The sequence below is a fragment of the Taudactylus pleione genome, unplaced genomic scaffold, assembly GCF_031769625.1.
Source record: "Taudactylus pleione unplaced genomic scaffold, aTauple2 ptg000763l, whole genome shotgun sequence".
Taxonomy (NCBI): Eukaryota; Metazoa; Chordata; class Amphibia; order Anura; family Myobatrachidae; genus Taudactylus; species Taudactylus pleione.
This window is the reverse complement of record NW_028285165.1, coordinates 1262363-1406541: the sequence shown is the minus strand read 5'-3', so window position 1 is coordinate 1406541 and position 144179 is coordinate 1262363. Positions and strand designations below refer to the sequence as shown.

Genomic DNA, 144179 nt, shown 5'->3' with positions numbered 1-144179 from the left:
CTACATTGCTGTTATAAGTGCGGCTAACGCGCACACACACACAGATAAAAAAAACACATTGATTGATTGATTAATTCAATTTTTTTTGGCACTTGGGAGGGAGAGCACCCGAACAAGGCAGCAGCCTCTTGATAAACAACACAGGCAGCACTGTCTCCTGCACAGCTAATTTGCTGATAAGTGTGGCTAATGCACACACAGAAAAAAAACCACTTTTATTTTTTTATTTTTTCACACTGGGGGGGGGAGAGAACCCCTGAACAAGGCAGCAGCCCCTTCATAAATGACACAGGCAGCACTCTCTCCTGTGCAGTTACTTTGCTGATAAGTGTGGCTAATGCACATACAGAAAAAAAAACACTTTTAGGTTTGTTTTTTTTGCACTGAGGGGGGAACACCCCTGAATGGAGCAGCAGCCCCTTGATAAACACAGGCAGCACCTCTGCGCAGCTCACACAGAAAAAATATTTTTTTATTTTTTTAACACTGGGTGTGAAGAGCACCCCTGATGGACAGAGCACCCCCTGGACAACACAGCAGCAGCCCCTAGTATAGTAGATAGAGTAACACAGGCACAACACAGCACAGCACAGCAGCCAGCCCTAGTATGGAGTGGACAACACCAGCGAGACAGCCTCTATGACAAGTGTGACAACAGCCAGCCAGCCCCTATGCAGCAGCCAGCCCCTGACAAGTGATAACAGTAACCAACCCCTTAAACACAGTCAGTAACAGCACAGCAAAGCCCCCTCCTTCCTTTTCACTCTGCACAGCCAGAATGAAAATGGTGGCGATCGTGGGACCTTTTATACAATCTAAAACCCGCAAGATTCTGTCAGCGGGATGATGATGTTTTGCCTCGTTTGAGATCCATGTCAGGCGGGAAAATCCGAGCCGATTCGGATATGCCACGTATCTCCTAAGTTTGAGTGGGTTCGGATCTCTGAAATCCGAACCCGCTCATCTCTAATTGATACAGATTTTACTGAGACAAAGAGATATGTTTGGGTGTAAATGAAAAAGGACACATTGTGTTACCACTCTACACAAATCACAGTATTATTTAAAGACACAGAAACAGCTACAGTATATGGGATGCAGTTTTGTGAATACACAGTGGTTTGTAAGTAAGTAGAACAGATTTCAGAAAGTATACATTTGAATAAACATCTATATAAACACATGATTAAATAGGATGCAAACCAAAATCCCAGGTCTGACTCGGGATTTGGAACACAGGGCCTGATTCAAACCCGCTCGTGAGCACTGAGCGCTCGCAAGAGGGTTGATGTTGCCCAAGTGTGCATGCGCACAACGGAGGCGGCTCCGTCGTGCGCATGTGCGAGACCCGAATAACGACGGCCAGGCCGTCGTTATGGGTCTCGCACCAAAGGGGGCGTGCTGTCGATGGTGATTGACAGCACGCCCCCTTTGGTGGGCGTGCCAGGGGCATGGCTGCCCAGACGGAGGCGTTCCCATGGGAACACCTACCGTCTGGGGCCGGCCCACTGACATCACTAGTGATGTCAGTGGGAGCGCTTTTGGCTCTGATAGAGCCAAAAGCACTCCAGGGCTTGCGCTAGCGATACCCTACCGCAAGGGTCTCGTCGCAAGCCCGATGGTCGTGATGGTCTTGACCATCGCGACCATCATTTTGGCCGCTCGCTATAGCTGTGGGTGGTAACCCACAGCTATGCGAGCGGCCAGGAGGCCGCTCCAAAAAGTAGGAGGGATGGCCCTGATTCAGAGCGAGTGCTCTCTCAGAACGTCCGGCTCTGAATCAGGGCCACAGTTCCAATATGGGTCAGAAACGAGACAAACCCCATTTACACCGCATCCCCAACCTGGGTTATTTCTAAGTCAGTGCTGTTTACACTGCAAACGGTGCAGTGGAACTGTTCTGCCTGCACTCGGAGATGACATCATCTCCAAGCTCCAGGAATGTGCCTCTCCCTATGCTGTAAACGGGACCCAGTCAGATGACCCAGGTTAACCATTCCTGCAACTTAACCTGGGTCCTTCTTGTGTCAAACCCTGCAAGCCACCTGGGTTGGATTGCCAGGTCACTGGACCCAGTTTCTTTTCGGGGAACCTTTCACGAGCTGGGTTAACCCAGCAATAACCCGGGTCCAAATGGCGGTGTGATTAGTTCTGAGGCTTTCAGGGAAATGTGGAGCAGCATGGCCTCCAATTTGGAATAGTTAATGTTGTAGACTGAGAAAACACTATAGGACTGAAGGATAGAAAAAAGTTTGGAGAAATCGCTGGTTGGGTCAAGGATAGGAGAGTATAATTTGCGAAGAGAGGAAACTTTGGATGAGAGTTGCCCACTCGCACCTCCCAGATATAGGATGTTATCTAATTAGAGAAGCGAGCAGTTCAATAATAAGGGCATATACCAAGGGGGATAAGGGGCAAACCTGCCTTGTGCCATTACTGATTTGGACCGGGCCAGAAGGTACACCATTATCCACGACTGTAGCAGAGGGGGTAGAGAATAGTGCCAGGGACCAGTGAGGAAGCCACCAGATATGCCAAAGGCTTCAAAAGCAGCCTTTATAAAATTCCAGGACATCCCATCAAATGCTTTCTCAGCATCTAGGGAGATCTCCTGGAGTTTGAGATATGAATAAGATCAACAGCACGTCTGGTGTTACAGTATTTCTCACCTGGCAACCCGGTATAAATCCTACCTGGTCATAATGGATCAAGGAGGGGAGAAATGGGTTCAGGCAAGTATAAATTGAGGAGGGACATAGGCCTGTAGCTGGCACAGTTAAGTTGATTCTTGTCCTCTTTAGGCTACAATTATAGCTTCCAGCATCACGGAAGGGAAAGGGTCACCTTAAAGAACCTTAATAAAGAGGGAACGGAGGTGAGGAATGAACAAGTCAAAGAAATTTTTGTAATTCGCGGAGGTAATTCCATAAATTCCAGTAGATTTGCCTTTTTTATCTTTTATAGTCTGTTCAATTTCCTCAACTGATATCTCAGTGTTAAAGTGGTCTATAGCACTATGGGACAATTTTGGCTGGTTGGAATTAGCAAGGAAGTCTGAAATCAGGTCAGAGTGGGATGAGATGGATAGGGTGGCCGAAGGAGGCAAATTGTTCAAGGCAGTGTATTCAGTACATTTTTGCAGCATTCTGCACATGTGCAGTAGGGAAATCGCCAGGATAATGGCTGTCACACCATTTTCCCGGTGTCCTGCTGTCAGTGCACCGCATCAAAAGGGGGCCCTGGACGGTGAGTGAATATGGATCCCCTCCTCTCTTTATACACCCCTGTCCAGATGGTAAATCCATTAAGCCTCTTATTTTGAGATGTGGGCCATATAATCTCTCCCTCTACAATGTCTAGGTACTAGCTGCCCATACATTTAAGAGGTATTAGCTGCCGATACATTTAGGAAAAGAATGATCCCTGTTGTGGGCTAATGCAAAGTGGTTTGATAAACTATGAGTTTCCAATTTTCTTTCAATATCCTGAATGTGTTTTCCCATCTGGTGCTCAACTTCCTGATAGCACGTCCTACGTATTGGAGGCCACATGGACATTCCTAGACATAGGGCCTGATTCAGCATGGATCATTATTGTGATTGCGGCTGTGTAATCGCACACAGTTCTGCTGCAAAATTATGCTAATGATAGCAATCGCTCAGCCAGCATAGAGATAGCCACTAGCGCTTTTTCACATTTGTAATACCTCACCGTTCTACGTACACATCGGTAACATCAAGTAACATTAGCCCCTCACACAGAATTATAGCAGCTCTGACCTGTCTAAGAAATTGCAAGTCTCGTTGCACGTAGTGAGTACTCAAGCTGTGTATGCAATCGCAGTGGCTAATTTATGCACGCCCAGGAAACAGCGTTCAAACAGACAGGCACGCCTGCTTTTTTCCGATCACTCCCCCATCACCACCCCCAATCGCTGATGTCCCATCACTTAATCTGTGATGGCTTTCTATTTGCATGCGTGATCTCAGTGCAATCGCAATGCTATCCTGCGCACAAACACTGTGGTGTGGTGCATATGCATGCGCAGTACGCACCATCGGCCAATCTGCGTACGCGGTTGCAATTATGATCCATGCTGAATCAGGTCCATAGAATGTTACTATCGTGTCACATGTGATATTATATTTAGTCTTAATATTTTCTGTTGTGTTTTCTTTGAATCTGTGATTAATTATATTAACACCGCAGTACTGTTACCACTTAAATCAACACCGCAGTAAATACAATATACTGTATACAGTGGCAATACAAGGAAAGAGCACTTATAAGGTCTCTAATTTTTTTAACATTAGCTACATCAAAGCTAACCATTTCAAGTTAACCCATGCAGCATTGCCTACAGATTATTAATGAAAACTGATGTTTCAACATATTTTCTTGCCAAAAGAAACTGTAAATAAATATAGAGAAGGGCACTGTGACAAGTTACTGCCCCAAGCAGCTGCAAAATAGAGGTAGTTAATCTCTTGAAAAAGAAGTACAAAAGATGAAAGTAGCGCTTGAGAAAAGTGTATAAACATTTAATTCAACAAATCACATATAAAATGTTCAAAGCAACAATAAAGTGACAGGTGCCAAAGTGAACTGCAGTGAAACGCGTTGGTGGACCTAGCCTGTTCATTTTGGCACCTGTCACTTTATGACCAAACACTTTGTGAGCCCTTTGGAACATTATCCGGATTTGGGACATTGCATACATTTCCAGCTACTGGCAAATTTCTCATTATAAGGATCCGTTTCCATTTGCATTGGAGCAATACCTCAGTGTGGGACCATCGCTAATTAAGGACAACCTTGAGACTTTACATCAGCCGGTAATGCTACTATATTCTTCTTGCGGGATGCTTACTACTCTAAGGGGTAAATTTACTAAGATGGGAGTTCTATTTAAGAAGTGACGTTGCCCATAGCAACTAATCAGATTCTACTTCTCATTTATCTAGCACCTTCTAGAAGTAAATACCTGGAATCTGGTTGCTATGGGCAACATCACTTCTTAATAGAACTCCCATCTTAGTAAATTTACCCCTAAGACTCATTACTAGTGCTTGGATTTATTTCATACTATAATTGGTGCCTCAGGGTCTATTTACATCTATGCATTTTCAGGATTCATCAATTGTTGGTTGAATATTTGACCATCTATTATATTAATTGTTGCTTTGAACATTTCATATGTGATTTGTTAAAGTAAATGTTTATACACCTTTCTCAAGCGCTGCTTTCATCATTTATATTTTTAATGTGTTCATATGTATGTTTTTATAAAACTGTGTTTTTATTGGGCTTTTAGGTTATTATCTATTATTACTGAATATATCAATTTTTATGCAATGGGTTTTTACTGGTTATATATAATCTGTATATTCTTAGAGTCATTTTATATGTAGATATACATTACAATGTTTTCATCTATACATTTGAGACTGGATACTGCCACAATAAAATATATGTGAGCTTATACAAATTTGGCATATATCATTCATATAATAATATATTTAGGACTGTAAAAGCTGTGGAAGACTTTCGTTAGGTCTACTGGATAAAGACTTCAACTTTAAGCTACAGTTCTTTGCTAAATCAGTCATTGCTGAGCATCTGTGAGCTCAAGACCTTTTGATTATACAAATCTTTAAACTAGTTAAAAAGTTGAAGTCTGCAACTCGAGTGAGATTTTCTTTTTGACTTATTTTTTATTCTACAAGCTTTAACTGAACTTCCTTTTAAACCAATTCAGTCTATTTCTCTTAAAGATCTCACTTTCAAAGTTTTAACTTTGACGTTGGATTTTCAATAACCCTTCCATCTGAAGCAATGGTAATCAAAGTCTATTTTTATTTTATTCAGTATAAAGCTTTGAGACCTGACCACATATTTTGACCTACGTACTGTACACTTTTAACTTTGGTTCATCCAAATTAGGATTATATACTAATATTATTCAATTCATGTCTGTGCATAATTACAGTTTACATGGAAATGGTGATTTTACTGTATGATAATGACTGTCAAGACAATATTCTCTTGGTTATATGACACTTCATTACATTACTATATTGTGTACAAATAAGGTAATGCAACTTTAGCATTCACTACAAACACCTAAAAGCAATATATCTATGTTATTGTGTAACAAGTATACCTGATGTGTTTCTGGTGCAAATACAGATGTGTCCTTATACACCTAGCCTCAATATGCCATGAGGCGCAAGACACCTAGTGCAAAAGGGCTGCGCCAAGCAGTGTAACATTTTTTGTGTCTTTTTCTCTTGAATGAGCATGTTAATTGCAAAGTGATGCAACAAAACTGCCTTACAACACTGCACTGATTAATTTGATATGGGACACTTGTATATCAGTGTGCGACTGAGTTTAAATCTGGACATTTGAACTTGGTGTGGAAAAAAGCCTGTGTACCATAGCACTTTGTATACAGATTCAGACTCAGTTGTACACAGACAAGTGTCACATATCAAATTAATCAGTGCAGTCTCGTGAAGCAGTTTTGTCACATTGTGTTGTGACTGAGATGCACATTCAAGAGAAAAAGACACAAAAAAGTTACACCGCACAGCGCAGCTCATCTGCACCAGGTGTCTCAAGGGAAATTCTTACCAGTAGACTTGTGAGATTCAACTACTATCACCAGCAAAAACCTACACTTTGGATTAAACCTGATCAAACAAACCTGCCTATAAACACGTCAAAATCTACATAAACTGCCAATTAACTCATCATCTACATTAGACCCCATGACACAGTACGAGCCTTCACATCCTCCCAATAGTCCCACCCTAGTCTCCAGTTTCTAATAATTAACCTATAGGGAAAACTGTCCCCTCCCAGGGGGTATCTACATTTGAGAAGAACTGACAGCACAGCACAAATTTTCCCATGGACATTTGCGGATCTAAAGCTGGGTACGCATTATACAATATGTTGGCCTATCTTGCTATCCAAGATGGATTGCAATGACAATCATATAGTGTGCATCCCCAAATCCACCCATTTTTATTGTTTGATGAATTGGGTGGTCGCATCTTCCAATTTGATGTGGTCCACATCAGATTCAACAATGTGTCAGACTACGAGGTGTTACAGTAAGCCTGTAATGCAATATCATGTCATCATATGGTGGATTGTGCATTGTGTACAGTGATGCAATTTATAATTAAATCACATCTCAGCATTGCTAGGTCGGCACATCACTGAGGTTCATACTGAGCATCAGTGAGCAGACACACAGATTAGCTGCAGTGCACAAATGACTATTTATCTTTATCTGTCTAAAATTAAAGCCATAGCTCTTGCATGGTTGTCATCAGGGGCTGGCTGGCAAATTTAAGACCGGGGGGCAAGCCAACAGCACTTGCCCATGAAGAGCAGCCCATAAAAAGGTGGTTTAACATATAAAGCACATAAGCTTTCTAAGGGGTGTAGGTAGGGCGGTTCCAGTGGAGCTCAAGCAGGGCCGTAGCTAGGGTAGTGCAGGGCCCACAGGGCAAGGGGCGCTGTTTGGCCCTGTCAAATTTCTGTTTATTATCATTCTTGCTTGTAGCTACCTCTTATTGCATCCCCAGCATCTCCTGGCTTCTGATATCTCTTCCCTGGCCCTTCCCCGTGAAGCCATGGCCCTTTTTTGGGTGCATTATGTCCCTTAGAAAAATGAGAGGGGCGCCGATGCTCTTTCTGGCACAGTGCACCAAAAAGTCTAGTTACGGCTCTGAGCTCAAGCTCCAGGTGCTGAAGATATCCGGAAGTGCCGCGCGCTGCGCTTGCTGAAGAGTCTGACTGGCAGCTGTCTAAGCTTACAGCCTGCCAGGTGCCAGCTTCAGGGGCACGTCCGTCTTTGTATATTGTGTGTTTGACATCATGACATCACACATGCGTACAGAGGAGCCGGGACGCGCCTCCTCAAAAAATTGAAGAGCAAGGTGCGTTTTGGCAGTGTGGCGTCTGTTTGTTCCACAGTGCTACCCCTTATATTTACAAATATAATTTTTAGGTGCCTGCGTGAGGGAGGTGAGGTGAGGGAAAGTCAGTGGCTGAGGGGTTTTATAGTGGATGGTGCTGTGGGGAGGTGGAGCACTTGCATTGCAAATTCAGGCAATATCACAAAGATTTACTACAAATCCCTTGCAGGGATAGAGCTTGCGATAAAGCTCTGTCCCTGCAAATCCCCTCCGCACACTAGTCACGGTATTTTCGGAAAAAATACAGTGACAAAGTGCCCGCGCATGCCCAGACCGGCCGCTGCTGCTACCCCCCCAGCGCTAATCCCCTCCCCCTGGTGCTAAGCCCCACCCCCATGATCGCGGACCCCCCTGTGACCTCCTCCCTCCCTCAATAGCACTTACCTGCAGTCATCGGTGCTCTGGTGATGTCTTCCATGCCTCGGGTCAGCTGACATCCCATACAGAACTGGGACATGGTCACATGATGACCGGGCCGCAGTGCAGCATGGGACACCAGCTGACTGGAGGGAGAACATCACCGGAGCCCTGACCACCGGTCCATGGTTTCAGGTAAGTCAATTTTTATTTTTTTTAGCAGAGATCAGCTTGCGGTCTGTTTAGACCACACAGCTGATCACTGGGGCTGGCTCCGGGCTCTGCTCTGTCCGTTACAGCAGAGCAGGAGTCCGGTAACCAGGGGAGACCCTGGATAACGCCACCTCCAGGTGGCGTTATTGTCACAGGGCCTCCGTAGGTATTTTTTTCACTATTTATTTTTAGTAACTACCAGGCAAATCACATTTCCCATTACAATTATGGAAAATGCGATCTGATTACTAAAAATTAGTGACACTTAGGGGTTGCAGTAGAATTTTACGAATTCTACTTCAATTGCCCTATAGTAACTGTAGGTGAAACTAAAATAATGTGAAATGGGTGTGAAAACACTCTTTTTCACTTTATTTTAGTAAAATTAATGTTAATAAATAGAGTCCTTAGGGATTTTATAGGGGATGGTGCTGGCCTGCTACAATAAGTGGGTGGGGGGAGTTGGCAACACTGATATATAATGGGGGCTGATATATAAGGGGGCTGGAGTGACAGGGGGTTGAAGGCTGGAGTGATAGGGCTGTAGGCTGGAGTTACAGGGGGCTGTAGGTTGGAGTGACATGGCTGTAGGCTGGAGTTACAGGGGGCTGTAGGCTGGAGTGGCAGGGGGCTGACAGCTGGAGTGACTTGAAAGGAGGTTGGAAAGATGGGTCAGGAGGCTGGAGAGACAGGAGGAAGAAGGATGTAGGGGAAGAAGGATATATAAAAGCAGGAGCGTTTTAAGATTGGAAGGGGCCGTGTGAAGCCTCCGTTTGGGCCCCCTCCTCTCTGTCAGTGGCTTAGCGGCACTGTGCTGTAGATTCTGGCTCACAAGTGGGTTGATGGTGAGGGTCTGTGCATGCGCAGTGCCTGCACTGCACATGCACAAGCCAAGGAACAAGTGACAAATGTAGTCGCTCCGGGGCTCGCTACAAAAGGGGCGGCTGTCGATGTTGATCGACAGCTTGCCCCATTTTGCAGGCGGGGTGGGGGGGTGGCTGGACAAATGGAGGTGTTACTGAAGGCTGTTTGTAGGCTGACTGGACTAGGAGGGGGATAGGAAAGGCAGGATGGACTAGGAGGGAGACAGGAAAGGCTGGCTGGACTAGGAGGGGGACAGGAAAGGCTGGCTGGACTAGGAGGGGGACAGAAAAGGCTGGCTGGACTAGGAGGGGGACAGGAAAGGCTGGCTGGACTGGGGCGGGAGCACAGGGCTATGTGGTTTCTACCTATTTATAATTTCTTCAGCTGGCTGTGCTGGTGCAGTCAACTAGCCTGCCTGAATCAACTCCAGCAGAAATATGGAGAGAGCAGAAAGGGGGGCCCGGAAGGTTCTGGCACTGGCAGTACTGCATTAGCGCCGTGCTGTACTGGCAGTGGCTTTTCAAATATGGTGCTGCCGCAAGCCAATCACAGCTGCTGATTGGCTGCCAGTCCGCAGCTGTCACCATAATCATTCCGCCGGCATTTTAACAATTCTACCTGCTGCACCCGGGCCACGCTCTCTCTCTGCTCTCTCTGGACCCAGGACTCGAGGCCCGGCGATCCCCGCCTGATGGTGGCCCTGAAGACACAGATGATGCTGGGAGCAGTAGTAGCAGGGACATAGATTATATTTGGGGTGGTGGAAGTAGTAGTAGTAGTAGAGACTGGGTGGGAATAGGAACACACATGTAGGAATAGTGGAAGTAGTATTGGGGACTGGGTGGGGGTAGTAGTAGCAGGGACATAAATGATAGCTGGGGTGGTGGAAGTTGTAGTGGGTACACTGATGACAGCTTAGTAAAAGTAGAAGTAACATAAAGGAAGACAGGGGAGTATACTGGGGCTGGACAAACATTAAGAACCTATTGGGGAGTCATGTGACCGCAGCTGCCACCGACAGTCAAAGTCAGAATGCACTCAATGCAGCCGCGGCTATAGCAGCATTACACACTGGACCACCAGGACCCCTTTGCTGTCTGAGGAGGTGGCCCATGACGCTCGGCGATAGAGCGGCCAGTGATGCTCAGTGATAGAGCGGCCCGGAGAGCACATGGCATTCTGCCCCCACACCCAACGATACTGGTAGTCATGCCCAATCAGGCAGGGTGGCGTTTGCCCCTGACTATTGACTATTGTAGTCGGTGAGCATAATGAAGCTTGACTGAATAAAACTATTTTGATTTTGGATGGTGGCAGTTACAGACACTTAAAACCCAGATTAAAAAATAGAAACAACAGATCCACATTATGGCACCTAGACTTAATCTATGTTTTGCAAAGACCAGGCAACAATTAGTAGTTTGATAAGGTGTATGTGGGGCTGGACTGCACACCGTAATTTTAAACATAATAATAGGTGCTGTAATGCTGAGACATATAGTGCCATGCAGGACAAAAAAATGCAGATGTATACCCTAAAGGTGCGTACACACGTAACGATTTTTTGAACGAGTTAACTATAATGACATCGTTATCGTTAAATCATTTAAAAAATCGGTCATTTTTTGGGGGTGAACGATGAATGATAATCATCCAAGCACGCTCCCATTTGTAGTTTGTAGTTTGTAGTTCATCGTCCATTCTGACTGTCCAACATAATGATTTTCGTTCAGAAAATTGTTCATGGTGTACAGAATGAACGATGAACGATGTCCATTCACTGTATGCATGATTAAAAAATCGTTCATCGTTCATGAAAATCGTTGACAAAATCTTTCAGTATTTTATTAACCAACGATTTTTGGAAACGATTTTCAAGGGAAAATCTGAACGAAAATCGTTAACAAAAATCGTTGGTTACTAAAATCGTTACGTGTGTATATTCACCTTCTGCCTTACGAATACTGATACTCAAAACAGACAATTCTGATAAACTTTGTTATTAACATGGAGTATAAATTAGGTTCTTAGCACATGTTTGGCCAAAAATGTGTGCCCATCCATCATGTCAAGATGAACACCGTCAGTTGGGTCCCTAACACTAACACCCTAATACTAACACATCATGTCAATTTACCAAGGAGTGGATTACATATTTTACTGTTGGTATTTGATTCTCTGTATCTGTGATTACTGATAGGTATTTCACAATTTGAAAATGCTATGGGCATTATAAACCACAAAAGTATGAGATCTGGTATCCCTCTTAAGAAATGTTATCCTTGATGAAATGAGTCAGGGTTGTAAAATACAGTTTTGTCCACATTTGGGAATTTCAAATACACTATCACCTCTAATTATAGTTTCACTTACCATGAGTTTTCTATCATTACCCAACAAATGATACAGAATAAGTGTGTTGGAAGCTGAACAACTGCAGAGCTGGCGCTCCACTTATGTGGCCCTTGTGTTTAGGGATGAGCGACCCGCCCGAATTTCCCTCACCCGAGGCAAAACCTTGCGACCCTGCTGTCGGGTCGCGAGGTTTTGTATTGAGCAGGCTTAACGCTGATTGGTTGAGAGAGCCATCTGTTACGGCTCTGAGCCAATCAGCGCTAGCCCATTTAATATGCACACAGTCAGGAAGCAAAAGAAGATGGTGCCCGCCATCCCCCACTGCCTGACACGGCCGGCACCCACGCTGCTGACACTGCCAGCACCCCCACTGGCAGCATCCCCCGCTGCTGACATGACCACTGCTGGCACCCGTGCACTGCTGACCCACATACTGAGGAAACCATTAGTGACCCCACTCTGCCAACACTGCCGGCACTCCCACACTGAGAACACCACCAGCACCCCTGCACTGCCGACACTGTCAGCACACATGCACTGAGGACACCGCTGGCACCCCCACTCTGCTGACACCACCGACACCCTGCATTGAGAACACCCCTGCACTGCCAACACAGTCAGCAAACCTGCACTGAGGACACTGCTGGCACCCCTGCTCTGCTGTCACCGCTGGCACCCTGCATTGAGAACACCCCTGCACTGCTGACACAGTCAGCAAACCTGCACTAAAGACACCACTGGCACTGCCAACATTGCCGGTACCCTTCACTGAGGACAGGGCTGCAACTAGGGGGGGCTAGAGGTGCACGTGCACTGGGTACAGGAATGCAGGGGGTGAAAAAATCCTGACTCACAGTGGTTTGGGGGCTGCGGATTCAGAAAACGGCCATCCAAAAATGGCCACCGCCAAAGAGGAGACAAATGCTAGAGGTCCTTACTGGACCTCTAGTGTCTGTCTCCTCCTTGGCAGCGGCCATTTTTGGATGGCCGTTTTCAGCAGATTCCATGCGGACTAGCCGTCTGCATGGACTCTGCTGAAAACGACCATCCAAAAATGGCCGCCGCCAAGGAGGAGACAGATGCTAGAGGTCCTACTGGACCTCTAGTGTCTGTTAGGCCAGCGCAATGCACACAATGTTCCCGGAAGTGCCGGGAACGCTGGCGCTGCCGGGATAAGATGCTGAAAGCTGCATCTTCTCCCATGAAATCCCCTGGCAATGAGCATAAACCCCCATGGCAATGACCATGAAACCCCATGGCAAGGGATATGAAACCCCCTGGCAACAAGCATGCAACCCCTGGCAACGAGCATAAACCCCATGGCAACGAGCATGTAACCCCTAGCAACGAGCATGGAACCCCTGGTTATGAGCATAAATCCCCTGACAACAAGCATGAAACCCCCTGCAATGAGCATGAAACCCCCTGGCAACGAGCATAAACCCCATGGCAATGAGCATGAAACCCCATGGCAACGAGCATGTAACCCCTGTCAACGAGCATAAACCCCCTGGCAACGAGCATGGAAATAGTAATGAGCATAAAACCCCTGACAACGAGCAGGTAATTTTAAAGTAATTAGAAGCCTTACTGTGGGGCATAAAATGGTGTCGGGCAAATATGTAAGTGGCACTTTGGTAATAGGTATTACAGTGTGTTGCATAATGTGTAATGGGCATTATGGTGTGTGGAATAATGTAAGTCACTATACCAGGGACATCTGAGTAGTGCATTGCCTTATGGAGGAGCAAGGACAAAATTCAGGTACAGGAAGGGAGGGTGCACAAAATTGCTGCCCTGCACTGGGTGACAGATATCCTAGTTTCGGCCCTGCTGAGGACACTGTCAGCACCGCAGCACTGCCATTCCATGTACTGAAGACACCAACAGCAACCCCTGCACTGCCAACACAGCCAGCAAACCTGCATTGAAAACACCGCTGGCACCCCCGCTCTTCTGACACCGCCAATACCCTGCACTGTGGACACTGCCGGCACAGTAGCACTGCCATTCCATGTACTGAGGACACCGACGGCAATCCCGCTCTGCCGCCACTGCTGTCACAGTAAGTGCACTATTGGTGTATCCAACCCACACTGTATAACACACTGTATCTGTGTTGGAAATTGGAAGCTGAACTGCCGCCCACTGTGTCACTTAGCTTAGTCAGCCAGCTAGCTGGATGCAACCTTTTGGCCTTAACTATAAAACTATAAAACTATAAAAAATAATATTGTGAGGTGGTCAAAATTGATTGGAAATGACTGGAAATAAATGTTATGGAGGGTATTAATACTGTATGAACAAAAAAAGGTTAATTTTATGTGATTTTAGCAGTTTTTTTTATTTTTTAAGTACAAGTCCAGATCCAAAACCAAAACCCGAAAACAAAACACGGAGGTGAGGTTTTGGCAAACCAATCCAGATCCAAAACCAGGGGAGATCCAGATCCAAAACCAAAACACGGGGTTCGGCGCACATCCCTACTTGTGTTAAACCCTTAGCAAAGGTCCGAAACATCAGCCCTGTAATGACACTGGTGGTTTGTGAATAAAACAATTTTAAATTTGATAAATAGGTGAGCCGCCTCTGATAAATTATGCATTCGTGCTGCTTTTGTGAAAGCTGTCTTTTATGCTTTCCTCATATTAACATCATATTCTTAAAGCAAATATTCTATTTTTATCATATAATAATTTAGCAACATTAATAACTAATTATAAACCATTAATAGCTTACTAGTTAAGTATTACCCAGGAAATATAACTTTAATAATTATGATAATGAAAGATTGCACACAAGTATGAAGTAAATTGAAGTGTATTTTCAATGACAATTGATTATTCAATAATATTCTCATATACGCAAAACAATGTCAATTACAATCTAATATTTCAATATGTATTAACTATATACTGTATATATGTATGTTTGTGAGTCTATTATTTAGGGAGATAGAGAGAAATACAGAGAATGGTAGAGTTTATTTATAAAGCTGGTATGGGGATGTGTGGGGGAGGGAAAGCCTTTTTTTCAGAGCACACGGCCCATGGCATCCATTTAGTTTTATGGCTTACCAAACACACAGACTCCATATTGGAATGTGTTCTATTCCAAGCTGTCAACAATGCAGTTCCCATGATACTACAGAGACATAGGGCCTGATTCAGAGCTGAACGCTCTGACCAGAGCGCTCGCTCTGAATCAGGGCCCTCCTACCACTTTTTGGAGCGTCCTCATGGACGCTCGCATAACTGTGGGTTACCACCAACAGCTATAGCGAGTGTCCATGATGATGGTCGCGATGGTCTTGACCATCACGACCATCGGGCTTGCGACGAGACCCTGCAGTAGGATCTCGTTGCCGCAAGCCCTGGAGTGATTTTGGCTCTATCAGAGCCAAAATCACTCCCACTGACATCACTAGTGATGTCAGTGGGGCCGGCTTGAGACGGTAGGCGTTCCCATGGGAACGCCTCCGTCTGGCAGGCACGCCCCCGGCACGGCCACCAAAGGGGGCGTGCTGTCAATCAACATCGACAGCACGCCCCCTTTGGTGCGAGACCTGGAGCGATGGAGAGCCCATCGCTCGCCGGGTCTCGTGCATGCGCACGACGGAGCTCCGTTAGAGCTGCCTCCGTCGTGCGCATGCGCAGTGGGGGAACATCGACCCGCTTGCGAACATACTGCAGCTCACGAGCGGGTCTGAATGACCCCCATAGATGACCGACACAGATCCATCGCTATAACACTGATACCAGTCTAAAATTACATCTATGATACTATACAAGCTTATTCAGACATCTTTGCAATACTATTATAAATACACAAAAATGATATGGGATGTCGATTACTAAGGAAACATAGTAGGTAAAGACATCATTGAGGCACTAAAGGCAGGCCCGTGACCCATCTGTGAGCCGAGGAATGCGCCTCACCCCAAAGATACCTGAGTAAAGGGGGCACCATTGTTCAGCAAGATCTAAAATGATTATCCTGAAACATACAAATACGCTTTTAATTATTTCAGGCAAAGGCCCGTATTCTATTAGATGAGAAAAGTCAGAAAAGTTTCGCCTGTCCAACTTTCCACCTCATTCACCAAAAACTTTTCGCTGGTGTCCCTGCTTTTCGTCTTATTCAATTCCAAAGCAGGTAAAAACGGGTATCGGCGAATGTGGAACAGGCGGAAAGTACTGAAAGAAATGGGGAACTCAGTCTGTACCCCCAAAAAAGATGCCCTGAAGTTAATATACATGTGTGCTAATAGCCCTAATAAAGCTATTTGGGGTACTAAAAGTTGGGTTAATTTCTTGCTTTTAGAGTCTTTGTAAAAGTGGTGAAGAATGGCATAAAGCAATATTTTTATGTGAAAATATGTACTCCAGGCAAATTTGGGGTACTTGAAAATGGGTGCTAGCATATTTTTATGTCTCTAAAGTGAACTTTTAAAAAACGTGAACTATCCACCTGCTGCATGCACCTGCAATCCCAAAAACACCTGACCCATCCTTGCAGCACCCCAGGAAGTGTATTTTGCTAGTTTTTTGCTTGTCCCCCCACTTTTTACCTTTTCACCTCGAAAATGAAAGTGCTTTTCTGTGGTGTTCTTAGGTTTTTTTTTAAGTTTTTTATTGGCTGATTTATTCTTTAGGGGGCTGTCCCAAGGGTTCTAAGTCATTTCCCCACTTTTGTTCTCCAAAATAAAAAAATTGCACTTTTTTTCACCTGCTATTCACAGGAGATACTTTTTCGCCTAGTAAAATGCATTGGGTTTCCACTTAGGCAAAAATGACCTGGAATTGAATTTGGAGATAAGTTGCGGACAGGCGAAAAGCGGCAATTGGCGATATTTTTTCGCAAATTACGTATTTTTTTACCGTCTAATTGAATCCGGCCCAAAGGCTCCATTATATAGTATTCCAGAATGTATAAACTAAAACATTGTATAATACATTAGCTGATTCCAACGATCATCTTTTATAGTTGACTATTCCATCTCCATCAAATATCTCTAGGTAAACACCAATATGTAAATCACCATCCTCAATACCAACATTTGTTGTTACAGCTAACTGAAATCACAACAAACAGCATATCATGGGGCCTATATCATACGACACCACAGAACTACCACAGAATTAAATACTAAAACTACAATATACAGAATATACTATACAAACTACTACATAATAACACAATAATCATTATCCATTACCATTAAAGCCACTTATTTCACACATTAAACTATGTAATCCAAGTTCCAAAATCTGACCATGTGTGAGTTACCAAACGGAAGAGAGAGCAATGATACTTATCCATGTTTCTAGCTGTAGTCATCTCCATGGTGTCTGAGCGAGAGCTCCAGGGTATCTTGTGAGAGTTGGTAATATAAAGCTTCTGCCCCCATCAGAAAGTGTGTCCAGCCCTGAGGGTAGTCCCAACCTTTTGTCTATTGACCTGGGGGTGCTTGGGGTGGTTATCTTTGCCTCAGGCATGGAGTGATCATAATATTCAGGTAGCCAGGCACATCATTTTTGTGTGAGATAGCCATGGATGCTCATATGATAATGGACCAACCAAGCTTTTGTCTGTACAGTGGGATCAGTATATATGTATATATATTTATATATATATATATATATATATAGAGAGAGAGAGAGAGAGAGAGAGAGAGAGAGAGAGAGAGAGAGAGGTGATGGTTTTCTGATCGGGCACGGTGTACTGTCCTGATTGTATCTTATAGTGCAAATGTCATAAGTATAAATGACCAATCAAACACTTCAATCCTTCAAGTGGGAGGAGGCAGCAGACCCTTCCGTGTGTCTGTGTGGCACGGATTGCAAACTGGAAAACGGGGTGGAAAGGACAAGCTCCCAATAGTGTGATAAATTAAAAATAAATGTGCCCGTGCTCAAATAATATTGTGCCTACCAAATAAAAATTCTTTAAGGCTTATCTGAGAGTAGCGTCGGGGAGAAGTGGAAAATGCTGGACCCAGGTTTCTAGTGCCAGAGAGGACCTTAATGAAAAGAGGCCCTTGGCAGAGCTGGATGGAAGAGAAAGACAATATAGTGTAGTCAGGGCCGGATTAACAATGGGGCGGGTGGAGCTGCAGCTACAGGCCTCCAATGTAAATAGGCCCACATGAACCAGTGTAGTCTAAACTGTGTTGATGTTGATAGTATTTTTTCCCTGTGACCATCAGCATTGCAAAGCCCAGCCCTTTTACCCCGGCCGTCCTTAGCCCTGCACATATCACCTCCGACGACCGAAGCCCCACATATTACCCCAGCTGTCCAAAGCCCTGCTCATTTACGCATGTTTAAAGAAGCTCCGCCCATATGCTGAAGCCCCGCCCACTCATGGGTGCCAGCAGCCCGCCCCCCGGGGCATCTGAGGCTCTACATAGTCACCGTCCACCTCTTCCTTGGCAATTGCTGGGCACTTACATTATGATGAAAGTGAAGCCACAGCGGCTGAGCTCCTGGTGGAAATTACATGGACACAGGGCTGCCGTCACATGCATTCACAGGTTGGTGTTATGTGTTATGTGTTCTATGTGTGTGTGTGTAATGTGAGTGTATGTTATGGGTGTGTTTGTGTTATGTATGTGTGTGTAATGTGTTGTGTGTGTGTGTGTGTAATGTGAGTGTATGTTATGGGTGTGTTTATGTTATGTATGTGTGTGTAATGTGTTGTGTGTGTGTAATGTGAGTGTATGTTATGGGTGTGTTTGTGTTATGTATGTGTGTGTAATGTGTTGTTTGTGTGTGTGTGTGTGGTGATCTTACCCTAGGCTGTATGTATGTATATATTTGTATATATACTAGGGGTGTGCACTGGCCAGTTTTCGTGTTTTGTGTTTTGGTTCTGGATCTTTCTTCGTGTTTTGGATCTGGATTGGTTTTGCCAAAACCACCCTTCCGTGTTTTGGGTTCTGGGTTTTGTGTTTTGGATCTGTATTTTTTTTTAAAAAAAGCATAAAAACAGCTAAAATCACAGAATTTGTGTGTTTTTCTGCTCCTATGCTATTATTAACCTCAATAACCTTAATTTCCACTCATTTCCAGTCTATTCTGAACACCTCACACCTCACAATAGTGTTTTATATCCAAAAGGTTGCACCGAGGTAGCTGGATGACTATGCTAAGAGATACGAGTGGGCGGCACAAACACGTGGTCCATCTAGGAGTGACACTGCAGTGGCATACAGTGACACTGCAGTGGCAGTTTGAAAAACTAGGCCCCAAACAGTACACAATTCAAAGAAAAAAAGAGGTGCAAGATGGAATTGTCCTTGGGCCCTCCCACCCACCCACCCTTATGTTGTATAAACAGGACATGCACACTTTAACAAACCAATCATTTCAGCGCCAGGGTCTGCCACACGACTGTGGCTGAAATGATTGGTTCGTTTGGGCCCCCACAAAACAAGCTGGCAATTAATCTGTCCCTGCACAAACTGGCTCTACGGAGGCAAGATGTCGTCCTCATCCTCCTCATCCACCGATTCCTCACCCTCTTCAGTGTTGTGTACATCCTCATCCTCACAGAGTATTAATTCGTCCCTGCTGGAATCCACAACCACAGGTCCCTCTGTATGTTCTGGAGGCTGGTCTTCCTGGAAGAGTTGATAATTCATTTTATGAACATCATCTTCTCCACATTTTGTGGAAGCAACCTCCTACGCCTTTCGCTGACAAGGTTCCCGGCTGCACTAAACACTCTTTCGGAGTACACACTGGAGGGGGGCAACTCAGATAAAATAGAGCCAGTTTGTACAGGGACCTCCAAATTGCTTCTTTTTCCTGCCAGTACAGGTACGGACTGTCTGACATGCCTACTTGGATGCTGTCACCGATGTAATCCTTTAACAGACAGACGCACGCTTGTCACTGCTGCTTTAAGGATGCAGGTGCGGCTACGCCCACACATTTCACAAAGACAGAAAAAAAAGAAGAATATTTTTATTGTTTGTGGAGCGCATTTTGAGGGTTACACCACCCTTTAACAGACAGATGCACGCTTGTCGCTGCTGCTTTGAGGACAGTATCATATACAGTGACAGTAGACTTGTCAGAAATTGTTGGCACGTCCTTCAGTCCGGACCAGATGTCCAAACCGGCCCTTGACTTATGACACAGGCGCACGCTTGACGCTGCTACTGTGTTGATGCACGTGCGGCTACATCGCACACAAGACGCAAACACAAAAAAAATAGTTTTTTATTTTTGGAGCACTTTGAGGGTTACACCACCCTTTAACAGACAGACGCACGCTTGTCGCTGCTGCTTTGAGGATGCAAGTGCAGCTACAGCCCACACAATTCACAAAGACAGAAAAAAAAAGAAGAATTTTTTTATTGTTTGTGGAGCGCACTTTGAGGGTTACACCACCCTTTAACAGACAGACGCACGCTTGTCGCTGCTGCTTTAAGGATGCAGGTGCTGCTACAGCCCACACATTTCACAAAGACAGAAAAAAGAAGAAGAATTTTTTTATTGTTTGTGGAGCACACTTTGAGGGTGTCACCACCCTTTGACAGACAGACGCACGCTTGTCGCTGCTGCTTTAGGATGCAAGTGCGGCTACAGCCCACACAATTCACAAAGACAGAAAAAAAAAGAAGAATATTTTTATTGTTTGTGTAGCACACTTTGAGGGTGTCACCACTCTTTAACAGACAGACGCACGCTTGTCGCTGCTGCTTTGAGGATGCAAGTGCGGCTACAGCCCACACAATTCACAAAGACAGAAAAAAAAAGAACAATATTTTTATTGTTTGTGTAGCACACTTTGAGGGTGTCACCACCCTTTAACAGACAGACGCACGCTTGTCGCTGCTGCTTTGAGGATGCAAGTGCCGCTACATCGCACACAAGTCACAAACACATTAAAAAAGTAGTTTTTATTTTTTGCTGCACTTTGAGAGTTACACCACCCTTTAACAGACAGACGCACGCTTGTCGCTGCTGCTTTGAGGATGCAAGTGCGGCTACAGCCCACACAATTCACAAAGACAGAAAAAAGAAGAAGAATATTTTTATTGTTTGTGTAGCACACTTTGAGGGTGTCACCACCCTTTAACAGACAGACGCACGCTTGTCGCTGCTGCTTTGAGGATGCAAGTGCGGCTACATCGCACACAAGTCACAAACACATTAAAAAAATATTTTTTTATTTTTTGGAGCACTTTGAGAGTTACACCACCCTTTAACAGACAGACGCACGCTTGTCGCTGCTGCTTTGAGGATGCAAGTGCGGCTACTGCCCACACAATTCATAAAGACAGAAAAAAAAAGAACAATATTTTTATTGTTTGTGGAGTACACTTTGAGGGTGTCACCACCCTTTAACAGACAGACACACGCTTGTCGCTGCTGCTTTGAGGACAGTATCATATGCAGTGACAGTAGACTTGTCAGAAATTGTTGGCACGTCCTTCAGTCTGGACCAGATGTCCAAACCAGCCCTTGACTTTTGACACAGGCGCACGCTTGGCGCTGCTACTATTTTGATGCACGTGCGGCTACATCGCACACAAGTCACAAACACATAAAAAAAAATAGTTTTTTATTTTTTGGAGCACTTTGAGGGTTACACCACCCTTTAACAGACAGACGCACGCTTGTCGCTGCTGCTTTGAGGATGCAAGTGCGGCTACAGCCCACACAATTCACAAACACAGAAAATATTTTTTTTTTGGTTTGGACTGGAGTGTACTTTGGGGGTTACAGCACCCTTTAATGGTCAAGCCAGCCGGCCCTTTACTTATGACACAGGCGCACGTTTGGCACTACTTTGTTGATGCACATGCGGCTACTGCGCACACAATTCACAAACACACAAAAAATATTATTTTTTTAGCACTTGGGGGGAGCACCCCTGATGGACAGAGACCCCCTGGACAACACTACAGCACCCCTTTAGGACTGGGACACTGCACAGGACTTTGGAGTGGACACAGCACCTATGGAGAACTGACTGCACAACACAATCCAGCCAGACCCTATGGACTTTGAAGTAGTGGACACAGCCCCTATTAACAACAGCAGCACAGCACAACACAGCCAGCCCCTATGGACTTTGAAGTAGTGGACAACAGCAGCACAGCGCAGCACAGCACAGTACAACACTACTCTGCACTACACTACACAGCCCAGCCAGCCCTAACTCCCACCCTCCCTCTTCACTGTCCACAGCCGAGTGAGAAAATGGCGCCAACGCGGGTACCTTATATAGGATCCAAAACCCGCGAGACTCGATGACGTTTTGCCTCGATTTCAGATCCAAGTCAGGCGGGAAAAGTCGAGCCTGACTCAGATCTGCCTCGGATCGGGGGGGCTCGGGGGGGTTCGGATTTCAGAAATCCGAACCCGCTCACTCCTAATATATACCTATTTATCTCTATGATATTAAAGATGGCAGTAGGACTGGCACTTAGGTTATATCCACTGTGATAGTGACCAGGTGCCTTTATCTCTTGTAGATAATAAATACAAGTTGAAATGATAGGTGTCACTCCAGGTCTTATAGATAAATATATTTATTTCATGTCAGTACACACCAATGTTTCGAACGCACATGCATTCTTTTTTCAAGGTAACATGTATGCACACATATCCCTCTCTGTATCTGCTGCTCTGTCCAGCAACAATATACATACTGTATACACAAAAAAAAAGAGTTCCAGAAATGAAAAAAGACTGAAGCTTAATACACACTTTGGCGGTTACATAGTCACTACGTCTGTGGTTAACATGTCAACTTTCTCAGGTCAACATTGATGATGTCAACATGGTCAAACTTTGGCTAACCTTTGATCATACACTTGTGTCTATAGGAGATTCTCCAACCTACTATGAATGTTTATATAACCAACAAAATGGCCACCATTTCATTTTGTCCCTTTATGTGCTTATTACCATCCAACAAAATGGCCCTGCGTCATCTGACTATATTTAGATAACCAATAATTATTAACAGGAGCGTTGTAACGCGCCCTGACTGTCTAGTTTAATTTACATTGGGGTCTGGATCTCTCCGATATACATATGACCTACCACTGATGATGGGTCTGTATTTGGTTTGAAGCCCATCACCACTATATGTGGGAATTTCTGGGGCTGGAGGAAAAGGGAACTTGGATGACTGACCAAGGATACATTTACATACCTTTACACAAGAATATATTGGGTACGCACATTTATTAATACCAGCTTCCTTTGTGCTGGAAGTACTACACTATATTGTCTTTCTCTCCCATCCGGCTCTGCCAAGAGCCTCTTTTCATAAAGGTCCTCTCTGGCACTAGAAACCTGGGTCCAGCATTTTCCACTTCTCCCCGACAGGACTCTCAGATAAGCCTTAAAGAATTTTTATTTGGTACGCACAATATTATTTGAGCACGGGCACATTTATTTTTTATTTATCACACTATAGAGGGCGCTTATCCTTTCCACCCCGTTTTCCATATATATATATATATATATTTATATATATATAAAATATATTAATTAGTAGGAATACTGTAGCACCCTCTATCTTCAACAATATTTGAGTAAGTATTGAAAATGTCACTACTGCACTAAGTAAACATATCAGTATTGAGAATCTATTGCAGTGAGTGAAGGCTAACTATCCCCCCACCTCTCTCTATTTAGTATGCTCTTGCCACATCATGTGCAAGGAAACTGGTGCTGTCAAGACAAATACAGAGCAATAGCGTAATAAGCTTTGTTTAATAATGATATACAATACAATAATGCATGATTCTTAATACAATAATTCATGATTCTTAATAATATAATGCATGATTCTTAATGCAGTGCAATACTGTTGTATTGACAGATTTACAATTCTTTACCTCCTTTCAGAATATTACATTGATATAAAATAATGTCACTGGTTATTAGTGTAAGGATGTAAAGTAGTACATAAGTCATTATTATTATTATTATTATTATTATTATTATTATTATTTATATAGCACATTATAATGCACTTTACAGTGAATGTGCCACCATTCTTTTCAGTGCCTGTGGATGGACATTGGAGCACCTAGAGGAGTTCATGCTTACAGATCAAACACAAAGTCTACAAACTCTGCAAAGTCTACACAGATAGTGCCCTGGTTGAAATTGAACCCACAGACCCCGTTCTGTGAATTCAGAAATAAAGTACTAATGTTTTAATAGAATTAATATTTAAAGTGTATCTTTATTTCATCAGTATGACAAGCCTGAACAAACAACACATGGGTAAAACTGATACAATACTGATTGAATCTCTTTTCACTGTAATGAAACCAGGGAACATAGTGCTGGCAAGGCCACAACTAGGGTGGTGCTAGAGGGGCACATGCCCTGGAACTGAGGGGGCGCTGCAGGGTCAGCTCCAGGATCATTTGACCAGTGTGGCTGAACAGGGGGCATTACCCCATTGGAGGCACAGTGTCACTGTTTGGAGAGAGCTGCACCCCTCCTCCCTTCTCTCTTTGCTCCCTCAACATGTAATTCATTCACAAGGTACACTGTTCTGTGCTCTTGTAGGCTCAGCCACGGCTCGGGCAATCAGCGACATGGTGACGTGATGTCAAAGGTCACGATGAAGGTGTCTTGATGCTGAATGTCGTCCCTGGCTGAGGAAGGTGATCGGGGCTGGCTGAGGAAGGTGATATGGACTGGGGGCTAGCTGAAGAAGGTGATGGGGGCTGGCCGAGGAAGGTGATGGGTGCTGGCTGAGGAAAGTGATGGGGCTGGGGGCTGGCTGGGGAAGGTAATAGGGGCTGGCTGGGGAAGGTGATGGGGGCTGACTAAGGAAGGTTATTAGTACTGAGTGCTGGCTGTGGAAGGTGATGAGGGCTGGCTGACGAAAGTGACATCACATCCTCTGAAGAACAGTGTGTGAGGAGCCTGGTGATGGGGAGAGGGGTAACACAAACACAGGCTGCTGCTGCAGAGATATAGGGGGATAAACACAGGCTGCTGCAGTGATACTGGAAGGGGCGGACAGCCTGCCACAGAGACAGTGGGGGAACACCAAATTACTGCCTTGCCCCGGGTGATAAAAATCCTAGTTTTAGTCCTGGTGTTGGGTCTGTGGTATACATTTCCCTAAATTGCAAAGAGCCTTGTCATAGGACCTCTATGGTTCTTCTGTTTTTGAAGATGCCTGCTAAAATAAAAAAAACTACATGGAAGACTGACACCACCTTAATTTGGTTGACTACTACTGGTATTCCATAAATCAGTAATATAATGTAAATAAAGACATACATTGCTAGAGTGTGTTATTTTAAATAAGTCATATTACATGTAAGTCACTTTTACTTGCAGACAGAAGTAAAATAAAACCTTAATAAAGTAGCTGATATAGTTCAAAATACATATTCTAACATTTGTACTTTTACCACTTCTAGCAATATAAATGCCTTCCCTAATAGATCAATATAAAGTCTAATATTTACATTTTTATCATTTTGAAAATAGGGTTTAGCTTTTATTGGATGGAAATGAATGTGTAGAATTTCATTTTAATATACTGGATTTACAAGCAAAACATGCTGGTAGTAATGACAAGACATCCGTTATTTAAAAGCATCAATTTATCTAAATTTCCCGGAGTGATGGTGAAAGTTGACAGGACACAAGTGCAGCACTTTACTTTTGATTGTCAAAAATTGTTCATTTGTTTGTTTGAAATCCACAAGACTGGATAGTTGGGGCCATTATTTTGTTTAATCAGACATACCCAACCTGATGTCTACATGTTCATCAGCTAAAGTAGTGCTGATAATTGATTGCGGCAGAGCTATCCAATTAGCCTCGAAGTGCAGCTCGACGCCAGCACTTACAGTATCATGGATATTTTTTGGTACCTGATGTGTCCTGAAAAATAATCCACAAAAAATAAATAAATGGCGAATACACATGGGTCCGCAAGCTTATTGCGAATCCTATGTGTTTTCGGGAGTAATATCTTATTATTTCGACCAAAATAATAAGATGGGGGGGGACATTGACGAAAAACAGGGATAATCATCGAGAAATCCCTTTTGTTCTCCGATCGCGGATAATTGGATACCCCCCATAGTCTGTAAACAACTCTATATATTAATAACTATTAATTTCGCAACAAGTATTGATGTTATCCAACCAAGCAATCTATGGCCCTCATTCAGAGCCGGACGCTATTTGCGGTCGTTCGTTTAAAAACAAGGGGTGGCTATTCAAATGATCCGTACGCACATTGCAGTCTGTTCACACCTCTAAGTCTGAACGAACGAGCAAAACATACGCTCGTTTATTTGTTAAAAACGCCCCCTGGCCGCACGCATCCTACGTCATGTCCGCTATTTATTAGATTAATCGAGTACATCGACCAGCGTATGAACTGCTCGCTATTCTTGTGGTTGGTGTTTGCTACCACAAATTTGCGTGCAGTTCTGGCTATAAAATAACCCAGTGACGTGGTCAATGACGCTGCTGTTTTAAATATACACACCCATAAAACGCCCACTTTGACCTTTAAGCACGCCTGCGTTCGGATCTCCACTCCCCATTTTCAAGCACCTTCCCCTGTTACCACCCACATACGCCTCATTCTGTCACTCAAAATAGCAGGCACTCGCTATATAGCGTACAAAGGATTTTCGGCCGCACTGACTGGTTCGCGCATGCATACTAAAAAGCGTACGCATGCGCAGATGTGCAAACATCGCTCGGAACGAGCGTACTGCCGCTAACGAGCGGCTCTGAATAAGGGCCTATATCCACTGGAACTGCAATTTAAATTGGCATTATCTGTTAAAAAGGCTCACATGTTTTATCTGGTGATATTGCAGAATACCTGTGAAAAGATTATGTAAAATCAAGAAATGTTTTGGACATTTGACATATAAAACATTAAATTTTTATAACTTGGTGGACTATACAATTCTCTACATGTCAGGGAAAATGGAATAGCTTTATACAAGATGACAGGACACAGTAAGAGCCATTCTGGTTTAATATCAAATACAAATTAAATACTGAGATTATCCATCATGTCAAATATCACTTCACAGATCTTTACCAGCCATTCAAATAATAATTGGTTTGCTGGTTTTTATAAATGTTTCTCCAATATCCTCATTTTTAAAACTATTAAAAATAGTAATATAGAGCTAAAATAGACTTTATCAACCTGACATTCAGCAAGCGAAGAAGATGGACCTAGCTATGGATTTTTTAGGATGCATTAAATAATAGGGCACATAGCTATGTGGAAATATAACATTAAAAATAGTCAGCTTTCTGAGCAAAGACGATAACTTTTCACTTGTGTTTTTGACAATATATTTCATCTAGGGCTGAGAGGGGGCAGAATATTCTTTAAATCTAGTTTATCTTGCTCCTAAAATACTTATAAATGCTAAATTCTCTCCATATTCTGAACATGTTCTTGCAAGCAGCCATTTCACCAAATCAAATATTTTAGGTGTGACAGTGTGCAGTTTACAAGCAGTATTGTGTCCCTCCTGGTGCTCCTGACTGGTGGGTATAGTGTTCTCCTGATTGGTGGGTAGCGTGTCAAAAAACAGGAAACACGGCCCCTCCTGGCACCCTAAATTTTAATCAAACTATTGTATGCCCCACTTTTAGTGAGTAAATTATAAATACAGTATCTAGTACTGAATAAAAACTATATTGGTCACTTATGAAATAATATGTGTCCGTATCAAGTAATATTACATATATGTAGCCCCTTTCAATTAATGAATACATGTGGCCCATTGCAATTCACAATGGATATGTGTGTCCTCTTTATTTATTTTTATTCAATATTTGTGCTGTTTTTTTATAATTTATTTTTCCTTTAGTGTAGTGTTTAACACTTATTATTGCTTTGATCCAATGTAGATATAGAATTTCTTGCACAGTCAAGTAAAGAAGACTCCTTTTTGGGGCATTTTTTTGTTCCAAATTATGTTTCAAATGATGATAATATTAAAATATCACTTCTATTAGTATATTCATTAAAATATAAAATATTATAATTATGTAAATAGAATTGAATCAATGTAGTCAGTTCTGTTTGGATAGTCAAAGATCATCCTTTAATAACAGAAAAAAGGGCAAATATAATAATAACTGATAATCCTTACTTATCAAACAAAATATTTAAAGGAATTATCTGTAGTCACAAGAAGATAACATTTGTTTTATATATCATACATTCAGTACAGAGTAATCAGAACATTTATTGGTTAACCAGGAAAATCAAATCATGCATCTGGATTCACTATATATGAAAACCAAAATTGTGCACAACAACCAAATTATCCAGCTATTTAGTAATATTGAAAAATAACAAATCTATTTCACTATTTGTGACTCTAGTGAGCACCACCAACAATCGAATACTAAAGGGAGGATTTACTTCATATGACAGTAATTTATGGTTGTTTGGTTACTTAAATACATGAGATTTGATTCCTGTGCAGAATCATCCCCAGATACCCCATTCCCATTTGTTTGAGTATTGAGCCAATGTAGTCCAGTGGGCTAAGAAAAACCCTTAGTACAGTATAACCAACTCAAATGAGTTAAGCTTTGGCAAGCCTGACTACTTCATACATGGGTAGCCAGACAGGATCTGACTCTCATTGTGAATCTGCTTTGAATGTACAGTAGTCCACACTCACTTAAAACTATGGCACAGTAGTGAAAGATGCATGCAAGTAAAATTGTAATTGTGTCTGTATGTAAAGTCAGGTGCTTCTTGCAATGCAAACAACACAATAAAAGTATTACCAGCGTGTGTGCACAGGAAGCATAGGACATGCAAACATTAGGGATATGTGTAAGAATTCAGTGCAGAAGTGTAAAAAAAGGAATTTTATAAAAAAAACAAATTTTTTAATTATTTTGTTGGGTACAAAAAATAAGCCATTATAGTAGGCTAGTATGTCTATATCAATTCCACAGGCAGCTGCAAATAGTAACACTTTTATGGACGTATGTGTTCATACTGTATCGGTTTTCCACATGTGCAGTACAAAAATGTGTACCTTATTAAAAAAATTACGTTGAACTCTGAATGTCAGTTTTTTTATTAGAATATAATTTTTTTTATATTAGATATGTATTTTCATATTTGTGCATACACATATGTTCATTTATACTAATTTTTAATTATCGTTGGCTTATGTCTCCTTAGCTCTGGTGAGAACTGGAAAGGGAAGCGTCAGATAACTGTACAGTGAATACAGTACAAGAATGTTCATGTACGTGCAACAAAATTAGAGGCGGATGCATCTGCGGATACACCTTTTAGGAGGCGTATCTTTTGTATGTGATGGAGGGCTGGTGCAATGATACACAACGATGATCATGACTGTAAGATGGTTCTGATCGGCTGATTATACTTTGATTCCTCCAGCTCTATTAATTAGCTTTGTAGTTATGTTATGTTATATAAAGTCACAGTCATCTGTTTTTATTATTTCATTGACATTTCCATTTGTATTACTATAGGAAAGAAGATTATTGTTTGATTTTTTTTAAAAGATAGAGGTTAAACCAACCTGGTTTTGCCTTTAAACTATTCGTTACTTCAAATTAAACTTATTGCTGCTTTAATATATTGGCTGTCTCACTGGAAGTGAACGGGCTCCTGCAAATCGTGTAAATTACATTTGGCATATATGTTATTTAACACTATTCATGTGCCGAATTAAGGCTTGTGGGGGCCCTGCGGCAACTAAGTTGTGGGGGCCTCCACAAAGCCACACAGTGCCTACCCTTCCTCCCTCCCTCCCCCACCAAACGGAGCCTACCCCTACCCCCACCCTCCTGATTACTTACCTTCTGGCTCTGTGTTGTGAATGCATCAGCACAGTCAGCACTGCTGCATAGAGCGCAGAGCGCTTACTGAGGCCCGACATCAGTAATCAGCATCGTGGATAGGATGTGTCACGTGATGCTGATGAGGGGACTTGGGAGCCGCTCTGTGCACTATGCGACAGTGCTGACTGTGCACACAGCTCAGTGGCAGCTCAGCCCCCATCCGGGAACAGTGGACACTGGACACCTGCTCTCCGCAGGGTTACCTCAACTCTGTTCGGGCAGGGGCAAATACAGGATTTTCTGGGGGTGGGGGGCTTACCTATAAATATATATATATATATATATATATATATATATTTATATATATATATATATTTAAAAAATATATATTTATACACGTGTGTATTAAACACACCCACACATATATAATATATATGTAGCAAACATATATAATGTATATAAAATACACACTAACACACATTTAAAGTATACACACACTAACACATATATACACATTAACACATGCATACACATATTGTATACACTAACACATACACAGAATACACACACTAACACATACTGTATAAACAATAACACGCACAGTACACATAAACACATACATACAACACATATATACACAATAAAACAGTACATATACACACATCCTTAGGCTCCACCACCTCATTTGTGGGTCATTTGGGGGCGTGGCTTACCAAATTGGCTCCTCCCCCTTCAGGCACAGTAGTAATAGCAGGGGGAATTGGTCGGTCAGGGGGGGTTTCTAGCTACTCAGAACTAGGGGGGGTTTCTAGCTACTGTGTGCTTTACAGGTGGGGGCCCCTCTGTGTGTGGATGCCCCGGGACGACCGCCCCTGTCTCCTCCCCCCCCCTTAATCTGACCCTGACACTATTTAATCTAAATATAAAAAATGTATTTTGTATCTGTTTTGATATAATTGCAATTTACACATAAAATGCTATATTTGCATTTATTAATAACTATCAAGATAATATTCATCCTTGTGTATGTGACACCTCATTACATTATTATATTATGTACAAATAAGGTAATGCAACTGCGGCAATCACTACTAATACAGTGAAGCCAAATCTCTATGCTGTTATGTGGCGTTAGTAAGGGCCATAAATATGGGTATGCCACCGCACCTGCATCTGGCTAGCTTAGTCCCTGGAATGGCACGCTGCAGTCAGAATCACTGCTGCAGTCCCACCTGGAGCATCCTTTGGACACTCCAGATATTAACAGTGCAGCATGTACAGCCCCCCCTGAGCCTCCTGAGGACGTTACATGCAGTGCTGTTCTTCTTACCAGAGCTGGTGGTCCAGCTCCTTTTGCATGACATCATGACGTTAATTGCTTCGAGGGCATGGCCGGCACAGCACTCTAGTCAGCCCAGTTACGATGCTGCATTAGTATACACACTGGTTCTATTGGTTTTAAACTGAAAATATATCGAAATACATCCAATTAAAAATATGCATGAAAAGGTGTTTTCATTTTCTTTTTTTACAAATATTCTAAAGTCCTGATTTAGAAATGGACGCAATGTCAATGTTGGACGTAGTGTAGTGATTTTTTTGCCACTGTGCATGCCTCAAAGCAACACAAAGAAACACTGTGCATGCCTCAAAGTCACACTGTGCATGCCTCAAAGCCACACAAAGAAACACTGTGCATGCCTCAAAGAAACACTGTGCATGGCTCAAAGTCACACTGTGCATGCCTCAAAGCAACACAAAGAAATGCTGTGCATGCCTCAAAGTCACACTGTGCATGCCTCAAAGCCACACAAAGAAACACTGTGCATGCCTCAAAGAAACACTGTGCATGGCTCAACGTCACACTGTGCATGTATGGCGATAAATTAGCAACAGTAGTTGCAGAGATTTCTTTACAAAATGAGTGACAGATAGTTAGCATTTGGGGGAGGTAATATGGGTGGTCAGAAAAATGTGGGTGTGTTGGGACCGTTCTCTGGGCATGCTCTAGTGACCCTCTGTGAATTAATTTGCAGCTGGAGAGGCCCTACTGTAGTGTCTTAGGAGAGCCGCTCTGTCTGAGACAGCATAGGCTTACTTAGAAATTAGATTTGCAACAGATGTGCAACTGACGTGCGACCGATGTTTCTGATGTACCTACTTTTGTATGTAAGCGGCAGAGGTGAGGTGCCAGAGGTGGGCGTCTCAGTGAACAGGACATCATATTTTTGCAAGGCCACCATGTACAGAATCACAGTCGCTGCGTAATTTGCGTCCATCTCTGTATCTGGCCCTAAGTATGTTCTGAGCACAAATGTGTCGTAGTTAGTTTTAATTTTATACAGTACATACTGTAGCAATGCATTTCAAGAAATACTATTTTTAATTAGAAATCATGTAGGAAGAATATGAAGAAAATGGGCAGAAAGCATGGGTGATGCTGAATGGAGGAAGCGTAATAGCTGATATAATAATGCTCCCTCACCTCAAATGATGATAAAAATACAGGAAGACTACACTCATTTTAGATTAAATATATACCATATGTGACTGCAATGCCCCCTTGGTCATAGCTACTGAAGGCAGTCTAGCCTTAATTATATAACAGGTGATGTACAATAAAGCTTTAAATGCCAAAGCATACTGATGTGTCATTCATTTCTTGCTTGCAGTAGCTTCAAAATACTGAATGAGAAAAATCTTGCAGTCTAATCTAGGCTTTATAACGGCACTTGTGTGTGTGGTTTTAGCTTGTTCGTTTTCTATAATTTATCAGTATTAGTAACACAGATGACAACAATAATGGAAAACATAGGTTCATTAATTAGTTTTACTAGAGGATTTATGAGGGATAAAAAAAGATTTGCAATAGGTTATTCAATTTTATTCATTGAAACTATTCATAGAATGTAACAGTGTTTAGTAAATTATCAAGGAATATGTTCTAACAAAAGCAACATATTTCTAACATTGTTTCTTGTCAGTTTGGTTTGGATGCCAGCAATAAAACATTTCTCAACCACACCTCGATTTTGGCTTCATTATATGACTCTTCCATAATTTCAAGGAATCTGAAATGAGATTAAAGTACAACATGGAACCACATAACTCCACAAACTCAAAACTAGGTAATACTTCTTGATACTTTCATTGGCTAATGAAAATGCTATTCAAGTTTTCACCATGCATGAACGCTAATTAGCCACACCTCATCTGCACACCAATTAATACAAATTGTGATATGAATTCATCCCTTGAATTGCATAAAGTCAACCCCATATGTATATAGATCAATTAAATTGTCTCAAAACAATAAAATATTGAATATTAAGAGATACGTAGCCTCATTCAGCAAGGATTGCGGCTGCGGTTACGCACACAGTCTCACTGCAATGATATGCTAATCCATTGTGATCGCTATGCCATCGCAGCACAACATAAGGACGCCCACCTTACCTTGCACACATCTGTAATTTTTAGCAAGACTGCGAAACCATCGGTAACATCGAGTATATTCGGAGCCTCACGCACACTTGCACAAGGTCAGACATTACTCAGAAATTGCTAACCTCATTGCACGCGGTGAAAGGCCAAGCTGTGTATGGCATCACAGTGGATAATTTATGCACCCCCATGCAACGGCGTTCAAACTCACTTGCACACCTGTATTTCGCCAAGCACCCACCCATCACCTCCCACAAACAGTACTTCCTGTCAATCACTCTGTGATGGGTCTGCGTAGTCACTACAATTGCAGTCCTGATCGCATTGGCTGGTTCGCCCACTCGCACTGCGATGCATACACAGGTGCAGAATGCAACAATTGGCCGATTGCGTGCATAATCGCAGTTGTGATCCTTGCTGAATCAGGCCCACAGTACTGGGCATTGTGAAATGTCAGCACTTCAAGTTACATAGGTTATTCAATGGACATATTGCAGATAAGAAATATAGTACATACAGAGAAAAAACATGTTTAAAAAGTTATCATTTCAACTATACAGCCATGTGTGAGTTTCAAAACAGAACTACAGTAGGTAATAGATATTAGCTAGCATATTAGAAAAGTTGTGCAAACCCCCCAAGAAAGGTTTAGCCACTGCAGAGGTCATGTAGGTTTAGTATTTGGAGTTTATTTCTGAAGCACATAAAGTGCAAAGTGCAGTGTAAAATTAGCTTTGGACTCACTATGTCTATTTGCACAAGTGCACCAACTACTAATAATCCAGGTTCAGAGTAGTACTCAAACCAGATGGCTTGCTTGCTTCTCCAATTGTGAGAGACATGCGCATGTACAGGATCTGTACTGCACATGTGCAGGTCTCTCTTCGAGATCACACACAGTTCCCCCAATTCACAGCATGATTGACAGTCACCAGGGGTCATGACTGGGGAAGATCTACAAAAAGGGGAAATGTTGCCCTCATTTTGTAGGCATGACCAGGTCAGGGTTTGCGCCCTATGACCTGCATCACCTTCTGCTGCATTAGCATATTAGATTTATGGTAATGCACAGCCACAGGGGAGCTCTGAATCAGTCCCAAGCCCATAGATGTATGGAGCAAAATCATAGCATTTGCAGAGACAAGATTTTACAAGTTAAGAAGAAGAGTTGGGCAGAGGACAGGCATTCCATGCAAAGTAAATAGTAGGAAAACCTAGAGAAATACAGTTTTGCAAATACATATTTTTTAAAAAAATGTGGCAGCTCCACACACCATAAGACATTTATTTCCTCAGAGCTAACAGAAATTAAATATCATACTTTACATTTAATGGCATCTATATTTCAGGTATGCATAAAAACAGTGCTGATGTCACTTCACTCATGATTGCCCTGCCTTGGTGGCACAAATGAAGACATATTTTTTAAAAAAATGTGGCAGCTCCACACAACATAAGACATGTATTTCCTCAGAGCTAACAGAAATTAAATATCATACTTTACATTTAATGGCATCTATATTTCAGGTATGCATAAAAACAGTGCCGATGTCCCTTCACTCATGATTGCCCTGCCTTGGTGGCACAAATGAAGAGAGGCAATTCTAAGCAGCAAGATCATCAGATCTGCATGGAGTAGACATGTTTGATGTACTGTGTCTGATTTTCTCTTTATTTTTCTGGGCACCCAATACAAATATTCCACGTGAGTGAGCTACCCCAACAACGTCTCTTGCATCGTGAACAGTTAAAGGAGGGGTGCATGCATACTGTGACAAGAATCACATAGACTGGGTAAAATCCAACAGATGTTTATTTTCTCACCACAGGCAGGAATACAGGAATGTGCAGTGTTCACAGGCAAGATGTTACAGGCTGGTATACAGAATCTCCCAAACAGCAACACAGTTCTTTAGTGGACTCACAGGTCAAGGATCCCTAACACTAGTCACCCCCGGGATAATAACCTGGGTGACTACTTCACCATCAGGATCATCATCCCTGTGCACAAACAACATTTTTAAAGCTAGCTAACAGGTGCTAATAAACAGCCTAGCTGCAGTTCATCTCTGACCTTAAAGAACACCTGGACTGGATCGATGTTCAACTGCTGTTGTATATTTAAACCAGTGAAATCCTAGTGTCCCTGTTCCTTGCGCAATACATCACACCCTGTGGTTAACTGCAGATTCAGCACTCTCACAAAGAGAGATTGCTGTCATTTACAAAATGATGGAGCTGCTAATTCACAGAATTGTGTGATGACTGAGCAGTTATGTGGCACACACATCCCACTCAGTGCCCACAATCTTCCCATTCAGTCACCACAACAACCCCACTGGGTTCCAACATCCTTCTCACACCATGCATCCATCTTATTCAGAATACACATTTAGCTCCCTAATTGCTAAAACTATCATACTCTGTCTATGCATGTACACTATCTTCACTTCTATGCTGCTATAACTTCCCCAATCCCTACAGCTGTGTGGTCTCCTAACTGTGCTAGTTCTTTATCCCCTCATCCATACCTGTCTTTCCCCATATCTGCCATCCTGTCTTCCTGCATTCATACCACTCTGTTTCCTTCCATCTACACCACTGCCTTCCCCCTAGCCATGCCACTCTGTCTTCCTCTCATCTGTGCCACTGTTTCTTCCTCTATCTGTACCACTCTGTCCCCCCAACCACACCACTCTCTCTCCCCCCACCTGCACCACTCTGTCTTCCCCTCATCCACACCAATCTGTCTTCCCCAATCCCTACTGATACTGTATGTGTTCTCCCATTGTGCTAGTCTGTATTCCCTCATCTGTACCAATCTGACTTTACCCATCTGCGCTGCTCTGTCTTCCTGCGTCCATGCCACTCTGTCTCCACCGCATCCACAGCACTGTTTTCCACCCACCTGCATCACTATGTTCCCCCCATCCTAACCACTGTTTTCCACCCATCTGCATTACTTTGGATCCCTCCCATCTGTGCTGCTTAATATTCCCCCCCTTTTCACAACTTTCTGTTTCCCCCATCCACACCGCTCTGTCTCTTCCCCCATCCACTCCACGCTTATCCCATCTGTGCAGCTCTATCTTCTGCTCAGATCTCAGTTGCATAGACTGCATGTGTGTATTTCAATGAGCAGACAATTCTGTGAAGTAGCTGCTCCACCATTTTGTGAGTGATAGCGCTTTCGCTCTGTGAGAGTGCTGAATCTGCAGTTAACCACAGGGTGTGATGGCATACCATATCTGTATTGCGCAAGAAACATGTCCATTAAGGTGTTAGCCTTAATGATTGGAAATTCATTGCTTTTTTAAGTTTGAGTGGCAGAAATTCAGTAGGTTTTGTGAAATTTCAGATCAAGTCTAAAGTCCTATTGGGACATGTGAAACCGTAAGGTTTTTTTTGTCTATGGAGTTTCATAGCTTTTTTATAATTTATTAACCATCATGGTTTGGAGGAGCAAACTGGGCTACCTGCAATGGAGAAGGGGAACAAAATGGTACACTAGCACGGGTGGAGGATGGGACAGCAGACAGGAGGTATTTTGGGGGTGCAGAGGGAGAGAAAGCTGCAGAGGTGAGTTGCAGGTATGCAGGGCAGTAGCATCAGCAGAGGTGTGGGGCAGTGCACAGGGGCATTAGTGCACAGGGGGGCTCACTAGATGCTGGACATGCACCTGAGAAAATCAAATCAATAAGACACAGATGTATGGACGTATCACTGAGATCCATCCATGCATCTGTTAAAAGTTGAATATGTGTAATATAAAAAAAATTACATACCCCCAAAGCACAACTATCCTTGGACTTTTCACTGCCTGTCTTGATTGTAAAAATACAGGGGACAAACAATATAGGTGTCCCCCATTTTTAGCACAACCAACACCAGGCTATTCAGAACCAGTCCTGGTTGCCAAAATACATGGGACAAATGACATAGGGGTCCCCAATATTTTGCACAACCAGCACTGGGCACTGAGCCGATCCTGGTCCTGGAAATACAGGGGAGAAAATTAGTTGGGTTCCCTTGTATTTAACATAATCAGCACCAAACTTTTTCTAGAAGGGGGCTAATGCCACAGAAAGGGGAGCCCTTTCACTGGGTCCCCCCAGCCGAAACATTAACCCTGACTGCTAGTCAGCACCACAGGCCAGGGATCTCTGGGAATCTAGGGACCCCCAAAAAGGGTACTTCTCTCAAGAGCACCCCAGGCCTAGGCTGATAGCCTGGGGCTATCCCTGGAACCCCTGGGTGGTGGATGCCGGTTTGATTGTGCAGTGTGGTACATTTGAAAGAATATCATCTTTTGCAGGTAAACTAAAGGTCCCAGCAGTACTTGGAGAACCACAAGTACCAGCATGTGGGACATTAAGGGTCCATTGGTACCTGTAGTACTCTTGTAAAACTAATATTAAAATAAACACACTACAATCATTTTTTTAAAATAATTTATTTGGCTTCACCTTCACCTAGGGGACAGCAGCCTTTAGGTTTTTACATAGCTGCCACCACCCCAGGACTTTGTCGTCTTTGACTGGCTGGCACCACCCTGACAGGGCTTCATCATCTTCACCTTGTGGGAGCTAACCTGCTAGGGCTTTGGTGCCTTTGCCTGGTGGGCACCAACCTGCCAGGGCTTCAGAGTCATAGCCTGGCAGGTGGCAACCCACCAGGGCTTCGACATCTTCACCTAGGGGGTGGCAGCCAATTAGCTCTTTTGTGTGGCTGCCACCTCCCAAGGGATTATGTGTCCTCTTCACCTAGTGGGCGGCAGCCTGTCTCAATTCTTTTGCATAGCCGCAGCCCACCAGGACTTCAGGCATCTTCACCTAGTGGGCGGCAGCCTGTGTCAGCTCTTTTGCATGACCGCCACCCACTAGGACTTCCTGCATCTTATTTATTCAGCAGCTCTTTACTGCTGACTCCCCGCCAATGGACTGCAATGCCAGTGCATAGCACTGGCTTATATAAGCCAGCCGAGTGGGCAGGGCGATGATGTTGTGAGCTGTGATTGGCTGGCTGTGGCCAACTTTGAATTTCACAAATGGCGCTGAGGCACCATTTTTTAAATGGGCACCGCTGCTGAACTCTGCAGAATGGCTGGCAGGGACAGGATCCTTTCATATTCAGGCCTGCCGCCAACACCCATACCTCTGCCATGTTCAGCAGCACCACTGCTGCGGCTGATGCTGGCACTACCACCACCCGGATTGCCACCCGCATTGCCACCAATGCCCGCACCGCTGCCGGACCCCACCTGGCTAACTGCTACACCATCAACGGGTCAAGTCGAAGCTCCCTATCTGTATAATGGCACATTTGTGAGGTAATAGTTTAAAAACTGAAACTTTCTAATTTACCTGAACCCCAAAAGCACATACCCTGGAACAATAGCTACCTATCAAAACAAACCCCAATTCTAAGTTCACCTCCTACCCTGAGTTATGCCTTCCCAAAAATCCCCCATAGAGAACTGCAGAAAAGTTGTCCTAATTGAGAAAAAACTGACAGTAGGAAATTTAGATTACTCCCAAATCCTATTTTTATTTTTTACCCTGATATGTGGCACTAAGAGACAGTTATACCTGTCCCTGGCAAATTTTAGGTCGTTGCCTCCAATAGTTTTTGAGATGCAACCCTTAAACATCATGCCCCTTCTCAGGAATTCTCTATGGGAGCATTCCATTTTTTTTCAAATCAGCCTCACTATAAGGTCATGACTGTGCCATTATAATATATATATATATATATATATGTACATGAAATATACATCCAAAAAAATACATGAATATCAGTGCATCCATTAAAGTGCATATCCAATAGTCGAGGCATTCAGGGAGACTCATTATTCAGCATGACAATTTAGAGTAATACATTTCTGCCAGGTGACTATATAACAATGTTGTATACTCATCACAATAGTAGAGTCACAAGTCGCCAAATAACGTAGCAGCATCCGACAGCAGCGGTTTCGGTGTTACACTAACAGCTTCATCATGAAAATAACATTTACTGCCCCACCAGAAGCTAAATACCTGAACGCCAATCAGCCCAAATACTCTCACCTGTAGCAGAGCAATAAAGTTGCTGTCAGCGGGGTGGAAATTACAATACCAGAAGTAGTCATTCCACATAGTTGTCATGGTGACAGTAAACACCCACACGTGCTCGGGTTGCACCATGACATTGACAACAATACATATATTACTAAAAAAACAGAAATTGTCATGACAGGTAATACACAGAGTGCCAGGCAACATAATGTAATCTCAGCAGCAGCGCCAAGCAACATAGTTACATGTAATTAAAGATCTTGGACCACTACCTAATTTTAGTTAGCTAGTAACAATAGACATTACTAGCTTATACACAAGCATCAGTTATATTGATGGTCTGATTGCTGTCCGGAGTCTCATCCCCTCCAGTCCTTGTTATAAGGGACCCAATGTGGAGTTATTGCTTTTATTGATTTAAATTGTTTTACATAAGAATAATTTTTTGTTTGAGAATTATTTTTCTTACAATTGAGGGGCACTGTGATTGGGTCAAATATGGCTCCATCGTATGCTAATTTATTCATGCATATGTATGAGAAAAAGCATATAATGGCTAATTCCACTTTTTCCCAGTATGTTCACTTTTATGTGTGCTACATATATGACCTGTTTCTGGTATGGACTGGAGGGGCTGGACTCCTCACACAATTTATTGACCACCTTAACACACTTGACACCACCATCAGATTTACACTATCTTTTAGTGAGACCTCTATTAACTATCTTGAAACTTGTGTGCATAAAACCAGTACAATACTCTCCACCCAACTATATAGGAAAAAGAAAGACAAAAACACCTTGTTTTTGGCAGAGAGTTTCCACTCCATGCCTCTTTAACTGGCCTGCCTCTGTCACAACTATTAAGAGTGGTATGTATTATCTCTGATCATATGGAAGTTCCTGAAGGTCTGCGTGATATGGGCAATAAATTCATGGAAATGGGCCTTCCAGCATCAGAAATAGAGGACACTATCATTCAGTGTCTATCTATGACACCATCACAAGCTTTGGCTAACAAAAATTAGCCTAGTGGCATGGACCATATGGTTTACATGTTCCGTTGCATCCAAGCATATCCGAGAAGCCATTCTTAAACACTGGCACATCATCCAATCTGATGAACCATTGGTCATATCTGTAAGGACAAACCGCTCTTTTGTTATAAGAGAAGTAACAACCTTAAGAATGTAATAGCCAAATCAGATATAGGACCTCTGAAGACCAGTACCTGGTTGCGCTCCAAGAATGGTGCTTTAAATGTCACAGATGCGTGAACTGTAAAATTCTTTGCGTGAACACTCATTTTTGTAAACCCAGAAAATAATACCAAGTATGAGATTAAACCTCATTTGACTTGTGACAGTCGTTACGTGATATAATTGATTATATGTCCATGTCAGCTCCTATATGTCAGTAAAATTATTAAAGGAGTGAATTGTGCTACATTGCTCATCCATCAAGAAAGCAATGCAGTTTGTGGACTCCAACACATCACCTGTTGCTATGCACTTTGTTTTGTGTAAACACACTTTAAGGGAGTTTTATTTTTTCCCATTGACCATGTTCCACCCCTCAGGAGAGGAGGGGATCACAACAAATTGTTACTTCAGAGGGAGAATTATTGGATTAACTGGTTGAATACAGTAGCACCTGATGGCCGTAATGAGGCTTTGTCATTTAGTTGCTTGTTGTAACTTATTGACCAATGTAAATCTCCATTGTGTATCTGATGGTGGTCTTTAATGGGTTTGTAATCGATTATGATGTACTATTGATGTTATTTATATTCTTTCCTGTGTTTATTACATGCTTCTTTGTTTTAGTCCATTTAATTGTTGGTATTTGTATGTTTTGTTTGTTAGATATTACCTGCATGCCGATAACACAGACCTCCTGGACAGTTAATTATATAGTGCTGCTGGTCACACTGTAATTTTTTCCTATATGTGGTCAGTAATTGGGATGCCTTTTGTTGGTTAGAGTTAGTGGTGTACATGTAACTGTTGCTTTGAGCTGTTGAGATTACATTTTGTTGACTGGCACTCTGTGTATTACCTTTCATGACTGGCTCCATTTTTTGTAATATGTGTATCATTGTCATGGTCAACCTGAGTATGTCCGGGTGTTTGTTTACAGTCACCAGGAAGACTATGTGGAATGAGTACTTCGGGTATTGTCATTTACACCCGCTGTCGTCGAGTTTGTTGCTCTGCTACAAGTGAATCTATTTGCGCTGATTGGTGTGCAGGTATTTAGCTTCTGGTTTGGGCAATAGATGTTATGCTCATGATGAAGGTCTTTTTGACTTTTGCTACAAAGGAAGTGCTGGCTGTTCTTTTACGTATTAACAACTACTTATGTGCCTTGCACTCCATGTCTTTATATTTAAAGTGTGTGCTGCTGGTTTCAAGTGGAACTATATACTGTATATATATATATATTGTGACAGAAACAATGGGGAAGTTGTCAAGGGAAAAGATATATGCCCCAGGTTCATAGCATCTGTCTTGTAGACATTTAACTAATTAGCAACTGTGATTGCCAGACCACCTGTGAGAGGCTGATAAAAGGAGGTTCAGTCAGCTTGAAAAAAGCCCACAGTAGTGACTGAAATACATTGCTGCTGTCCACTACCTAACACCTACTCCTGGAGTTTTGCTGTACAGTATCCTGTTGGACATTTGACTTCCATGCCTCTTTCCCTGTTGAAACAGCTTGGTCTGTGAGTGCCTCTGTTAGCTGGGCCACTATGTTTAAAAAGACCATTTGAGTCTGACAGGGATCTGATGCTCAGGCATTGAGTCTACCTCCAGCCTACCTGCACCTTTGCAATAGGAGACCACATAGCCGGCGGACTCCAAGGAAATCATAGAGCCCTGCCTCATATTCCAGCCACGGTACACCAACTACAGATGTGTCCTTATACATCTTTCCTGTGGTCACATTAAAAAACCCCTCTCCAGGTCCCTTGAGACTCTTCTAGCGTCGGGCATCTTTTTTGATGATGTGACTAGGACACACAAGTAAACTGTGCTGATCAATTTGATATGTGACACTTGTATATCTGTGTTCAAATGAGTCTCTGACTCTGTATATGAAGTGCTACAATATCGCAGCTTCAGCTTTTTCATTCCAAGTTCCATTGTTGCTCATTACCCAGGAATAGGGGCAGATAGGGTTAAAAATCCTGCGTCCTCATGTGACCATTGCACTGAGAACCAGGGTTCCGTAGTCTGGCTATTCATTTTCATATTTATGAGACCTACAGTATTAGGGATGTTTCTTTGGTCATGTGACATAAATAAATCACATGACCGCAGTACAGATCACCGGGCGATATGGATCCTTCTTGATTTTATCAATTTTATGCCCTTTTTTTTCTCTCATGTTGGTAAGGTTGCCTTTATATTGATATATATGTTTCTATATATGAATCTTAAGTGATTTCGATGGTTTTTATTCTTGTCTTTGTAATTTACCACAACTGTAATTAATTGACTAATTACCTAAGGGTATTTAGGCTACCTTCAGCCACCCAAACAAACATACTCCTGAAGAAGCTGGGTGCCCCTTTACCAAGTGAAATGCACTGAGGTGATCTCTCTGGAACCCTGGGATCAACTGGACTATGATTTGGACTTTTATATCCTCCCTGTGATTGATTGCAGCATTGGAGACTTTACAGGTAGAATATATACAGCTTATTTTTTTGCTCCTTGGATGCTAAGGACTGTGTTGGAATCAATTTGCCCAACATTTAACAATCTCTTGCTGCTTAAACATACTCCATTCTTGGATAAAGTGGAGGGAGTCCTAGGTCCTGTTTTTACAGAGACATGTTTAATTACTTATATATCTTAATGGATTTTTTATGCTAATAAGGGTGTTATCATTTTTAAGTACTATAAGTGGTACGTATATTGTGCATATTTCTTTTTTATGAATAAATGCAATTTAATTGTTTAATTTTTTATCTTAGCGCTGGTGTTCCTGTATTTTTGTTTTTAGGGTTAAGAATCCTGCTGATTACTACAGGAAAGTTTTCACACACAACTGCACTACCTGCGTGTGACTGACTTGGTCTGTGTGAAGGTACAAATAACTGTGGGATCCAGTAGGTGGGGCTTCCGACGCTGATTAGCAGCGGGATGATAGAGCAGGGCTAGTGTGTATAGCTAGTCTTAGGAAAGCATCTGATATGTCTAAATGTGATGTGATAACATTTGGAAGAAGTAAAAGAAGCCACTTGACTGTGATAATGGTGTCAAGATTCATTCTTTGTAAGCAGTTTCTTGCAAAGTGGTGTCATTTGTTGGATACTTCTGCCAACCACATCCCGCATGGCAGAGACCAGATACTGCCTTAAGCTGGCCACACACTAGACCAACTTACATCCAACCATCCAACTAGTTGATTGGTTGGAATGAAAATCTTGTAAAGGATGAAAGCAAATGACAATCAGCAATTATCTCCCAAATGCCGGAAAATGGACTAAAACTGTTGTTTGAACAAATTGTTTTGATCAAACATTTAACAAACTTCTCTGACGACCATTTTCATCTGTTTTCTGGCATTTAGGAGCAAATTGCTGATCATCATTTACGCCCATACATTACCAGATTTTCATTCCAACCAATCAACTAGTTGGCTGGTTGGATGAAAGTCGGTGTAGTGTGTGGCCAGCTTTACTGGTTTGGTGAGTGAGGTTAACCGGGCCGTAAAAATCAGTGCACGATACTTTAATGCCTGGAAAAAAGGTGAAGTCGGCATTAAATTGATTACGGGCCTTTGTGTTTTCAAAAGTTTTTTCAATACAGAAAAACACTTAAATTGGCACTGCAGCTGTAGAACCACAATTACCAGCATGTATCATAGCAACATTCCCTTTAATTGTTTTTGATAAAGGAATGTTCCACACTCCACCTTGAAAAGGCAGAGTCAAACACTTGTTTTTCTTTCTGTCTTCAACAGTAACACACCTGGGTTTAACGAGAAACACATTCGGTGATTTCAGCCAGAAAATAACAATTGTATTCAATAACCCTTTAACTGCTGCTACAAATTCACAAGTAGTTGTTTTTGTACTGCAATGAACTTACAAACAATTGCTTTTTTCTTGCAAATATTCACACTGTGTAAACAATTATTTATCTTAAAGGACACAGTATAAACATTTGCACTTTACATAACTTTTCCACAGGTGCAAATAAACTGATTTATTTTACAGTGAAGTTACAGGTGCCGCAAGTATGCTGGCACTTGTTGTTCCACAAGTGCAAAATGGCAGGTATGCTGGTACTTGTAGATCCACTGTAAAACACAATAGTTTTACATTATTTGGCCCCCATTACCTCCATACCCACCAAGCCAGGGGTATGGGGAAGAGCCTCAGCGTAAGCCTGAGGTGCTCGGGAGGGGGGGACCCTTCTTTGGGGGGTCCCCGACTCCCCCGAGATCACCGGCTTGTGCTGACCGATTTTGGGTACTAATGCTTTGGACCTGGAGCCCCGGTGATTGGTTCTCCGGACTGTGGCATTACACCCCGGTCGGTTGGGTCTGGTGCTGGTCTTAAATATAGGGGGATCCCCACGTTTTTTTTTACCCCTATATTTAAAACCAGAACTGGTCCCTGCAGCCTTGTGTTGGTTTCTAAAATACGGTGGAACCCTACACTTTTTGTTCCCCATATTTTTAGAAACCACCACTGGCTGGCAAGCCTGGGGCTGGTTTGGCTTTTGGGGGGGGACCTTATGTCCTTTTTTTTGTACATTTTTACTACTTTTTTTACAGGTTAAACAAAACGGGAATTTTTGGGAAATATTCTAGGGACCCCCCTAAAGTTGTGTAGACATGGGGGATCACTATAGGTACCCCCATTTTTAACTACTGAAGGAAGTCTGGGTTTCTAATAGCCGCGGCAGGTGCATAAATGCGGCTTTGAATAAGGTGATGCTGAAGAGCATTTAGAAGTTTTAGGGCAAAACAACTATGGCCATCAAATTTGGGGTACTTGAAAATGGGGTTCAGCATATTTTAAAGTTGCTAAAGTGACTTAAAAACATTGTGAAAAACCCAACTGCCACAAACACCTGCAATCAAAAAAACACTTGGGGCATACTTGGGGACCCCCCAGAGTCAAGTTCGCTATTTTTTAAGTTTGTACCCCACCTTTTATTTTTTCGCCCCCTTTTTCAAAGTAAATTTTTGGGGTGTCCTTAATTTTTTTAAATTTTGCTGACAGATTATTTTTGGGGGACTGTCTGAAGGCTGCACGGGGGTTCCCAAAATGTTGCACCCCAAAACCCCAATTCCGCACTTTTTAACGCCTGCCATTCATAGGTGATACTTTACTGCCTATTACATTGCATTGACTTAACGCTTAGGCGGAAAGTCTTTTAAATTGAATACGGGGTAAAACTAAAACAGGCGATAATGACGATATCGACGGTAAATTACCGCGAATCCGGACTTAACGCCTCAAATTGAATACGGCCCAAAGTGGTATAAATGAAAACAAAAGCTTTTTCCTATGTGTAGGCTGTATAAACACAATTGAAGAGGAATTTTTTTTTAGTTGTTTGATATTGTTCCTCCCCAGGAAGAGACTCATCTTTCAAACAGCCCTCTACTAGTTTCTAAAGTCATGAAATAACTATTGTGTTGAAATAAAAAATGTATACAGCGCTAGCGTAAAAGATGTTGTGATAAGTGGGGTTCAGGAAATTACCCTGAATATATACTAGTCTATAACAAATGTATAAGTAACTGGCTTGGTTAAAAAAACATCTATTCCATCACATATAAAACACAATATTAATAAACCGCTCCTAACATCGGAGTAGTCATATGGCTGCACAGATATGATATCACAATTAGGTATAAATCTCAGTCAATTGACTCTGATATCTTACTCATACTGGAGGCACTGATGTGGATAATAAATGTCAGTCTGTAGATTCCGGAAAATAATCCAGTGTTAAAAGAGACGTTACCAATCCTGGTTAGCAAGATGTCCTCGCAGTAATATCCTCCTATGGAAGGTGATTCCAGTGGTGTCTCAGAAAGAAATAGGTGCTGGTCCGGATCCTGTTAGAATGTCCACACTGATTTAGAGTCCTCCCAGAGTAGATTCAGCAAAAGATATCAAAGCATGATGTTGGTGGCAAGCTCAACGCGTTTCCGTGTGGTAATACCCACACCTTCGTCAGGAGCAAGTGTGTTGAAGTCTGGGACAGCGCTGACAGTGCCGACATTGACGCACTTGTGCAGCTTCAAACGCACAGTCAGTTTATAATACAGAGACCCCTCTTTCAAACAGCCCTCTACTAGTTTCTAAAGTCATGACATCACTATAGTTTCTAAGTCTGGGATGCACTGTGTGTGACTCCAGATCATCTGGGCATGCACAGTACTATAACCCTCCCGTACACCACAGCATAGCACGACTGGTGTAGAGAGTGGCTCCACTGGGCATGCTCCAGAAATCCCATTGCAACCCCCAGAGCTGGCAGCCACCACAGCGCCGATGTCCTGACAGTGCCGCAAGTGGGTGGATTAAAACGCACAGTCAGTTTGTAATACAGAGGCCCCTCTTTCAAACAGTCCTCTACTAGTTTCTTAAGTCATGACATCACTATAGTGTTTAAGACTGGGATGCACTGTGTGTGACTCCCGACCCCAGGCAGTTCAGATAGCAAGATGAAGGAAATCCTCTGTGCCTTAACTAATGTGGCTGCTTTGCAACAGGCTCAGTAGGCACAGATGCTAACTGTTGCTGAGGCTCTGGTGGAGAGCAACAAATTGTTGTGGACAGACATAAGTCAGGTCCAATTAGGTGAACAAGGGCCAGCCAAGATGCAAATAATGACAACCGCAGACGATGCTGAGGACTATGAAAAGACAGCAACTCAGCTGAAATGGTCAATCGAGAAGTGGGTGGCACAATTGCCTCCTTATTTGAAGGGCAAAGCACAGCAGGCCTATGCAGATATGCCCTAAGCACAGGCAGTGAATTATCAGCAGCTAAAGACCACAATTCTGATGCGAATAGAAGTGACAGGGCCCGGGGAGCCTCAGCAGGTTTAGTGATTGGTGATTTAGGCCAGGGGCCGCAACAAGTGCTCAGCTGGACAACCTGATGAAGTTAACCAAGAGTCTGAATAAAATCCATCATCAGACTTAGCTATGGACTTTTCTGGGTTTAGTTGGTTACTACCGGAGATTTATTCAAAACTTTACTACAGTACTTGGGCTGCTCCATTGACAGACTTCCTAAAAAAGAACAAACCACAGTGCCGACGTGCCGACAGTGCCGCAAGTGTGCAGATTAAAATGCACAGTCAGTTTGTAATACAAAGACCCCTATTTCAAACAGCCCTCTACTAGTTTCTAAAGTCCTGAAATTACTATAGTGTCTAAGTCTGGGATGCACTGTGTGTGACTCCTGATGAACTGGGCATGCGCAGTAGTATAAGCCTCCCATACACCAAAGCATAGGGCAACAACAGTATAGTGGCATAAAGTAGCATAGAGATGCCAGGTGGCAGGAAGTTGTGGATAATGTATTGAGTTCAGTAAGGGTTGGATTACAATAATGAACTTCAATAGCTCAGTCTTTATGCAATGCTGGGAGTGTGTCTTTTTGGTCAACACATATATCTGTATAAATGATAGAACTCACACACCACCAAGTGATTTCTTTTTAATCCTGTACTGAGGATTAAAGAAAAAAAATCTTTTCCAGGTCTCGAACCACCAGGACAAGCACGGTAGCAAGGCGATCACTTAACCTCTAGCCACACGCCAGCCATATCAAGAGCTGCACCTGTTGTGTATGTGATGTGACATCTGCGAATTACAGCAGGCAATGTGTACTATGAGCCTCCATATGCCACAGCATAGCACAACTGGTGTATGGAGCGGCTCCACTGGGCATGCCCCAATCCCTTTGCAAACCCCAGAGTTGGCAGCCACCACAGCACTGACATGGCCGATAGTGCCGCAAGTGTGTGGATTAAAACCCCACTTTCAAACAGCTCATTGCTAGTTTCTAAAGTCAAAAAATCATTATAGTGTTTAAGTCTGAGACAGCGCCGGCAGTGCCGACATTGACAAAAGTGTGTCAGTTTGTCATATAGAGACCCCTCTTTCAAACAGAGCCCACTACTAGTTCCTAAAGTCATGAAATCACATAGTCTGGGACAGCGCCGGCAGTGCCGGGTGCAGCTTCAAATGCACAGTCAGTGTGTAATACAGAGCTGTGCGTGCGTGTGAAATATTTTTATAAAAAAGTACACACTTAATGTAATGTTTTAAAACTTTATTAGACATTCTTGTACAGCTCTGATTCCATGAGGAAAATGCTGTACTATAGTGTACCGAGTCACTACTTCTGTCAGTCAATCATCGGGCGGTGATACAGAAAATGCATTGGAAATCTGATGCATGCAGTTATGTAGTTTAGGAACACCTGGTGGACAAAAAGTTGTATTACACATTGTGACTTTTTTCCATTGCTAAGCTATGTTCCATTACGAAACATTCTGTATGGCACGACTCAAGGTGTAGTGTGTGGTGCGAGATGCATGGCGTATGGAGCAACAAACTAGCTGGGCCCATCTGTACTATGCAACAGCTACTGGCAACTAAAATTATATGAGTGTCAGAACCATTGGCCTTTGGTTGATGTTACGGAAGGCCACATTTTTCTATTCAGTCAGTTCAGATAGCAAGATGAAGGAAATCCTCCATGCCTTAACTAATGTGGCTGCAGATGCTAGCTGTTGCTGAGGCCCTGGTGGATAGCAACAAGTTTTTGTGGACAGACATCAGTCAGGTCCAATTAGGTTAACACGGGCCAGCCAAGATGCAAATAATTACAACCGCAGATGATGCTGTGGCCTATTAAAGGACAGCAACTCAGCTGAAATGGTCAATCGAGAAGTGAGCGGCATAATTTCCTCCTTATTTGACGGGCGAAGCACAGCAGGCCTATGCGGATATGCTCTAAGCACAGGCAGTGAATTATCAGCAGCTAAAGACCACAATCCTGATGCAAATAGAAGTGAACGGGCCTGGGGAGCCTCAGCGGTTTAGTGATTGGATTGGTGATTTAGGCCAGGGGCCGCAACAAGTGCTCAGCTGGCCAACCTGATGAAGTTAACCAAGAGTTCGAATAAAATCCATCAGACTCAGCTATGGACTTTTCTGGGTTTAGTCGGTTACTACCGGAGATTTATTCAAAACTTTGCTACAGTACTTGGGCCGCTCCATTTACAGACTTCCTAAAAGAGAACAAACCATATCCTCTGAGGCCACATGGAGGGATCTGAAAGAAGCCTTATGTATGGCAACAGTGATGCAAGCACCTAATTTCAGTAGAAGGTTTCTTTTGCAAACATGCCTCCAGGACAGGTCTGGTGTTAGTGTTGTCAAAGAGGGTGAAGGAGGAGGAGAGAGTGTAGCATGAATGCCTGGCCATTAAGTGGCCAGTGGAGGCCCTCCGGCACTACTTGCTTGGTAGGGAGTTCACTCTGGTCACTGACCATGCCCATCTACAGTGGATGCATATGAATAAGGAGGTAAATGCCAGAGTCACATGTTGATTCCTGGCATTGTAGCCTTTCAGCTTTGCAGTGGAACATAGAGCTGGGGCTCTCCATAATAATGAAAATGTCCTATCATGGACTTTTGTGCTTCCCAGGGTAGCTGATTTGCCAAAGTTGGCAAAGCTAAGAGAGGGGGAACTGGGAATAGCAAAATCTTTTCTAGGTAAAGTGTCTACTTTGCCAAGTATGGTAAAACCAATGGGAAGTGTATGTGGCAAACAGGGTACTTTGCCACATTCTGATGTTCAGTACAGAACTCCTTCCCCAGGAAAAGGGGCAGATAAGGTTAAGAATCCTGCCGATTACTACAGGAAAGGTTTCACACACAGCTGCACTACCTGGGTGTGACTGATTTAGTGTGTGTGAAAGTATAAAGGATTGTGGGGTCCAGTGGGCGAGGCTTCTGATGCTGATTAGCAGCCAGATGATAGAGTAGCACTGGTGTGTATAAATAATGTTAGGAAGCCATCTGTCTCAAAGTGTGATGTGATAACATTTTGAAGAAACAAAATAAGCCACCTGACTGTGAAAATGGGGTCAAGAGTCGTTCTTTGAACGTGGTTTCTTACACTTTTTATTTACTGCTGTAAGTGTGTATTCATCCTTTTGTTTTCTCAGGCACTTGGTACAGATGTGTCCTGTTACATCCTTGCCGACCGCACTACAAATGTGTGCATGCATAGCACCATGTGATTACCCGCAGCAGCATATGTTACGGTACACTATGACACGCACTGCGATCGCATCATGCAATTCTATGGACTCGCGGGTGTGAACACAGTTCATGTATCCGCTCGCGGGCGCATGCCTCACACCAATGCGTGGCGTGATTTGACATGTACGCAGCAAAGATGCAAGCGGACACATCAGTATATTTCAATTTATTATTCTCACTGCCTGGGGAGCAGTTTGAGGTCTGCAGAGAGATAGAACATTGCTTGTGATTGTCAGTGCTGTACTAAAATTGCTGTTTTGTTGTAAGTTGGATACTAAGAGCCTGATTCAGGGCCTGATTCAGAGCCGGACGCAATCAGCCGTTCGCCCGCAGTAGGTACGACCGTCCAAATGTCAAACCAAGAGCTCGCACGTGTGGTCGCTCGTAGCGAGTCTTCCGCCCCATATTTCCCCAACCCCTCCTCTAGCTAACGAGCGTCCGAAATAGCGAGCGCACTACTCGTTTTTTGTTGAAGTGTTTGCTCGCACAGGTACTACCGGAAGTAGGCCTGTCATTTGTCGATTGCCTTGTTTCTCGTTCGGCAAACATCCGTGAATCGATTGGTGCCAATCATTATCTTAATTTACTTAATTGTTGGTTGAATGTTTTCAATCTTGTTTCTATTTTGAATGTCAATAAACTTTATTGTTTGTTTTGTGTTCATTTTGGTCTGTAGTTTCAGTCCGCTTTTAACGGCAAATTTGTTTATTTTAAATCCAAATGCTGTTTGTGCATTTTTTTTGTGGTTTTATTTAGGTTTATAATATTGAATATTTTTTTAAATTTTTTTCCGGATTGTTGCTAATGCATCAAAATGCAGCAAGCCAATCCTAAGTCATACTATATTTTTATGGGTTGTTCACATGACTCACACATTAACCAATAGAATTGTTCATGTTATTTATGAAAGTACATTAGCCAATCAAAATTTAAGGGTCCCTGTAATAAAACTGATTTGTCTTAAAAAAAAAACATTGCAATCATGAGAGCCAGTGCTTTACACGGCGTGAGCTGCTGGTGCTCACAGGTGTTATGGATCGCCGCCCCCATCACCAACATGGTCAAGCACCGGGCGTACGCGGAGGTGCAGTGCTGGCTGCGGACAATGGGATATCGTAGGACCATCGGACAATTGGAGCGCCGGTGGTCAAATTTACGGCGCCGGTCCCCACACCTGCTTGCGCATCTTCGGATGAGGATCCGTCGGCGTAAGTGGATATTTAAATGTTTATATATCTATGACAATCTTGTTTTAATTTTTGTCTTTGCTAATGTAAATTTGCATTAATGTGTATGCATGTGTGCAGTATGCGGTTTTTTTTGCCTAAATGAGACCTTGTTAATGTGTTTTTTTTTTTTTTTTTCTTTTGGGTTAATGTTTTGCATTTTAATTGTTTTTTTTTGAATACATAATTGCTAATATTCCAAACTATACATCATTTAGGTGAGGAGCGGATCCAGAGACGGAGTCGGAGGCCTGCACGACCCCTCTCCGCAACTCCCACCATCTCCTCCCCTGCCCACTCCTCCCAAATTTCTCCACCCTCCCCTGACATGGACATCCCTAATTCCCCTCCCTCTCCTGCTCCCCAAATCCAAATAACCTCTACCTCCCCTGTCCTACCCATCCACATTCCCACACCCTCCCCTGATGCACCCACTCTTGTTTATACTCCCTCCCCTTTATCCCCCCTGGAAATTAGCCCACATTATTCAGATGTCCACTGGCCCACTTCATCTGAGGATGAGGATCTTGGCCAACCTGGCCCTGAAGCTGCAGGAATTTTGTTTTTCATGTGTGCAATTAATCTGTGAAAAGGTGCCGTATATGCATACACTGTGGTATCCCTGAATACAATCTAAGGCCAGTCCATTTTTTTTTTTTGGTTAAATCATCCTTTGTTTTTTTTTGTTGGGTGCTAATTATTTAAAATTTGCGACTCAAATTTTAACATTAAAATGTATTAATTTTTTTATGAGTTGTTTTTTTGGAATTATTAAATTTTGCCGATTGTCTGCATTTTTCATAACAAAATAATTTATTAAAAATCCACATATGCCAGAGCCAAATACAAGTTTCATTGTGCTTTTTACATTTTTGGTCTAAACACAAATTCAAATTGTGTAAGGATTATTTCAGATGCCAAAGTGATTTTTCAACACACTATTCTCATGTTCATGTTGTTGTAAGTTGTTTTTTAGTGCCAATTGGTAATTTAGGCAAGTTCATGTAACCACTATATTTGTGTTCAAACTTTAGCATGGTATGTTAACTAATTTTCATTGAAAATCATACTGTTTTTTTTTTTGGTATTTTATTTAAATTTTTTATTAAAACACAGATTTTTCTTTCAACAGACCCAAGGAGGCGGGAGCATCACATTTTGGGCCATATTTTAGCCATCAGGGGCCATTTGGTGCAGCTACTTGTGTCAATGGACCATTTAATTTCTTTTTTGCGGCATTAATATGTTTTTCTTTTTCGTTTTTTTAATAAAAATTGTTATTTTCCAAAAATCTTATTTATTGACTCAAACATTAGCTCACAAGGTCAATCAATGTGTTTGGGTTTTTTTGGGTTTTTGAATTTGCATATGAAAATGCAAACAATGTTCCAGACTAAAAAATTTTTATTAAAAATTTTTTTTTTAAAAATGAGTGGTTTACCAGAAATTGTAGACATATTTTGTCAGTCAAAAAATTGGGTAAATTGACATTAACTCCATAATGTTTTGCTAGAATACCCTTATGTAGTTATTTAATTTTTAAAAATGTATAAATGCAACTCCCAAAATATGAAAATAAAGAGGAAAAACGGTTGGGCAAACTATGTTAATTTTTAGTTTAAAAATACAAAAATACCAAACCCCCTCAAAAAAAGCACTCGGAAATGAATTTCAAAGGTACTGTCCATTTGTGCAAGGCTTTTGTGGTTTTTTTCATGTCAAACAAAATTAAATGTTAAAACAAAATTGTTTAATACACATTAGCTCACAAACCAAAAAATATACACACAAAATTTTGCAAAACAAAATCAAGAACTGGTTGAAGATGGTGCATGTCAACATGTTGTCCAAAATCAGGTAAGAAACACATATGTCCAGGTGTAAAGGTCATTTGTGAGTCATTATTGTCACAGGCGATCAATTTCAGGAAGTAAGCAGGTTGTTGTTTGGATTTTGCCAAAAAAAAAAAAAGGTTACAAATCAAAACATAGGATAGTTAACACACATAATTTTCCTTATTCCCAATAACAACAAATGAAAAATAATGGAAAATCAAATACCTGAAAAAGCGTGTAACTAACTCATCATGTATGGCCCCCCCTGACACCTCCGACCAACCTCGGGGGGGCCATCCTCAGGCAAGGCATTCTCTGGCTGCATTGGGACACCACTCCTTATGGCGATGTTGTGAAATATCCCACACAGGACCACAATTTTGGAAACCATAGCCAGCAAATACATGAGGTCGCCACCAGAGCGGTGGAGGCATCGAAATCGGCCTTTTAAAAGGCCAATGCAGTGCTCAGTAAGTGTGGTATTATATTGACTTTGTGGCCCTGGTGTAGGAACCAAATAAGGAGTGAGCAGCCAGGGTGTGCAAGAGTAACCACTGTCTTCTGTGAAAATAAAAAAACATTCAGTACCATTTCTAAGTCAACAGTGTTTATTTTAAAAATTAAGGGTACCACTTACCCAGAAGCCATGCATCACCAGCTTGTAGGTTGTTTAATTTGTGCCAAAGCCCTGATTGCCGGATGACAAAGGAATCATGTGCACTTCCTGGAAATTTGACATTCAGGGACAGGATCTGGAGGGAGGCATCACATACCACCATTACATTCATTGAATGGAAATGTTTTTGGTTCCTAAATATTGCCTCCTGCGCTGCTGGAGGCTGAAGTGGTATGTGAGTGCCGTCCACAACCCCTATGATGTGTGGGAAGCCTGCAATTTCGAAAAATTTCTGCTTAACCACATTAAGGGACCCCATATCCAATGGCATATTAATAAAATGATGGAGGTGCTTAAAGAGTGCATCCATTACACCCCTCAGTATCCTTGAAAAGGAGGATTGGGAAATGCCAGCAACGATGCCAACTGTGGTCTGGAAGGATCCTGAGGCGCAAATATGTAACACCGACAGTAACTGCGTAAGTGGTGGTATTGCTTTTGGATTGTTAATTTGCCTTTCAAGATCACTTTCTACTAATGAAAGAGTGTCTAGGATGATTTGGGCTGATAATGTAAAATTTACACAAAATAAAGACAGGCTAAGGCTAAAATATAAAGAATGCATGCACTACACAGATGATGTTGTTATTCTAGGATTTTACAAGAAAATTAAAATGTATGCTAAAGCCACAGACAGGAGATGAGCAAAATATACGCAATTGAGGTTACAAAATAACGCTAAATGGTACGCTAAAGCCACAGACAGGAGATGAGCAAAATATACGCAATACATTTCGCATTATGGCAAAAAAAACATTTGCAAAAAAATCACAAATTTTACGTACACCTATCTGCATAGTGTGACCCCTTAAATAAACATGAAAAATTAATAAAAATAACAGGGTCTAATGTATGACAAAAAACACTTACCACACAAAGACGATCACAACAAAATAAACGCGATCCACAACACGAAACGAAAAAAAAAAAACTAAAAAAAATAAAGGAAACACGTATTAAGATGAAAATAGAATAAAATATTTGCAAGTTTAAATCGACCCAAAAATCGACCTAAAAAAATTACCTCAACTAAAAAAAAAAATATGATAGAAAAAAAATGCAAAAATGCTAAAGAAAATAATCAAACAACAGAAAACTCGCACGAAATCCAACAAACTTCGCAACCAACCACTACTCTGAATCAATCTCAAACTACAACCACTTCAAACAACCCACCCCGAAACAAGGCCACAAAAAAGCCTTATAGACCGAACTTTCCCGCTCAAATCAATGACGCACAATAGATGCGCCCGTATAATGCACATGCATCTATAAAAACGTCACGAGAGCCCACAATGGGTCTGCTGAATTCAAGGGTTTAATCATGTCCACTGAACAGCAGCAAAGCCAAAATCCAGGACCTCACAGTAAGTAGCTCCAAAATTAAAGTTATCACCCATAAAAAAAAAACAATTTAAAAAATGTTTTTGTCATTTTTTTGTAAGGTGTTGAGACTGACAATGAGGAGGCTGCAGGGCCTAGTACCCAGGCCAGGGCAAAAGGCAGCCACAATTCACAAGAAATGAGATGGAGGCTTTGGTGCAAAAGTGCATTGATAACCTGGCACAGGCACCCCGAAATATGGGTGCAACCCAGAGATGGAAACTGTGGGAGGAAATACCCAGTGCTGTCAATGGGGTTGGTGATTTTGTCCGTTCAACCAAAGAGGTCAAACGCCGGTACGTAAATGGTGTAACCTATTTCCAAATTTTTAAAAAATCTAACCATACATTTTTAACAACAGATGGAACGACTTCAAATATCGGCTAAAACAAAAAATGGCTGATAGGGCTAGGCATGCAGGGGGGACAGGTGGTGGGCCAACCCCTGTGCCATTGGAGCTAACAGATAAGGAGGAGCTGGCACAGGTGTGTGTGCAGGAAGAGGAGGTGTTTGGCGTGTCCAACATGGACACAGACATGCCAGACTTTGCGGCTCCACATGTTGCTGCAGGTAATTTAGTTAAAAATGATTGAAAAACTTGTTTAAGTAAATTTACAAATGTACTAATATTTGTATGATCTCTCTTTTTCACACAGGCACAGAAGAGGATGAGTCTGCTCCAGAACTGAGGTTTGGCCACAGTAGATCTGCTGGCTCCGCAGGGGAGGAAGCAGTATTTCCGGCTGGGGACCCTGTGGCAGACAGTCCAGGGCCTTTCCCCTCGCAGGCAGTGGCCCTTCTCTCAGATCTCAATGATAAAACAGATAAAAACACAGAAATTCTGATGAGGGTGGACGCCAATCTGCTACGGGTGGCAGGCGCCCTGGAGGAAAACGCTGCGGCCAATGTCAGAATAGCTAATGCCCTGGAGCAGCTCATCCGCCTGCGTATGTTGGAGCCGGCCTCCCTTCCTGCCGGAACATCAGTGCCCTCCACCTCTGGCGCAACATCGGCCATCCTTCCAAATGTGCCTAGCCCTATGCCTAGGCCAGAGGAAACACCAGCTACCTCTGGCCAGGCACGCCGTACGACCAGACAGACGAAGTCAACATCAAGCAAATCGGGGGAGAAGACGTTGACAGCACTGGCTAATTTCCCCAAATTCCATCTCTGTGTTTGCCCCATATTTTTGCACCACAAAACCTCCCGCTCCTTTCTTGTGAATTGTTTTTTTTAAACATTACTTTATTTTTGGGATTTAAAAAAAATAAAAAAATTTGGCTGCAAAAATACCACATTTCTACCAAAATGTGAACATTTAATTTTTGAAAAATAAAAATCCCTACAAAAAAAATGTGCCAAATTCATTAGCAAATGGCTAAAAGGGACTGGAACAAACATACTTAAATACATAACAAAGGTCATATACGTAAAAAAATGTTTAATTTTAAAAAACATAAGGTAACAGGTAAGTAAACAATAACACAAGCAAAGCAATTAGTAGCTGATTATCTTTCTAACCAAAATGTTAAAAAAAATTATAAATAAAATAACAGGTGTTGGGCTTTTTAAAACAAAATAAATCTGACAACAACATGCGTACAGAATATAGCAAAAACATCAAGCATTTTTACCTTTATTTAAACATTTATTTTGTGATTGCTGTGATTTCAAAACACAAACAAATAGGAACACAACATGCGTTCCAAATTTAGCTAATAAATCATGGCCATTGCAAATCACCTTCTCGCAAGTGAACCAATTATTATGTGACTGGTCTTGTGCCTTGTGAAGGAGAATAGCAAAACATCGATTCGCTAAGGGAGCTACGAAGAGACCATCATCTTTGCGAGATCCAATACCCTACCACAAGCTGAACGAGCAGTCATAATGGAAACTGGATCACACAGTGACGTATCCAAAAGACCGTCTAAATTGGACGTTCGCACAAGATAATACATGTACGCCAAAAAAACAGCTTGACACGCCTGCGTTTTCTCATCTCCACCCCCGTTACCACCCATAAACATAACATTCTGTCAATAAAATTACATAGGTCACTTCCTGTTCGCTGTGTATACGAGCGAACGAAAAATGACCGCAATGATCTGGCCGCACATGCGCAATGATAACCAGACGCATGCGTGGTTTAAAACAATCAAATGTGTACGAGCGAACGGCTGATTGTGTCCGGCTCTGAATCAGGCCCTCAGTACGGATTGCAATATTGCATATGCACGCAGTTCAACTACGATAACAAGCTAATCCACTGCGATCGCATTGCAAACTCAGTACAACATAAGGATGCTCACTTTACCTTACACCCATCCGTAATGTTTAGCAGAATAGCTAAACCATTGTTACAATCGAGTACCATCGCAGCCTCATGCACACTTGCACAAGTGACCTTACTCAGAAATTGCTAACAACCAATCACGCTATGAGACCTCACACTGTGTATGGGATCGCAGTTTATTTAAGTCAATTGTTTTTGGAAGCACTCTTCCTGGTCTCCTTCTGGGATTAAAATCCACTCCAAGCTGCAGAAGCAGGCACAGGATTCTCAAGAAAGACACAATGTAAGGCCTTAAATCAGGGGTAGCCAGCCTCGGTCCTCGAGAGCTCATGTTTTCCAGATGACCTAGCTGGTGCACAGGTGTATTCATTACTCAGCACCACATTTGAAAAGATCCACAGGTGGAGTTAATTATATATTACAGTTGTGATTCTGTGAGACCTGGAAAACATGCACTGTTGGTAGCTCTTGAGGACCAGGGTTGGCTACCCCTGCCTTAAATAATAGATCTTACGCTTGTCCACATATCAATGCTGGTTAAGTGGCACTTTGAGGCCACTAACAAACAATGTTTTTTTTTTATGTCCCTGTACAGGTTGGGAAATGCCTTTAGAAGGTTTGCAAAGGATTATTTAAGTCAATTGTTTACTTGTTTTTGGAAAGCACTCTTCCTGGTCCCCTTCTGGGAGGAAAATCAACTCCCAGCAGCAGCAGCTGCCATGCTCAATTATTCTTTTGTGGCAAGGCTACTGCCCAAAAAATAAATAAATAAATAAACTATTTTTTTTGTGTGCATGTTAGCCACACCTGTCACTGTCATTGGAACACCTGTCATGACATCTTGCCTCAGTTTGTGCAGGGACAGATTAATTGCCAGCTTGTTTTGTGGGGGCCCAAACAAATCAATCATTTTAGCCACAGTCGTGTGAAATACTCTTATGCAGAAATTATTGGTTTGTTAAAGTGTGTATGTCCTGTTTATACAACATAAGGGTGGGTGCGAGGGCCCAATGACACTTCCATCTTGCACCTCTTTTTTTTCTTTGCATTATGTCCTCTTTGGGGCCTAGTTTTTCAAACTGCCTTCCTGTCTGCCACTGCAGTACCACTCCTAGATGGGCCACGTGTTTGTGCCACCCACTTGTGTCGCTTAGCATAGTCATCCAGCTACTGTACCTCGGTGCAACCTTTTGGCCTAAAAACTATATTGTGAGGTGTGCAGAATAGACTGGAATTGAGTGGAAATGAATGTTATTGAGGTTAATAATAGCGTAGGAACAAAACAAATTTCTGTGATTTTAGCTGTTTTTAGGCTTTTTTCCAAAAAAATACAGATCCAAAACACTAAACCCGGAAGGGTGGTTTTGGCAAAACCAATCCATATCCAAAACACGAAGAAAGATCCAGATCCAAAACCAGAACACAAAACACGAATAGTGGCCGGTGCACACCCCTAGTTAGAAAGCTTTCAAAAATAGGCGTGTTAATAGTTTATTTTTAGCAATTAACAAAATGCAAAAGGAAGAGAAATCTAAATTAAATTAATATTTTTTGTGACCACCCTTTGCCTTCAAACAGCATCAATTCTTGTAGGTAAACTTGCACACAGTTTTTGAAGGAACTCGGCAGAGAAGTTGTTTCAAACATCTTGGAGAACTAACCACAGATCTTCTGTTTTTTCATGTAATCTCAAACAGACTTGATGATGTTGAGATCAGGGCTCTGTGGGGTCAATATCATCAATTCCAGAACTCTTTGTTCTTCTTTATGCTGAATATAGTTCTTAATGACATTGGCTGCATGTTTAAGGTCATTGACCTGCTGCAGAATAAATTTGGAGCCAATCAGACACCTCCCTGATAGTATTGCATGATGATTAAGTACCTGCATGTATTTCTCATCATTATGGACACCATTAATCATGACCAAATCCCCAACTCCATTTGCTGAAATGCAGCCACAAACTTGCATGGTACCTCCACCATGCTAAACTGTTGCCTGCAGACACTCACTATTGTACTGCTCTCCAGCCCTTTGGCAAACAAACTGCCTTCAGTTACAGCCAAATATTTAACATTTTGACTCATCAGTCCAAAGCATCTGCTACCATTTTTCTGCACCCCAGTTCCTATGTTTTCGTGCATAGTTCAATTGCTTGGCCTTGTTTCCACGTCAAAGGTATGGCTTTTGTCCGCAATTCTTCCATGAAGACCACTTCTGACCAGAATTCTCTGAACAGTAGATGGCTGTACCTGGGTCCCACTGGTTTCTGACAGTTCAGAACTGATGGCACTGCTGAACATCTTTCGATTTTGAAGGGAAGTAAGCATGAAGCATGATGTGCTATTCATATGACAATCTAAGTTTCCTTGACAGACCACTGAGTCTATGGCCCTCAAAGTTGCCTGTTTCTTTGTGATTCTTCAAAAGAGCTTAAACAGCACATCTTGAAACTCCAGTCTGCTATGAAATCTTTGCCTGGGAGAGACCTTGCTGATTCAGTATAACTACCTGGTGTCTTGTTACTTTGCTCTTGCCATGGTGTATGACCTGTGACATGAAACTGTCTTCCACAACCTCACCAATTAGCTTGGTAGATGGGTGTCAGTGGTGCAGTGTTTTGTGCTTAAGTGAAGGTCCACGCAGCTTTTCCAGATAAAATAAATGAAATAATGCTTTAATTTCAGTATGATCAGGAAACAAAACAACAAACGCCTACACCCCATCAGGGCACTTACTCACTTCTTCACGCCTGACTAACCTTGGACAGCTAGTCTGCAAACATAGTCCAAAGTCTCTCTTTGCCTCCTGTAAAATTACACTGGGATAATTAGCCTGGCCTGGCTTGGCCTCTGGCTTCTCAATTGTCAGCTGTCCTGACCCAGGCTCCGGCCTGGTTTTCCGCTGGTTGGCTTCCACAGCCTCACAGTCTGGTCTGCTTCCTTGCAGTTAACATAGGCTCCAGCCTACTCCCATTCACATGGCTCAGTCCCAGAGTTTGATGGCCTTCCATGTCTCACACAGGTCTAGGCTCAGGCCTCCTGGCCCTCAATGGCTTTCTGGCACAATGAGCTCTGTCTGACTGGTCTGTTTCAGTTCTCCCTGGACTGAATCCACTGGGCAGCCATTAGGTGAGCTAACACCTGGCTTAAGTTCCCTGTGTGGTCAGATCCCTCCAGCCACACACAGAATCCATGACTCACTATCACCATCTCTGGTGATTGTGTCACTATATATATATATATATATATATATATATATATTTATATAAATATATATATATATAGTTTCATGCAGTAGTTACAGCATTTGTCAAGTGTGTGTTATATAACAAGATGGACTACAGACTAACATTTTTATTTTATCAAATAGCATTTTGTTATAAGCAGTAGTATCACTGAATCAACAGTACTACAAATAATAATAGTTAAATAATATGTTATTTAATTATACTGTTCAATAAAAAGGTGGAATGATTGTTGCACATGGCAAAGTAGTGTAATTAGAACTTTTAACAATGGTCGTGGTAAAAATTTAGAAGTGCTGTATGGAAATTGTAAGGGAATAGAATTTGATAGTTCTATAATCTATGCAGTAGCAGAAGTATGGCAAGTAATCTATTATATAACTATTCTGTATACTAAAGGGGGAGAAAGATTTTGGTATTTATTTTTCCTGTATCTGTTCTTGCATAGTAACAAATTACAGTACAATGCACTTCTCATTCCTATATACATTGCCAAACAAAGTGACATTTATAGAAAAGATGTCACATGGTATTTGTCTCTATAGTAGGTTAGTGACTTATAATATGTATAATTTGAGGATTAGAGCCAACAGAACATTTCTTAATTTTGGACATTTACAGACACTTTTGTTTACTGTTTTGCTCATTCAATAAAGCATTTCAATTGGCTGATTTTCTGGACTTGACATTTCATATTCTTGCATCTTAAACCACTATACATACAGTCACGTGCATAAATATTGGGACATTGACAGAATTTTCATATTTTGGCCTCTATTCACCACCACAATGGCTTTGACATGAAACAAACAAGATGTGATTTAACTGCAGACTTTCAGATTTAATTTGAGGGTAATTACATCCAAATCAGGTGAACGGTGTAGGAATTACAACGGTTTCTATATGTGCCTCCCACTTTTTAAGGGGCCAAAAGTAATCGGACAAACTAAACAATCCTAAATCTAACTTTCACTTTGTAATACTTTGTTGCAAATCCTTTGCAGGCAATTACAGCCTGAAGTCTGGAACAGATAGACATCACTAGACGCTGGGTTTCATCCCTGGTGATGCTCTGCCAGGCCTCTACTGCAAATGTCTTCAGTTCCTGCTTGTTCTTGGGGCATTTTCCCTTCAGTTTTGTCTTCATCAAGTGAAATGCATGCTCAATCAGATTCAGGTCAGAGGATTGACTTGGCCATTGCATAACATTCCACTTTTTAGCCTTAAAAAACTCTTTGGTTGGTTTTGCAGTATGCTTTGGGTCATTGTCCATCTTCACTGTGAAGCGCCGTCTAATGAGTTCTGAAGCATTTGACTGAATATGAGCATATAATATTGCCCGAAACACTTCAGAATTCATTCTGCTGCTTTTGTCAGCAGTCACATCATCAATAAATACAAGAGAACCAGTTATATTGGCAGCCATACTTGCCCACGCCATGACACTACCACCACCATGCTTCACTGATGAGGTGGTATGTTTTGGATCATGAGCAGTTCCTTTGCTTCTCCATACTCTTCTCTTCCCATCACTCTGGTACAAGTTGATCTTTGTCTCATCTGTCCATAGGATGTGGTTCCAGCACTGTAATGGCTTTTTTAGATGTTGTTTGGCAAACTCTAATCTGGTCTTCCTGTTTTTGAGGCTCACCAATGGTTTACATCTTGTGGTGAACCCTCTATATTCACTCTTGTGAAGAATTCTCTTGATTGTTGACTTTGACACATATACACCTACCTCCTGGAGAGTGTTCTTGATTTGGCCAACTGTTGTGAAGGGGTTTTTATTCACCAGGGAAATAATTCTTCTGTCATCCACCACAGTTGTTTTCCTTGGTCTTCCGAGTCTTTTGGTGTTGCTGAGCTCTCCGGTGCATTCTTTCTTTTTAAGAATGTTCCAAACAGTTGATTTGGCCACACCTAATATTTTTGCTATCTCTCTGATGGGTTTGTTTTGATTTTTCAGCCTAATGATGGCTTGCTTCACTGATAGTGACAGCTCTTTGGATCTCATATTGAGAGTCGACAGCAACTGATTCCAAATGCAAATGTCACACCTAGAATCAACTCCAGACCTTTTACCTGCTTAATTGATAATGAAATAACGAGGGAATAGCCCACACCTGTCCATGAAATAGCTTTTGAGTTGATAGTCCCATTACTTTTGGCCCCTTAAAAAGTGGGAGGCACATATAGAAACCGTTGTAATTCCTACACCGTTCACCTGATTTGGATATAATTACCCTCAAAATAAATCTGAAAGTCTGCAGTTAAAGCACATCTTGTTTGTTTCATTTCAAAGCAATTGTGGTGGTGATTAGAGGCCAAAATATGAAAATTCTGTCAATGTCCAAAATATTTATGCACCTGATTGTATGTAGCTGGATGCTGTATTTTTTTGAGTCATGGTGCTGCACAGTAGTTCTTGTTGGTTATTACAGCAAATATTCAACAGAGTACAACTGGTTATCTTTTTAAAATGCAAAATAAACAAAACATTGGGGTTGATGTATCAAACAGTGAAAAGAGTGGAAATGTGGACCAGTGGAGAAGTGAGCCATAACAACCAATCTGCTTCTACCTATTATTTTAGAGAATAGACTGTACTTGATAACTACTACTTTGAAGCTGATTGGTTGCTCTGGCCAACTTCTCCACTGGTCCACTTCACCACTCTTTTCACTGCTTAATATATCAAGCTCAAAGTACATTCAGTATGTAGGACTTTATACATTTGCAATATTTATAGAATTTCACTTTTAAATTAACATTTTTTTTTCATTGTGCAGATTATTCCTCATGGAAATTTTACCAGGTGTGAATCGTTCATTTGGTGTGTTTTTTATTCCATTTTTATAAAGTTTCAATGTTTTTAGACTTTCTCTTGTTTAACAGGCATTTTACTGGTCCCTTGAAAACATTAAAATAGGTTTTACAGTATAGAGAGAAAACAAACAGAAATAGGAAAAATAATAAACCAAAACACCATGATTTTGCCATTTTCCATCGTCACATTGTGCTATCACTATATATAAATGGGACTTGGACTGGTGTATTTTATATGCCAAGCATGTATTCTTCAGCCTGTTCAGAAGAGTTGTGATCAGGCACTTTAGTAACTGGATTAAGTCTGCCTGAATAGACGCACATAGTGCACTTAAGATGAATACCGACACTGAAAAGGGACACAAACTTGGCGCTCCAGGCATACAGAGTTTGATTTTTCCATTATCCTCAATAAAGACTGCTTCATTTGTTTATAACAGAGCTTAATGAAACCAGATGCATTTGAAGACATAGACTTAACACCATACAAAGTAGTGCTATCACTGTCACTTGCCTAGAGAGCTTACAATTCTGAGCATGATCTTATATCAATTGTACTGACAGTTTAATTGCTTGATCGAGTAACATGAAAGGATTTGTGAACCAGTTAATATGTCACGATTAGTCTTTTTATTGAAAGCATGAAAAGCATCTGGTGAGCAATGTTTTTTAAAATAGCATAGTCATGTCTAATGGACAAAATGTGCTTAGTGCTATTGTCTGACAATACAGCCATCTGTAATACACTGTGTTATGGCTCTATTGTTTCCTTTATTTAGAGGAAATATCATTTTCAGTTTCTTTTCAAAGTGTTAAATAATTACTTTTGGAAGTGGAACAGTTTATTAAATCACATATGTCATAGTTACTTTACACATTAATTTCTTAATAGAGTAGAGACTTGTGAATAATGGGAATTAGATAATACAGTTGTAGCAAAATTGATACATCAGTTTCAGATCCTAAGTAGACAAATTGTTAAACTATTTGCATTTTGTTACAAAAATGTGTTGCAAAGGATGTAGCCACATATAATTTGTTACCTTTGTTCTGTGGTCTTTAGGAATTTGATTGCTTTTTCAGGTTCACATCGATGGAAAGTTTGGAACATAGATAATGTCTGAATAAAGCCCATGAACTCTGCCAATGTCAATGTGATCTTAGTAACCATGTAAATTTTCCTGCAATATACAGTACTGTGAATAAAATTCATATCTACAGATTATTATTTACATACAGTCACTTCTACTTCTAAAGTGTAGGCTCTTAACCTTGAACTTAAAGAAACTATTTGTAAATACAATTACCACATTTACAACCTCTCACAGTAAATCCAAAGCACATATCCCTTTCCTACCTAGCCTCCTCATACCTGGCATCTACAATTGAACTGAAGATAAAGCAAGCACAAAGTGACAACTGGAGCCTCCCACTTTCACAATTGTAGCATTGCAGGGTAATATGACATGGCCGATCAAGTTAGGGAATGCAATTGTCAAACTCAATTCCATTTTATAATAAACAAATAAAATCTGGGTTGTGACTTGGTGCAAATTTTACAACCATCTTCTCTAAACTGTTACATACAGTATGACTGTGGTGCTGATACAGCCTCAGGAGCAAAGCAAAACAAAATGGTAACTTTACACCTTAGTAAAACCATGTTGCACTGCAGGTGGGGCATATTTAAATGGTAATGTACAGAGAGATTTAGATTTGGGAGGAGCGTGTCCAAACATAAATCTAAATCATAGTGTAAATTATGCTTGCCTACTGATGCAGCTGAACAATGATGGGCTAAGCACTTTGTGTCATTAGGCCACACACACTCACGGAATAATGCAGCTAATTGTGGGTCTCTGAAGAGGGGCTGAGCCAATATGATGCAATTCAATGTCATATTGGTCCTGCCCAATCCTCATGGAGCCAGATATTTCAGCATTATGATTCATGTTCCGCCCATGTCACTAGGAAGCAGAAGGGATGCGAGAGGGCCACCTATTCTCCTGGGTGTCTGGTGGATGCCCTGAATATTTAGGAGAGAATGTAAGTATGGTATAAATAAAAAGCTGTCCAATATTTGTGGACTACATGCAAAATAGGCCAGTATTTACACTGCCTCCATTTGCTGATAACACTCTTCCACACTATATGGATGCATACAAGTGCTTCTTAGTTATGATGGCTTTTTATATGATGGCATCTTTTTTGATACTTTATTAAAATCATTTCTTCTGACATTGGACTATGTGGTATCATTGTTGGATAACTTTTGGTGCTTGTAATATATATATATATATATATATATATATATATATACATACATACAGTCATGCCCTTATATTAAGGCTGAATCGGAAAAAAAATGAATTCTCCCATAGAGAACTCCCAAAGGGGGGGTATGGTGTTTAAGGGGCTACACCTCAAAAGCTATTGGAGGTACTGAGCTGAAATTTGGAATGGATGGGTAGAAAAAATTAGGACTTGGGAGTAATCAAAATTTCCAACTGTCAGTGTTTTCTGACACTCTCAGATAGGACCACTTTTCTGCTGTTCTCTATGGGGGACAGGCATAATTCAGGGTAGGAGGCGAATTTAGACTTGGGGTTTGTCTTGTAGGCAGCTATTGTTCCAGGGAAGGTGCTTTTGGGTTCAGGTAAATTAGAAAGTTACAGTTTTTAAACTATTACTTCATAAATGCGCCATTATACAGATAGGCTGCGCAACAAGTTGAAGCTCCCTAAGTTGGTGCCTCCAGCAGGGGGCTGTACTGACTGTGGTTTCACCTGGGTGCACCAAAGTGGCTGTCCTTTGCAGGCATTAGTGGCGGCAGAACTCGGCAATTGTAGTGGGCACTACCGGTGACAGAGACCCGGTGACTGTGTGGCAGTTAGCCATGTGGGGACCGGCAGTGGTGTGAGCATCAGCAGCAGCACTGTGGGTAGCAGCGGGATCCGGAAGTGGCGGGACCAGGTGTTCGGCAGTGGTGCTCATTTCAATTCAAAGATTGCCACCGTGAGTCAATCACGGCTCATGTTGTGATCACCCTGCCCCCTCAGCTGGCTTATATAAGCCTGTATGAGGCACCGGCATGGCAGTCCGATGGTGGGGAGGCAGCAGTGAAGAGCTGCCGAAGAAAGAAGACGCCGGACGTCTTAGTGGGCGGTGGCCATACAAAAGAGCTGACACAGGCTGCCGCCCACTAAGTGAAGATGCCGGAAGTCCAAGTGGGTGGGGGCCATGCAAAAGAGCTGACACAGGCTGCCACTAACTAGCTGAAAATGACACATAAGCCCCATGGAGTTGGCAGCCATGCAAAAGAGCTAAGTGGCTATCACCCCCTAGGCAAAGATGCCGAAGCCTTGGTGGGTTGGTGCCCATCAGATGAAGATGCTGAATTCGTGGCAGGTTGGTGCTTTCCAGGCAAAGACGCCGAAGCTCTGGCAGGTTGGTGCCTGCCAGGCAAAGACGCCGAAGCCATGTCGCGTTGGTGACCACCAGGTGAAGAGGCTGAAGCCCTGGCGGGTTGGTGCCCACCAGACAAAAATGCCAAAGACCTTGCAAGTTGGCACCCACCAGGTGAAGATGATGAAGACCTGGGGTGGTGGCGGCCACGTAACAGAGCTTAAAGGCCGCCGCCCCCCAGGTGAAGGTGCAGCCAAACAAATTATTTAAAAAAAAAATTTTGCAGATTATTTCAATATTTATTTTACAAGTGTACTACAGGTACCAGTCGGCCCTTAATGCCCCGCTTGCAGGTACTTGTGGTTCTCCAAATACCAGCATGCAGGAGAGGCTTCCTGGGACCTGTAGTTTACCTGCAAAAGACAAGATTCTTTCAAATGCACCACACTACACAATCAACCCAGAACAAACCACCCACCACCCAGGGGTGTAGGGGATAGCCACAGGCTATCAGCCTAAGCCTTTGGTGCTCTGGAGAGAGGCACCCCTTTATTGGGGGTCTCCAGCTACCCAGGGATCCCCGGCCTGAGCTGAAGAGTGGTCAGGGTTAATGGACCCAGTGAAAGGGCTCCCCTGGCTGTGGCATTAGCCCCTCGCTAAAAAAAAGTGCTGGTTCTGGTAAATACAGGGGAACCCTACTCATTTCTTTTCCACTGTATTTTCAGAACCAGGACCGGACTAAAGCCCAGTGCTATTTGCCAAAAGTACTGTGGACCCCTACATAATTTGTCCTCTGTATTTTGACAAACCAGGGCTGGTTCTGACAAGCCTGGACCCCTATGTCATTTGTCCTCTGTATTTTCACAACCAGGACCAGTGTAAAGATGGTTGTGCATTGGGGAGAGCACGTTACACAATCAACCCAACACCCAGCGCCCAGGGGTGCCGGGGAATAGCCCCAGGTTATCAGCCTAGCCCTGGGGTGCCATAGCCAGGGGGACCCTTTTATTATGGGGTCCCCAGATCCCCAGGGATTCCCAGACAGAGATGACTAGCAGTCAGGGGTAATGCTTTGATTGGGGGACCCGGTGAAAGAGCTCCGCTGGCTGTAGCATTACCCCCGCCACTAGAAAGTGTCCGGTGCTGGTTATGCAATTTACAGGAGAACCCTACTCATTCTTATCCCCTGTATTTTCAGAACCAGCATTGGATCAGAGCACAGTGCTGGTTGCGCTAAATACAGGGCACCCCATATGTTATTTATCCCCTGTATTTTGGCAACCAGCACAGGTTCTGAATAGCCCGGTGCTGGTTATGCTAAATACAGAGGACCCATACATTGTTTGTCCCCTGTATTTTTACAATGAGGACTGGCAGTGAAAAGCCCAGGGCTTTGAGGGTATGTCATTTTATTTTATTTTTATATTACACATATTAATTTTTTAACAGATGCATAGACGGATGTCACTGATACGTCCATACATCTGTCTTATTGATTTTATTTTCTCAGGTGCATGCCCAGCACTAGTGAGCCCTGCTGTCACCTGCTAATGCACTACCCCACACCCCCACTGCTGTCACTGCCCTGCACACCTGCAGCTCGCCCCCGCAGCTGTATCTCCCTCTGCCAAAACTCTCCCTCCCAAAACTCCTCCTGTGTTCTGTCCCATCCTCCACACATGCTAGTGTACCATTTTTTTGCCCTTCTCCCCTGCAGGTGGCCCAGTTTGCTCCTCCAAACCCTGATGGTTAATAAATTATAAAAAAAAGCTATGAAATTGCAAAAAACAAAAAACCTTACAGTTTCCCTTTAAGGCTTAAGACATGATCTGAAATTTCAGAAAACCTACTGAATTCCTGCCACTCAAACTTAAAAAAAAGCAATGAAATTCCGATCATTAAGGCTGACGCCTTAATGGATGTGCAATAGAGATATGGTATGCCATCACATCCTGTGTATAACTGCAGATAGACTGCATGTATGTATTCCAATGAGCACACAATTCTGTGAATTAGCAGCTCCACCATTTTGTGAGTGACAGTAATCTCACTCTGTGAGAGTGCTGATTCTGCAGTTAACCACAGGGTGTGATGGCATACCATATCTGTATTGCGCAAGAAATCGAATTGTTAATGAACTTCAAAGATTAAGAAAATCCCATGTGTCAATCAATTCAACACGCAAAGTAAATTTATCAAGAAAATAGCTATACAACTATGGCCATTAGTAACAACAGATCCTGATCTTCCTTTGTTACATAATACGTCAATCATGCCCAGTTATCCCAGAGGTAGAAATGTAAGGTACATTATCATCAAAACAGATATCTCTGGGTTTGATAAATCTAACAAGAGCTTTCTGAGCAGAAAGAATGGTTGCTATAAATGCCTTGGTTGCGTGACTTGTAATTATCTTATTATTGGTAATGAGATTAGGCACCCTTTCAGGGAAGAAATTTAACATTAGATGGCCTCTCACTTGAACGTCAAAATTCATATGTCATCAGCTGCCCATGTGGCCTCTACTATGTTGGTAAAACAAAGAGAGAATACCCCAACATAGGAGTGCCATACGGGCATCATTACAGACAGGTAACAGTGAACAACCAGTGGCCCGGCATTTTGCCGAGCACAAACATAGCATGGCTACCTTATGTTACAGGATTGTGGATCCATGTACAAGTTACATTGAGGGGTGGTAACAGAGCTAAAATCTGTTACAGCTTGAATCCCGATGGATCCACCGTTTGAGTACTTTACAACCCAGCAGGTTAAATGACAGACTGGGTCTATCTAATTTTTTTATAGTTTATACAGTGGGAGCTGTCATGTTGGAGTACATCATATAATATACAGCATTTCCATGGTACTTTTTTAGATATTTATGGCATTAATTCCAATGTGGACAGTCATTATGTTATATTCAGTGTGGTAATTACCTTCTCTATTAATTCATCATGTTGGTTTATGTATACATTATTTATCTCTTTTAACAGTAGCTTTACTAGTCTCTCTGGTTTTCATTTTAGCTTAGGGCACGTACACAGTGTTTGATTACATAACTAATGGTGTGTCTTTCACAGCATTCACTTTTATGACATGTTGTTCTAATGGGTTTTAAGACTAGCTATGTATTCGCATAGTTTATTATGTTTTATATACCTTTTTACGTTCTTCATAACTTTATATATATATATATATGTGTGTCATGTCCCTTTTTTGACATGTCTTAATCACGTATTAATGACACTTATGTGTATTTTTGAAGATTGGTTTTGCTACAGGTGTGGCATTTTTTCATACTATTTATATAATGACATTCACATTGAGTGTACCCTAGGGCACTTGTAGTAAACACACACTGTCTTTGTTTATTTATCTTCAGTATTGCCATTACTACAGCCTGAATCCTGGAGTGATCACTTCCGGTGATTGGGGAGACACTGATGGGGGGGGATCATGGAGGAAAGCCTATTTAAATGTTTGTTTGATGTGGAATGTGTTATCCTGAAGAAGGGGACTTTTTCCCCGAAACATTGATGAAACATTGATGTTTTGCACTATGGGCCCAATTCAGAGCCGTTTGCAAGCGCTGTGTGCTCGCAAGTGGCTCGATGGTAATGCCCTGTGCATGCGCAGCGTCCAGCATGCACATGTGCAAGCCCCGCTGAGTGACTGAAATTCAGTCGCTGCGGGGCTCGCAACAAGACGGGGAGGCTGTCAATGTTGATTGACAGCTCGTCCTGTTTTGTGGGTGGGTAGGGGGGTGGCCGAATAAATGCTGGCGCTCCCTTAGGAACGCCTGGCATTTGTCACTATTGATGTCAGTAGTGGATTTCCTGCTCTATTACAGCAGGAAGTCCACTCGGGCTTGCGGCAGCCAAGACCCTACCCCAAGGTCTCGTCGCAAGTCCAATGGTCACGATAATTGCAACGGTCTCCAGCCCGCTCGCACAAGCTGTGGGTGGTCAGCAGTGAGCGGCTCTGAATCAGGGCCAATGTTCTAATGAATTTTCACTCTATTTTGAAGTCTCTGAGTGCCGCCCTATTTCGTTTTGGATGTACGTGGAGGTTCCTCCCTCCTAAGGAAGGCACCAGAGCAAGGAGTTGCCCAGAGGGGTCCCCAGAGTGCCGGGCTATTTGGTTCATATGTATACTGTATATTGGGGCATTTAAGAGAGGAAGGGGCCCGTGTTCAGCTTCCGTTTGGGCCCCCTCCTCTCTGTTAGCAGCTCAGTGGCACTGAGCACTGTAGAATCTACTGCGCATGCGTGGGTCTCCAGCAAAATGGCGCCCGCGCCTACTTTCCTGGGGACATCTTTTCTGCGCATGCGCAGGTCACTGTGAAAATGGTGCTGCCATTTTCCCAGTGAGTGTTTGCTGCTCTGCATCAGGGTCGGCAGAGAGGTAAGTATAAGTACCTATGGGTGCAGGGTGTGCGGTGTGGCATCTCTGGCCCCAGGGGACCGTGTGCACCGCATACCTTGCACCCATTATAAAGACGCCCATATATATATATATATATATATAGGTAGAAGAAATAGCAGCACTCCTGGGACTTCAAAATAAAGGACACAGCATGCAGCTCTTATTGCCAACGTTTCAGATGTTTACTCCATCTTTTCTCAAGGACAAGCAAAAAACAGACAAACTCACCTATATATACACCAACACCCACAAGTAAACCATCGGCGATCACTCTCCCTCCGGATGCAGACATGATGACATCATCCACAACATCGGAAACAGAGGGATGGCCCAGCACCATGGTAACAGATAAACAAAAATATATCCAAACATATAGTAGTGAAAACAATACATCTACATTGCGCACATGCAGCTAAATAGAATAAAGTCACTTTACACAGCAAAACATAGTTTATTAGATCATCTAGTATTCTAACTGTAATGGCTACACGAACGTGACTCTCAAAATCACTGCCCCCTGGGGATACGGTATTCAACCTAAAAATCCAACGCGCCTCTAAACGAAGTAACATATTAGCGCGATCACCACCCTTAGTCAATGAAGGAATATGATCCACTAACTTATACCTAAGGGTCGCCAATGTGTGTTTGGCATCACGAAAATGCCGGGCAATAGGCTGGTCTATAGCCTTGCCTTGAATCGCAAGTCGTATAGCAGATCGATGCTGCGCTGCTCTTTCTTTAAACATGGATATGGTCTTACCTACGTAGGCAAGACCACAGGGACATTTAATTACATAGATCACGTATCTCATGGAACAAGTCAGTACATGATAAAATGGGGATATTTTTACCCGAATGAGCCTGTGTGATATATGGCCCAATTTCCAATTGACTACAGGTGGTACAACCTGTGCACCTGTAGCATCCATTAGGTTTAGACATAAAGTGACTGGGATGGGAACGTCCACAGTCAGTAATGTCATTATGTACAAGGGCATCTCTCAGATTGCGACCCCTCCTATAGCAATTGAGTAAATTAGTGTCTTTTAAATGGTAAATTCCTATCAGTCTTCAACAAGGACCAAAACTTTTTAGACAAATACCCAATATGTTTACTGTGATAGGAGTACGTACTGACAAATGGGCACATCTTTTTAGCAGCATTCTTCTTCGGAATAAGGCTCTCTCGAGGTAGCTCCAATGCCCTCTTCTTAGCAAATAAAAGCTCTGATTCCACATAACCTCTCTGGAGAAATGTATTCATCATAATATCAATCTGACGTTCCACTTCCTGATCATCACTTGTTATCCTCCTAATACACAAGAATTGCGAATACAGTTAGCCTTTTTTCATTGGTAGGGGATGCATACTATGAGCGTGAAGAAGAGTGTTCCTGTCTGTAGGTTTTGTGTATACGCTGGTCACTATCGCGCCATTAACGCTGTTAATTAAGACATCCAAATAATGTACTTGATTTTCATCACATTCATAGGTAAATTTGATATGTTTATCCCTTTGATTGATCATTTCCATTTCATCAGAGAATTCTGCCATGGTGCCCTTCCAGAAGATAAATATATTGTCTATGTAATGTGTGAAGAGAAGAATTCTCCTCCAAATGATGGGTTGCGCCAGAACAATACTTCCTCTATCAAAAACATATAAGAGTTGGTAAAGGCCGGAGCCACATTCAAGCCTATTGCACAACCCTTCACCATTGAAGAAAAAATAATTCAAAGTCAGGGTTTTATGCAATAATGTCAGAAAAACTCCAAATCCGGACCTTTAGAATATGTGTTATTTAAAAGCATATTCATAACAACTTCCAATCCCTCTTTATGGGGTATGCTGGTGTAGAGGCTCACCACATCCACCACACACATCAGGAATTTCTCCAGTACATTCTTCACCTTCTGTAATTTTATCAATAGATCAGTTGAATCTTTCAAGAATGTGTCTTGATGCTGTATCACCGGCTGTAAAAATTAGTCAAGATATTTGGCTATATTTTGCATGAGAGAGTCTCTCACAGCAATAATAGAATGGCCTGGGGGGCAGGTCGGATGTTTGTGCACCTTGGGTAAGGTATATAGGATTGAGGTTTTAGGAAAGTCACAGGTAAGCACCTCTAATGTCATTTTATCAATAATGCCAACTCCATGTGCTTGTTTGAGTATAGCATCAATTTCATTCTTATATTGCACCACTGGATCTTGGTCTAATTTTCTGTAAACTGTAATATCATTTAGTTGTTTATAGATTTCTTCAATATAAACTGACCGATCCTGAAGGACAGTGGCCCCACCCTTGTCAGCGGGCCTTATAACAATAGGTTTACAACTGCTCAAATTTTTAAGAGCTTGAGATTCTTCATATGTGAGATTGTTAGGTATATAAATATCTGTTTTCACAGAATCAGTTGCTGATTGATCAACCATATGAATATAGTTCTTAATCAAGGCACTATGGGTCTGTGGCTCAAAGCATGACTTCTTCGTAAAGGGGTGGTTCATAGGAGTCAATTGTGATTCTACAGGTTTATTATAGAAAAATTCCTTCAGTTTAAGATTACCATCTCCATAGGTCCACTGACCAACCAATGTGATCAAACTTAGAAGAAGGAACATATAAAAGACCCTTGTTAAGTAGGGATCACTCAGAGGGTGAAAGCTCATAGGAGGAGAGATTAATAACTAAGGTCCTCCTGTTGTACCTTCTTCTCCCTCTCCCCTTTGTCTGCTGCGGTGGGTCTTGGTACGTACCCTTCCGCCGCCTATGGCACGGGTGATCACACCTAAAGGGGGTCTCTGGTTGGATGTATTTGGTAGCACTTCTCCCTCACTTTGTGTAGAAGCTTCAGCTGAGGAAAGGTCAGTGTCTGGAGGATTCCTGACCGATTTTCGCCAATGACCTCTTTCTTGTTGCCTCCATCGGCGAGTTTTGCCCATTGCCCATGTGTACCCATGGGCAATGGGCAAAACTCGCCGATAGAGGCAACAAGAAAGAGGTCTTTTTTAGAGGATCGGTGAAACATTTGGTAATACCCAACTTGATGTATTATGTGACCATGGCCCTCATTCAGAGCCACTCGCTAGCGGCAGTACGCTCGTTCCGAGCGATGTTCGCACATCTGCGCATGCGTACGGTTTTTAGTACGCATGCGTGAACCAGTCAGTGCGGCTGAAAATTGTTTGTATGCAATATAGCGAGTGCCTGCTATTTTGAGTGACAGAATGAGGCGTATGTGGGTGGTAACAGGGGAAGGTGCTTGAAAACGGGGAGTGGAGATCAGAACGCAGGAGTGCTTAAAGGTCAAAACGGGCGTTTTATGGGTGTGCATAATTAATCCAGCAGCGTCATTGACCACGTCACTTGGTTTTTTTTAACTCAGAACTGCTCGCAAAATAGCGGTAGAAAAAACCAACCACAAGAATAGCGAGCAGTTCATATCCTGTTCGATGTACTTGATTAATCTAATAAATAGCGGACATGACGTATTGTGCGTGCGGCCAGGGGGCAGACTTAGAGGTGTGAACAGACTGCAATGTGCGAACGGATCATTTGAATAGCCACCCCTTGTTTTTGAACGAACGAACGCAAATAGCGAACGGCTCTGAATGAGGGCCCATGTGTTATTAGCTTTTTTTTGCTGGTTCAATACGTGTCTATTCCATAATATTGGCATGATATGCAGACAATCTATGTATACTGTAGCTGTGATTTCACCTTGTTATGGATTATATGCATTACGTTTTGGGTAGTGATTTTGAGAGTCACGTTCGTGTAGCCATTACAGTAAGAAAACTAGTTGATCTAATATACTATGTTTTACTGTGTAAAGTGACTTTATTCTATTTAGCTGCATGTGCGCAGTAGAGATGTATTGTTTTCACTACTATATGTTTTGATATGTTTTTGTTTATCTGTTACCATGGTGCTGGGCCGTCCCTCTGTTTCTGGTGTCGCGGATGATGCCATCATGTCCGCGTCCGGAACAAGAGTGATCGCCGATGGTTTACATGTGGGTGTTGGTGTATATATAGGTGAGTTTGTCTGTTTGTTACTTGTCCTTGAGAAAAGATGGAGTAAACATCTGAAATACTGGCAATAGGAGCTTCGTGCTGTGACCTTTATTTTGAAGTCCCAGGAGTGCTGCTATTTCTTCTACCTGTGTTATGGGTCCATTATAGAACATTGGATGTGCACCCAGGCCATACTTTCTTTAATTGGAGTGCCGGCCGGTCTGCTGTTTGTATATATATATATATATATATGGCAGCAGTCCTGTTAGAGACGATCAGCCCACCAAATTGAATGCAAAAATAGTCTTTGTAAAGCACATAACATATATCCCATGATCAGTTCCACAAAGCTTCCAAGCGTGCAAAGACACTGTATAAACTACATGACAAAAGGGAAACACTTCCCATATAAATGTAAAAGCATTAGATACTCATCGCTTCATGTTAAGAACAGTGATCAGGGTAAGCAGCCCAATGCCCATGCCCGACAGCAGCCGTTTCGGTGCATACGTGCATCTTCCTCCTGGGGCAGCATAATGCATACAGAGCCAGCTCTAACTGATATACACACCTGGCCATCTGTCAACACCCACAATCATCCACAACAAACGCGCTCACCTGTGTAATACTGCTGACCTCTGGGATCTCACTACACACTGCGTGGTATTACCAGAAGTGACATACTGTCCAACTTCCTCTGCAACAGAATGCAAGCCATAGACAGCATAACTAAGCAACCACTGAGGCTGCATAACATGTTCTGTAATCGGAATACAAATGGAATTGCCACGCAACCATAATAATAACATTTGTTACATAATCAGAGCGCATAATGCAAGGGACGAGGCGGACAACGAATGAGCAGGTGTGATATACCAGTACATATACATTCTATATACAAATCAATAATCCCACAAACAATACATAAAGAATACATAAAAAGAAAAGGAAAAAATTAAGGCAAAAAACTGACTATAAAAAAAGGTTATAAAAAACTAGAAAGGCTTAATTCCTCATTTAAACCAACTGGAGAAATTGATTTCAAATCATAAATCCATCTGGCCTCACATTGCAGCAGATTCCTATTTCAATCACCCCCTCTTTTTATTGGTGGAAATTGATCTATAGGTATGACTTTAAAATCCAATGGGCTATGTTTCATTTCCACAAAATGTCGCACTACCGGAGGAGTATTGCCATCCATACTGACAAAGGCTTTTTTAATAGAAGAGTGATGTAGAGCCAATCGTTCTTTAAGCATTCTAATTGTTTTGCCAACGTAAATGCGATTGCATGGGCATTTAATCACATATACTACGAATTTGCTCTCACATGTTAAGCGATGTTTGATCTTATACACTTTTTTTGAAGCTGGATCTTCAAAGGTGCCATCCGTAATCAAAAATCTGCAATTAATACATCCTGGACAACGGAACACTCCATTCTTGGCTGTCAACCAATTTGTAGACTGCTGCTGATTCACATCAGATCTAGTTATATAGTCCTTTAAATTATTGCTCCGTCTGTAGCAGAACATAGGTGGTTCTTTACACAGATCTCCCAAGATAGGGTCAGCTTGAATTATATGCCAGTGCCGAGAAATTGCACGTTTTATTATAGTGGAACTGATGCAATACGTAGTTGCAAATTTAACGCACTCAGATTTTATTTTGACATTTTGTCTCAAAAGCGTAGACCGATCTATTTTCATTCACTTATCGATTGCCTCTTGTACCTCTGATGCGGCGTATCCCCTCTGGATAAACTTATTACCCATTTTTCTCAATTCTGCTGGTAATTTAGACCTATCTGATGTACTTCTAGCAACCCGCACAAGTTGCGAATATAGGAGCCCTTTCTTCAATGGGAGGGGGTGAAAGCTGTCTGCTGTTAATAATGTGCTCTTGTCTGTGGCCTTATTATAGACTACTGTTTCAAAGTGGCCATCTTCCATTTTAATCATCACATCCAAATAGGGTATCACTGATGTGCTAAAATTCAGAGTTAATCTAATAGTACTATCAATAGAATTTAAGTAATTGAAAAACGTGATGAGGTTCTTCTCACCTCCAGTCCACACCACAAAAAGGTTGTCTATAAAACAGACATACAACAAAATGTGTTTTGATAATGGATGTGGTAATATATGTTTTTACTCATAATTCTGCATATATAAATTAGCATACGCCGGGGCCATATTCTAACCCATTGTGGTTCCCCGGCGTTGCAAAAAGAATTAGTTATTAAACAAAAAATAATTCTAATGCAAAATAATGTTAATCAAAAGAATAAGAAAATCAACTGGTGGACCCTTGTAGTGTGGACCGGAGGTGACCGCCTCCCTCACAGCACACATCCCTTCATCATGCGGGATGGTCGTATATAAATTAACAGCATCGAAAGTAACTAACAAGACGCCACTGGAGAGTATGGACAATGCATTCAATTTATAAAAAAAATGAGTGGTATCCTTTAAGTAGAACTCTGGGCCTGATTCAGAGCCGGATGCTCTGACAAGAGCGCTTACTCTGAATCAGGGCCCTCCTACCTCATATTGGAGTGGCCTCCTGGCCGTTCGCATAGCTGTGGCTGACCACCCACAGCTTATGTGAGTGGCCAAAAAAGATGGTCACGATGGTCAAGATCATCACGACCATCAGGCTTGCGACGAGACCCTGTGGCAGGGTCTTGCTGCCGCAAGCCCAGGAGTGCTTTTGGCTCTATCAGAGCCAAAAGCACTCCCACTGACATCACTATTGATGTCAGTGGGGCCGGCCCCAGATGGTAGGCGTTCCCATGGGAAAAGCACTTTTGAACCTAACACTAATGTTCCCTTTATTGACACATTTATATCATTGGTAAAGAAAGAAGTGATGCCTTTGATTGCTAGACAAAAAACCTCCTTTTCCAATCTTACTCATGTCAGAAGCAGTCAATCATAGCATTAAAGAACAACAAAGAAATAATGATACGCCCCACCGATAAGGGCGGTGGTATCGTGATTTTAGATAGGATTGACTATATTAATGAGGTTTCCAGACAGTTGTCTGATGAATCTAATTATATCAAGTTGAGAATGGATCCCACATCGACTTATAAGAAAGAAATTGACAATGTGATTAATTTAGGGTTATGTAATCGTTGGTTGGATGAAGCAACAGCTAGGTTTCTTATGCAGGATTTTCCTGCAATACCTTTGATTTATGTGCTTCCAAAGGTTCACACAACCTTACACAACCCCCCGGGGAGACCGATTATTTCCTCCCGGGGGTCGTTGTGTCAGAGTCTTTCGCAGTATGTTGATTTTTGGCTTCAGCCTGTGATCCAGCAGACAGAGTTCTACTTAAAGGATACCACTCATTTTTTGAATAAATTGAATGCATTGTCCATACTCTCCAGTAGCATCTTGTTGGTTACTTTCGATGTTGTTAATTTATATATGAAAATCCCGCATGATGAAGGGGTGTGTGCTGTGAGGGATGCGGTCACCTCCGGTCCACACTACAAGGGTCCACCAGTTGATTTTCTTATGCTTTTGATTCACATTATTTTGCATTAGAATGATTTTTTGTTTAATAACGAATTATTTTTGCAACGCCGGGGAACCGCGATGGGTTCGAATATGGCCCCGGCGTATGCTAATTTATTTATGCAGAATTATGAGTTAAAACATATATTATCACATCCATTATCAAAACACAATTTTTTTTATGTTCGTTTTATAGACGACCTTTTTGTGGTGTGGACTGGAGGTGAGAAGAACCTCATCACGTTTTTCAATTACTTAAATTCTATTGATAGTACTATTAGATTAACTCTGAATTTTAGCACATCAGTGATACCCTATTTGGATGTGATGATTAAAATGGAAGATGGCCACTTTGAAACAGTAGTCTATAATAAGGCCACAGACAAGAGCACATTATTAACAGCAGACAGCTTTCACCCCCTCCCATTGAAGAAAGGACTCCCATATTCGCAACTTGTGCGGGTTGCTAGAATTACATCAGATAGGTCTAAATTACCAGCAGAACTGAGAAAAATGGGTAATAAGTTTATCCAGAGGGGATACGCCACATCAGAGGTACAAGAAGCAATCGATAAGTGCATGAAAATAGATCGGTCTACGCTTTTGAGACCAAATGTCAAAATAAAATTTGAACGCATTAGATTTGCAACTACGTATTCCATCAATTCCACTATAATAAAACGTGCAATTTCTCGGCACTGGCATATAATTCAAGCTGACCCTATCTTGGGAGATCTGTGTAAAGAACCACCTATGTTCTGCTACAGACAGAGCAATAATTTAAAGGACTATATAACTAGATCTGATGTGAATCAGCAGCAGTCTACAAATTGGTTGACAGCCAAGAATGGAGTGTTCCGTTGTCCAGGATGTATTAATTGCAGATTTTTGATTATGGGTGGTACTTTTGAAGATCCAGCTTCAAAAAAAGTGTATAAGATCAAACATCGCTTAACATGTGAGAGCAAATTCATAGTATTTATGATTAAATGCCCATGCAATCGCATTTACGTTGGCAAAATGATTAGAATGCATAAAGAACGATTGGCTCTAAATCGCTCTTCTATTAAAAAAGCCTTTATCAGTATGGATGGCAATACTCCTTCGGTAGGGCGACATTTTGTGGAAATGAAACATAGCCCATTGGATTTTAAAGTCATGCCTATAGATCAAATTCCACCAATGAAAAGAGGGAGTGATCGAAATAGGAATCTGCTGCAATGTGAGGCCAGATGGATTTATGATTTGACATCAATTTCTCCAGTTGGTTTAAATGAGGAATTAAGCCTTTCTTGTTTTTTATAACCTTTTTTTATAATAAATTTTTTGCCTTAATTTTTTCCTTTTCTTTTTATGTATTATTTATTTATTGTTTGTGGGATTATTGATTTGTATATAGCATGTATAGGTACTGGTATATAACACCTGCTCATTCGTTGTCCACCTCATCCCTTGCATTATGCGCTCCGATTAGGTAAACAATGTTATTATTATGGTTGCGTGGCAATTCAATTTGTATTCCGATTATGGAACATGTTATGCAGCCTTAGTGGTTGCTTAGTTATGCTGGCTATGGCTTGCATTCCGTTGCAGAGGAAGTTGGACAGTATGTCACTTCCAGTAATACCACGCAGTGTGTAGTGAGATCCCGGAGGTCGGCGGCATTACACAGGTGAGTGCATTTGTTGTGGATGATTGTGGGTGTTGACGGATGGCCAGGTGTGTATATCAGTTAGAGCTGGCTCTGTATGCATTATGCAGCCCCAGGAGGAAGGTGCACGTATGCACTGAAACGGCTGCTGTCTGGCATGGGCATTGGGCTGCTTACCCTGATCACTGTTCTTAACATGAAGCGATGAGTATCTAATGCTTTTACATTTATATGGGAAGTGTTTCCCTTTTGTCATGTAGTTCATACAGTGTCTTTGCACGCTTGGAAGCTTTGTGGAACTGATCATGGGATATATGTTATGTTTGTCTCTAACAGGATCATGCACCCACCGGTATACTAAGTTTGAGTGTGCAAGTTTCTCAGTTTTTCCTATATATATATATATATATATATATATATTAGGGATGAGCGGGTTCGGATTTATGAAATTCGACCCCCCCGGAGCCTCCCGATCCGAATCATATCCGAGTCAGGCTCGACTTTTCCCACCTGACTCGGATCTGAATTCAAGGCAAAATGTCATCATCCAGCCTTACGGATCTTGTGGGTTTTGGATTCTATAAAAGGTCCCGCTTCGGCGCCATTTCTCACTCCAGCTGTGGACAGTGAAGAGGAAGGGTGGGAGCTAGGGCTAGTTGGGCTGGGTTGTGCTGCTGTTATCCATAGGGGCTGTGACCACTCAGTCCATAGGGGCTGACTGGGCTGTGTTGTGCTGCTGTTGTCCATAGGGGCTGGCTGGGCTATGTTGTGCTGCTGTTGTCTATAAGGGCTGGCTGGACTGTGTTGTGTAGTGTTCCATAAAGGCTGTAGTCCTAGAGGGGTGCTGTAGTGTTGTCCAGGGGGTGATCTGTGCATCAGGGGTGCTCCCCCAAAGTGCAGTCCAAAAAATTATTTTTTTTAAATTCTGTTTGTGAATTGTGTGTGCAGTAGCCGCACGTGCATAAACAAAGTAGCGCCAAGAGTGCGCCTGTGTCATAAATCAAGGGCGGGCTGGCTTGTTTGTTGAAGGGTGCTGTAACCCCCAAAGTGCACTCCAAAAAAGTAAAAAAAAATGTTTGTGTGTTTGTGAATTGTGTGCGCAGTAGCCGCACATGCATCAACAAAGTAAGGCCAAGCGTGCGTCTGTGTCATAAATCAAGGGCTGGCTGGCTTGACCATTAAAGTGTGCTGTAACCCCCAATGTGCACTCCAAACAAAATAAAAAATTATTTTCTGTGTTTGTGAATTGTGTGCACTGTGGTTGCATGTGCATCAACAAAGGAGCAGCACCAAGCATGCACCTGTGTCATAAGTAAAGGGCTGGCTGGCTCATCTGTTAAAGGGTGGTGTAACCCCCAAAATGCACTCCAAACAAAATAAAAAATTATTTTCTGTGTTTTTGAATTGTGTGCACTGTGGCTGCACGTGCATCAACAAAGGAGCAGCGGCAAGCGTGCACCTGTGTCCCATAAGTAAAGGGCCGGCTGGCTTGTCCGTTTAAGGGTGCCGTAACCCCCAAAAGTGCACTCCAAAAAAAATATATATATATACTTTTTATGTTTGTGAATTGTGTGCACAGTAGCCGCACATGCATCATTAAAGTAGCGTCAAGCGTGCACCTGTGTCATAAGTAAAGGGCCGGCTGGCTTGACCTTTAAAGGGTGCTGTAACCCCCCAAAGTGCACTCTAAACAAAATAAAAAAATATTTTCTGTGTTTGTGAATTGTGTGCACTGTGGCAGCACGTGCATCAACAAAGTAAGGCCAAGCGTGCGCCTGTGTCATAAGGGCCGGCTGGCTCATCTGTTAAAGGGTGCTGTAACCCCCAAAGTGCACTTCAAATAAAAAATAAAAAAAAATTTGTGTTTGTGAATTGTGTGCACAGTAGCCGCACATTCATCAACAAAGTAGCATCAAGCGTGCGCCTGCATCATACGTAAAGGGCCGGCTGGCTTGACCGTTAAATGGTGCTGTAACCCCAAAAGTGCACTCCAAACAAAATAAAAAATATTTTCTGTGTTTGTGAATTGTGTGCGCAGTAGCCGCACGTGCATCTTGTCTGCACTGTATGTGCATCCTCAAAGCAGCAGCACCAAGAGTGCGTCTGTCTGTTAAAGGGTGGTGTAACCCCCAAAGTACACTCCAACAAAAAAAAAACATTTTCTTTTGTGTTTGTGAATTGTCTGCACTGTATGTGCATCCTCAAAGCAGCAGCGCCAAGTGTGCATCTGTCTGTTAAAGGGTGGTGTAACCCTCAAAGTGCGCTCCACAAAAAATAAAAAATATTTTTTTTTCTGTCTTTGTGAATTGTGTGCACCATAGCTGCACGTGCATCAACAATGGAGCAGCCAGCCTGCTCATTTCTTAATGGGTGGTGTAACCCACAAAGTGCACTAGTCTCCAACAAAAATAAAAAATTATTTTCTGTGTTTGTGTGTGCCTTAGCCGCACGTATATATCAATATAACATAAATGGAGGACCAAACATTGTCCCTAAAAATAAAATAGGGAAAGCTCAAGAACCACTTCCTCCTAGTGCTGAAGCTGCTGCCACAAGTCATGAAATAGATGATAACATGCCATCAACGTCGTCTGCCAAGGCCGATGCCCAATGTCATAGTAGAGGGCATATACAATCCCAAATGACAAAGTTCAGGAAAATGACCTTTAAAATACATTTAAATCATCTGAGGAGAAATGTAAACTTGCCAATATGCCAAGGAACGGTTAAGGTCTTTCCCTATGTTCATGACTAGTGGTTCAGCTTCACATGACGATGGAAGCCCTCATCCCACTAAAAAAATTAAACAAGTTAAGCTGGCAAAAGCACAGCGAAGAACTGTGCATTCTAAGAAGATATCACAAATCCCCAAGGAGAGTCCAAGTGTGGTGGCGGTTGCAATGCCTGACCTTCCCAGCACTGGACGGGAAGAGGTGGCTCTTTCCACCATTTGCACACCATCTGCAAGTGCTGAAAGGAGCACCCACAGTCCACTTGCTGATATGCAAATTAAAGATGTCACTGTTGAAGTACAACAGGATGAGGATACTGGTGTACTTGGCACTGAGGAGGAAGTTGGCGAGGAGGATTCTGATGGTGATGTGGTTTGTTTAAATCAGGCTCCGTGGGAGACAGTTGTTGTCCATGGGATGAAAAAGCCCATCACAGTCATGCCTGGGCAGAGGATCAAACATTTCACCTCTTTGGTCTGGAAATATTTCTATCCAAATCCGGACAACTGTCTTGCCATATGTACCATATGTAAAGGTGAAATGAGTAGGGGTAGGGACGTTAACCACCTAAGAACATCCTCCCTTATACATCACCTGCAGCGCATTCATAAAAAGTTACTGTCAAGTTCAGAAACTTTGGCTAAGACCGTAAGCAGTCCAGGGACACCTAAATTCCATTCGTCCTGTTGTATCCAAGCGCCTGCAAACCACACCGTCAACTCCCTCCTCATCAATTTCCTCCATAGTCAGGATCGGAAGTAGTCCTGCAGGCCATGTCACTGACATGACTGACTCTCCTATCCGGGATTCCTTCGGAGGATCCTGCATTGCTACGCCTACTGCTGCCACTGCTGCTGTTGCTGCTGGGAGTCATTCATCATCCCAGAGAGGAAGTAGGAACACCACTACTTTTACTAAACAATTGACCCTTCAACAGTCCTTAGCGAGGAGGATGATGTACGACAGCAGTCATCCTGAAGCAAAACGTATAACTGAGGCCTTGACTGCTATGTTGGTGTAAGGCGTGCATCTGGTATCTGACATTAGTGCAGTGGGATTTAGACAATTGATGGAGGTAGTGTGTCCCCGGTTCCAAACAATCTCGTCTAGATTCCACTTCACTAGGCAGGCGATACCAAGACTGTACAGAAACATCAGAAAAAGTGTCCTCAGTGTCCTGAAAAATGCGGTTGTACCCAATGTACACTTAACCACAGACATGTGGACAAGTGGAACAGGGCAGTCTAAGGACTATATGACTGAGACAGCCCACTGGGTAGATGTATCACCTTACGCAGCAACAACAGCAGCGTCACCAGTAGCGGCATCTCAGAAACGCCAGCTCGTTCCAAGGCAGGCTACGCTGTGTATCACCGGTTTCAGTAAGAGGCACACCACCGACAACCTCTTAGAGAAACTAAGGGAAATCATCGTCCAGTGGCTTACACCACTTAGACTCTCCTGGGGATTTGTGATATCTGACAATGCCACCAATATTGTGCGGGCATTACATCTGGGCATATTCCAGCACGTCCGATTTTTGCTAACACATTAAATTTGGTTGTGCAGAATTTTCTGAATAGTGACAGGTGCGTGGAGAAGACGCTTTGGGAGGCCCAAAACATTTCTGGCCACTTTCGCCATTCAGGGGCTGCATGCCGAAGACTGGAGCACCAGCAAACACTCTTGAACCTGCCCCACCATCACCTGAAGCAAGAGGCTGTGACGTGGTGGAAATCAACCCTCTATATGCTTCAGAGGATGGAGGAGCAGCAAAAGGCCATTCAAGCCTATATATCCACCTATGACATAGGCAAAGGAGGGGGAATGCACCTGACTCAAACACAGTGGAGAATGATATCCGTGTTGTGCAAAGTTCTCCAGCCGTTCGAACTTGCCACACATGAAGTCAGTTCAGACACTGCCAGCTTGAGTAAGGTCATTCCCCTCATCAGGCTTTTGCAGTAGCAGTTGGAGAAAGTGAAGGAGGAGCTAAGACGAAGCAATTCCGCTCAGCATGTGGGACTTGTTGATGAAGCCCTTCATTCTCTTTGCCAGGATTCCAAGGGTGGTCAATCTGTTGAAATCAGACCACTACATTTTGGCCACCGTGCTCGATCCTAGGTTTAAAGCCTATGTGGTGTCTCTCTTTCCAGCTGCCACAAACCTGCAGAGGTGCAAAGACCTGCTGGTGAAAACACTGTCAGCTGAAGCGGAACGTGACACGTCAACAGCTCCTTCTTCATTTTCTCCCGCAACTGGGGCAGCCAGGAAAAAACTTAGGTATCCTAAGCAACCCACTGGCGGTGATACAGGGCAAGGAGGACCAAGTTTGGACATCTGGTCCGGACTGAAGGACCTGGCAACAATTTCTGACATGTCTACTGTCACTGCATATGATACTGTCACCATTGACAGAATGGTGGAGGATTACATTGGTGACAGCATCCAAGTAGGCATGTCAGACAGTCCGTACCTGTACTGGCAGGAATTTGGAGGCTCCTGTACAAACTGGCTCTATTTTATCTCAGCTGTCCCCCCTCCAGTGTGTACTCCAAAAGAGTGTTTAGTGCAGCCAGGAACCTTGTCAGCGAAAGGCGTAGGAGGTTGCTTCCACAAAATGTGGAGAAGATGATGTTCATAAAAATGAATTATCAACTTTTCCAGGGAGACCAGCCTCCAGAACGTACAGAGGGACCTGTGGTGGTGGATTCCAGCGAGGCCGAATTAATACTCTGTGAGGATGAGGATGTACACAACACTGAAGAGGGTGAGGAATCGGTGGATGAGGACGACATCTTGCCTCTGTAGAGCCAGTTTGTGCAGGGACAGATTAATTGCCAGCTTGTTTTGTGGGGGCCCAAACGAACCAATCATTTCAGCCACAGTTGTGTGGAATACCCTGGCGCTGAAATGATTGGTTTGTTAAAGTGTGCATGTAGTGTGCATGTCCTGTTTATACAACATAAGGGTGGGTGGGAGGGCCAAAGGACAATTCCATCTTGCACCTCTTTTTTTTCTTTGCATTATGTACTGTTTGGGGGCCTAGTTTTTCAAACTGCCATCCTGTCTGCCACTGCAGTGTCATTCCTAGATGGGTCACGTGTTTGTGCCGCCCACTCGTGTCGCTTAGCATAGTCATCCAGCTACCTAGGTGTAACATTTTGGACATAAAAACATTATTGTGAGGTGTGAGGTGTTCAGAATAGACTGGAAATGAGTGTAAATGAAGGTTATTGAGGTTAATAATAGCATAGGAGCAGAAAAACCCACAAATTCTGTGATTTTAGCTGTTTTTATGCTTTTATTCAAAAAAATACAGATCCAAAACACAAAACCCAGAACCCAAAACACGGAAGGGTGGTTTTGGCAAAACCAATCCAGATCCAAAACACGAAGAAAGATCCAGATCCAAAACCAAAACACAAAACACGAAAAGTGGCTGGTGCACACCCCTAATATATATATATATATATATATATATATATATATATATATATATATTTGCACCCTTCAAATGCATCAAGTTACTTTTTTTGCTGTACAAACACATTGTGGTAAAGTGACTGACTTATAGTGTGCATTTAATAGATTGTCTTCTCTCAGAGATACTGTAGCAGACTTCAGGGTGTAGCTGTTATGGGGCCTAGCTGCATCTTTAGATTATAAGCTTACCTCTCTGTCTGTCTCTGGACATACACTGTAATGAACTAACTCTGTACTTACTGATGCAAATGTTTATAGGGAGAAATTGATTTCCCATAGAAGTCTTCAATCACTAATGATTTCATAACAGATCTCCATTGCTGTGGTGATTTTAAATGTGATACAGCCTAATAAATTTTGAATACTGTTTTTGAGACAAAATTTTTTACTAAATAAAAGTCTATTTATCTCATTTAGGTTATACAGAGGTTATAGAGCTCATTGGTCCAAACTTGTTTTAAAATATAGGGATGATATAATTAGAATGGTGATCCTGAAGAGAATGATACTTCTGCATTTATCACATGAGACCACACATTACACATTATCGATCTTCTCGCATTCAGGATTGTTTCCCCCACCAATTGATTCCTTGTGAGTTCACAGATTATGTTTATCTACTCATATATCATGCCTTACTGATTGGTTTACCATAGAACATCTGTTAAAATTATAATTAATCTTTTTTTTTCATTGGAATATCCCTTTTCGACCAAATTTAGAGTTGGACATAAGTTCAACTGCAGGCAACAAAAAATGTCTTTAATTGTGGTTATGTGTTAAAACAAAACATAATTTAAAATACAGTCAGGTGCATAAATATTGGGACATTGACAGAATTTTTATATTTTGGCCTCTATTCACCACCACAATGGCTTTGAAATGAAACAATCAAGATGTGCTTTAACTGCAGACTTTCAGATTTAATTTGAGGGTAATTACATCTAAATCAGGTGAACGGTGTAGGAATTACAATGGTTTCTATATGTGCCTCCCACTTTTTAAGGGGCCAAAAGTAATGGGACAAACTAAATCCTAAATCTAACTTTCACTTTTTAATACTTTGTTGCAAATCCTTTGCAGGCAATTACAGCCTGAAGTCTGGAACGCATTGACATCACCAGACACTGGGTTTCATCCCTGGTGATGCTCTGCCAGGCCTCTACTGCAAATGTCTTCAGTTCCTGCTTGTTCTTGTGGCATTTTCCCTTCAGTTTTGTCTTCATCAAGTGAAATGCATGCTCAATCGGATTCAGGTCAGTGTATTGACTTGGCCATTGCATAACATTCCACTTTTTAGCCTTAAAAAACTCTTTGGTTGCTTTTGCAGTATGCCTCGGGTCATTGTCCATCTGCACTGTGAAGCGCTGTCCAATGAGTTCTGAAGCATTTGACTGAATATGAGCATATAATATTGCCCGAAACACTTCAGAATTCATTCTGCTGCTTTTGTCAGCAGTCACATCATCAATAAATACAAGGGAACCAGTTGCATTAGCAGCCATACATGCCCACGCCATGACACTACCACCACCATACTTCACTGATGAGGTGGTATGTTTTGGATCATGAGTAGTTCCTTTCCTTCTCCATACTTTTCTCTTCCCATCACTCTGGTACAAGTTGATCTTTGTCTCATCTGTCCATAGGATGTTGTTCCAGAACTGTAATGGCTTATTTAGATGTTGTTTGGCAAACTCTAATCTGGTCTTCCTGTTTTTGAGGCTCACCAATGGTTTACATCTTGTGGTGAACCCTCTATATTCACTCTTGTGAAGTCTTCTCTTGATTGTTGACTTTGACACATATACACCTACCTCCTGGAGAGTGTTCTTGATTTGGCCAACTGTTGAGAAGGGGTTTTTATTCACCAGGGAAATAATTCTTCTGTCATCCACCACAGTTGTTTTCCGTGGTCTTCAGAGTCTTTTGGTGTTGCTGAGCTCCCCGGTGCATTCTTTCTTTTAAAGAATGTTCCAAACAGTTGATTTGTCCACACCTAATGTTTTTGCTATCTCTCTGATGGGTTTGTTTTGATTTTTCAGCCTAATGATGGCTTGCTTCACTGAAAGTGACAGCTCTTTGGATCTCATATTGAGATTCGACAGCAACTGATTCCAAATGCAAATGTCACACCTAGAATCAACTCCAGACCTTTTACCTGCTTAATTGATAATGAAATAATGAGGGAATAGCCCACACCTGTCGATGAAATAGCTTTTGAGTTGATAGTCCCATTACTTTTGGGCTCTTAAAAAGTGAGAGGCACATATAGAAACCGTTGTAATTCCTACACCGATCACCTGATTTGGATGTAATTACCCTCAAATTAAATCTGAAAGTCTGCAGTTAAAGCACATCTTGTTTGTTTCATTTCAAAGCCATTGTGGTGGTGAATAGAGGCCAAAATATGAAAATTCTGTCAATGTCCCAATATTTATGCACCTGACTGTACATGGAACTTGAATACCCTATGCCAGGGTGACAGATCAGGGGCATGCAAGTACAAAATGTGGATTGTTCTAAATCAGGTCATTTGAAGCTTTTTCTAAAATATTGCTGTAAAACAAAAAAGTTCATAAAGTTATACGATAACTAGTAGCAGCTCCTAATCTCTTGGATGATACACAATAAGTCCCAGTCAGGCTCTGGTGCCTGCGCAATAGATCTGGCAGGCTCCAGTGTGAATGTGCACAAGCAACAGTGGGACCAGTGCATGTGCACAAACAATGGCTTTTAGGGACTGCATCGGCTGCAGCCCCTAGAACTGGGTAGGTCTGCCTGAGAGGTAAAGTTTTGGCTTACTATTGGAAGGGCTCTTTCTGCTAACTACAGCCTGCACCGGCTGTCCCAGGCAGGGGCATTTCTAGGGCATGACAAGAAGGGCCCTGGGCACCATAGCACAAGTCTAGCAGAGGAAGGGAGGCACCAAATGCTTGGTTCCCACTTTGCCCCGGTAGTCCCTACAGTGGCCGGCAGCTGGAGGGTGAGGAGTGGCCATTCTGTCTTCTCCTCCCTTCTCCTCAGCTCCTCCCCCCAGAGTGAAACAGCCTGGCTTACAAGAGTCCATGCCCAGCTGGAAGGGGAAGAGGGGACGCATTCTCCCCTCTGAGGGGCAGTCTGGGCTGGGGGGGCAGCATGGCATATGCCTTCGGGTCAGTATACTTTAAGCCATCTAGAGCCGCACTGTACTGTACACTGTTTTGGTTGCTGGCATTGCTGAATGATGGATAACGCTGGCCATCCACCAATAACTTTCATTGGCAAATCCAAGCACTGGTTGGTGGATGCCTGAGTTATGAGCCAATTAGAGGAGACTACAAACACACTGGGAGAGTGATAAAGCCAGAGAGGACTGCAGCAGGAGGAGAGGTAAGTGTACTGGGCCATCCACATAGATCTGAGGTCTCATTGTAATGGATTTTTTATGGAGGGCAGGGAGTGCAGTTATGGGAAATGGCTAGATCTGGGGTATGATTTTTGTTCAAATAAGAGAGGGATGTCAAATATGGTATATTCTTGTAATTTAGAGAAGAGGGAGGGTGAGATCTGGGGTCTGATTTTAATTGGGAGTCATTTATTTATTTTTATGATTATAAGGTGGAAACTATTTTGCTCAAATTGTAGAAAGTTATTTGTCACCCACTACTGTCACACAGTGCTGTCACCCATTGCTGTCACAAGGACACACCCATCCTGTGCTGGCCATGCCCTCTTTTGGACATGCATTTGCCATAGCCCTACCCGCACCTTAGCATCCTGCCCCCTGTCTACTGTGAATACTAATTTATATCATGCCTTTATAGATTTCTTTTTTGGGGGGGCACCACTTTTCAATTTGCCCTGGACACCAAAAACCCTAAATTTGCCTCTGGTCCCAGTGAGAGGTGTATTCTTCCTCTGGGACTGCCAGTCCAGGCTGTGATTAGCAGGTGGTGCATACATGCTTACTCTCCCAGGAATAGTGGGAGGATCCCAATATTTTGGGTAACCTCCCATACCCACGGAAGAGTAAGCATATCTCCCACATCCCGCCCACTTCCTAGTGAAGTGGGTAGGATGGGGAGATTTTACCTGGAATTTTCAGGTCTGTAGGGAAGGGGCGGTGCTAAATGATGCAAATTGGGTCATTTAGCCCCGCCCCCTCCTCACGGACCCATGGATCACGGCAGTTTTCTGTAGAGGGGGCGAGGTCTAATGCCGTCTATCGTCTGGCCCTGCCCCCCAAAGAGGAGAGCAGCAGGTCCCCTCCTGCTGCTCCCGGAAAGCTGTCCAGGAATGTCGGCAAGTATGAGGGGGATGCAATCAGGAAACCGGCTGACGTGATCGCGACAGCTGGCTACCCAATTGCTTTATCCCGGCGTGGGTTAAATGACAGGCGTCTATATCTAGACACCTATCATTTTCCCGACGCCGGGACACAGGCGTCCGGCATCCCGATTAAGGGGGGTGTTAGGTTTAGGTACTCCCAGGGGGGACTTAGGATTAGGCACCCGCATGGGAGGGTTAGGTTAGGGGGAGGAAGGGTTAGTGTTAGGCACCCCCCCCGGGGGACTTAGGTTTAGGCAGCGGGGAAGGGGGGGCTAGGGTTAAGCACTTACAGGAGGTTTAGGGTTAGGCACAGGGGGGGAGGTTAGGGTTAGGCACCCCTATGGAGGGTTAGGGTTAGGGGGGTTAGGTTAGTTTAGTATATACATACCTGAGGACGATCGGGATTTCCAGCGCTGTCAGGCTGCCGCTGCCGGGATCTGTCCATCTGTCGGGCTGCCGCTACCGGGAATCAAACCGCCATGTGGCTGGCGGTATTTCATACTAATTCCGTATGAGGTAGTGCTCTCTATGGTAAGTCACTGCCAGTGAAGTCAGTGCATGGACTCACTGGGGGGGTTTGGATTTTACTCAGGGGCTACAGCTCCTAGGAAAAAATCTGTCACTGAATATAACATCAACCAAATAAATATAAATGTGTCACCAATGTTTTAACAAACCTTCTTTTGTCTGTGTAGGGAAGAACCTCAAATATTTCCTTGTAACATGTTCGTACATTATGAACTTTTTCATGTTCATACTGTGCCAGGAAATCTAGAACCTGAAAAAAATATGTAAACACTTGACATAAGGTTTTTGAAAATCTTATATGGAAAGGTTTCCATTCATTTGGATATGTCATTATATTTTGGAGTAGTAAACATATCTAATAAAAACAATATGTTTTAGAAAAGCAACACAACAATCAATTACAAAATTAATTATTCTCCAATAATTTTGCATATCAAAAGATATTTGCATACACAATTAAACTGAAATTACATTATATATTGTAGAGCATATATTAATACCCATGGGTGCTGAGAGGGGATTGGGGTGAGTATAAAGTATCTGGGGCAGTAAAATGCAGTAGAAGCATAACCATGGTCCCCACAATGCAGTCACTATGCTCCTCTCTTTGCAGCATAGTGAAATTCTCCATGACAGCCCGGGCTTAGCCACACATCCTTTGGATCCCCAGTACAGGGGCCAGCCCAACGTCTTGGCAACCATGTCAAACCTCCTAAATTATGAATATGCAAAGGGTTTGGATACCTGGAAACTGAACCCACTCAAACTTACCTAATCCATTGCTTGGATCTCCATGCCATTTTTGGATACTCAAACAAGGCACAACGTCGTCTTCCCGGTGTTGGATTTCATGTATTTTGGATCTTCCATGGTGATTCGGTGTCATTTTTCATAGGACCATGGGATGGGAAGGAGGGTAGGCTAGGTTTGTTAGTTAGCTTAGCTTAGATAGCCTAGTTTAGTGACACTGTCTTTGATGGGCAGTGCCACCTACAGTGACAGTCCCCTAGGTAATACTGGCTGAGCTAGTTTTGTGGATAGGCAGTCAGCAAATCATTGTTTGTTTATTTTTTTATAGTACAGGAATATCATTTAATTAATAATGAATGTTGTGTGTGGCTTAAAAAATAATATTTGGTGCTCAAACCTCAGGCCGTGATACTGTGTCAAGGGCCACAGCACAGTGTGTCGCAATCGGTTGGCACATTTTTTTTGGTAAAAAAAATAAATATATATAAATTCAGGCCATGATACTGTGTCTGATATATCAGTCAGTAATAAAAATAAAAAAGTTATATACTGTGTATGTTATATCCGTCAGTAACAGTCAGTAGGTCAATAAGAACTTCGCAGTCAGTGGGCACATGTCTTTTTTGTATAAAAAAGTTATATATTGTTTTGTTTGTGATAAAAGAGAATTTAGGCCTTGATACTGTGTCTGTGAGATATAACAGCTACTAATGGTCAGTAGGTCAAGGTCCACTGCGTATTGTGCCACAGTCGGTGGTTACATTGTTTTTGTAAAACAAACATTTTTATATATTTGTTTTGTTTTGTGGTAAATTCAAGCTGTGATACTGTGTCTGTCTGTGATATATAACAGTAACAGTAAGTAGGTCAAAGGCCAAAGTGCAGTGGGTGGGTACTTTTTTTTTTTGTTAAAAAAAAATTCAGGCGTCGATATAAAAAACAACAATCAATGAACAGAACAGCAGGAGCAGCAACCAAGCACTAGCACTGCAGCTGCTACCACCACCAGTCATCATGACAATACTGCTTCAATGTCATCTACTCACGCTCAGGGGTATACAGGCTTTCAGTCAGGGCATCAAAAATAAAATATATATATTTTACAGTAGTAATTAAAAAAACACCTGTAATAAAAAGAAAGCTTAGTGCAGAAAAACCTAAAATTACCAACATGCCATTCACCACACGCAGTGGCAAGGAAAGGCGCAGGTCTTGGCCTTTATTTATGAGTGGTGGTTCTGCAGCTGCTGACAGTGAGGCATCTTCTTCTGCCTCTCATGACCATACAAGCCCTTCTCACTGAGAGTGTAGAAGAGGTGTCAAAAAATGAAAACCAGAAAACTGATGCTGAAAATAACCACTAAGGCAGTAGAAGAAACTTCACAAATCCCTGAGAAGAGTCTAAGGGGTAAATTTGCTAAGATGAAGTTCTATTAAGAAGTGATGTTGCCCATAGCAACCAATCAGATTCCAGTTAATATCTTCTAGAAGGTTCTAGATAAATGAGAAGTAGAGCCTGATTGGTTGCTATGGGCAACATCACTTCTTAATAGAACTCCCATCTTAGCAAATTTACCCCTAATTGTGTCCATGAGTGCTATGTGTGAGCCCGACCTTTCTGTACTCATAGGGAAGCCTCCTTCCTCCATTCCTGCACCCTCTGCCATGAGCATCACGGGTCATGAAGTTGCTTACCTAGACACGGTATGTCACGGTATGGAACTGGAGTGAACAGACCAGGTCCACTGGGCAACCCCTCATCTAGTGACCCATGAAAGTAAGACCAGAGATATACTCCAGGAACAAGGGTGATGATCAAAACTCAAAACCGTATAGTACTGGTAGATAGGACTCAGAACTCAAGCCAGGAATTTGAGTCTTATGTAGTCAGTCAGAGTACAACTTGCTGAAACTGCAACCCTGGTACTGCTCTGATGCAAGACCTGGAACTGGAACCAGTGAGGAACTCAGAAACTGAGAGTCAGGATTAGTAATACAGCTTAATGGACACCTCAGTGTACACACCGTACACTGCACACTGAACCCTAGCCCTGGAACAAGCACTCTTCTCTGTACCAGCTCAAGACAATAACACACAGTGCAGGGAAACCAATACAGAGTCAGCACTATAGTATAGCCTGATTACCTGGACACCACTAAGCACAGAGTAATGCAGCATAAGTAACTTGCATGCACTGTCCCAGTCGAATGATGGAATGAAGATCGCAGCTGTACTCACTGGCTCTGCAATGAGAAGTAAAGTTGGTATGCAGCGTGGAAGCTGCCACGCTGTTAGGTGACAATACAAAGGGGCAGATGAAGGCAGTTTACTTGCTGACTGAGTGGATGGAGCAGGTCTGTATGCAGCATGGGAGCTGTGGTGCTGGCAGGTGATGATACTCAGTGACAGATGATAAATAGTGAGAGTCCACAAGTAACAGATAGAGTCACAGAGGACATGATGACAGGATACAGGAGTAAGCTTGAAGCCTAGAACTATACTGGGAAGTAACACATTGTTCAGGCAATGGGTTGTTTATAGGAACTGGTTTATATAGGAGGCGGTAAATATCCATTGGTGCATTAGTTAATCACAGGGAGGCATCCCTGGGATGTCTTGGAAACAGAAATAAATTAATGTTTTATTCTGAAAGGAATGTTAGGACACCGATTTGTGACACTGGAGAAGTTCCACAAGATGAGAGGGATATTTGTGTAGCTGACGCAGGTGCTTATGAGGATGTTGGTGATGAGGATCTTGTTTGTGTAAGTGAGGCACCAGTGTAAGCAGTTCCATTATAAGAAGGCCATTGTCATGCCTGGGAATAAGACAAAAAATCCACCTCTTTTGTGTGGAACTATTTTTACCCAAATCAAGACATAAATTGTCTGGCCATCTGTAGCATTTGTATAGCCCCAGTTAGCAGAGGTAGGGACTTTAACCACCTAGGAACCTCCTCCAATTACGCCATTTGCAGCAGGTGCATAAAAGATTTTTGGCAAAATAAGAAACTTTTGCTAAAAAAGTAACCACAAGCAGTCCAGCATCAGGTAGCTCCCTTCTCTTCACTAGATCCAAGCACCTGCAATTTCTATCACTAACACCTTTATCATCAATACCCTCAATAATCATTGTAAGTAGCCCTGCATCCATATTTGATAAGGCTAGCGGAGTCTACCCCTATCCCGGATTCTCAGAAGAACGGATGTGAGATAGCAGAAGTGGGCAGTAGTGGGCGTCTCTATGCTGGCTGTGCTATAGATTTGCGATTGCATTCATTAGCATATTTTCAATGCAGACTGTGTGCCTAATTGCAGCTGCGATCACAATAGCAATCCATAGTGAATCAGGACCCTTGAGCGCTAGGCCAGCTGCTGCTGCTGCTGCTACAAGTGGATCTTCATCTCAGAAGGGGACCAAGAAGACTACTACTAGTAGCAGTTTAAAAAAAAAATTTACTGAAAAATAATCCTTTTGATAGAGGAAGCAAGTATGACAGCTGTCACCCAGTTGCACTGCGGATCACTGATGCCATAACAACTATGCTGGTATTAGATCTGTATTCAATATCCACCATTAATTCAGTGGGTTTTAGACAGTCAATTGAGGTCCTGTGTCCCCGCTACCAAATACCATCTATATTCCACTTCCCTAGAAAAGCAATTCCCCGCCTTTACATGGACATTAAAAAAAACTTAATTAGTGGCCTCCAAATTTCCATGGTACCCACTGTCTACTTAACCACAGATATGTGGACAAGCAGAACAGGGCAAACTAAAGATTACAATATTGTGACAGCCCACTGTGGGTCTTTTGCCTTCAGCAGCACAAACAGCAGCATCTAACATTTGCCATCTCATTTAGAGGCAGACTACTCTGTGTATCACCGGCTTCACTAAGAGGCATACCAGTGTTAACTTCTTAGAAAAACGGAGGCATGTTGCCACCATTAAGGGAGAGGGAAGAAGCCAGGATCTCCATTGGCTGATGGAGATTTCCCGGCTTCTAACTCTCATCTGAGGCGGCCGGCTGCGTAACCCCATGGGTCACCTTAGAGTATGCGATGCTGCGTTGGACAACGCAGCTTGGATACGTAATGCAGCAGGAGGCATGATGCTTGTGAGCAGCTTTGCAATTCCATCTGAAGCTGAATCTGGTCCTGATTCCACTAAGTATGTCAGACTTATAGATCAAGTCCTTTAATGCTGTGCCAGGATCCAAGCGTTGTCAGCATCTTAAAATCAGATCAATACATTTTGGGTCGATCCTAGGTTTAAGTCATACATCATGTCTTTCTTTCCAATGGACACAGGGTCTAATTCAGCAGTGGTCGGGAATCTGAACAGGCGCAGGACCCGTTCTCTGCATGTGCAGAATGGGTATGGGATCCTGCTTGCAGACTGGCATCAGGCTGGCAGCGGACTGTCAGTGATTGACAATCTGCTGCCATTTGTGGGTGGGGAGGGAGCGGCGATGACCTCCGTTTCCTGAAATGGAGGAATGTCGACGGCGTTGGAGGGGAGGGAAGAAGCCAGAATCTCTGTCGGCTGATGGAGATTTTCTGGCCTCTGCCTCTCAACTGCGGCGACCGACTGCATGACCTCATTGGTCAGCTTAGCCAGCCAATGTTATGCAGATTATCCGATGCTGCATTGGACAACGCAGCTTGGATAAGTAATGCACAGGAGATGTGATGCCTCCAGCTGCATTACCATATCAGCAAGGATCACAATTGCAAAGCTACCTGTGTGCAGCTTTGCAATTAAGATCCTTGCTGAATCAGGTCCACAGATCTGAAGAGATGCAATATACTGTTGGCGAGCAAATTGTCAGTTCCAGCCACACGTGGCCCGGTGATGTCCCCTCTTTCAGTTTCTCCGGCAACTGCGGCATTCATGAAAAACCTCGGGTTTCATAAGAGACCCACTGGTGATGCAGGAGATTCAACACGACAGTTTAACATCGGGTCTAAAAGAATTGCCAAGGACAATTCCATCTTGCACCTCTTTACTTTGCATTATACACTGCTTGGGGCATTCCTGACTGTCTTTTTGCATAGATGACAAACATTTTTAAATTTAAAAAAACTGTCATTCTGTCTGCCACTGCAGTGTCACTCTGTTGCCTAGATGTGCCACGTAGGAAGTTTAACTGCCACATGTTTGTGCCGCCACTGCAGCCTCTTAGCATAGTCAGCCAGCTAGCTTGGTGTAACCTTTTGGCCTAAACTGGATGAAAACAATATTTTGAGCTGTGAGGTGGTCAAAATTTACTAGAAATTACTGGAAATTAAAGTTATTGAGGTTAATAATATTGTAGGAACAAAAATAGGCCCAAAATATGTGATTTTAGCTGTTTTTATTACTTTAAAAAACAAAATTCAGATCCAAAACTAAAACAAGCAAGGGCAGTTTTGGCTAAACCAAAGTTAATATACTGTAGATGCAAAACCAAACACGTGGGGTCAGTGCACGTCTCTAATACATATAGGGTTTTTTACTTAATCAATGCAAAGCAGGTTTGAAGAGATAAAGTAAAGCTACAGTATAAAACACATATTTTACAACTTCATGATAGAAACATGAAAATGCTATAATTAAAAAGTGTTAATTAGGTGTCCATAATGCCTGCCATCTCAATATTTGCTGTCTGTTGGCTGCTATGGTAATCTCCTAAGCAAGCAGTAGGAAAATGAGCAATATGCATTTATTATCAACAATGTAATTTGCTTCTTATTTAGGGGCCCATTTATTAAGGTTCGCATTTTGCAATGCGATCAGGGCATGCAGTACCGCCCATGATCGCATTGCAAAATGTGATCATACCAGCCGAATGTATAATATGAGCATATGAAGCACATCTGGAAAATCCCTCCGCCGGCTGAATGCAGGTAAGTGCCCATAGGACACAGCGGCTAACGCTATCTTCAGATGGCGTTAGCTGCTGGGGTCAATATCGGGAACGTTTCGCATTCCCGATATTGATACATTTGGCAACATCGCATCCCCCATAGAAACCAATGGGGGAGGCGGCTGCCAGCGGCAATGGAGGGATCGCAGCAGGTAAGTATTTGAGGTAAACCCCCCAAAACAGGTGTTTTCGGGGAATTTACCTCAAATGCACTTTGATAAATGTGCCCCTTAATCCTATATAGAGACTGGATGTGGAATGGCTTAGATGTCCAGGGCTAGTTATGTTTTTTTTTTTTTTTCTTTGGGGGGGTCCTAATTTTGAACCCTTTATTACATCTATAGCACAGAGGCACTGCACAAATCACACTGATCCGTCCAGTCCTTCTGCTGAACACGCTGCTCACAGACATCCATTTATTTCAGCCCAATACGACTGAACTCGCATACGATCAAACATGGTTCCATAGACCATTGAAAAACACGATTCAGTCAAACATGATTTTTAGTTAATTTGTTTAATTTTCAGCACGGATCGCAATTGCAACATCATATACAGATCGGCTGATGGTGCGTACTGCGCATGCATATATACTGCAGTGCACGTGCGCAAGCCAGCATTTCAATCACACTGCAATCACATACGCAGATACAAAGCCATCACAGAGTGTGTGATGGGATGTCAGCATTTGGGGGTGGTGATGGGGGAGTGGTCATAGAAACGCAGGCATGCCAGTCCATTTGAACGCCATCTCCTGGGCATGCATAAATTAGCCACTACAATGGCATATGCAGATTTAGCACTCACTGAATGCAACAAGATTAGCAATTTCTGAGACAGGTCTGGCCTGCAGTAATTCTTTATGAGGGTCCGATGTTACTCGATGTTTCAGATATATACACAGAACTGCGAGGTCTTACGGATGTGAGAAAGTGGTAGTGGGCATCTTTATGCTGGCTGAGTGGTTGCAAACATTAGCATATTTTAACAGCAGAACTGCGTGCGTAATTGCAGCTGTGATTGCAATAGCGATCTGTAATGAATAAGGCATGGGATGCAGTTTATAGACCGGTGGACTAAATGCCGCCAGTCTATATCCCAACAGGAGAAGCCTGATGGGGGCCTTAAGATAGGTGTCAAAATACCAACGCCTATCTTAATCCCGACGCCAGAACGCTGAAGGGCAACAGCCTGAATGAGGTAAGTCCGGGGCATCCTTAGCGTTAGCCGTCGGGGGGATGGGTTAGGATTAGGGAGTGTAGTGGGGTTAGGGTTAGGTTTTTTTTGGGGGGAGGTTAGGTTTAGGCACCCCTAAGGGGGAGGGTTAGGGTTAGGCACCCCCGGGGGTAGGTTAGGTTTAGGCACCCCTAAGGGAGGGTTAGGGTTAGGTGGGAGAGGGGAGGGTTAGGGTACTTACCAGCTGGCATCAGGATCTCCTCCTGTTGAGCTTCTCCTGTAAGGATTTGAAACAGTCTACAGTATTTCATACCGATCCCATATGCATAACTTAATAAAGGACCTTTATGGCCTGAAACATTGCTGTTTCTGCAAATAAATGAGTGTTTATGAAATTGAAGATGTTAGAGTGCTGTTCTCTTCCTGTTGATATATTATGCTAATTTGGTTCTGGCACCCTCTCACATATAGTATATGGACAAATACCTCTTGCTGGAGTGCCCACTTTTTCTTTGTAGATAAAATCTCAGTGATGGACGCTTATGGATGAACCAAAAAAGGTTTTTGTCTAGTGCTCGTATGTAATTGAAAAATTAGATGTTCAAATGAAGACCTTTCTTTTTCATCATTAAATGGAGAGTGACTGTAATTTTAGCATGTCATAGGTTTTTGTGTATAATAAGGTATTTATAGATTGAGATACCTGAGAAGTTTTTTGCAATAGTTAAATAGCGCAAAGAACTAGTCCATTGAATAAACAAAGCTAGGACTCCATCAAATCTTATAAGGATAATAAATATGCACAAATCTTGCAGTTAATTGTGTAAGGCTTGTCAAATCTACCATTTAGAGATGAATCAATATTATAACACAAATAGACACTAATTTTAGTATAATAAAAACAGTTATGGTTTCTATTCCTTTCATTCTATCAACCAACATGTATAATGCCTTCACGCCTCTTTCATACTTTATGTTGTGCCTTTTTGAAATAATGTTTCTTGAAAGGTTTAAATATAGTTCCAGTTTCCAATTTACAGTAGAATAATTTTGAAGAGAAACTCAAGAAACTCAAGACTAGGTGGACATCAACAATGTGTTTCATTGATACATTTTACCAGTGAACCTCATTGATACAATTAATTTAATTTTGACCCAATGTAGGGTCTAGACACAACTAATCAATCAGGGGGGCTTTTCTACAATCTAATCAATTAGAGAAAATTTGCTCTGGATTAGTTAGCTAAAGACAGCTCCCCCTCCTCCCCTCCTCCCCTCCTGGCCTGCAAATCATATCTGAGATCCATAGTGTGGATTCACATAAAGTTCAGTGTGTTCAGTGTGGTTTAACATGACCCAAGCAGTTTATTACTGCCAGATCTTGCTGGAACTATTGCGAGCATCCACACCACCTGCCAGGGATATCTGTTACTGCATTCATCTCTAATTATATAGTAGCTATGTGAACACAACCTTAGTGTACTCTATTTAAACTAGACATGAGCAGGTCCGGTTCTCCGAGAACCAGACCCACCCGGACTTCATGTTCCGAGGTGAGATCCGAGTTTTCCCGCCTGACTCGGATCCGAAAACGAGGCTACCCTCCCACTGTTGGATTCTCATGTGTTTTGGATTATATAAAGGTCCCTGCGATTGGAGCCATTTTCACTCCGGCTGTGGAGAGAGAAGCTAGCAGATGTGTAGTCAGTCACTGTCAGTCACTCAGCGTGTGTGTCCAGGTGGGATCTTGGGCTGAAGGCTGCTGCTATGTTGTCGATAAAGGGGCTTAGGCTGCAGTATATGAAGAAGGGCTTCCTTCAGAGGGTGCTGCAGCTGCTGTGTGACTTGTCCTGTCAATTAATTATGGCTGCTGCTGTGTTGTTATCATGTCCATCAGGCTGTGGCTGCAGTCCATAGAGGGGTGCTGTGTTGTCCAGGGGGTGTTCTACCAATTAGGGGTGCCATTCCTCAGTATAAAAAAGTAAAAGTACTTTTTTTGTGTATGTGCGTTAGCAACTTAGCAGCGCTATTATTGTTCAGTGACACTGCCGCAGTTTATCGTCCATGTATTTGTGACTCTGCTGGTGCCCTGTCCGCACTCGTCAGGGGTGCTTTGTTGTCCATAAAGAAGGGGTGCTGTCTGTGTTGTTCATAAAGGGGCTGCTGCCTCATTCAGGGGTGCTCTTTCCCAGTGTCAAAAAAATAAAAGTGCTTGTGTGTGTGTGTGTGTGTGTGTGTGTGTGTGTGTGTGTGTGCGTTAGCAACTTAGCTGCGCTATTATTGTTTGGTGACACTGCCAGCCAGACCGCAGTTTATTTTCCATGTATCATGACATTATAAGTCATAGCGCAGTGTGTTATTCTTATTCATAAAAAATATTGTGACACTGTAAGTGGTAGCGCAGTGTTTTAATCATAAAAAATCTTGTGACACTGTAAGTGGTAGTGCAGTCTAATATTCAACTTTTTACTTTTTTCCTCAATCGTGAAAAAATGATTAGTCTACATGTCGACTACAAGGCCACAACAAAGTGCTAAATAACATGCATTATATATAAAACAGAGGGCCTGATTCAGAGCCGGACGCTCTGACCAGAGCGCTCGCTCTGAATCAGGGCCATCCTACCTAAAATTGGAGCGGCCTCCGGGCCGCTCGCATAGCTGTGGGTGACCACCCACAGCTTATGTGAGCGGCCAAAAAGATGGTCGCGATGGTCAAGACCATCGTGACCATCGGGCTTGCGACGAGATCCTGTGGTAGGGTCTCGCTGCCGCATGACCTGGAGTGCTTTTGGCTCTATCAGAGCCAAAAGCACTCCCACTGACATCACTATTGATGTCAGTGGGGCCGGACGCAGATGGTAGGCGTTCCCATGGGAACGCCTCCGTCTGGGCAGCATCGACAGCACGCCCCCTTTGATGTGAGACCCATAGCGACGTCTGGCCATCGCTATGTTGGTCTCGCGCATGCGTACGACGGAGCTTCCTACGTTGTGCGCATGCGCACTAGGGCACCATCGACCCGCTTGCGAGCGCTCAGCACTCGCGAGCAGGTCTGAATCAGGCCAAGAATTACATCACTGTAATTGACAGCGCAGTCAGTGTGTTATTCTTTTCTTATTCATAAAAAAATCTTGTGACACTAAATGGTAGTGCAGTGTGTTATTCTTTTCTTATTCATAAAAAATCTTGTGACACTGTAAGTAGTATCACAGTTAGTTATTCTTATTCATAAAAAATCTTGTGACACTGTAGGTCATTGATATCACAGTGTAATATTTGAAATCGGTACAAATTGACATGAGTGCTGTACACACTTCATTTGTGTATGTTGATATGGAGAGTGATCAGTTGAGAGGAGAGAAGGAACCACATACTAGTGCTGGAGCTGCTGCCAGTACCACCAGCCATGACAATACTAGTCAATCTACATCATCTGCTAAAACCCACTGCCCAAGGGCATACAGGGCTTAAATCAGGGTATCTAAAATCAAGAACCAATCTTTTACAGTGGTAAAGAAAAAAACACCAAAGGGAAAGTGAGCTGCAGAAAGACATAAAATTGGCAATATGCCGTTCACCACATGAAGTGGCAAGGAAAGGCTGAGGCCTTGTTCTTTATTTATGACTAGTGATTCTGCCTCTTATGTTGATGTTAGCACAAGTGAAGATGCTGACATAGAAATCGAGGATGCTTCTGTAGAAATGCACCAGGATGAGCAGGATATTTGTGTAGCTGACGCTAATAAGGATATTGTTGATGAGGATGTTGTTTGTGTAAATCAGGCACCAGTGGAAGAAACAGTTATTGCCTATCATAAGGAAAATCCCATTGTCATGCCTGGGAACAAGACAAAAAAAATCCACTTCTTATGTGTGGAATTATTTCTACCCAAATCCAGACAATTGTCAAGTCATCTGTACCCTTTGTAAAGCCAGAGTAAGTAGAAGTAGGAATCTTAATCATCTAGGAATCTCCTCACTGTTATGTAATCAGCAGCGCATCCAAAAAGTTTTTGTGTTTTGTGTTGACTCATCTGCATAACCAGTGGGTCTTTTGGGAAAGTTTCATTTTTCTCTTGGCAGATGCATTTGCTGGAGAAACTGAAGGAGAAGCCATCACTGCATCATGTACCATTTGAGCTGACAATTTGCTTACCAACAGCTCTTTGCATTTCTTCAGATCTGTGTCCGTTGGGAAAGAAAGACGCAACATATGACTTAGACCTTATATCTTAAATCTTGCGTTTACTTTGTTCAGCTTGTCCACATATCTATAGTTAAGTGGACGGTGGGTACAACGGCATTTTGGAGCCCACTAATTATGTTTTTTTTTAATGTCCCTGTACAGATTGGGAATTGCTTTCCTAGTGAAGCGAAATCTTGATGGGATTTGGTAGTGGGACACAGGACCACAATTATCTTTCTAAAACCCACTGCATTATTGGCGGATATTGGACACACATCTAATACCAGTATAGATGTTATGGCATCAGTGATCCACTATGCAACTGCTGTCATACTTGCTCCTCCTTGCAAAGGATTGTTTAACCATCAATTGTTATTTATTTAAAGTACTACTAGTAGTCTTCCTTGACCCCTCCTGGGATGAAAATCCACTCCCAGCAGAAGCAGCAGGCATAGCGCTTAAGGATTATTCTGGGGCAAGGACTGATGTGAATGATTTACTTAATTTTTGTAAAAAACTTACCTCCTTCCCTCCCCTCTCATAAATTTGCTTCAGAATCAAAAAATGAAATTAAATTTACTACCAATCAACCCTTCCTATCCCTGCCTTCAACTAAATACATACTCCAACTTCCTCATCTTGATTATTGAAAACATATGTTTACTTATGTGCCATGTTGAAAGTTGAATTGCCATGTGTTTGTGCCGCCCACTGCTGCCACTTAGCTTAGTAAGTCAGCTAGCTTGGTGCAAATTTTGAGCCTAAACCAGAAGAAAACAATATTGTTAGCTGTGAGGTGGTCAAAATTTACTGAAAAAGAGTGGAAATTACTGTTATTGAGGTTAATAATACTATAGGAACTAAAAAAAAATGATGTGATTTTAGCAATTTTTATAAATTTTTTTAAATAAATACAGATCCAAAACCAAAACAAACAAGGGGCGGTTTTTGGAAAACCAAATCCAGATCCAAAACACGAGGAGATATAGATCCAAAACCAAAACACAGAGGTTGTCGCACATCCCTAATTTAAACTAGAATGCGTCTTCCCTCCTTGGTATGTCTCTATAAGTATAAGGAGATGCAAGTCATAGATGCTGGGAAAACTTGATATACTGTAGACATACACATAGATGCACATGGACAATACATAAATGCATATTTTACTCAAAGAAATGACTTGAATCCAACTCTGAATGAGAGCCATTGTGTAATTTATTCATGTCCTCTATGCATTTGTTCATAATGAGATGCTGTATTATTTTAACCTAGCACTATTCTTCTGCAATGTATTCATGCAGAGATATAGTATGTTTATAATATTCTTTAGTAAAGAATGTTTTCTGAAAAGAGTCATATCATCTAATTTGCCCCTAATGGAAAACCACAGAAGGGGGACCAAGGTGGGGGTAAATTGGCATGATAAATGTGTATGAGTGCTTAATTCTTTGGGAGCCAATCTGACATTGGGAATTGCTCTGGATTTCTTGCATCTTCCTGCAAACAGTTATGATTATGTAAATGAGACATTTCTAATAATTCTTACTTTTGCTGTATAAGAAATTATTTCCTTAGAATATCTTTGCATATCAATTGTATTTTATTGTTTATTTTTGTATATCCTTTATGCATTGTGAACAATATCTTATATTAAACTTAATTTAATTAGCTTGGTCTCTGTGATTCTTAAAGGATATAGTTGCTTGCGAATTCGGGTAATTAATGCTAATTGCCAGGTTATCATTTAGGTAATAATAACTGGGACTAACTTAAGGAATAAATGTAGTTATGTATAGTATTAAATATGTCAACATTCTGCTATCAACATGTTAAATGTCGACAAAAAAAAGAACTTCCATGTGGGAAGTGGAATGGGATAAATCTTGTAGCAGAGAATGACTTTTTAAATTTTGAATGTATGGTGTATTTGATGAATTTGTAGGTCGCAGTCATTACTCTGAATATGAATGTGAAATATTTGGAGAGGATTTGAGAAGTTGTGTGCAACATGGCTTACATCTAGGAAATATAATTAGTCTTGATGCAGCATTTATCATGAACTAAACAGTAAATAGATATTTTATGTGAGGGAAAATGAAGATGGAGCAGGTTACAAAATTTTAAATGGGAGATGATGTGAAGATTTTTGGTTGCATCTTGGGTAAAAAAAGCTAAATTTTAACAATATTTCATAGGTGGAAGTGACAAGCCTGCAAGCCAAAACATGTAATGTACACTGCAGATGGAGTGTGCAGCTACTGCACTGGAAAGTGGGCCCAAGCAACTGGTATCATTGTAGAGGTTAAATGTAAGGACCATGGTATTGCACTAGCCAGAAAAGCATCCAAGACCAATGCATTTGAAGCTTTGTAGATTTGAATCCTATTTATTCACAATGAAGTTACTTTTAGAAAAGCAGCACCAAAATTCAGGATAACATTTCTCAATAAAATGTATGGAATGGTGCTCCAGTAAACTAGAATCATGGTAAGATCAACAGCCAAGGGTCTGGTAAACCATGTAGCCAGGGCAGAAAAAGGAAAGCTCCAGTAATAGTGATTACTGGACATGGGATCTCTCTATTCAGCATACACAGGTCTAATGGTATAAGTCAGGGGTTCCCAACCACGGTCCTCAAGACACACTAACAGTCCAGGTTTTATGGATAGCCATACTTGAGCACAAGTGACTTAATTAGTGCCTCAGTTATTTTGATTAAACCATCTGTGCACAATCATTGAATATCACTAAAACTAGGACTGTTAGTCTGCCTTGAGGACCGAGGTTGGGAATCACTGGTATGTGCAAGAAAGATAGGCACTAGGAAGAAACAGGATAAATGTACATGTACAATCCTACATTATTGTACACTAAATATAATTGACAGTGAGTAGTAATGCTAGACACCGTTAACAGGCACACAATAATCTGACAATCCATTGTTAGTATAAAGTAATGGATATTATTACACCTACACATTGCTACATATAGAAATCAAGCAAGGCCATGGAACCAAGCACTGGTTTCCTGAGCTGGCATCTCTAGCCCTCCAAAACCCCAGTCCAAATGCTAATCTAAAAAATGTAGGAGGCATATATCTAGTGGCAAGATGTATGTAATGACAGACCTTGATTGCAAATTTTCATTTGTCTGAAGATTGTACCAGTGTGGCAGGCACGGATATTTTGGTGGTGTGTGAAAGATTTGGGAGGTGGTTAGCAAGAGAAGGACAAAAAATGAACTCTGCTTTAGAATATCCATATGGAAAGAGACCCACGTTGGCCAAAAACTATAGTAAAAGTTTGGGGTGGAGCCAGAAAGTTGGGCGTTGTAGTGACATTCTACTACAGACTGAATGAGAAAGTAGTTTACTAAGAAAGAGACAGTACACTAATTTTGTCCCTGAACTGGATAACTGCAACAACCAGACATAGGGACTGATTAAGAGTTGTACACAAACCCAATGGTTTGCCTACATCTCAATTGGTTTTTGATCTGCGCCTGCGCAGGATCTGTACTGCGCATGTGCAGATCTTGTATGGTGAGATCGCTCACAGTATCCTCTAAATCACAGCATGATTGACATGCTGTGGCCATGTCATTTGGGGGTGGGGAGTGACGGAGACTGTTTCCCAAAATGGAAGAATTTTGTCAGATTTCTGTGGCAAGCTGATTGAAAGACTTTGAAATAAATAAATCATAAAGGGATGAGATTTTGCTACAAATAGATTTTGCATTCCATAGTGCACAGGAAAATGGAGGAAAAGTATTGGTGAGATGTGGATGATGAGAGAGGGACTGGAAGTACGATATGGACAGGACATTTTGGAGTGGAAACAGTAGTGTACACAGATAGAGGGGAATGCCAAGAGGGAATCGGTATGAAATACCGTTGGCTCAATAGCCGCTGGTTCAAATACCGACAGTGGCATCCAGATAATTGAAGATCCCGACAGGGGTGGTAGGTATACCATCCCTACCCCTTCCCAACCCTAACCCTCCCTTATTGGTGCCTAAACCTAAATTCCCCTCTTAGTGCCTAACCCTAACCTCAATCTGGTGATGCCTAACCCTAACCCACTTTCCTATACCCTAAACCTAACCCTCCCAGGGGGGTGTGCCTAACCCTAACTCCCTCCCGGTGGTGCAGTACCCTAATCCCCCTCCCCATGGCCTAACCCTAACCATCCCCAGGGGGTTTCTATCCCTAAATCCCCCCAGGGGTACCTAAACCTAACCCTCCTCCCCGCAGCTGTCACCTAACCTGTCCCTGCTTATCTTCATACTGGATGACGGCTATCAGGATTTCGGTGTGGGGTTAAAGATAGGAGCTGGGATTTTGACGCCTATCTTTAGTCCCGTGTCGTGCTTCCACTGTCGGGATTCCGATGGCCGGCATCCCAGTCGCCGGTAATCTGACTACATCCCGCCAGGAGCTATGAAAAAGAGCAGGGCAAGAAAAAGGATATGAAAGGATGACTTGTGGTTATGAGGTTTGTTTCTGCTTGTGTACAGTAGGTCAATAAATGAGATGAATGCAGGGAAAATAACAGTTCAAGGGTGTAGATTAGAGAATGGGGAAGTAGTCAAGGGATGTAATAATGGAAGAAGGGGAAATCAAATTCTGCATAGGAACGAGATTTTAGAGAAGGAAAGTGGAAGCAAGCAGGAAACATAGATAAGGTACTGTAATTCAGTAGGAGTATGGCACATGATGTGAATGATGTGGATATATGAGGATTAAATGTGGTAGATAATGAAGTGTGGGAGGAGCAGTTCTTTCCAGGTAGTTCAGGGCAATGGAGGTGATTGAGTCTCCTTTGCTGACCTCCCTGGCTCAGATAATGGTGTAGGCACATCTTTACTGCCTTAGAAATGTGGTCCAGATCACTGACATTCACTATGTCATTTATCACAGTGTGGCATACATTTTAGCTACTTTATATTTGTGAGAATAAGAATAAGTGAGAGGTAAGGTACGGAGCTGAACTAATGCACAACAATCTCTAATTGCCTTTACAGTGATTCAGTTAATAATTCTGACCTCTGTGTAGAACTTTGACATCTGTTCTGACTGGTTTTTGTAATGAACATCCATGCAGGGTAGATAGGAGAAAAGAGCAAGACATCCATGAGGTTTAAGGGCCCGATCTACCTGGAATTACAATTACTATAAGGATTAGAGCAGCATGTTACCATAGAAACAAAAGCTAAGACATAATATGTTTTTACATATATAAATATTAGCAGGTTTATATAGGATCCTAGATGCAAGAAAAGTATATACAGTACCATCAATGACATCGCAATTGTAAGGATAGCTACTAATTGCTATTAGGGACCCTCTCCTTGTTACACCAAACACTGACTACTATGTAATGCGAGTATTTGTACACACCTTTACTGTACTGTACTTTTTCAACATCAAAACAGATCAACATTATTAAATGTATACTGTATATAAAAAATTATATAATTTGTAACATTCCCACTAGAAAGCAAAATAAACACATTAATATAAACTGACTATGTAAAGCATTGGGATGTATTCTGTATCCTGGCGGTAAGTATTGGGGTTAGGGGGAGTGTTAGGGTTAGGCACTAGGGGGAGGGTTAGGGTTAGGCTGCGGGTGGTGAGCATTAGGGTTAGGCTTTGGGAGGCAGGGCCGTCACCAGGGGGGGACTGCCAGGACTGGAGTCCCAGGCCTGGACACTAGGGGAGCCCGTCCCCAAAACTACTAACCACTGCTGCCACACAATAGAAGTGTGACTGCTTGTCCACTCCTATTACCGCCGGCGCCCGCTACTATCAACTCCATAGTGAGTGACAGGCCTGGCCAGGTGCCCGCTCCTAAGAGTGAGCTGCCCACTGCTACCGCCCAACTCCACAAACTAGAAGTGACTCATCGTGAGTCACTTTTCACTTAGCTCCCGCACTCCCTCTCCGCCTCGCTCCGAAACTCCTACCTAAGCCGCAATAAAGTTTTACTTGTGAGTCGGCGCAGCGTGACGTCATGAGAAAGCAGTCACAGTGTGAGGACTGAGGAGCCGGTGGCTGCAGCCAAAACAGGTAAGTATCTAATTAATGTTTCATTATCTCAGTTGTTGCAGGGAGTGGAACTGGCTAGGGGACTGCTTTGTTCTTTGATAACTTTCTCCCAGCCAATGGAGGATGGGAGGCTTGAGTGGAGGCTAGGGAGGGTACCACCTATTTTTGTTAGTCTTGGGCCCCACAATTCCTGATGGCAGCCCTAGCGGGAGGGGAGAGTTAGTGTAAGTTGAGATAGGGGGAGGGTTAGGTTTAGTATACTTACCTAATCCTGTGGGATTCTGACTGATGGGATGCCGCTGTTGGTATTCTGACGCCGACATCCCGATCGCCAACATCCCATACCAAACCCACAGCATTTATACCACATTTACATTTGGTAAAGTGCATGGATTCCCATATATGCAATATGGCTGTTCTAAGTATTATAAAATTAAGTGCATTATATATAAATAACAAAAATGCAGCTATAAAAGCTTATATAAATCTGATCAAAGGAATCTTAAAATAAAATTGCATAATTAAAAATAAAAATGTTTAATACTTTATAAGTCATCACACTGCAAACTATTTTTATTTTCGAAAAAGAGTTATTAACCTTTGTTTTTTTATGACAGTGTAACCATGGTGAAATACAGGAAAATATATAAGCTGCCATTTAGTTGCCATATGTGAATTTATTTATTTTTTTACCTCTTTTAGAAACTTCTCAATGTTGAACCAATGCACAGCGCAAAATGCAGTTATTAAATCCACAGAGGCATTATCCACCGGTATGTCCTCAGCTGGAGTAGCACTGTGGAAAGTACATAGAATGTTGTTTGCAAGTTTAAACATGTACACCACATGATACATTACAATTAACAGTGGTTATAACATCCAACATCAAGGCTTTGTAGTTTGCATCTTCTGTAGTGAGAACGTTTTTTATATACTGTACTTCGGCTAAGAGCTAGTCTGTATGAAATAGGTAGGTATAGGACAACGCACCATTTCTTTTTACATTTTAATGATATCTTGCTATGATTTCTTATATTTCTTTTGAGTTTAATAAATATTTATCATTTCATTGCCATTATATTCACTTTATGCTTCTTTTTTTTACTTAACAGGGCATTTGATGATGTATTTTTTTCTTTAGTCTTGTTTAAGCATACATGCAGTGTGATCAATGATCAAATTGATATTCAAACCCTTATTGACGTTTACATTGTAAGGACCTCTACCAATTACAGCATGAATTGTGTACAAGGACCAGATAAAGCAGAAGCACATATTGAGTTGACTATTGTTAGCTGTGTTTAGGCAAACCTATTAAAGGTTATTTGTGTGTGGTGAAAAAAAAACAGACAATTACATGGCAGTCTCCTTACCAGACTGGTGAGTGTACTGTATATGATTTTAACTGCATATAAGTTGTGTCTGAAGGATACAGTAGATGCTTTCTATGACTGCATGAAGATCATTGTTTAGGAGCTTCATGTGTTCTACCCTTTAGGCCAGAATAGGTGGGAGATACTGTATGTGAAAGAAACACTGGGAAACTAATTGACCGTACATATGTACAGCTCCTCCCACACTCCAAAAATATACTGGTAGCTTAATTGGCTCCCAACAAAATTAACCCTTGTGTGTAGATGTGGGTGTGACGTGAACATGTGGTAGGGAACATAGATTGTAAGCTGCACTGGGGCAGGGACTGATGTAAATGGCCAACTATTCTCTGTAAAGCGCTGCGGAATATGTGTGCTCCATAGAAATAACTGGTAATAATAATAATAATAATAATAATAATAATAATAATAATAATACAGCTAAAAAACCTGCCCTTGGCACAGGAGATTCACAGAGCACATATCATATAGGGGCCTATTCATCAACACTAAAATAACGGTTTTAAGGACAGTTTATTAATTACTGTTATTTTAGTATTCATTAACACACTTAACACGGGAGATATCCCTGATATCTCCTGGTTAAGTCCGCCTGCGTTAATTTCCACACTCTGCATACATTAGTATGTAAAAATTAAGCTATTACTACACGCCACTCTCAGGTGGCGTATAGCGGGATACACTTACCTGCTTTCAGCTGGGCAGGTCCTCTTTCCGCTCGCTCCGTCACTCCTGGTCCCTCAGGCTCCGGCTGTGTGTTCTCCCCGCCGCAATGCTGCTGCCGGGCAGCGTCTCCTCTCTGTTCCCCAATTGCACTAGTAAGTGCTTCTTCAATTAACTGTTTATTATAAACAGTTAAATAAATAAGCACTTAAAAGTGTCATTGGGAAACAGAGGAAAGGGGAGACGCTGCCCGGCAGCAGCAGCAGCATTGCGGCGGGGAGAACATAATAAAGTTATATTTAAAAAAAATAATATATAGAGCTCCCTCTGCCTTGCCGTCCTTGTAGCCGCTGAGGCCAGGTGGGTGGCCTGACTGGTGAGTGGGTGGTGGTGGTAGTGGGGGGGGGGTGCGGGGACATAGAATTTTATGTTCAGTTACCGCAGCTGTAATCAGTGCTGCGCATGCGCTGCTTCTGTGAATGTAATGGCACATGCGCAGCACTGATTACAGCTACGCTATGGTAGGACTAGGCAGGGAAAAGTATCTATTTTCCAAAGAGCTCTCATCACAAAAATAACAGCTTTTCGTAATAGATACATATGGAGAGGAGGAATAATTAATTCCTCCGGTAATTAGGTAGAACTCCATGCGAGTTCTAAACCTAATTACCTCCAAGGATATTTTAGTTATGATGAATAGACCCCTTAGTCTGATTAAGCTGCAAGTTTAAAGAAACAGGGAAAACTTCTCAGACTCAGTATAACAATAAATTGCAAACCTGCGCGGACTGCATATATATGTGTGTGTTCCAGATTTATCTTTTATGTATTTAAAAAGTCAGGGAATTTTAGTGTTTTATTGGAAAACGTTCTTTCCACTTTGTTCAGCTCAAGACAAACCTGATTTCAGGGTCTCTAGAGTGAATGGTTGAGAGTGGGCAGATATCAGTTGATTAAGGCCATTTCTAATCTTCTGGCCACAAAATCATGTAACATTGTGATTAACAAGAAGAAATAAAAGGTGGAACATCTTTATTATTGAACCTCAGAGCCTGGGGGAAACATTAAAGTTAAATCTGAGAGAAAGAAACTTCTGGCCTTTCAATTAAGAAAATCTTCTGCTTGTGTCATTGTTTTGTGTGCACTGGACACTAAGTCCTTCTAAAATATAAGGGAAACTTTATTTTTGTTATTTTTTTTTCATTTGTAAACTGTTCATTAAAACAATCTGATGGCTAGTTGTCCCACGTTTCTGTACTTTGCCTATGTTATTGACTTCTTAATTAAATATGACCCATCTACTCCAATATAATGACTTTCCCTACCTAAATAAATCTTTACTCTGGTAATGACATTTAATATATTTAAATTTAGAATGTATTAAAAGCCATATTTAAGAATAACATGTCTAATAAAATATCTTCTATTTAACTATTCATATTTTAAGCATTCTCAGAGTTATATTTTATAAAGTTCAGTTATGTCCATCTCTGACCATATCTCACTATGAGCTACTGGTCAGGAAGTTAAAAGGTAAATATTGATTCAGTGAGAAACTGGATTATTGCTTTCACTCTGCATTGATTATGCCCTCCCAAGTTGTGACAAATGACTTGTAGTAGTATTAGGGGCTTTGATTTCCACTCACTGGACTAACCTTTACGTAATAAGAGTGTAGAATAACGACACGCAATAGAGGGAACCATTTTGAGGGTTGAAAAAATATTTAATAAAGGAAAACAAATGCATAAAGCAACTCATATTATCAAAACTACCACCATTCTCTCATTCTAGCTGGATAATAAACAAAGCAGACAGATTATTGACACATTTCAGACTTTGTGGCCAATATGCCAAGTAAATAAGCAAGAAGATACAGGTTGTGTCTCCCATATCCAAATGTTCAGAAATACAGAATATTCCGAAATACGGAATTTTTTTAGCATGACGGAGATAATGAAACCTCTGATTTTTGATGGTACAGTGTACACAAACTTTGTTTAAGGCACAAAATTATTAAAAATTCTCTCGCTCTGGGGCTCGCTACAAGCGGGGCGGCTGTTGATGTTGATCGACAGCTCGTCCCGTTTTGTAGGCTGGAAGGGGGGGTGGCTGTACAAATGGAGGCATTCCCGAAGGAATGCCTGCCGTTTGGGGACAGCCCTACTGACATCACGAGTGATGTCAGTAGTGAGCTTCCAGCTCTATTAGAGCCGGAAGCCCACTGGGGCTTGCGGCAGACGAGACCCTAAAACAAGGGTTTCATCGTAAGCCAGATGGTCACGATGGTCGCGATGGTCGCGACCATCACCTGGGAGCTCGCAAAAGCTGTGGGTTGTCTGAATCAGGGCCATGGTCCCAATAGATTCATCTTTAGATGGTGTTAGGCTGGGTACACACCTAAAGATTTTCTGTCCAACAATCCAACTAGCTGGTTGGTTGGAATGAAAATCTGGGAAGGTATGAAAGCAAATGACAATCGTCAATTTGCTCTCAAATGCCGGAAAATGGACAAAACTGTTGTTTGAACTAATTGTTTAGATCAAACATTTAACAGACTTGTCTGAACGTCCATTTTCATCTGTTTTCTGGCATTTAGGAGCAAATTGCTGATCATCATTTACTCCCATACGTTACCAGATTTTCATTCCAACCAATCAACTAGTTGGGTGGTTGGACAGAAAATCTTTAGGTGTGTACCCCTTGTAACATATGAGCTACACATGGCAAAGTTTTTCCCCAATAATTTCCTAATGCAAATGTCCAGTCCAGTGACCACATATGCGCAGTAGCACGACCATAGTCTAAAACCCGAAGTAAAGTGATCACATTAGTGATCACTTTACTACTTACACATCGCAGGGACGGATTCCCTTAATTTTGATTTGCTAATATATGCAGCAATAAGAAATTATAATTACAAGCAACAATTGCCAAATGTTAGTAAATATACCCCTTTGTCATTTACTGTACTGTACCTAAAACAACAGTCTTCTAAAATGGAAAATTATTTTTAAAATAATCTTACTGAAATGTTACATTTGAAAGTCCATCTGATTTCTTAGCCTCCTCTATTTGGGCTTAACTAATGTCTGTTCCCAAAACCATTTCAAAGTAAGGAGCCAGAATTCTTGTGCCTTGTCCTGACCCACAGCCAACATCCACAGCAATCCCATATGGTTTTGTCAACTAAGAAAGGAGAAGACATTTTAATTTAAAATAGCAAACTAGTTTATTGGTTCTGGCATATGCCGGGTCACTTCAATCTCCAACCCCCCACTCTGCCCAGTCCTGCCCAACACTGTTTGGCCACACCTCCTCTCTTCTGCTTTCTGTTTACAACAATAAAACTGCATACATTTTTAAGAACTTTGTAAGTTAAATCCATTTAAAAGAACAACCTTACTTTATCTCTGTTCCTGCTGTTGAGCAAAATTAATTACTTAACAAAGATGAATTGTGATCTGTATATGAAATAAAATAACAAAAACATAGAATTGGCAAGCCAAATTTGCTCCCAAATGCTGGGAAACGGATTAATATAGATAAGGATTTGATCAATTTGTCTGAAGGACCTGATTTGTCAGTTTTCTGGCATTTAGGAGCAAATGGATGGATGGCCTTATGTGGCCAGCTTTATATTTGTGAGTGGTGTGTGCTGCTTTCTCAGTGCCGGAGATTCATGTAATTGTGCATATCATCCATTTCTAAATGGGCGGCAACAGTGCATTTAGGGGCATATTTATTACAATCCTTATCTCAAATATAATTAGGATGTGATAATATTGCCAAAATTTGCAATGCAATATTTCAATACATCACAAGGATGTATCAAATATCATATGCAGGAACAGAGTTTGCAAGAAATCTCTGTCCCAGCAAATCTTTTCAATGCACCTCACAGAGTAATTTTTGCACAAAAATCTCTGAGAGTGTGACTGCGCTTGTACCCCCAGGTAAACTCCCCTATGCGATCTTTCCCACCCCGAGCCCCCCCACACCACTCCAGCTAATACTTCCCTACCGGGTGATTGGTGTTTTCCTCCATGACCCTGGTCAGCTCAATGCTCATGCTCCATAAACCCAGTCAGCTGCTGTGTGCTGAAAACTGGCATCTCAGTACAGAACAGCTGACTGAGGTCAAGCACTAGGAATCCAGCGATCAGCACCTGGAGTTATGGAGGCACTCACTGGTCACCAGCCCCAGACACACAGGCTAATCACAGAAGCTTGCTTTGGGCTCTGCTTTCCCTGTAAGTTTTTAATCATAAGTCAAACATTTAGAGATACATATTTCTCATAATACACATGAAAAAAAAAAAATATATATATGTATATATATATATATATATATATATATATATATATTCGGCTTGTCAATTATCACTGATACTTTTGGATATTTCAGTGGAACTTTAACTGGACCAGTCAGTATATTATTGGAGCCAATTATTTATCCAATCCATCAGTGTAAATAAAGTCATGTGTGCACACACAAGAGATCTCTTAAACAGTGTTCTTAGTATGTAATATTGTTGCATTACTATTTTTAAATTATATATATATATATATATATATATATATTTTTTTTTTTTATGTGTATTATGAGAAATATGTATCTCTAAATGTTTGACTTATGATTAAAAACTTATACATTTTATATTTAATGGAACCATGACTGTTATATGTATTTGTGTGTGTTCTGCCATCTCACAGTACAGAGTTTTGTATTAGCGCAGTCTGTAGTTTAATAGAATCTTTGGAGTTTGTCAGACTTTGTGGGTTTTTGTTTGTCCACCCACCTCTTGAGGATTGACCACAAGTTCTTAATGGGATTAAGGTCTGGGAAGTTTCCTGGCCATGGACCCACAATTTCAATGTTTTGTCCCCCGAGCCACTTAGTTATCACTTTTGCCTTATGGCAGGCACACCCTAGCTCTTTATAATGAGATGTGCTACCTAGCTGAGACTTAATACTGCTAAACTATTTGACATGAGCCCCCATAGTTTTAGGGACTTACCCGATGAGGTTAACTTGACGCTGGTGGGTAAGCTCATAATTTTGGCCAAATTTATGCCAAAAACCTTGCAAGTTATGTATAATTCTTCATGGTTGTATGGTGCATCTGGTCTCTTTTTTTTCTATGTTGTAGTATTAAGTCTCAGCTAGGTAGCACATTCCATTATAAAGAGCTAGAGTATGCAGTCCTGGCCCCCTTCCCCTAAACTATTTAATAAATTACGTGTATGTTTGAATACACACATAAAGGCAGAGACGCCTTCAATCTGGTCTAGCACCACACCCACCTGCCTCTGATGTTTTTAATTAGGGACCCATCATTTTGTTACATTTTCACACATTTATTCTTCATTTTTCTAACACTTTCAACACTAAGCAGCCACTTTCACTTACCTAACACTTCAACACTTCTCTGCTATTTGTTATTTTATTGTGTGTGGTTCCCAGGGGTGGTTTGGCTGGGATGGTTTGGGGGTGCCCCACACCCCAGATGTGAACCTCCATAGTGTTAGAGACTTACCTGATAAGGTTACCTTGACACTGGTGGGTTAGCTCATAATTTTGGCCGGATTTATGCCAAAAACATCGCATACTATGTATAATTATTAATGGTTGTACAGTCCAGGCCCCCTTACTAAAATCACTCACAATTTTGCCTAAGAACACAGCCATGAATAAAGAATGGTAGCAAAACATCTTCCAAGAGCAACTTCTCCCAACCATCCAAGAGCAGTTTGTTGATGAACAATGCCTTTTCCAGCATGACGGAGCACCTTGCCATAAGGAAAATGTGATAACTAAGTGGATTGGGGAACAAAACATCAACATTTTTGGGCCATGGATAGGAAACTCCCAAGACCTTAATCCCATTGAGAACTTGTGGTCAATCCTCAAGAGGTGGGTGGACAAATGAAAACCCACAAATGCTGACAAACTCCAAGCATTGATTAGGCAAGAATGGGTGGCCATCAGTCAGTATGTGGCCCAGAAGGTGATTGATAGCAGGCCAGGGCGAATTGCAGAGGTCTTGAAAAAGAAGGGTCAACACTGCAAATATTGACTCTTTGCATAAACTTAATGTAATTGTTAATAAAAGCCTTTGACACTTATGATATACTTGTAAATTTACTTCAGTATACCATAGTAACATCTGACAAAAAGGTCTAAAAACACTGAAGCAGCAAAAAACTTTGTGAAAACCAATACATGTGTCATTCTTAAAACTATTGGCCATGGCTGTAGTCGCCACCGTCGCTGCATCCAACTCAAAAAAAGACCCATTGTGTCCAAATTTATACACAGAAAGGAGTCACTTTTGTACATATGATTTGCCCATCATAAATCAGCATGAATCTGCACACATTCATTAAATAAAATTGTATTTGCATTTCTAAGCCACTTGTTACTACTGTAATATATTCATGTCACAAAAAACATCTGCAAATTACAATTTTGATTGAAACATTCCTTACTTTTTCCCCCAAATAGTTGAAGATCATGTCTTGCACTTCTTGTGGTGGTAGAAACCTGTATTTTTGATAGCAGGATGCATGTTCTTTCCCTTCAAATAGTTGTGTGGTCATTTTGAAATCAGTTAAATTAAAACCTAAAATAATTTTTAAAAAGTTAAAGCCTATAGATTATAGTCAATACAGTTTTTGTAATACCTGTGCTGAAAGTGCATATATTCTACAGCAGCCTTCAAGATTTTGTGTGGATTCTTCAAACAATGGTCTTAATTCCAATAAATATAATCCACAAATGTGTTAAAAATCCACATGCTGATGGGCACGCATGCATGCCTACTCTCCTGGTAACCCCACGCACCCCCGGTAGAGAAGGCATTTCTCCCACATTCCTGACTAATTCCTAGTGAAGTGGCCAGAATGGGGAGAATTTCTGCAGCAATCGCGGTTCTCTGTGTAGGGGGCGGGGCTTAATTCCATGGTTCTACATTAATTTATATAATTTGTCCCCTCCCCCTATTTAAATTTGAGCCAATTGCAGCAATTTACTGCAAGGGGCGGGGCTTAATGAAGTGCATAATCAGGCCCCATCCCCGTCACCACCCTCCTGCTTCTCCGCTTTGAGCTTCTCCCGGGGAGAGAAAAACAAAGGTAAGCAAGTATGTGTTGGCTAATTAGTATCCTAAAAGCTGGCAGCTGCAGCCTGCAAAACAGTCCCTGCATAATGGGTAGAGAGTGATAAGCACCTGGGATGTGCAAAATAAACAGGGCACTGTAAATAACTATATTCTACAAGCCTGTTTCCTTAAGGCTAATTACATTACAGTGAAGCCTGCAGGTGATACAATAAAGTAAATAACATCATAGAAAGCTGGAGTTGTGAGGGTTCTCTTTACCGAAATAAGAACATACCCAAACTTAATCAAGTCCCAGTTCAGAATCACTTTGGGGTCCAGAGTAGAACAGAGTCCTGACTCACGTGTTTTATATTTCATTTAAGTCCTACCTTCGTGCTGTTATGTTTTGAGGTGGTCAAAATTGACTGGGAATGACTGGAAATTAAAGTTATGATGTTAATAATATTATAGCAACAAAAACAGGTCCAAATTAAATAATTTTAACTTTTTTAATAAATATTTAAAGTAGGGGTGAACGGGTTCGGTTTTACTCGGATTTACTCAGATCTTTAAACGGCATTTTATTGGCTATCGCCTATCATTTGTTTTGGATAGCCAATATAATAAATCCGAATTTGCGGTGAAGTGGCGATAAGAACTAAGTAATTCTGAGTAAAACCGAGCCTGCACTTCCCTAATTTAAAGTAGAGATGTGCGCCGACCCCTGTATTTTGGTGTTGGTTCTAATTCATCGTTGGGTTTGGTTTTGGAACTGTATTTTTTCCAAAAATTGGATAAAACAGATAAAATTCCATAATTTGGGCCTGCTTTTGTTCCTAAAGTATTATTAACCTGAATAACATTAATTTCCAGTCATATCCAGTTAATTTGACCACCTTACAGCTCTCAATATTGTTTTCACTAGTTCATCAATATAGGCCAAAAGCTGTGGTGAGCTGGCTGGCTAAACTAAACGACAGAACAGCGGCACAACACACAGAAGTTTAAAATAATATAGGACATCTATGAAACATTGCCACACTGCAGTGGCAGACAGGATGGTAGTTTAATAAACTATAAAATGTTTGTTGTCTACGCAAAAAGACACAATGCTCCAAATGGCGAATAATGCAAAGAAAAGAGTTGCGAGATGAAATTGTGCTTGGGCCCTCTCACCCACCTTTATGTTATATATTAAACTGGACATTCAAAGTTTAACAACTCAAATACTTCAGCGACAGGACTGCCACTTGTGGCTGAAGTGATTGGCTTGTTTGGGCCCCCACAAAACAAGCTACCAATAGGCAGCTAGCATCGCTGGCAATGATCTCCATGTACAAACTGGCTCTACAGAGGCAAGATATCATCACCATTATAATCCTGATCCTCATCAGTGTGTACATCATCTTCACACAATATTAATTTGTCCCCGCTGAAATGAACCATTATAGGTGCCTCTTTACTTGGACGTAATTGCAGGTAAAGGTCTTCCTCATGGAATTTATAGTTCATTTTGATGAACATAATATTTTCCACATTTTGAGGAAGTAGCTTCCTATGCCAATCACTGACAATGTACCTGGCTGCGCTGGAAACTCTTTTTGAGTACATACTGGAGGGTAGGCAGCTTAAGCAAAGTCAGTTTGTGCAAGGGCCTCCAAACTGCCTTTTTTTCCTGTCAGTAGTCAAACGGACTGTCTGACATGCCTAATTGTATGCTCTCATTAAAATAATCCTCAACCATTCTATGAATGGTGACTGTATTAGATGGAGTCACGGTAGAGGTGTCACTAATTTTAGGCAATACTTTTAGACCCGATCATATATCAAACTGTTGTGTTGACTCATCTGCATCACCAGTGGTTCTCTTAGGAAAGCTGAGTTTATTCCTAGCAGCTGCAGTTTCCGGAGAAACTAAAGGAAGAGACGTCACCGTGTCATGTGCCGCTTGAGCTGACAACTTGCTCGCCAAGAGATTTGCAGGTCTGTGTCCATTGGAAAGAAAGACATGATGTATGACTTAAACCTAGGATCAAGCACGGTCACCAAAATGTATTGATTTTAAGATGCTGATAACTCTTGGATCCTGGCAAAACTACTTGATCTACAATTCTGATATACTTAGCGTCTGAACTGATTTCACAGGTGATAACTTTGAAAGGTTTCAGCACTTAGCACAACACAGAAAGAATTCTCCACTGCACTGGCATAAGGTACATTCTCCCTATGTTATGCTTTGTGTAGGTGTATGGCATATTGGCAATTTTATGTTTTTCTATATGAAACTTTCCCTTTATTAAAGGTGTTTTTTCTATACCTTTTCTACCCTCATCATCGGCTTTAGTAGATGACGGTGAAGCAATATCATCACGATGACTGGTGGTGGCAACAGCTGCAGCGCTAGTTCTTGTTTGCTGCTCCTGCTGTTCAATTGATTGATTGTCGTGTTCCATATCAACGCCTGTTTTTTATCACACAAACATATTTCTTTTTAACAAAAACAAATGTGCCCACCGACTGCAACACACTGCGCAGATAGTATAAGCGGTGGCTCTTAACTTAAAGACCGCTACTGACTGTTATGTGTAACAAACACAGTATCACGGCCTAAAGTTTTTAGCACAAGTTTTGAAAAAAAAATTGCCCACTGACTGCAACACATTGACCAGATAGTATAAGCGGTGATCCTTGACCTACTGGCCATTACTGACCATTATATACTGTATCACAGACACAGTATCACAGCCTGATTTTCTTATCACTAAAAAAATTATATATTTTTTTTTTACAAAAAAAATCTGCCCATCGACTGCATTACAATGCGCAGTGGCCCTTGACCTACTGGCCATTACTAACTATCATATATCACAGACACAGTATCAGCGCCTTGATTTTTATCACTAAACAAAACTATATTTTTTACAAAAAAAAATGTGCACACCGACTGAGACACACTGTGTGATGGTCCTTGACATACTGATCATTACCGGCTGTTATATATCATAGACACAGTATCACGGCCTAAAGTTTTTACCATAAAAAAATGTATTTATTTTTTTTACAAAAAAAAACAACATACCCACCGACTGTGACAAACTGCGCAGATAAGATAAGCAGTGGTCCTTGACCTACTGGCCGCTATTGACTGTTATATATCATAGACACAGTATCAAGGCCTACATTTTTATCTCTAAAAAAAAATTTTTTTTTACAAAAAAAAAACGTGCCCGCTGACTGCAACACCTGCATGGTGGCCCTTGACTTACTGGCCATTACTGACTGTTATATATCACAGGCACAGTGTCAAGGCCTGAAGTATTTAGCACAAAAATATTATTATTGTTTAAATAAGAAATTGTGACCAATGACTGTGACACATTGCGTAGATAGTATAAGTGGTGGCCCTTAACCTACTGACTGTTACTGACTGTTATAGATTACAGACACAGTAGCACAGTCTAAAGTTTTTAGAACAAAAAAATATTTTTTTAACAAAAAAAACATGCCTACTGACTGGGACACACTGCACTTATAGAAAACATGTTGGTCCTTGACCCACTGACCATTATTGACTATTATATATCAGAGACAGTATCACGGGCTCAATTTTTTATCAAAAAATATATATACATATTTTTTTTTTCCTTCTAGCTGTTATCGACTGTTATAAATCATGGAAACAGTATCACGGCCTGAAGTTTTTAGCACAAAAAATTTATTTTTGTAAAAATAAAGGTGCCCACCAACCGCGACACATTGCACAGATAGCATAAGCTTTGATCCTTGACCTACTGTCCCTTACTGACTGTTATATATCACAGACACAGTATCACAGCCTGAATTTTTTATCACAAAAAATATATTTTTTTTAACAAAAAAAAAAACATACCCACTGACTATGACACAATGCAGAAATAGTATAAGCAGTGGTCCTTAACCTACTGACCATTATTGACTGTTATATATCACAGACACAGTATGTGCACACCGGCTGCGACACACTGCGTGGTGGCCCTTAACCAACTTACCGTTACTGTTATATATCACAGACAACAGTATCACGGCCTGAAGTTTTAAGCTACACACAAGTAATATTATATTCAATGATATTCTTGCGCTATAAAAATAAACAATGATTTGCTGACTGCCTTTTGAAAAAACTAGCTCAGTCAGTTTTACCTAGGGGACTGTCACTGTGGCACTGCCCATCAAAGACTAAACCTGTACTACTCCTGACTCTCACTGTCACTAACTGTCACTTACTAGCTAAGCTAAGCTAACTAGCCTACCCCCCTTCCTCTCCTGCAGTTCTGTGACAAATGATGCTGAATCACCATGGGAGGGACTTATATTGGATCCAAAACACGCAAGATGCAACGCCAGGAAGATGATGTTGCACCTCGTTTTTTAATCCAAACTTTGTGCAGAGATCGATGCAGCTGCTCAGATCTCCTCAGATCTGGTAACTACAGGTGGGTTCAGTTTCCAGGTAGTCGAATTTGCTCATCTCTAATTTAAAGTAAACCAAAACCGAATCCAATCCAAAATAATTGAGGGTGGTTTGCCAACCAGAACACGATGATGATTTAGAAACAAAACAAAAATATAGAAGCACTGCAGAGATCACACTGATCTATGCAGTGCTCAGTGGAGTCTATTTAGTAGGGGCACATATGACTGAACTCGCACATGATACAACATGATCTGTATCACCATCGAATCAAAAGAGACTCATGCGAGCCCCTGAGATGCCCATCATGTTTAAATACGGTTAGACATGATTCTTAGTAAATTTACCCCCTACTACTCTCGGAAAATGCCTCAGCAAGTAAGGATTGTGGGAACATGGAGAAGGTACAGGTCTTTGATAAAGTCATAGCAGATGACAAAAATGCATCAGTTGTTTTAAAAAATTTAGAGGATGACAAGGGAATTCCATGTAATTGCATTGCACCTAAGACTGACCACTTTTACACTGCAATGCCAGTGATACAGTAACCTGGAGGATATTCTGTGCTCACTTTAAAGCCTTTATGATTGGTTAGAAAGTATGAAACCCACATAAGCATGTTACTTCTAACCAATCAAAGGGTCCCCTCACAGAGCAAGTTTATTGTCATTCTAAGTAGCTTTTATTTTGCCAAGATAGGATAGTGGTTGCTTACACTGAATGAATAGGACCGTCTTGGAATAGGTGAGCCATAAAGTGGTGAATGAGAGAATGTGTGAGGAAGTGTTAATTTCAATAAAGTTTTTTTTACCAGTGGTCTACAGGTCCCAGCAGACATGTGTTTCTCCAAGTGCAGGCATGCACTAGAAGCAACTAAATTGGATGTGGCAGGGTTTGCTGGGACCAGTAGTTCCTCAGGGAAAAATATTTGTATTCTATTATTACAACAACTCGGATTTTATTACCCACCGCCCCGGGGTGTGGGAAAAGCCCTATTGCTATCAGCATCATGGCTGTTTTTTCCTAGAGGAAGAACTTAATTTTTTTGAGTATCTTTTCTCCCTAGGGAATACAGCCCTGTTCTGAACAACCAAGGGTCAGTTTGGCACTGTGACTGGGGGATACAACACTGCTGGTTTCCCTGCAATGGTAGCACCAGCCCTGGCTGGCAATTCCTAATGCTGGTAGCAGCATTTTCAGGAAGACCCCACACTCTTTGTCCCCCTAATTGTGCCACTACCACTTTTAGGCTAGCAGCAGCAATGCTGGTTGGTCTTTTAAGAAGGTCATGCTTATTTAATTTTTTATATTTATTTATTTATTTATTTTAAACTATAAAGAATACTGCTCACTTTAAATGGATGCAGTTTGTGACTTATTGTAAACATAAAAATACATCCTAAACATGTAGACATGTTGAATGTTGACATTTAGAACATGTCAATATTATGATGTCATAATGAATGTAGACATTCTGCATGTTAACATATCATACTGCACCCACCTCCAGTCACTCTGCTCAGCAGGCTTTCTGGGTTATCGTGGTCGGCAGTCAGAGGCTGTATTAGCAGAGTATAGAAATAACATGATGCTGATTGTTTGGAGACAGCAGTAGAAGCTGTACTGTAGCAGCAGTGAGTACTGGAGACTGCTGGGAGTTCGAGACAACACTGGAATTTGTAGCAGCGGTGAGAACTACAGCCATGGCCAAAAGTTTTGAGAATTACACAAGTAATGTTTTTCACAGTCTGCTGCTTCAGTTTTTATGATGGCAATTTGCATATACTCCAGAATGTCATGAAGAGTATGAATTGCAGATGAATTGCAATTAATTGCAAAGTCCCTCTTTGTCATGACAATTAACTTAATACCAAAAACAACATTTCCACTGCATTTTTCTGCCACAAAAGGACCAGCTGACATTATGTCAGTGATTCTCTTGTTAACACAGGTAAGAGTGATGATGAGTCTGGAGATCACTCTGTCATGCTGATTGAGTTAGAATAACAGACTGGAAGCTTTAAAAGGAGGGTGGAGCTTGAAATCATTGGTCTTCCTCTGTTAACCATGGTTACCTGTAAGAAAACACGTGCAGTCATCATTGCTTTGCACAAAAAGGGCTTCTGAGGCAAGGATATTGCTGCTAGTAAGATTGCACTTAAATCAACCATTTATCGTATCATCAAGAACTTCAAGAAGAGAGGTTTAATAGTTGTGAAGAAGGCTTCAGGGCACCCAAGAATGTCCAACAGGTGCCAGGACTGTTTCCTAAAGTTGATTCAGCTGCAGCATTGGGGCACCACTAGTGAAGAGCTTGCTCAGGAATGGCAGCAGGCTAAGACTTTTGGAGGATGGCCTGGTGTCAAGAAGGGCAGCAAAGGAGCAACTTCTCTCCAGGAAAAACATCAGGGACAGACTGATATTCTGCAAAAGGAACAGGGATTAGACTGCCGAGGAATGGGTAAAGTTATTTTCTCTAATGATTCCTCTTTCAGATTGTTTGGGGCATCTGGAAAAATGCTTGTCCAGAGAAGGAAAGGTGAGCGCTACCATCAGTCATGTGTCATGCCAACAGTAAAGCATCCTGAGACCATTCATGTGTAGGGTTGCTTCTCAGCCAAGGGAGTGGGCTCACTCACAATTTTGCCTAAGCACATAGCCATGAATAAAGAATGGTCCCAAAACATCCTCCAAGAGCAACTTTTTCCAACCAACCAAGAATAGTTTATTGATGAACAATGTATTTTCCAGCATAATAGAGCAAAAGTGATAACTAATTGGCTCGGGGTACAAACCATTGAAATTTTGGGTCCATGGCCAGGAAACTCCCCAGACCCTAATCCCATTGAGAACTTGAGGTTAGTCCTCAAGAGGTGAGTGGACAAACAAACACCCACAAATGCTGACAAACTCCAAGCATTGATTAGGCAAGAATGGGTGGCCATCAGTCAGTATGTGGCCCAGAAGTTGATTGACAGCATACCAGGGTGAATTGAAAAGGTGTTGAAAAAGAAGGGTCAACACTGCAAATATTGACTCTCTACGTAAACTTAATGTAATTGTCAATAAAAGCCTATGACACTTATGAAATGCTTGTAATTTTACTTCAGTATACTATAGTAACATCTGACAAAAAGTTCTAAAAACACTGAAGCAGCTAACTTTGTGAAAACCAATACTTGTGTCATTCTCAAAACTTTTGGCCATGGTTGTAGAAACTGCACTGGGAATTAGAAACAGTGCTCAAAGCTGCAGCAGAGGGGAGTACTGGTGACAGCGCTGGGAGTTGGATACTGGGCTGATAGCTGCAGCAGAGGTGAGTACTGGTGACTGCGCTGGGAGTTGAAGATAGCTCTGATACTATAGCTGCAGCAGCAGTGAATAACAGAACAGGACTGTTAGCTGAGGTATCACTGGTAAACTAAGCAGAGCAGAATTGCAGGACTGAAAGCTGAGATCACACTAGTGAGCTGAATAGAACAGAACTGTAGGGATACAGCCTGGAGCTAACAAATAGACATGGGTTGATGTTGTTCTGGTAAAAGTCAGAACACAGGAGCAACCTTAAATAAGGTGCCCTTATTCCCTATAGGCTGCACTGATCAGGTGACCTAGTTGGTGGAGAAAGCATCATGTGACATTGCCAAGCTGGAGGCGTCCATGCTGAAGAGGAAAAGGAAAGTGTCCAGACGGAACACGATCCACATGGCTGACTGTAAGGACTGGCAATAAATTAAGCTTGTGGTGACCCACCAGATTCTAAATGGCAGCAAAGATGTGTGACACCTATGGAATGAGGCAGCACCAGAGTGCACCTCATCCAACAGGCTGAGCCATTCAGATATTTGGCCAAGCAGCTCAACCTCCAGATGCTCTGTTGGCTCCTGGCTGTGTGCTGGCTCAGTCAGCAGTCAGAGGCTGAGCCATTCAGAGACCTGGCTAAGCGGCTCTTCTTCTAGGCACTTAGTGAGATGGATGTACTGTAGGCACAAACTAGATGTAGGCACAACATGGCATCCTGTAGCACATAATGTGTTTGTGTAACCATGACTTTGCTGCTATCACTTTTAGGCTAGCAGCACAAGTGCGGGTTGGTCTTTTAGGGAGGCAATGCTGTATTTAATTTTTTATATTTGCTTTTTTTAAAACTGTCAAGAACATTGCTGCACTTTAAATGGATGCAGTTTGTGACTTATTGCAAACATAACGTACGTCCTGGAAAAAATGTACTTTGCTGCTTACGAAGAGATGGCTACATATAACATTTGTATACTGTAGGTTTTGTTTTACACACAAATTGCATCCCACTCTGCATAGGCCTCTGTATGAGTGGCCCTATTTCTACAATCACTCATAAAGGTCTGAGTAATAGCTGCAGTCAGTAATGAGATATAGGTGATGTCACAGAGTTTTGACCTACTTTATTGCTAGAATTTGATGTTGGCTCACTTGTAATGAAGTCTAATGGGTGCCTGGTCTTTCCTATAGACCACTGTAAAGAGATTGTGTGATTCACAGCAAGATCAGGTTGTAGCTTCCAGATTCAATATTCTGGGTAAGGTAAATCTAAGCTGACACAGTATCAAAGTGAAGACTGGGGGTTGAGCACAATTGAAGTTGGAAAAATGCCATGGGTCAGGAAGGGTAATACAGGTAGAGGGTCAGAAAGCTAGCCAAGATCAGGATAAGATCAGGACAAGAAGTATAGTGGATCAGGAATAAATAAATATAACTGTAACTAGGGGTGTGTGACCGTTTCCGCTGCAGAGAGCGCAGGGCTCTGTGGGTGTGAGTGGCACCATCTGTGCCCCACAGCCCTTGTTTCTGGCCAGCAGTGTGCATGGAATGGAACACCGCAGTTGGTTTTGCTGCGGCAGTGCTACTCTTAGTACCCTGCCATGTATACAGCTGCCCATAGCGTATTCAAATGGTCCAGGCACTGTGCACTTCTAGGATGCTGTTAAGCCCTGTTATGGCCCTAGATAGCATAGCTGCTCCAGGAAAAGGGGCGTATTGAGAGGAGGGGACCATGTGTAGTCCCCATTCTGGCACCATCCTCTCTAGCCAGCAGCACAACTGTTTTCTGTGCATATGCAGGTCTCTGAGAAAATGGCCACAGTGCCATGTGACCAGTGATTTGTGCAGCCTAGGGGCCCATGTTTATAGCACACCATGCACCAATTATAGATACGCTACTGTCCAGCAATAGCCAGAAATAAAAGAGCACAGTAATGGGTAGACAATGAATAAATCACTAGTTGGACACAAATTCAGAATATCTATTAATTTGAAATCATTTTACACAGGGAAATGTCAGAAGGCATAAAACCAATGTATGGCCAGACATCTGAGGTAAAAAAGAGGGGAGAGAGGTGCACACTTGTACAGCAGCAGGGCCGAGCTCATAAGTACAGTAACATATCCAAACGGACCTGTTATACACAAGAGCTTATTCCCCAGGCATAGTACAGTAAGTTTAAGGAAAGAATAAAACTGCTAAAGATGCTCAACTAGGATATGCAAAGCACTGAGAATGAAAGACAATCTGTTATATTAAGATGAGATTAAAGTATGATCCATTTTCCTTAATGAAATAATGAGATACCCCAGAGTGTAGGAGACTTTGGATGGATTGTCTCAGGGAGATATTTGCAACACCTCATTATAATTTTACTGTACAGGAATTGCAAAGTAGGCTAATTTTGTGTGTCAACATTTTATTACCTGTATCCAATTAATTTTTGTTACCAGTATCCAATTTCACTTTCATAGGTACTAATAGTACTTTATTTCTGAAGAACTTTTTCCAATTAAAATGGTGATAAAAAATACACAATCCGGAGTCATGGACATTAGGTCAATTGAAATATGAAACATACTCTGTTTATTAGTTATGCGCTTGCCAGTTGCAAAAAGTCCCTTTTGCACTTATTGGACCTCAGCTCGTTATACAGCCCCAGATATGACAAATATATTTTAAAGTGGTCCTTGGTGATATTTAAAATGAACTGTAGAAAACAAAGATTACAAACTCCCACATTTTTAAATCATATACACTTTAGGGTTTCTCACATCCATCTTACCTTCTACAACTCTCACCAGCTTCAAACATTTACTCAAAACACAAATTTTCCACACCCTCCAACATGACCCCTAGCACCAGGCACAGAATTTTCTGCTCCTGGATTTTCCACGTAATTTATGATTTCAGTCACATGTGTTTATAACACTCTTCTCATCAATTTATTAGTTTAACACTGGTGACTGCAATTTGTAAGTTCATAGGTAAGTCCAGAAACAGAGCATCTTGGATAGAAGGAGTCAAGTAGGAGCGTCTAATATTCATCAAAGCCTACCAAGCCTGGACTGACCATCTGTCACTACTGGAAAATCTGATGGGCCAGCCCATTTGGCAGCTGTGCCTACCGGGGATCCAGTCAGGATGTCGGCATTCAGGATGTCTGCAATCAAAAAGTCAACACCATAATGTTGACATGTTTTTACTGTTAACAGTTAGGATGCCTACACGTTTTTAATTATGACAGATAGCATGTCTATATCCACAAAGTCGACACCGACATAATGTCGACATGTTCCAAATTTCACCATTTTGAATGTGGACAATAACAACATCTTCACATCCAATTAGGGATCGGATGCAATTATTTTTAGGCAACAATTAGATTTATGGAAGGGCTACATTAGGGTTAGGTTAAGGTTAGTTTTAGGCTAAATTGTAGTAATGACATTCTGACTGTCGGCATTCTGAAAATTTCTCAGTGTCAACATTGTGAATTATAACATGTCTTTTGTCGACATACTGAACATGAAGACATGCTACATGTTGACATTCAGAACATGTTAATATTATGTGTCATAATGAATGTCAACATTCTGCATGTTAACATACTGTATCACACCACACCCACCTCCCGGCACTCTGCTCGGCAGGCTTTCTGACCTGGTCAGCAGTCAGATGCTGAGTTGATTAGAGGCTTGGCCAGCAGCTCTACTTCCTAAGCCATTTGGAGGCCTGGCCCAGTGGCTCTGCTTTCCGGTGCTCTGCTTAGTAAGGTGGATGTATACATTACATGACATCATGTAGCATATAATGGGGACACTGGAAGCTGCTTGAGCCAAGAAATGGATGCCAGGAGCAAGACATAACTTCTTTCTACAGACCCGGAAGCTGAGTCGGCATGGACACATGTGCACAACATCTAGAGTGTTACTGTCATGCAGAAGCTCTACAATCAATGGACACAAGGGAAGACCATCCCCACAACAATTACCAGTAAGTGGGATCATACAGGGTGGGATGCTACCATAAGTACAGCTTCTGCACACTGGTGTTTGTTCAAAGACATTTGCTCAAACACCACAACAGTGACTGCTTGTCACCCCATTAGTGTCCACAAGTCAAATGGTGATCACCAGTCACCTCAATAGTGACCACTAGTCACAACAGTGGGATATAGCCTAAGCTATACTAACAAGTTTCCTAAAGAATTACCCTACTCCTCACACCATTGGGAATCCTCATTCATTCATTACTACAGGTATACAAGTTAAGGGCAATTCCTAAAGGAATCTACCTTAACAAGAACACTGTGGCTCTCAAGCTGCCTGTATTTCCAATAAAGACATTTTTACCTACTAACATTTGTTATTGCTTCATTTAGTTTACAAAAACTACACCGCTTACTACACTGTCCATATCATTACACACACCCCTCAATTCTACATTGCAGTATATCTTCCCCAGTTGATAATATTATATATGGAAGATAAAAGTACGGTGACCTTAGTACCAGGAGCTGAATGCCATAGCTGAAATGGCATATGTGTTTTAAATGCCAGAGTCGATGTTTAGCCCCAGTCTGGTCTTACCTTTTTCGATATCTTCTATCTTTTCCTCTCTCCTGACCCTCTCTTCTCTCTAGTTCATCTTACAACTGTTCACCCCTTCTCTGAGCATTTAAGCTCTCAGTGCTCCTTCATGTTCTTCCCTATCATTGTCTCCTTGGGGCCTTTTCATCATTGAAGTAGTAGTTATACTTACTTGTGCCTGTAAACCCTTGTGCACATGCTTGACCTGAGATCACACTTGCACACGTTAACTGGGCACTCAGTGCTGAAGTGTTGTATTGAATCTTTCTTCGCAACCCCTGACCTTCTTTCCATATGAATTAGCAGAACTCCAGGAATCAATACCATCTGAAGATGGAATTGGTTTTGGCAAGCAAACTCCAAAAACTTTCAGTTTTCAGAGTTTGCTGAATATTAGATGGCCACAGCAGGCCCCTAATAATGAATGGGCCAGTTACTTAAAACATGCGATAACTAGTGATAATGAATAGGTCCCCTAGTCTCTTTTAGCAACTCTGACTCTGGGTGCTTGCTCTTAGAAGCATACAGGCTCATTGAATGCTGAAATGCCTTTCCCTCCGTGCAACTCACATGTACTTCATGTACTAGCCTCTTGAGATACAGTGAACTAACCAACCATCACCTATTGTCTGCACCTTACCTAGCTTGTAGGCTTATTTCACTGTGTTATTCCAGCAATACTCTATGTCAATTTCCATTTACTGTGCCTATACTGTATGTCAAGTTTCACTTGAGTATTGCATGTATGGTGTAGCATAATTTATGTGGTACCTTAACATTAAAAGATTATAATAATACACAGTCCTTATAGGGAATGATCTAGGTAACTTCAATGAATGTCAACTGCTCACTTTAATTAGTTGTAGATATGTATGTGGGCATAGATATGGCACTTTACAGTAGAAAAGGCAGCTCCAGTGGATCTTTCTTCTTTCTGTAAATGAATCTACTGGCCTTCCCTTCTGACACTGCAGCAGAGAGGCTTCTCCCATATACAGTAAAATGACTTAAAGTAACAACCCTAATGAGCAGAATAAACTCATGTATTTATTATTAGCAAAGTAGTGTCTAAGTATATCTACAGTATGTCTGGATGATAAAGTAAAGTAATGGCATAATTAAACAATTGATCGAGAAATGATTATCACAATTCAAAAGACCTGTGGTTCCACACAATAAAGAATACTTGACAAGGGACAGAAATAATTATCACCAGTGGTAGCTCCAGAGGTGGGGCTGTAGCATGGTCCAAAATTCAAATACCACACCAACTGCCTTTGCAGATGGTGTCAAACATCACCGGCCGAGACTCACTGCAGTTGGTGTAGCTCCCCTATTTGAATCTTGGACTGTGCTGCAGCCCCACCTCTGTAGCCTCCACTGATTATCACCATACAAATGACATGCAATTCCAAAAGTTTACACTGAGATTCATTGCATTCTTATCAATAACTCTCTACAGTGAATTACCAGCAAATTGCTCCACACATCAGAACTTAGAGGAAATTAGTGGATCTGAGTCCTGGCTCAGGTCTTCCAGCCAAGGTCGGATCACAAAACGAGGCAAAATGTCATCTTCCTGGTATCGGATATCTGTTTTTTGGGTTGCATATAAAAGTCCCTCCCTCGTGATCTGGCACACTTTAGGGTGCTATTAGCATTAGGTTAGGAAGAGTTAGGTTTAAGTACTAGGAGTTTGTTTAATAGATATGGAGAGTGGAGACAGGAGTAGGTGTCTGTGAAGTGTGACTGCAGGCATCATTGTCACTTATCACTGTTGTTGTCAGTGATAAGTATGTGAGCTTGTCAGACACATTGCACATACACACACACACACACACACACACACACATTGCAGTGCAAACAAACAGACTAGCTACTGTATGTGTTCCTGACTACTGTTGAGATTGTTTTTTTAAAGTAAACCTTTACCCTTTTTTTCTTCAAATACTGTACTTATTGTTTATCTGATCAAACAATACACTCACATTCAACACCTTCTCACTCTGAGTCTAAAAGTGTCACAGACAAATCAGTGCACAGAAAAAAAACATTAAGGTTGAAGAACATTAACCAGTCCTATTTTGTGGGTCCCTTTTTTTGGGGGGTGGGGGGCCACTTTCCATGGATTATCAGCCCTGGGCTGAACAGTTTGTGGCTGATTATTGGTTTGGCAGGCTTGAAACCCCACGCTGTCTGTCCCCCTGCTGTGCCATTGCCACCCCCAGCTGGTTCAGCCCGGTACTGGCTATAGGAAAATACGGGGAGCCCCACGTAATTTTTCCAACCAATTTTTCTCTCTCAGCCCAGGCTCAAAGGTCCAGGGCTGGTAATACTTTTGGGGGAGGACTCCACATATTTTTTTTTTTTACGTTTAATACTTTAAAGCTTGATTTACACTGAGAAGCATGCACAGAACACATTGATCAGTGCATGCTTCTGATAAACATGTTGCTCAGGAGGTGGTCTATTTATAACTTATGTTTTGTCCCTAGTTTACTCCATTTACAGTCATGGACACGATTCTTGGAAAATACTCATGTAGTAGTACTGTCTATGGAAAGTACTTGTGAGTTTGGCTGATGGTGCATTTAATTCTATCTGTGTTTTCACCCATGTTTTGCAGAGATATTCATGTTTTCTCACCCATGTTATCCTTTAGTATATCTATGTGTTTGAAATCAAGGGAAACTTTCACTGGAATACTAACTTTCCACCATTTCTGCACCCGCTGCAAATGTGAGGATGAGCAGCAGTGAAAGTAAAGATGGTGACAGTGGCGTAACTACTGCCCCCGCAGCCCCCGTGGTGGCTTGGAGGCGCTGGATAGCTTGGGGGTGACGGGGGCAGTAGTTACACCACTCAGTGGAGGAACTCCCGTGACTCCCTCCATCTGCCGGGCGCCCGCTGAGTGTGTTACCAGCGGGCGCCCGACTCCTATTGAAACCCCTGGCGGCAGCCGGAGGACGGAGCTCCCTCCGACTTCCGGGTCCCGCAGGGTACTATGGGAGTGACGTCATGACGTCACTCCCATAGTGCCGAGGAACGGACGCCGGGGACAGAGCTCAGGAGTGAGCTCCGTCTTCCGGGTCCCGCAGAGCACTATGGGAGTGATGTCATGATGTCACTCCCATAGTGCCGAGGAACGGATGCCGGGGTATGGGCGGCAGCAGCACTGGAACGGGTATAAAGGTAAGTGTTTTTTTTTGTTTTGTTTTGTTTTTTTGTGTGTTTGTGTGCACACAGGGGGGAGAGAGCAACTACAGAGGACTAACTACTGGGGGCAACTACAGGGGGCTCTCTACTGGTGGCAACTACAGGGGGCTCACTACTGGGGGCAACTACAGGGGGCTCACTAGGGACAACTACAGGGGGCTCACTATTGGGATCAACTAGGTGCAACTATAGTGGGCTGACTACTGGTTGCAACTACAGGGGGCTCACTACTGGGGGCAACTACTGGGGGCAACTACAGGGGGCTTACCACTGGGGGCAACCACAGGGGGCAACTACAGGGGGCTCACTACAGGGGGCAACTACTGGGCACAACTACAGGGGGCACTACTAAAATGGGCACAACTACAGGGGGCACTGAAGGGGCACAACTACAGGGGGCACTACTTGAAGGGGCACAACTACAAGGGGCACTGCATATTGGCACAATTACAGGGGGCCCTGCATAATGGGCACTACTACAGGGGGCATTGCATAAGGGGCACTATTACAGGGTGGCATGTGTAAGTGGCATTGCTGTGTGGCATAATGTGTTGTAAGGGGCATTCCGGTGTGGCACACTGTGTTGTATGTGGCATTACTTAGTGTGTCATAATGTGTAAGGCACGTTGCTGTATCATGTAACCACACACCTTAAACGTCGTCTTTGGGTGTGTTTGATCTTTGGGCGGGGGGGGGAGTTGGGCGGGAGGGGGGCGCCTGAAACTATTTTGGCATGGGGGAGCAAAATTTATAGTTATGCCACTGGATGGTGACATAGGAAATGAGGATGCTGCTGTATAAGTGTTATGTGTGTATCTGACACTACTGAGGATGTTGATGATGAATGGGTTGGACAAGAGGAAGTTGATACAATTGAAAAGGAGAATGTTGTTTGTGTCAAAGCAAGTTAGCCACCAGTGGCAGCAGTTCAATTGTCATGCCTGGCATTAAGACCAAAAAAGCCTGCTGCTTTTGTGTGGAATTATATATATATATATATATATATATATATTAGGGGTGAGCGGGTTCGGATTTCTGAAATCCGAACCCCCCCGAGCCCTCCGGATCCGATCCAGATCCGAGTCAGGCTCGACTTTTCCCGCCTGACTCGGATTCTGAAATCGAGGCAAAACGTCATCATCCCGCCTTCCGAGTCTCGCGGGTTTTGGATCCTATATAAGGTACCCGCGTCGGCGCCATTTTCTCACTCGGCTGTGGACAGTGAAGAGGGAGGGTGGGAGTTAGGGCTGGCTGGGCTGTGTAGTGTAGTGTAGTGTAGTGCAGAGTAGTGTTGTGCTGTGCTGCGCTGTGCTGCTGTTGTCCATAGGGGCTGTGTCCACTACTTCAAAGTCCATAGGGGCTGGCGGTGTTGTGCTGTGCTGCTGTTGTTAATAGGGGCTGTGTCCACTCCAAAGTCCTGTGCAGTGTCCCAGTCCTAAAGTGGTGCTGTAGTGTTGTCCAGGGGGTGCTCTGTCCGTCAGGGGTTCTCCCCCTAAGTGCTAAAAAAAAAATATTTTTTCTGTGTTTGTGAATTGTGTGCGCAGTAGCCGCACGTGCATCAACAAAGTAGTGCCAAGCGTGTGCCTGTGTCATAAGTAAAGGGCCAGCTGGCTTGACCGTTAAAGGGTGCTGTAACCCCCAAAGTACACTCCAAAACAAATAACAAAATATTTTCTGTGTTTGTGAATTGTGTGCGCAGTAGCCGCACGTGCATCAACAAAGTAGTGCCAAGCGTGCGCCTGTGTCATAAGTAAAGGGCCGGCTGGCTTGACCATTAAAGGGTGCTGTAACCCCCAAAGTACACTCCAGTCCAAACCAAATAAAAAAATATTTTCTGTGTTTGTGAATTGTGTGCGCAGTAGCCGCACGTGCATCAACAAAGTAGTGCCAAGCGTGCGCCTGTGTCATAAGTAAAGGGCCGGCCTGCTTGACCGTTAAAGGGTGCTGTAACCCCCAAAGTACACTCCAGTCCAAACCAAATAAAAAAATATTTTCTGTGTTTGTGAATTGTGTGCGCAGTAGCCGCACGTGCATCAACAAAGTAGTGCCAAGCGTGCGCCTGTGTCATAAGTAAAGGGCCGGCTGGCTTGACCATTAAAGGGTGCTGTAACCCCCAAAGTACACTCCAAACCAAATAACAAAATATTTTCTGTTTGTGAATTGTGTGCGCAGTAGCCGCACGTGCATCAACAAAGTAGTGCCAAGCGTGCGCATGTGTCCTAAGTAAAGGGCCGGCTGGCTTGACCGTTAAAGGGTGCTGCAACCCCCAAAGTACACTCCAGTCCAAACCAAATAAAAAAATATTTTCTGTGTTTGTGAATTGTGTGCGCAGTAGCCGCACGTGCATCAACAAAGTAGTGCCAAGCATGCGCCTGTGTCATAAGTAAAGGGCCGGCTGGCTTGACCGTTAAAGGGTGCTGTAACCCCCAAAGTACACTCCAAACCAAATAACAAAATATTTTCTGTGTTTGTGAATTGTGTGCGCAGTAGCCGCACATGAATCAACAAAGTAGTGCCAAGCGTGCGCCTGTGTCATAAGTAAAGGGCCGGCTGGCTTGACCATTAAAGGGTGCTGTAACCCCCATAGTACACTCCAGTCCAAACTAAATAAAAAAATATTTTCTGTGTTTGTGAATTGTGTGCGCAGTATCCGCACATGCATCAACAAAGTAGTGCCAAGCGTGCGCCTGTGTCATAAGTCAAGGGCCGGTTTGAACATCTGGTCCGGACTGAAGGACGTGCCAACAATTTCTGACAAGTCTACTGTCACTGCATATGATACTGTCCTCAAAGCAGCAGCGACAAGCGTGCGTCTGTCTGTTAAAGGGTGGTGTAACCCTCAAAGTGCGCTCCACAAACAATAAAAAAATTCTTCTTTTTTTTTCTGTCTTTGTGAAATGTGTGGGCTGTAGCCACACCTGCATCCTTAAAGCAGCAGCGACAAGCGTGCGTCTGTCTGTTAAAGGATTACATCGGTGACAGCATCCAAGTAGGCATGTCAGACAGTCCGTACCTGTACTGGCAGGAAAAAGAAGCAATTTGGAGGTCCCTGTACAAACTGGCTCTATTTTATCTGAGTTGCCCCCCCTCCAGTGTGTACTCCGAAAGAGTGTTTAGTGCAGCCGGGAACCTTGTCAGCGAAAGGCGTAGGAGGTTGCTTCCACAAAATGTGGAGACGATGATGTTCATAAAATGAATTATCAACTCTTCCAGGAAGACCAGCCTCCAGAACGTACAGAGGGACCTGTGGTTGTGCATTCCAGCAGGGACGAATTAATACTCTGTGAGGATGAGGATGTACACAACACTGAAGAGGGTGAGGAATCGGTGGATGAGGAGGATGAGGACGACATATTGCCTCCGTAGAGCCAGTTTGTGCAGGGACAGATTAATTGCCAGCTTGTTTTTGTGGGGGCCCAAACGAACCAATCATTTCAGCCACAGTCGTGTGGCAGACCCTGGCGCTGAAATGATTGGTTTGTTAAAGTGTGCATGTCCTGTTTATACAACATAAGGGTGGGTGGGAGGGCCCAAGGACAATTCCATCTTGCACCTCTTTTTTTTCTTTGAATTATGTACTGTTTGGGGCCTAGTTTTTCAAACTGCCATCCTGTATGCCACTGCAGTGTCACTCCTAGATGGACCACGTGTTTGTGCCGCCCACTCGTATCTCTTAGCATAGTCATCCAGCTACCTCGGTGCAACCTTTTGGATATAAAAACACTATTGTGAGGTGTGAGGTGTTCAGAATAGACTGGAAATGAGTGGAAATTAAGGTTATTGAGGTTAATAATAGCATAGGAGCAGAAAAACACACAAATTCTGTGATTTTAGCTGTTTTTATGCTTTTTATAAAAAAAAATATAGATCCAAAACACAAAACCCAGAACCCAAAACACGGAAGGGTGGTTTTGGCAAAACCAATCCAGATCCAAAACACGAAGAAAGATCCAGATCCAAAACCAAAACACGAAAAGTTGCCGGTGCACACCCCTAATATATATAAATATATATATATATATATATATATATGGGGATGTGCTACCTGTGGAGACTAACTAGGGTCCTTTTCTACATATTCTATTTAGTTGCTCCTATGCACACCTGAAGGCATGAGACCCCTTCCCACCTGTCCCCTATTGGTTTTAAGCAGGGATCTGGCATTTTAACTGCACCTTAATAAGAGGCACAATCTAGATAAGTCCTACATATGTTTATACTGCAGTGCAGCTATGGGTTGATTTTTGGGGTGTGGATCCCCTGGATTGCTTTGGTTGGGCTGCTTCAGTGCATTGCATTATAAACACATTTTTCCATTCTTGCACTTTTAGCACCTAATTTTTCACCTTACTATATGCAGTAGCAGCTGCTCTTATCTATCTAACACCTTTTTACACTTCACCTTTTCTCATTAGAGTGATGCCCTGGAGTGGCTCATCTGGGCTTGTTTGGGGGTGTCCTGAGCTCTGGATTTCATCCCCAGTATGTTAGGGACCTACCCTCAGAGGTTACCTGGGCGTGGTGAGTAGGCCCATAACAATGGCCATGATTATGCCAAAACCTCTAATTATTTATTGCAAAATTCTATTGCAAAATGTATATTATATATAATTAGTAATGTTGGAGTTGTGCACCTGTATTCTTTTTTTTTTGTTTATAACAGGCATTATCTCTGCAGCCTTTACCTACTAAGTAATTCATACGCTATTTGTTTCTACATGGTTAATAAACCAACTCTCTGGTTAAGCCAATCTACTTTGTGGACTTCCCTCCTTATGCACACCTGCTGCACACGTACCAGACTCAGCACATTTGTCAAAAGATGCCTACACACTAGACGTCTCGTAAAAGTTTCAATGTCGTCAACGATTTCCCTTGAACTCCCCCCAGCAACTCCCCGAGACTCCCGGACAAATATCTTGCATAAACTGTGCAATCTGTGTAAACGAGATTGCCAGATCTTACTGCATGTGAGATCTGAAAATACGACAAATGACCCATGGGACTGCAAATCGGGATCATTAAATATTGTCTAGTGTATATGCACCTAAATTCTGCCAATATTATTAACGAAATAAAAGTAACAAACACACAATATGTATTAGCCCTATATATATATATATATATATATATATATATATATATATATATATATATATATATATATATATGTGTATACAGTACACATTACAGTCAAAATTTTTACTACAGCCCCATTTTTCCTGTTGCTTTAGAAAGGTGTGCAGTTTAATGTCTCAATGTTATGTGAAATTAAAGCATAGGCAAAATAAAACAGAGAATAAGAATAATTTTGTTTAACAACATTTATTGTTTTTTGGACTACTCAATGAAACCACCATTTGCAAATATAACTTGTGACATTATATATATTCTATCACAGTATAATTCAATTAAGACTGGATAATTCAATTAAGACTGGAAAGTTCTTCCAACACTGTTTCAGAAGTTCCCACAAATGTGAAGTACTTTGCTTTCACCCTTCTGTCTAGTTCATCCCAAATGAGATCAATGATTTTTAAGTCTGGAGACTGGCCTGGCCATTCCATTATTGAAGCCTACCATCTTGTGTTTATCCTTAAAGGTAGTTTTGACATATTCTTGAGGTATGTTTCGGTCATTATCTTGATGTAAGATAAAATTCTTCAACAACTTGGTGTATACTATAGGATGTTGCATAGTTCTGCACTATGCTGCGGTAGTCCATTTAGTTCATGGTTCCAATCGCTCTGTGCAATTCAATGATACAGCAAAGAAGCCCAGACCATTATACTACCTCCTCCATAATTAATTGTTGGTGTCATAATGGTTTATTTATTAATAAATGTTTCAAAGTTAATCAAGGGTTATTCTGTTATTAGAAGCAATGTGTCAGGTTTGGATTATTTTTTAACCTGGTGTGGATGCAGAAGAGAAAACTGGAATGGGTTTGCAGTATTGAAATGCAGCAGGTTTAATAGGAGTATTATGATTCATGAAATGGTGATAAATATATAAACTGGCAGAAAATAAACTAATCCAAGTGATGTGTGGCTGAATTACAAGTGACTGGCAGGGAAACAAAGTCCAATTAATGAAGCTGGAAACAAGTGTTTAGGTAGAGAAAAAGTCCAATGGAGGTGTGACTGAGGAACAGAGGTCTGAAGTACTGGAGGGCTGAAAGGATCCCAAACCGCGGGGTGAGTAATGGGATATAGCAGAGTAGATGCGGGTATCTGAGGTCAGCCTGAGGTGGAGACAGCAGGAAATGGAGCACTGCTGGGACTGCAATAATCGCACTGAGCTAAGGAGAATAGAGAACTCTCACACAGCTTGCGCTGTGTACACGTTGCACTGGCAACTAGAGGGTGTGCTGAACACCCTTAAGTACCATGGGAAAGTGCATAATAGTCTGCTGAGAGTCACATCCCAGAAGCTCCAACCTGATTGGCCTATTCAGGTTACATGCCCAAAACCAAGATGGCAGCGCCCAGCACTGCTAGTCTCACCTGTCACCAGCTGGCATGTTCCCATGGAATAACTACACATACCTCACGCCAACCTACAGACACCGGCACCAAGACACCGGTAGGACCGCACCAAAGCAACAGCACATGCAAAGACCGCGGACTGCCAGGAACAACACCTCTGGTCGTGACACATTTCCCTTTTACATTTTGGGCTTTAACATGTAAACTCCACATACCGAGGAACAATAATTTCACCATCTCAATAGCATACATAAAACCTTTGTGATGAACAACAAATTTCAAAAATGTTTTAAATATTTTTTTTATTTTCAAAATGTAATAACGGCCACTTATAAAATATAACATATAGACAATGTGAAATTCAATAGCACAATCAATGATCATTATTTAAGTAAACATATCCGAGCTATACCTCTACAAACTATACATATACTATTATAAGAAAGGGGTTGGGTACAGGAAGATGATAGTGAAAATATCACTGGTAAGTGGCATGTTTAACGTTAAAACACTGCATGGGTGAAATGCTCTAAATAGTATATCAGCCATGTATGGATCCTGGTAGTGAGCTTCTCAGGTCAGCATAGTGGCTCTTGACATTGTACTGTCGACCTTGTGACCTTAAACCATAAGAAAGATCCATAATATGGGAAAGGGTCTCCAAATCGTGTGTGCCTACTCCAATTAAGGAAAATGCCTATAAGATTTATTTCTGTTGGTATATGGTACCTGACATTTTGAATAAATTATTGTGGTCTATATATCTGGAGAGGTTGTGGGGAGACAGGAGCCATCATTCATACCTGGTGGACATACACAAAGATTGTGAAGAAGAAGTGAGTAAGGTGACTAATGCTATGATCACCAGAGATCCCCGGTCCTTCCTTCTAGGGCTCTCTATAGCATCCTTGGATAAACTTTCAGATAATTAAGCCTCCCAAATCCTTAATGCTGCCCACTGCCCTATAGATTCTTATTGGAAGCATCTTGACTACCACTCCCTTCAAGCTGTTATTAACAAGATTTGGCATATAGCTGCTATGGAAAAGATAACAGTTTATCTTCATAACAAATCACCCATATTTATTGAAATATGGAGTCCTTGTTTCGCCCTTAGTCAACCCTGCTCCACCTGCACTGTTTCTAGGAATACTTTGGAACTTTTGTTCTAATTCCATGCATCCTTCATTGACCTCACTTGTTACACACTTTTGCTAATGGTTAGAGCTCCGTCAACTCTCCTCCGTCTATCCTTTTGTTTTCTATTTGGCCCTGGGAAAGTTCCAATCCCCTTCTCCCCTCCCCACTTCCTTTCCATTGTTTATTATTTTTCATATTTTTAATATACTATTAAAATTTTTCAATATATGAGCATGCTTTATCTCTAGCATTTTACATGTTTTCAATGTTTATTCCTGTCCTCGCCATCAGTGGGATATGTTTTGCATTTTTTTTCTCTATGCATTTATTTCTCATTGTTTTTATCCTTCCGAATTGGTAATTAGGAAAATTAAATAAAAATACATCTCAAAAAATAAATACAGTCCCTAGAGATTATCGTCAGTTTACAACTTTGTTTTCTAAGGACCTCTGAAGCAAATGGTCACCTATTAATAGAATTAATGTAAAGGTATATTGCTGGAAAAAGACTAGTGCACTGTTCCTCGAATATTTTCTTCATTGAGAAATGAGTATAGAAAGCAATATTTACTGTACCATCATCCTATATTTGTAATAAATTACAACACATATAAGAAAAATAGGAAATGTAAAGAGAGTGAAAGAGAGAAAGCGAGAGATAGGGAAGAGGGGGGCAAAAATTGCATTAAGACCAGGGGAAATCAGTCACCGGAAACACAATGCTTAATAAATTGGGAAGTACTGTAAATATGTATCCTGATATGTCCATTTGTACATGCAGCGCAACAGGCTTGCCGCATCTTATATGCCTGCTCTTGAGCATATCATAGCATATTCAGTCACATCATGGTGTATTCAGTCGCATCATGGCGTATTCAATTGCAGCCTATTGCACTGATAGGCCAGAGAGTGTAATACTACTTTCTTTCCACCAGATGTCGCTTTTCCTAAGCTGCACTGCGCATGCATCAGATAGGTAATGAAGTGAAACTATAGTACTGTGGGCCTGATTCATAGACGGACGCTCTGAAAGAGCGCTCGCTCTGAATCAGGGCATTTTTTTTTTGTGTGCGGCCTCCTGGCCGCTCACATAGCTGTGGGTGACCACCCACAGCTATTGCGAGCACCCAGGATGATGGTCGCGATGGTCAAGACCATCGCGACCATCGGGGCTTGTGATGAGACCCTTGCGGTAGGGTCTTATGGCCGCAAGCCCCAGAGAGATTCTGGCTCTAATAGAGCAAGAAGCTCTCCCACTGACATCACTGGTGATGTCAGTGGGACCACCCACAAATGGCAGGTGTTCGCATGGGAACGCCTCCATTTGTGAAGTCACCCCCCCGTCAAGCCTACAAAACGGAGCGAACTGTCGATCAACATCGACAGCTGCCCCTTTGGTAGTGAGTCCCAGAGTGAGAGAATTTCTCTCTCGTTCCGGGGCTTGCGCACGCGCAGTGCGGCCGCTGCACGTGCGCAGAGCACACCATCGACCTGTTCGCGAGCGCTCAAGCGCTTGCGAGCGGGTCTGAATGAGGCCCTGTATGTTTTAATAAATACTGTAACTATACCACACTATAGCAAGCCAAGACAGGCGGCCAATCATGGAGGGACAGTGTAAACAATCACACATTTGAACGGTATGCAGTTCAATTATCGGCGTCCAGAATGCCAGCTGACGGAATCCCGACACTGGAAACAGGGCGAAAAGACAAAATATGCCCCCCAACAATAGTA

At 42.1% G+C, this 144179-nt stretch overlaps 1 pseudogene; it reads right to left on the bottom strand.

Moving 5' to 3' along the window:
* Positions 1-32597: 32597 nt before the first annotated feature.
* Positions 32598-118761, bottom strand: LOC148476862 (putative methyltransferase DDB_G0268948; annotated as a pseudogene).
* Between the last annotated feature and the right edge of the window lie 25418 nt (positions 118762-144179).